General features: G+C 36.4%; 8 protein-coding genes and 4 pseudogenes across 11 annotated transcripts; 9 read left to right on the forward strand and 3 right to left on the reverse strand.

Annotated features, from left to right (window-relative positions):
- Window positions 1-1,766: 1,766 nt before the first annotated feature.
- LOC109104454 (ephrin type-A receptor 4-like) lies at window positions 1,767-37,497 on the forward strand. The gene is given in 20 exon segments (XM_042771842.1): window positions 1,767-1,947; window positions 2,786-2,853; window positions 6,547-7,102; window positions 7,105-7,157; window positions 11,070-11,083; window positions 11,116-11,129; window positions 20,110-20,265; window positions 22,237-22,572; window positions 27,309-27,433; window positions 27,632-27,791; window positions 28,184-28,298; window positions 28,919-28,971; window positions 29,057-29,170; window positions 29,253-29,438; window positions 32,531-32,592; window positions 33,448-33,657; window positions 34,388-34,537; window positions 34,747-34,940; window positions 35,853-36,014; window positions 36,106-37,497. Coding segments are annotated over 20 exon segments (2,940 nt in total). The 5' UTR covers window positions 1,767-1,850; the 3' UTR covers window positions 36,221-37,497.
- Window positions 37,379-51,841, reverse strand: LOC109103958 (NACHT, LRR and PYD domains-containing protein 3-like). Its single transcript, XM_042771788.1, is given in 14 exon segments — window positions 37,379-37,850; window positions 37,954-38,127; window positions 38,202-38,372; window positions 40,229-40,342; window positions 40,344-40,400; window positions 40,483-40,581; window positions 40,685-40,855; window positions 41,120-42,877; window positions 42,960-43,028; window positions 43,190-43,300; window positions 43,485-43,589; window positions 43,759-43,850; window positions 44,057-44,197; window positions 51,748-51,841. Coding segments are annotated over 12 exon segments (3,069 nt in total). The 5' UTR covers window positions 43,827-43,850; window positions 44,057-44,197; window positions 51,748-51,841; the 3' UTR covers window positions 37,379-37,678.
- Window positions 51,842-52,913: 1,072 nt separating this feature from the next.
- On the reverse strand, window positions 52,914-58,808 carry LOC109103957 (NLR family CARD domain-containing protein 3). The gene is made up of 13 exons (XM_042771787.1): window positions 58,690-58,808; window positions 58,338-58,451; window positions 58,140-58,250; window positions 57,814-57,924; window positions 57,578-57,688; window positions 57,289-57,399; window positions 56,930-57,016; window positions 54,780-56,525; window positions 54,534-54,704; window positions 54,339-54,467; window positions 53,971-54,126; window positions 53,603-53,776; window positions 52,914-53,449 (listed from the first exon to the last, which is right to left on the reverse strand). Exons 1-13 carry the CDS (start codon window positions 58,740-58,742, stop codon window positions 53,296-53,298), a joined length of 3,228 nt encoding a protein of 1,075 aa, XP_042627721.1. The 5' UTR covers window positions 58,743-58,808; the 3' UTR covers window positions 52,914-53,295.
- Window positions 58,809-76,979: 18,171 nt separating this feature from the next.
- Window positions 76,980-86,993, reverse strand: LOC109103959 (2-phosphoxylose phosphatase 1). Of its 2 annotated transcripts, XM_019117297.2 has the most exons (6): window positions 86,837-86,993; window positions 85,182-85,324; window positions 81,453-81,614; window positions 81,246-81,372; window positions 79,245-79,384; window positions 76,980-79,100 (listed from the first exon to the last, which is right to left on the reverse strand). In XM_019117297.2, exons 2-6 carry the CDS (start codon window positions 85,258-85,260, stop codon window positions 78,079-78,081), a joined length of 1,530 nt encoding a protein of 509 aa, XP_018972842.2. In that variant the 5' UTR covers window positions 85,261-85,324; window positions 86,837-86,993; the 3' UTR covers window positions 76,980-78,078. The 2 variants fall into 2 exon arrangements, with proteins under 2 accessions (XP_018972842.2, XP_042627746.1); XM_042771812.1 differs by lacking the exons at window positions 85,182-85,324; window positions 86,837-86,993 and adding an exon at window positions 82,527-82,641.
- A 2,594-nt stretch (window positions 86,994-89,587) lies between these two features.
- Window positions 89,588-101,337, forward strand: LOC109103961 (solute carrier family 25 member 36-A-like). 2 transcript variants are annotated; one of them, XM_019117298.2, is made up of 7 exons: window positions 89,589-89,979; window positions 92,655-92,819; window positions 94,958-95,035; window positions 97,138-97,238; window positions 98,595-98,661; window positions 98,771-99,060; window positions 100,093-101,337. In XM_019117298.2, exons 1-7 carry the CDS (start codon window positions 89,939-89,941, stop codon window positions 100,284-100,286), a joined length of 936 nt encoding a protein of 311 aa, XP_018972843.2. In that variant the 5' UTR covers window positions 89,589-89,938; the 3' UTR covers window positions 100,287-101,337. The 2 variants fall into 2 exon arrangements, with proteins under 2 accessions (XP_042627761.1, XP_018972843.2); XM_042771827.1 differs by lacking the exon at window positions 92,655-92,819 and having other exon boundaries at window positions 89,588-89,979.
- LOC109103967 lies at window positions 100,798-108,339 on the forward strand (annotated as a pseudogene).
- Window positions 108,340-109,420: 1,081 nt separating this feature from the next.
- LOC122134402 (tripartite motif-containing protein 16-like) lies at window positions 109,421-115,318 on the forward strand. The gene is made up of 7 exons (XM_042771845.1): window positions 109,421-109,497; window positions 110,345-110,940; window positions 111,087-111,182; window positions 112,118-112,351; window positions 113,814-113,967; window positions 114,061-114,120; window positions 114,266-115,318. The coding sequence occupies exons 2-7, from the start codon at window positions 110,383-110,385 to the stop codon at window positions 114,805-114,807; spliced, it is 1,644 nt and encodes a 547-aa protein (XP_042627779.1). The 5' UTR covers window positions 109,421-109,497; window positions 110,345-110,382; the 3' UTR covers window positions 114,808-115,318.
- On the forward strand, window positions 110,308-125,409 carry LOC109103964 (tripartite motif-containing protein 16-like). Its single transcript, XM_042771810.1, has 7 exons — window positions 110,308-110,382; window positions 122,698-123,255; window positions 123,482-123,577; window positions 123,979-124,212; window positions 124,367-124,520; window positions 124,631-124,690; window positions 124,791-125,409. The coding sequence occupies exons 2-7, from the start codon at window positions 122,698-122,700 to the stop codon at window positions 125,330-125,332; spliced, it is 1,644 nt and encodes a 547-aa protein (XP_042627744.1). The 5' UTR covers window positions 110,308-110,382; the 3' UTR covers window positions 125,333-125,409.
- An 835-nt stretch (window positions 125,410-126,244) lies between these two features.
- Window positions 126,245-129,179, forward strand: LOC109078471 (E3 ubiquitin/ISG15 ligase TRIM25-like). Of its 2 annotated transcripts, none has more exons than XM_042771809.1 (7): window positions 126,245-126,365; window positions 126,617-127,217; window positions 127,432-127,527; window positions 127,707-127,937; window positions 128,080-128,233; window positions 128,351-128,389; window positions 128,606-129,179. In XM_042771809.1, exons 2-7 carry the CDS (start codon window positions 126,657-126,659, stop codon window positions 129,151-129,153), a joined length of 1,629 nt encoding a protein of 542 aa, XP_042627743.1. In that variant the 5' UTR covers window positions 126,245-126,365; window positions 126,617-126,656; the 3' UTR covers window positions 129,154-129,179. The 2 variants fall into 2 exon arrangements, with proteins under 2 accessions (XP_042627743.1, XP_042627742.1); XM_042771808.1 differs by having other exon boundaries at window positions 126,247-126,365; window positions 128,330-128,389; window positions 128,606-129,178.
- A 2,147-nt stretch (window positions 129,180-131,326) lies between these two features.
- Window positions 131,327-135,136, forward strand: LOC109078470 (annotated as a pseudogene).
- A 61-nt stretch (window positions 135,137-135,197) lies between these two features.
- Window positions 135,198-139,685, forward strand: LOC109103966 (annotated as a pseudogene).
- Window positions 139,686-142,280: 2,595 nt separating this feature from the next.
- Window positions 142,281-143,582, forward strand: LOC122147822 (annotated as a pseudogene).
- Window positions 143,583-144,179: the final 597 nt, after the last annotated feature.

Here is a 144,179-nt window from a genome sequence, read left to right on the forward strand (position 1 = left end):
TGTCAGTCTGGTGCTGCATCCAGGAGGAGCCTGTCAATCAAACCTGAACACACAGAGTCTGTGGTGAAGGTACAGCTGGTCCTCATCCACACCCACAGGCTCCCCGGGGCCCGGTCACCTCTCTCTGCCCACAGACCCGCTGCAGGCTGACCCTCTCAATGGAGGTCAGGACTGCACTCATGGAAACTATTGGATTCAGTCAGCTGGAGATGAAACATCTCCCAGAGCATATTACCCCGAGGAACACCGCAGAGAGAGACTGCATGAGGGAATAAGCATCCGGATGCATGAGGGGAGCCAGGTGTCAGGTGGAATTCAATCAATAAGAACATTTCACTTCATAGTGAGAAGAGTATGAAACGGGAAAAAGTGAGGTGCATAATAAAACGCTGCGGGTCGCTGCTGTAAACCCCCTGCAGGAGACTGTACTGAGTCCCAACAGATGCCCTGAGAATGTGACCTTTCACCTCACAAACAGCTAAATATCGACACAGTGGCTCTCTTTTATTTGTGTCTTGATGTGGCACATCACTCACTCGAGTTTAGATGAAAGAAATGAAGCAACAGCGCGTCACGGTGGATTCGTCGCTGTTCAGAAAGACATTATGCTGTTAATTTTGATGAACGCTAGATGGCGAAACAAGATCAGTCCATAATTCATAAGGCTTAAAATGATCTGCCAATTCCTCCACCACCACTACTACTATAATAATAATAATAATAATAATAATAATAATAATTATTATAATAATAATAATAATAATAATAATAATAATTATTATTATTATTATTTTTATTCTCCGTAATATTATATATTATATTCCTCATTATTTTATTCTCCGTAATATTGTCTTTATTGTTTATTTTGTACATGTTATTTATTATTTCATTCTTCAGGACTATTATAAAATTTAAATGAATGTTCAAAAATATCATAACTTATTAAAATAATAATTAAAACATTAGATAGATATTTTGACTATTTTAACAATAATTAAAATGATTAAAATTATCTAATAATCCCAATTACATAACAAAATTTTATATATATATAGTTATCTAATTGGGATTAATATTAGTGTAATATTATTTACACACACACACACACACACACACACACACACACACACACACACACACACACACACAGATCACATATATTAAGCTATTCATTATAATACTACTACTACTACTATTCATCATCATCATCATCATTATAAAAATTCTCATAAATATTTTTTCTTCATAATATTATTAGATTAATATTTAAAAAACTATTTCAATAATATTTCATATATTTGTATAACAATTAAAACGTTTCAAATGAAGATTAAAATGTATACTAATTATAATTCAATTATATATATGTATGTATATGTATGTATGTATGTGTGTGTGTGTGTGTAATCATATACATAAATATGTATACATATATAAATGTAATTCTTCATCATAATCATATTATATAATTATAGTTCTATTTTTAGTTATAATCATATTGTATAATTGTATCATTATAATTATATTTATATATATATATATATATATATATATATATATATATATATATATATATATATATATATATATATATATATAATTAAATGTGTTTTAAATACTCCTTTTTCAATACCTTCTGACATAAAAAAAATACTACGTCTACTACTAATGATAATTTTAATCAATATTTAGATAACGTCTCTATTTCTTGATTGACAGGTACGTCATCAGAGAATGCCACGCCCCCTACAGCAGAGCTCGCGGAGCGCGCGTCTCGAGCGCCTCCAGATCAGTCGCGCGGAGCAGCACGAGGATTAAACAGGAATAACGGAGAGACAGTAACGGGACGAATGGCGCTCATGGCCGGGATTATTTACGCGCTCACCTCGCTTTTCCTGGGGATTTCTGCCGGTCTGTCCGCTCCGAGGAATCATCCGGCGAATGAAGGTGAGAGGGGTTTGAGTAAAGACGAAAAGTTTCGGGCGCGGAGTAAAACTCGCGCAAATACAAACAGTGGCGATCTGCGGCCAGTTCCAGAAAAACACCTCCTTATCATTTTACCTACTTTATCAAAGGCTTTTTTTATTTTTTATAATATAATAAGTTATTGTTAGAACTAATAACTGGAAATATAATGTAGGGCAATTCTCACTTTAGCAGCTTAAAAACTACTATTAATACATAGAGATATGCCACATATTTATTATTCACATTTTACATTTCAGATATATGATTATTAATCATTTTGTTTATACTTCCTTCCCCTAATTAGTATTTATAATGTCTTAAATCTTTAGTTTTAACTTTAAAATGATTTGGGCGTTTTTATCACAAGAATGGAATATTGATCATTTGTTATCTGGAAATATAAACAATGGCCTACATATAAAGTCAAACATCATAAAGGCTGTATAAGCCTTTATAATTTACTGTAAAGGCTTTGTAATTAACTTGAAGATGATTTGTTGGCCTTATTATTGTCGAAATAGGCTTTCTTGAGAAGCCTGGAGAGCTTTTTTAATGCATTACTGTATAAGACACAACAGTGTTTGCTTTTGGTTAATTTGCTAATTAATATTAGTAATAATTAGCCATAATTCCCTATTCAGTTCAGCGCTTGGATCAAACCCCTGTGCACTTGTCTGTCACTTTTTTTGCAGCTGTTGTCATTATTTATCAGAGTTTAACGTCATCCTCGCATCAGTTTTATCACTGTATCAAAGATTCAAAGACTCAAATGATCTAATAATCAAATACTCAATTCCTCTCTTCCTTCCTCCTTCAGTCACGCTGCTGGATTCCAGATCGGTGCAGGGAGATCTGGCATGGGTCGCCAGCCCGACGGAAGGAGGGGTGAGTGGAGACCATCTCTCCGTCCCTCTTTCTCCAGCTTGACCTCATTAGTATTCATACGTAGAGTTTGAGCACCATTTCATACGTTTAGATTGATACCGCATCTAAAACCTAGAGCCTTTAAGGACGTACAGATGATTACAAATGAACCGAGGTCCATATAATATTAAATTAATGGTTAATTGCATTGTATTTCTAATAAATAGCAGGATTTAAAGGTGTTTAACACCATCACATGTATTTAACACATTTATGAAGTTAATTAATTATAAATTATAGCAGTTTCGTTCTGTTCTGCTTTGATGATAATTAAATTCAGCCATACAAAGAGTACAAGTGACTTTATTTTTATTAAACCCATCTGGAGTTCATTTATAAATATTTTTGCCATTAATAATGTCTTTTTAGGCCGTTATTTACAGAGAAGCGCCATAGTGTTTGAATATTAAATTTTGGTGGTACACTTAATAAATCAAGGTTCTTTATTGGAATCAAAGGTTCCAAAAAGAAACATTCATGTAACGTTTTCATTGCGCTAAAGTTCTTCTGATTATTAAAATGTTCTTCACTCTAAAAAATGGTTCTTTGAAGAACTTTGAAGAATAATTGCGTCTTTTTATCTCACAATTCAGACTTTTTACTTCTCAGTTCTGAGTTTATAGTTTACAATTTAGACTTTTTTCTCACAATTATGAATTTTCAGAAGATAAAAAGTCAGAATTGTGAGATATAAACTCAGAATTGCGAAGAAAAAAAGACAGTTGTGAGAAGTCACATGCAGTTACCTTTTATGTTTTTTTTATTCTGTGGAGCAAACAAAAAAAGTGCGAGAGTCTTTTCTCAGAATTGTGAGAAAAAAAGTCAGAATTGTGAAATGTGAACTTGGATTTGTGAGGAAAAAGTCAGAATTGTCTCAGGATTCTGAGTCATTTCTCAGAATTGAGAGAAAAAAGTTTGAATTGTGAGATAAAAAAAAAACTTGATTTTTTTTTTTCATCCCATGGCAGGAACCCAAAATAGTTCTATAGCATTGCCATTAAAAAAGAAAAATCTCAGTGTACCCACAATTTTGGTTCAGGTCTTCAGAGAGCCTCAAGGTTGTTTACATCTCATATGCAAAAGCTTTTTTACATTTAAGATGCTGTCAGTATGTTGATATTGTCCGTTTCAACGTCTAAAAATGTTCGTGTCACCTACAAATACAAGTGAGATCAGCCTACCCTGTCCACTTCTCTGGGATGTAAATTTGGAAAGCTAGGTTACAGCGACGGGCGTCAAATTTCCTAAATAGTAGAGGGAGACAGAAATGCCCAAAAGATATAAGGGGAGAGACTTGGCAACACGGAAGAAGAAAAAAGATATACTTGAAAACACGTATGCATATAAAAGTTCTTTTTTGTAATTTAATTTTTTATCTTTTTCATTCATTCAGATTTTATACCGAGGGGGTCAGCGGGTTCTGTTCGGTAATGTATGCTTCTGCACTGTTCGGAGCCCCTCATCACCAATTAGCCGTTTAACATCTTCAGATCAGGTGCATCTAAATTAGCACATCGGCGATTCAATAAAACACACAGAATTCCCTTTCATTCCGGAGCAGCTCGGCTTCCTTTCGCATCGATCCAAGTCTCATTGAGCTCCTGAGTTCCTCTCCCTCTGTGATCTTCTCCGTGATGGACAGGCCTTTGGCACGGACGGTGGGCGGGTATTCAGACTTTAATACGGCCAATTAGGTCCTTTCTCCTCTCGTCCCGCTATCGGCAGCTCCAGGTTCTTATCTCTGCGCTGCTCCTCTGGGCCTCCGTAGTTACACAGATGAAGGGACGAGCCGAACGGAGACAATCACGCTCCCTGACGGACTCCAGATTGCTGTCAGTCTCATTATCTCACAAATGCTCAATTAGTTTTAGCGCACTTTGAATAATTCCTGGAGCTTTTCAGGGCCGTCAGGATGATTTTAGTGGGACTGTGGCTGCTGATATCACACAAAATAATTTTTCAACAGATTTGTTTTGAGTTCCAAAAATTGCTAATTTGGTAAATTCGTAGATCAGTCTGTGCCTGTTCACTGATATGTGTTCATAATCAATCAGTTTAAAAAAAATCACTAAATAAATAAATAAACATGTACTTTTAATTGTCAAAGGCAAACAAATAATTCAAATAACACACACTATTGGTCAAAAGTTTGGAATAATAATTACGATCTGTAATGTTTTTCAGTTTCATGCTCACAAAGGCTGCATTTATTTGATTAAAAATACAGATTGTGAGATATTATTACAGTTTAAAAGAACTGAATCATATTAGAATGATTTCTGAGGATCATGTGAAACTGAAGACTGGAGAAATGATGCTGAAAATTCAGCTTTGATCACAGGAATTAATTAAATATATTCAAATAGAAGTCTGTTATTTTAAATTGTAATAATATTTCACAATATTACTGTTTTTACTGTATTTTTTTTGCTCAAATAAATGCAGCTTTGGTGAGCATAAGGGACTTATTTCAAAAACATTTAAAAATCTGAATTATTCCAAACTTTTGACTTGTAGTGTAAGTTAATATGCGGTTTTTCCCATTCAGACTCTTGGGTATCAACAGTTAAATTTGCATGTGTTTATATGGTGTTCATTTGCTTTATTACAAATCATAAGTGCTGATTAGATGATGAAAACTCAGTGAGTCCAATCAGTCGCTGCAATGCTGGTTTAGCGCAGGCTGAGAAGTGTTGTAGGCTGTGAAACATTAATGACTGTCTAGAGTTGTTATTGTATCTGAGGCTATAGAAGACAAGTAATGGTGATTTTCTGAGGTTAGTTCAGGCAAACTTATACTCAAGCCTGTAAGAGGGAAACAGATGTTATGCATTTGCTCTACAGATTCCCATTCAGTCCTGTTTTCACTCTGGATGACCTCATGTTTGTTTAGTTAAATGATCAGTTGTTTTCTGTTTTCTTTCAATCACGACTGTTTCCCAAACACGGTCGCATCTCCGTCATATAAACCACATTGGTTCAACAATATAGGGCCGTTGTTAATGACGTCACACGCATGTGGTGGAGTTATAACTTCTGCTAAATAATTGATTCAAGTTCTGAGATACAGCTGTGTTGAACATTAAGCTGCCTTTCCACTGTCTTCGACATTAGGATACGATTGTCGCATTTCTCCCCCTAGAGGCAGTCGCACTGAACTTTCAAACTTCAGCTTATTCACCACGGTAAAATGAACGATTTTATTGAATATAATGACTGTATGAAATTATCCACACAAAACAATTGACCAATTATGGGATTCCCGCACTGCTTTCCAATGGAAATAAATGACTTCTGGTCTATCGCTTGTCATTTTTTGGAGATAGCAAAGGCGGCTTTATTTACTATTTTGTGTTCCCAGTCATTTTGCTTTATTTGATGTTTGATAGATCAGGGGTTTCCTCTTGCGTCGTACTCCGTGGTTCCCTCTTAGAATTATCCACATGCACACAGTGCTTACTGAGGACTTTTATATATATATAAATAGAATGGAAGAGATAGATTTGTGCCCAGGAAGAAACTATGCTTCTAATCACAGGTTCAGAGCTGTAGCTTTTTTTTTGCATTTTTTGCATTCTAAAAGATTTCAATTTGACATTGAGAAGGTCTTGATTTTCCTCATTTCTAACACTGTTCTTTTGCTGTCCTGTGCAGTGGGAAGAGGTGAGCATCATGGACGAGAAGAACATCCCCATCAGAACATACCAGGTGTGTAATGTAATGGAGCCCAATCAGAACAACTGGCTCAGGACTCACTGGATCCAGCGTGGGCCGGCGCAGCGTATCTACATCGAGATTAAATTCACCCTGCGTGACTGTAACAGCCTGCCCGGCATTATCGGCACCTGCAAAGAGACGTTCAACCTCTACTACCTTGAGTCCGACTCCGATAACGAGAGCTATGCTCACGAGAGCCGCTTTGAGAAGATCGACACGGTGGCGGCGGACGAGAGCTTCACGCAGGTGGATGTTGGTGACCGGATCATGAAGCTGAACACTGAAATCCGGGACGTCGGTGTTCTGAGCCACACAGGATTTTATCTGGCCTTCCAGGATGTAGGAGCCTGCATCGCTCTGGTTTCCGTTCATGTGTTTTACAAGAAGTGTCCGTTAGCCGTGAGGAACCTAGCACAGTTTCCTGACACGGTAACCGGAGCCGACACGTCGTCACTGGTGGAGGTGCGCGGCTCCTGCGTCAAAAAATCTAATGAGCAGCAGATGGAGAGTGGCTGGTGCCCATCAGAAATAGACTGTCCAATCCCCGAATACGAATAACCTAATCAACAATGTAAACGAAAAACGTAATAAAATCAAACTAAACTAAATATGTTACACTCAAACTACACTAAATGATCTTGGGCACATTTTAGAATTAACTCCATTTCATCGGTTGGAATTTTGAATTGAATTGGTCACACCCCAGTAGTGTTGTCACGGTACCAAAATTTCAGTATTCGGTACCGATACCAGTGAAAATCCACGGTTCTCGGTACCAATTTCGGTACCAAAGCAAAACACAAAAATATGCTAATTAAAAAAAAAAAAAAAAAAAAACTTTTTATCACTAAAAATAAAAACCAATGCCATTCTTTATACTTATTTACAATTGTGTGTAAAGTTTTTCTACAAGTAATATAATTATGAAAAACAGTAAACAAGTTTCACTCAAATTTAATTTGTCTTTTAATTAATGAAATTTAAACACATTTTATTTTTTGTTAAATAAAGGGGATTTGCTATTAAAATGAAAATGAAAATGAAATCGAAAATTTTCTAAATACAGTCGGTTTCCTTCTGAAATACAGTGATATAGAAACACCTGCATCGGGTTTTTGATTTTGAAACGTGCAGTGCTCATGTTTATTCAATGAAGTCAAAGCCTTTTGGAAAATCTATTTGTGGCGGTCAGTTTTGATATTGTTATAAATAAATGTGTGTGAAACCCTGGGTTGCCATGAATACCTTTAAATTGACACTGGTTTTACTCAAATGAAACGGTAAAATGCTTGTGAAGTGACTCAGAACAGTTGATGGTTTGTTTAAGTATTTATGTCCTCATTGAGACTGCAGATGCTGAAATTACTGCAAGCGTCACGCGCTTCAGTCTATGTAGTAAACAAACCCGCACGTCTCTGCCATTCATCCATTCACACAGAGACGTGCAGAACATGCAGGATTCATATTTCAACCAACTTTTCCGGGTTAACATTTACAGATACTGGTCCATATGGAGATTTGATTTGATTAAATTATGCTAAACTTTGACAAATTCCGTGACTGTCCATATTAAAATGTAAGTTTCATTTTCATGATTGGATTTTGAGATTCCGTCCGTGTTTTCTGCTTCGCTGAGATCATAGCGCTGTATGCGTCAAGAACCGGGTTGATCGGGTACTCGGTACCACCGGTACTTAAAGAAACCTGGTACCGTGACATTTTCATTTTTTAGCACCGACTTGGTACCGAAGTACCGGGTCTTTTGACAACACTACACCCCAGGAAGTTGTCAATCTGTGTTTTTACCTTCAAGTCAGAGACCAAAGCATAGATATTCACAATGTGTTATATGTACATTGTATTGTAGCAGAAAACTGTTCAGAAAACACATTTTTTGTACCATTCATTAAATATATAGAATATACAGAAAGTTTAAGTCCTGAAACATAAAGAAGTTAACTTAAAAAAAAAAAATAACATTAATTTATATTTATAATTACAATTTCATTTCCTATCACTATAAATATACTATATATAAATTAAAAAGTGCCAAATACGTACTTTGTAAGTAGATGAATTTGTTTCAGAACTGTTAAGAATTGTGCCAGCTACTGTAGCTAGCACCTGTTAATATGCCTATTTTTGATCCCACCAAAACTGTTGTAGTCATATATTTCAGTGTCATCTACTGTTATGTGTAGTTTTTGCCCATGTTTAGTGAAAGTTAGGTATTATTTAATTGCTTTAAATGCAAATGATGCAATTCTGCTATGCTGGGTCTCTAAGGGTTAAACGTTTTTCATTGAAAAACGTTACCTTTATAGTAAAAAATTACTTAAATATGGAAGCTTGTTTCCACCACGGAATAAAAAAAAATTTATCGTGACTTCTTATCTCACGGTTCTGACTTTTTTTCTCAAGCTCAGAATTGCAGCATATAAACTCACAATTCTGACTTTTTTTTCACAATTGCGAGAAACAAATTCCAATTGTTCCAAAATTCCAAAAGTTATATAAAGTCCATTTCTGAGGAAAAAAAAGTCCGCTCACAATTCTGACGTTTTCTTACAATTGCAACTTTATTTCTCATAATTCTGTCTTTATAAATCACAATTGCGAGAAAAAAAAAAAAGTCTGAATTGTGAGACAGAAAGTTTTTATTTTTTATTCGGTGGCAGAAACAAGCTTCCATACATTTCTTTGCATTTTTAAATGAATTTTAATTTACGTTTGAATGACCTCAAGATGAATTCAGGAACTGAACTGAAATTTAAAAGGATTCTCAATTCACTTCTGAACGGTGAACAACACTTCCTTCCATCCATGCATCCCTATGTCTTTTTTCTTTTCCTCTCAAGAATGAGTCAGGTGGTAATAAGAGTGCTTCTGGTTTGTTTATCAGCATTTGTGACTGTGTTATAAGGAGGACCGAGGTCACTTCTCACATGAGAACAAGAGATGCTGATTACAAACACAGAGTAGAAGAAAGAGGAGGAGAGGCAGTAAATCCATGAGTGACGTCCTCACCCGAGCGTTCTCACGGAAATAACTTCATTATAATCATACTAGTTGGGCTCTGAACTTTGTAATTAACAGATTTTTGGCAACTTTATGCCACATAATAGGATGTGACTCACTGTGGATGTGTGTGTGTGTGAGAGAGAGAGAGAGAGAGAGAGAGATCGCATGAGAAAGATGGAATGAGTCGAGGCATGTTATCAAGAATCTAAAAATGGCAGAGGGCCGTGAGTGTGATGAATGGATCTGTTGGAGGAGAAAAAATGTAATTATCTTTAAAACTGACATTTCATTCTGCCATAGATCAAGCCAAATAAGAGCCTGTGACAATAATAAATACACATCACACAGACGTGTTGAAAGAAAAGAAGAAAGTAGGACTTCTCTTGTGCTTAATGGCTTCTAGACATGTGCTGCTATTTGTAGAAGTGCCGCAAAGACGCACTGCAAACACTTTGCGTGGTTTCCATAGCGATGATGAGGGAAAGCCGGCACCACTCTTGACCTTTGCCCCGAGAGGTCCCGGATCAAAGGTTATGTTCTCGCTCAGGACTCAAGTGCAGTCATCTGGAGCTGTTTCAGGTTTCCTTAAGTGTGCGTCGACTCCATGATGAGTTAAATGTTATGTGAGTTTTTGAAGGGGAATTATGTTACAGACAGATTATTAGTTGAGGCTTCATGAATACTGATGGTATTTGAATCCGCATTAATTATTTAGAAAATTGAAAACTATGAATAGCAATACTTTGTGGCCTTTTTTTTTTTTTTACTCTTCGCATAGAAACATTTGTGTGTGTGTAGATAGATATACATATAACATTTATAAACATGTTTATATGCACACACACACACACACACACACACACACACACACACACACACATATATCTATATCTATATCTATATCTATATATATATATATATATATATATATATATATATATATATGTAATGTTATATAATTTAAGATATTTTTATATATTTAATTTATTAAATTCTATATTATTTTATTATATAAATGTTATATTTTCTTAAATATTATAAAATACAATTTATATATATATATATAAAAATAAATGTTATTATCATATATATATATATATATATATATGATAACATTTTTAAAATAAATAATATATATATTAAATACTTGAATATTATATTATTGTATGTTATATTATAAGTGTGTATTATACTGTATTATTATATGTACAATATAAATATTACAATAAATAATATCTAATATATGTACGAATGTCTAATGGTGAACAAATGGTGAAATATAAGACTTTTGCACACCATATATCCATGTCTAACAAGAGAGCTCATGTGCTTTGTGTAGCTCTGCATAACTACTTAATGGAAAAATTGTTTGCTAAATACATTAAATAAATAGAAAATCAATGCATGTTACTCATTTGAAAAGTTATTTTGGTATATACAGTGTGGAAAGAAAGTAATGCGTTACTTATTTCTTCTGAGGAGTAGCAGTGCATGTGAAAGTATCAACGCTATTGTTGAGCTGACGCTGTGCTGAAAGAAATCTGCCGTTGCAGTCGAGTCTCAGGGTTCTGTGAGAGTTTTTGGGTTCACCGGGGGGAGCTGAAGAAGAGGTCCGGGGCAGGTCAGAGGTCACTCACTCTTTCATCCATCTCTGACGCTCGGCTGACAGCTGGAGAGGAGAAATTTATTAAGACATCAGAACTCTTGACAGCTGGGCTTCCACAAGATGCCTTGGAGACACGGGAGCTGTGATCCTGGCTCCTGTTCTCTATAAGGGCCTGATGGGGGACGGCAAGAGAGAAGCTGCTGTTTGTTCTGGTGGCTGGTTTGTAGCCTGTTGCATGAGCACCCACAGGACAGAAAGATCTTTACAATCTCATTTGAATTTTCTAGAGAGAAATTATATTAAATGGAGATCGAATTGAGATTTTTGTTTATTTCTTCTGATTAATCTCACATGTGTCTCCTTTATAGTTTCAAAAGAGATAGTAGACCACAAATTAGATTCTTAAATGCCCCTATGTTGCAAGGATAAATAATAATCTCAAAATCTCAGTTGTTTGTCCATGTCAACAAGACTATAGAGAGCGAATTGGCATTTTGTGTTGAGACATCTCCTGCTTCCCAGATTTTTCTCCTGACCAAAAACACCAATAAAGTCAGAGAATTCAGTTTGATCTATTCACTTTTAATTTGATTTAATTTTTATTTCTCCAAAGGAATTAAAAATGAAACATTGAAGATGATGAAAAAAAGTTAAAATGCAAATATATGCATACAATAATAAATATATAACAATAAATACACACACATATTATTTGTATATTATATAAAAATAAACATTAACATATGTTTATTTACAAAAATAGTAGTAGTAAGACAAACATATAGCTATTGTTTTGTTTGTTTGTTGTTGTTGGTGGTGTTTTTTTCCAGGACAAAACTGTATATTTAATTAAATTTTTCCAAACGGAGAAGCATCTTAGATGATTGCAATTATAACTCCTTTAAAAATGTTGCTTAAAATGCATATAATAAATATATTGTCATCCTCTGGAACTCTAGCTGTCAAGAATGTGTATTTATTATTATTATTATTTTTATTTTCAGTTTTATAAAACTTTTTTTTTTTTTGTTTACTTACATGATTGTGATACTAACATTTTTTTAATTAATTAATTAATTAATTTTTATCTCATCTCCTGAGCTTTGAATGAGCAATCACTGAATCGTAAAAGGTCCTCTGGGTAATGAAGGAAAGGACAGGAGAGGAAGAAATCAATCTCTCTCACCTTTTCTTCATCACTTTCCTGCTTTTTTCCCCGTGCCATTTATTTGAGCTGAGGGAAAGTCGGTGTTGAATTGTGTTTCGTGTTCCAGCTTTTTGTGGCCTCGTTTTCTCCGACACGCCTGAATGGTTTAAACACACAGCAGGCTAAAAAGGACAGGTCAGAGTGTACCTCAGCCTGAAGAGCACTGGACGACCAGCCCGGTTCCTCAGCAGAGGAAACAGAGGTAGAAAGAGTCCTGTGTGTGCGCGAGTCGAACATCATTACCGAGGTGTTGAGAGCTGTTTCTGGTCTGGATGGTGTTCTGTTCCCTCAGTTCTTTATCTCTGACTGTCTCTCTCAACGCCGGCTCTCCCTCCTCTAAAAGGAGCATGACAGAAGTGCGAGGGACGGCACCGCCGTAACATTGATATAATGTTGCAGCTCGCTGACAGTCCCTTATATTAACCAGACTTAATGGACTCTCTGGAAGTCTTACAAGGGAACGACTGGAGATGTGTGGACTCGGCTGACCTGAATTTCCCTCTCTCATTTCAGTCAAATTCAGCTCTAATTTAGCTTTTTTAAAGGGACAGTTCACTCAAAAATTGCTTACTCACCCTGATGTTGCTTATGATAGGAAATATTTAGCAAGCTTCTCATTTCTAAACAATTTAAAGAACAAAAAAGCAGCATAAAATTATCCATGTGACGTTTTGTGTATTTCAAGTGTTCAAAAGACGTGCAGTGGATTTGTGCATTTTTCCTAAAACCCCTTTTTTAAACCTGGCAGTGAATTGCGACATACATTTTAGTTTGTTTTTCACCCAAAGTTAGAATATATAATCTATTGACAATCTCCTGAAAAAGGCATCAATACACCAATAAATGTAAAAGATTAAAGATTTCAATCAAACATTTCTCTTCAAATTTTTCCGAATTATCCTACATATTTTATTCACTTTAAGTTTTATTTAATGGAATTTAATTTAAAAAAATTAATACATCATTTATTTATTTACAAACATACCATAATAGTGTTATAAAAGTAGTTCTTTTGCATCTTGTGTTCTATCCGCTTTAAATTTTATATATTCTTTTATTTTTATTTAAATTAAACAAAATTGCTAATGGAGATCTCATGGTCATCATCTCAGATGTTTCTCTTAAAAACTGAAAATCTATGTGTGTGTGTTTGTGTATATAGTAATTATTAATATTAAAATAATATAATTAATCTATATGACAAGTTGTGTATTTCAAGCTTTCAAAGTCATGCAATAGATTTGTGCATTTTCCCTTTAATATTAAATCTCATGGTAAATAGCAACTGAATTTTTAGTTAATTTCTCACCCAAAGTGTTTGAATGACTTCAGAAAACTTGGAATATCATGTTTGAGTCAATGGTACTTTTCGCACCTATTTTGAAGCTCGAAACTTTTTAGTCCTAATTCATTGTCATTGGATGCAAAAGAGTGACTGGGATGTTTTGAACATGATTCACAGAGGAAAGAAAGTCCAATCTAAACCACTTCACTGCTTTAGTCATTTCCTATAATGTGGTTTGATGTTAGGACTAGTTGTAGTGCTTTAACCATCAGTGTGGGGTTTTGCTATCTTGCTGTATTGTTTTCTCTCGCACTCACTTTCCTTCTGCCTTTGAATTCGTCTTTTATTTTCCATCAAGAGGGGGTTAAAAAAGACAGAGAGAGAGATAGACGTGCAGTAAGAGTAAGGCGGAACAACAAAAGACAGAACGACAGCGAGAATAAAGGAGGTGATCGCAGAGAAAAACAGATTTGTCAGCACACAGGGAAGGTCAGCGCCCTCCTCTCAGACAGGAAAAGACGAGAGAATGAAAAGGAGCTGATGTCTAGAGAAAGAGAGAGGTTTTTAGGTGGTCTTTGATTTCTTTTCCTCATCATTCACTTCACGTTCCCTTTAAACGTCCCTTTGATGTGATGACAGATGCTGTCTCTTTCTCTCTGTCGTTCTCCTGTAACAATGGATTGTGATTGCAAGGTTTCGAGTTGTAATCTTGAGCTCGTCAAACTGTAGGAGGTGTGTAGGTGGTCTTTTCTCAGTTTTAGTCCTCTTTGTGATGGAATGATGGATGTAAAGAGATGTTAAAAATTAATGTGTTCTGAAACTCATTTTAATACAGTGAAAAACTGTTCCAAAACCTCCTCTTCTAAGGCTGCTTCAAAACTGGAACAAGAACAGTGAGATACTCGTAGTAAGCATAAAAGCACATAGTACTCACAATTATTATATGTAAAATTTACATTTGTTAATAGATTAGACTATTTTATTTACACTTTGCTGTATTGAATGTAATTAGAGCATGAATATTGCATATACAGTACTGAACTTGGTGCAATGCATTCTGGGATCATCTTCTATGCAAAGCATGCATTTACATTTTTGTCATTTAGAAGACAGCATTAGGGCTGGGCAATAAAGTTAATAGTATGCAGTATGTATGTAATATATATATATATATATAAACACACACACAATTATATATATATAATAAAAATGTCACTCATGTCCAGCCCTAATGCACAAACATTACTGAATTACTGAAACTTTTTAATATATTCATGAATTATTTTTACCTTTGAGGACAACCACAAAGTAAATATACACAAAGCATTGATTGAGAGAACCTATTACTTGTCTGGGAGTCATTTCTAAAGGTCAAGAGAAAGTAGCAAAAGTTAAAGGTCAAAATAAAAGTTTGTTGTGTTATATTCATCATGTTGCACCACCACAACATCGTGTTCTTGTGTATGTGTTTGTACCACAGGTGGGTGCATTTGCTTTTTCCAACAAACCAATAGAAACATACCCAATTCCCTGCTGTTCACCCACTTCCCATAAACACACAAACACATTCACAATGGAAGGTGTTGCAGCTCCAGACAGTCTGTCGTCCCGCATTTCCAGCGGTGTAGATAAACAAACTAAAAATACACAGCCTTATATTTTGACCCTGATCCTATAAGTCACACACATATATATGTATATATATATATATATATATATATATTTGTTGTAAACTTATGTTTGTGTGATTGTACTGTGTGTCAGAAATGGTTTTGCATGAAAAGTTGTTTTTATAGATTCACCTGAAATCTGTGTGTGTGTGTGTGTGTGCGTGTGTGTGTGTGTGTGAACAAATGTGTGTATGGAACTCATTTGCATGTCCTCCTGTGCCAAAACTTCCTGTATTAGAAAATAGTGCCGCAACTTTTCATGTTTAACAATGCATTCAGACCTTGCCAGACACACACTAATATTTATTTTACTTTCATGCTGGTTGGTATTAAAACCCTGTGGTTTTATTAATTGCATACGGATTTTAAAGACCCCTGCAGACCAACAGGGTGTATGCGATGCTACCGCCGATAAATGCGCCTTAAATTTTAGGAAATTCCTCTCTCTGAATGAAGGAAGTTGGTGTACGTGATCGTGGCAGCATGAAGTTCAGGACTTTTCAGTAAGTCTTTTCAAAAACCTGCCAAATCTGTTGTATTAAAACAACACACTTTGACACAATAATACCAACAACACTGTGGTTTCATAATGTATATTAATAAATAATTCAGCCGCAGCTTTGATGAAGTAAATGATGTGTTCACTTTGGGTATTGCTGGGGAGAGGTAAAGCTCAGGTGACTTTGGTAATAATTCACCCAAAATATGTACAATAGCCTGCATTAGGGACAGACCAAAATGTTGCTATTCAATGAAAATCATTTAATTTTTAGGTAAATGTGAAAACCATATATTTTATACTATATAAAAAGTGCTATTATAACATTCATTAATATTTTATTAGCTTATGTTTATATTAGCTTTTATTTTCATATTTTGAGTTTTCATTTTAATTTAAGCTTTAGTAATTTTGTGCTTTTGCGTATTTTTTTATGCAGTTTAAATTTTTGTTGAGGTGCCCCACACATGGCATGCAGAAAAATATAGTAGGCTAAATTGTGTGCATGATTTAGCATTTCGTTTTCTCGATTTATAAAATGTTGCATGCGATTTACTAATTTGTTCCCTCGATTTGCTAAATCGTGCACATGATTTATAAAGCGAGAGAACGAGTTTGTAAATTGTGTGCATGATTTAGCAAATCAAGGAAATGAATTAGTAAATTAAGGGAACTAAATAGTAATCATGTACACATTTTAATACATAAAGGAAAAGAATTAGTAAATTGTGCGCATGATTTATTTATTTTTTCATGCATGTCATGTGCGGGGCTCTGTATTTTGTAATTTTAGTACTTAAGTTAACTTAAGTCAAGTTTAAGTTTTTCATCTAATATTTATATTGAATTCATTTCAATGAACGAAAACAATTTTTAAAACTTTTAGTTTTAGTTAACATTGTTCAGTTTAGCTCGCTTATTTAGATTTTCATTAGAATTTGTTTGTTTTGAAAACATGATTTATTGAGATGTTTTTCTGTCTTGTTTTTAACCTGCTTTAAAAAAAAAATAAAAACTAGTTAAGAGCATTACTCGTGAAACTTAATAGAGTTCCAAATTATGTGTAGTTTAAGTACCAATTACAAATGTTGTCGTAGATGTTTCTCAGAGGAAAAACAAACAAACAAATGAGTCAAAAGTTGACATAGTAAGAGTTCAGAGCTATAAAATGAATATGAATAGCAGCTTGGATTATTTGTTGAATTTGAAGAGAATGAGTTAATATTGAGATCTTACAAAACCTGAGCAAAAACTGAATCTCTATTTAAACTCTTGATTAAATGAAATCACCGGGTCATTTTCTCAGGAAAAAGTGTCTACATTTTCTCCATTTGCTCTCTGTTTAATCTCAATGCCTCTAGAAGCAACAGTTGAAATAAAAAGAAGATCTCATTTGATATTTTTCTTTTATTTGGGTAGTTAAGACCCCATACAATGACCAGCCTCCAAAACACAACGTGACCATCAATATCTACTCAGGAGTTAAATGAGATTTGCTTTTGTTCAGGTTAATATTATTACTAGAGCTCGTCGGATGCGCTCCAGCAGGCATCGGGAGATGGACGACTTCCTCTGGGAATGAGAATAGGGTTTGTTAAGGTGAAACGGGGCTTCTATGAATTGGTTAGTGTTGTAGGCTTCAGGGTGGGGTCAAGGTCAACATGTGGGGTGAGTGAGTCATCAATCAATGTGATCCGCCGCCCTCCGCATGTTTGTCATCAATCACACTGATGGAGCCGTCCCTGCATTTGGGGGGGGGGTCAGAGGTAATTGTTAATTAGTGACTAAACCGTGTAGAACAACAGATGCCAGACCGTGAGACAAGAAGCCAGTTGATGTTTCTTTCACGTATGTGTGTGTGTTTTAGAGAGATCTTCCCTGCCCTCAGGAGAGGAAACTGATCTTCATGTTTTTGTCAAAAAACAAATCCTGGTTTTCTACAAACTGTTATTAACACACACACACACGTTTATCTAGCTATCTAAATTGACACTTCCCATTGACTTCTGTTATTCTTAAAGGGATAAACACCTAAAAATGATGTGCTCATCATCGTATCACAAAGTTTGAGGAATAAAAATATTTATTGCACTTTTCCATGCAGTGCAAGCATCAAATTTGTTATTTTAGATATCCGTATGTCTTTTGTCTAATTAGTTTTGTATAATGTCTTTTAGCAGTAAAAACTATTATTTAGCTTAGATTTGAAAGAAATTATCTTATTCAGCAAGAATCCATTAAATTGATCAAAAATAACATTAAAGACATTTATGTTATATAATACAGTTCATTTGCATTTAAAGCAGCATGCAAGAAAACAGCTTGCTCTGAAAATAGTTGTTTTTGACAGGGTTAAAACAGTGTTGTTTTACACTACCATTGAGAAATTTTAACCAAACTATGTTACATAATTTTCATTAAGACTCTAAAGAATCATATCAACTTGTGGAAAATGGGCATCTGATGACCCCTTTAAACATAATTCATCCTATTAACTTTTCTCCTATTCTGTGATTCTTTCCTAAAGATTGAGTTGCATCGAATCAACAATGACAGAGAAATTAGTGTTTTTAGAGCAGATTCAAGCAGATAATGAGAAAAGAGCAAACACCAAGAAGATCAGAATGAGACAAGATGCTCAGGATGTTGTTTAATAAAAGCACAAGATGCTCTTGAAGTGTCTTCTGCCTGTCTGTGTGTGTCAGTGAGTGTGTGTTGGAGGATTTTGAGGAGCGATCAGGCCACCCATTGATGCATTCGTCTCTCAGCGTCTCACTAATGGAAAGACGTTGATTTGAGGGGTCAGAAATGTGACTGATGTTTCTGTTCTTCATCCTGTATAGATATGAGGGAATGTTGGTATGCCTGTTGGAAACCAGAAGACACTTTTCTTTGTCTCCTTATCTGAGAGGGTCATGTCATATAGTCAGTGTTTGGATGTCTGGAGGAACAGAAAAGCTCTTTCAGTTTGGTGAAGATTAAGTCCAGTGGAAAGAGCGAATGAGAGAGGCTTTCCTCTTCCTCTGGTATCTCCCGCACCTCTGGATCAATCTTAAACAGAGATTAGAGTCTGGTTGGTGATAAGGCTGGCTATAATATTAGCAGAGGATCATCTAATACCCTAATATCAGAAAACGAACATCTAAGAGCCTAATTTCACAAACCACATCCCGTGGTTTGCCCTATCAATACTTCAATCTTACTGCGTCTTCTTTACTTCCAGCAGTTTTCCAACAACATTTAACCCTATAAAGTGTACTGTATCATATTTGATACAAAAAAAAAAAACTTGCTGAGCAGCCAGTTGTACACAATCTACTACATGCCCTCTGTTGTCTGATTGATAGTTTTATAGTTTTTAGCAATTACATGGCATTTTGGTATAATTAAAAACGTCCACATTCATTGTGCTTCACGTGTCTTTTTGCTGTGAAATCTTTACTGATTTTTATAAAGTAAACGTAAGAATAAATTTGTAATATTTCAAACAAACAAATACTGAACTGAAGCAGCTTAACCGTCCTTGATTATCCATACCTGAGATAACAGGGTCATGCTAACCACCTAAACTCAACCCCAAATTCCCATCGTTTCAGTTTGGTCTCTGGAGTCTGATAGAAGTTTATAGGAGTGCGCTGGAGTCCAAGGCATCTTTCATCCTCCTAGTTTTCATCCATACGCATACAGACCTCCAAACACACAGAGAGAGGTTTCCGTGCGCGCTTGTGTTTGCACATAAATGAGTGATAAGGATGATGAAAAACAGTGTTTTCAGGCGGGAGGAGTAGGAGGACGCGACGCTAGATTATTTAAACATCATGCATTCTTTATTTATGATGTCAAAACATGTTTTACTCAGATGTGCGAGGTGGATTCTTGAGACGTATGGATGGGAGATTTAAAGGTGACTGGTGCATGCTGGGAAGACTCCCAGAATTCCTCATTCATCATCGTCTGGTCTGTCTCGCAGTCTCTTGACTTCACCTCCCTTTCCTGGCTTCTCTCTCCATCATAAATGCATAATTGTTTTGTATTTGGAAAACTGGCAGGTTTTCATGTTCCAGTGTTCTAATCATTTCATAATTGAGTCGTTTAACAATGTTTTATAATAGCTTGAGTCATAGGCCAGGTATTTTGTTATCTGGGTAACATTTTCAATGCCTTGTTTTACACTGAATTGACGCCATCCTGCATCTTTCTCTTCTCTCGTAGTGTGTAAGGTGGGCTACTACAGGTCTCTTTCTTCGGACGGCAGCTGTCGTAAATGTCCACTGCACAGTTACTCCATGAAAGAAGGAGCTACTTCCTGTGATTGTGACAAAGGATATTACAGATCGGAGACGGATCCTGCTGCCATGCCTTGCACACGTGAGTTAAACACAAACATTTGCACTAGTTTGTCACAGTTTGGACACTATGGTGGTGATTTATATGGGTGTTTAAGTGTCTTTTTCAATATTTAACTTTTACTCAAATGTATAGGCACTTAGATTTGTCAAATAATGCGGTTTCCATTTTATAAGCATTTTAACCCTATAAAGCATAGTCTGAAAAATCAGATTTTTTGAAATGGAACAGTTTGTTGAACCATTGAACAAAATCTAAAAATGCAATGCAATACAATGATGACTGAGAGATGAACATTCCTCAAAAGCCTGATGGTCACATTTGAACGTGATTTAAAAAAAAAATGATGTATGGATAATTAAGTGAATCTAAGTTGCTTTAGTCCAATAAGTGTTCATCTTGAAATATCATTATCAATATAAAACCTGTCTTATGTTTGCTCTATAAAAATTAGTAAAGATTTAACATAAAAAGACATTTGAACCACAAGCTGAAAATGAACCTTTTTTTTTTATTTTTTTTACAATTATACTAAAAGGCCTTTTACTTTCTAAAAAACGTCAAAACTATCAATCAGACATCATTGAGACGTAGTAGATTGTGTACAACAGGTCATATTGATAATTAAGGGGAAATTTATGCATCAAATATGATACAGCAGGCTTTATAGAGTATAATCCAGATGTTTCCCCTTGATTATTGAACAATCTGTAGCTTCATAATGTAATGTTTTCCCTAGATTTAAAAAATAAATAAAAATGAATTTAACCAAATTAAGTACAAAATATATAACAAGTGAGCTGAAAAGTATATTGTCTGAAAAAATTAAATATACAGAAATAACTAATTGAAAGCAAAAATTCTAATAGAATGTTGTGCATGGGCATGTGATTATTTCTGTTTACATCCTTTTATGCGCAGCAGATGTTCCTCACATCAAATAAAGGAATTTAAATGAGACAGTATCGGTCTCACTCTACCAGCTGTCTCTCTCTCTCTCTCTTTCTCTCTCTCTTCCATACTAATGACCAGCTCTATCTCTTTGTAGAACAGACGCTGTTTGTCTTCTCCTTCTGTTCTTGTTTTTTCCCCCCATTTTTTCTGTCTATCTTCTTTCATCCTACTGTTCAGAGTGGATGGGAAGTTTTAGAGTACGCAAAATGGTACTTGCATAAGTACACACACACACACACACACACACACACACACACACACACACACACACACACACACACACACACACACACACACACACACACAAGGTAACAAAACAGAACCGTGGAAAAAACAAATAAAATTGTAGGAGTAGCTCATCTAATCATATCATTGCAACTGACATAATTCTGATGTAGAATAAATATTTACAATAAAATCTATAGTCAATATGTAAATTCTGAATATATAATCTATTTACATATATATGGGGTAATAAATATTAGTATTGTGAAATATTACATTTTAAGATAAGCTTTTCTATTTCAACTGTTTTCTATTTTTGAAATGTAATTTAAATAAATGTTTTGGCAAACCTTTATAAATCATTCTAATATGCTAATTTGGTGCTCAAGAAACATTTTTATATAATAATTATCATTAATATTATCAGTTGTGTGGCTTAATATTTTTGTGTAAATCATGTTGGTTTTTTCAGGATTCTTTGAGGAACAGAAATTTCAAAAGAACAGCATTTATTAGAAAATAGAAATCTTTTGTAACATTATAAATGTCTTAACCCTCACTTTTGATAAATTGAATGCATCCTTGCAGAGTAAATGTATTCATTTCTTTAAAACATTGTGTGTATAATTTTTCACAAACTTTTGTGAAAAGTTCCACATAAAATTAGGTAATAATATTATATTAAATGATATTAAATTTTCCCTCCATTGCAACATTGTTATTTAAATATAATTACGTTTTCCGTTGTATTTCCAGCAAAGCAGCCTGTTTTTATGTAAGGATTATTGCTCTCTCTCTCTGTGTTTATCGCAGGTCCTCCATCTGCTCCTCACAATCTGATTTCTAATGTCAACGAGACGTCGGTGCTGTTGGAATGGAGTCCTCCTGTCTCCTCCGGAGGCCGTCAGGATCTCACCTACAACGTGGTGTGTAAGCAGTGTGTGAGAGACACGCAGAGATGCACACCGTGCGGAGACGACGTGCGATACTCTCCGCAGCGGCTGAGTCTGCGCTCCACGCGGGTGTCCGTTCACCAGCTGCAGGCACACACCAACTACACCTTCCAGATCTGGGCCATCAACGGGGTGTCCAAACACAGCCCCAGTCTGGAGCAGGCCACGTCCATCACGCTCACCACCAACCAGGCCGGTGAGTGTGTGTGTGTGTGTGTGTGTGTGTGTGTGTGTGTGTCTGTCCAAACGTGCTCGGATTTAATCAAGCATCATGTTTGCATGTCCTGTAATTATGCAGGTGAAATTGAGCCACATGATATGTTTTTACTGGGGATTAGATGAGAAATATAGTACACTACCAGTCAAAAGTTTTTTAAATGTTTGTGAAAGAAGTCTCTTCTACTCACCAAAGCTGCATTTATTTGATTAAATACAATAAAATATTGTGAAATATTATTACAATTTAAAATAACAGTTTTCTATTGTAATGTAAAATGTCATTTATTTCTGTGATGCGCAGCTGTATTTTCAGCATCATAACTTCAGTGTCACATGATCCTTCAGAAATCATTCTAATATTCTGATTTGATGCTCCAGAAACATTTCTGATTATAATCACTGTTAAAAATAGTTGTGCTGCATACATTTTTTTTGTGGAAATCGTGATTTAAAAATTAAAAAAAACAAAACAATTATTCAGCAATGCAATAAATTGAGAAAAATTGACAGCAAAGACATTTATAATGTTACAAAAGATTTTTATTTCAAATAAATGCTGTTCCTTTATTCATCAGAGAATCCTGAAAAAAAAATCGCATTTTCCATAAAAATATTAAGCAGCAAAAACTGTTTTTAACATTGATAATAATAAGAACCATTATACTTCCGCCTACGTCACACGTGACCTTTTCAACGTGTTTATGTTTTACTTAAAGTCGTGGACTCGCAGAGCAGTTCAAGGTGAGCATTTTTGTTTATAAATCATATACATTGATTTTATTTTTTTAGAAAATGATCGTTCCACTAGACAAGACTCTTATTTCTCATCTGGTATCGTGTAGAGCGCTTTGAAGCTGCACTGAAACTGTAATTTTGACCTTCAACCGTTTGGTAGCCGTTGAAGTCCACTATAAGGAGAATAATCCTGGAATGTTTTCATCAAAAACCTTAATTTCTTTTTCGACTGAAGAAAGAAAGAAGTAAACATCTTGGATGACATGGGGGTGAGTAAATCATCAGGAAATTTTAATTTGAAAGTGAACTAATCCTTTAATTATTCGGATCTTTTGACCGGTAGCGTACTATATTTCTCACCTAATCCTCAATGAAAACATTTCACGAGGTTCAATTTCACTCACATAATCACGTACGGAGAACTTCTGTATGACCTTTCTGCTCCATTACAAACACACACATACATGTAGAGCGTCAAAACACTATTTTGATTCATGGCGGTGTGTGTGTAATTGCAGACGTGTGATGTGCGGTCTGTGCTCTTGATGGTGTTTTGGGTTTCCTTCAGAATGGAGCGTTAGCCGGAGATCCGGATCTTTCTGTGACAAGCCAAGCCTGTAAATCAGCCTGAGGGATCGGAGTGTGGAGTTTAGGGTGGAGGGTGGGGTTTTAACATGCAGTGATGTGCCTTTGGCTAAAGAACAGAGGACGTGAATACATGTCCTACTTAGTCGTGCGCTGGGCGGTCATGAGTGTATATTTAGAATAACTAAACATATATATCTTAATGTAGATGCTGTTGACACTATGTTTAGTTCACATAAGACAAAACACATGTATTCATGCTGTCAGAGTGAAAAATAGAACGTCAGATAACGATATTTTAAAAGTTTCAGAAGAAAAGAGAAGTGCTAGTGGAGGACGTAAAACCTCCTGAACTGTGGTAAAAATTACTGTAGCACGCTGTTGCTTTTTATTAATCTTTGCGAACAGCAGTATATACTTTTTATATTATAAATGAAATGACTGTTTTCCAACAAACGATGCAGCATTATGAGACTTTTTGAAAGGATATGCAAATAAAAACCTTAAAATTAATTAATTACATGTTTGCACTTATTTTGAATTAACATTTGCATTCAGAAACACCTGTTTTTAAGTCTAATCAATATATATATATATATATATATATCTATATATATATATATATAAAATTAAAAGTATAATTAAACATACATTATTAAAAAATTATAAGCTTTAATATAGTATAATATTATTTTTTAATATATATCTTTTTTCATATAATATATTTAAATGTTTTAATATAAAATAAACATAATAAGTCTCTTATGCTTAGCAATACTACATTAATATTATAAAAAGCAAATTAATAATAAGTCAAACATAAATTAATATAATATTTTTAAAATTTAAATTAAATGATTTCTCCTTTAATATATTTTAAAATGTTATTAATTCCTGTGTATGCAAAGCTGAATTTTCAGTAGCCATTACTCCAGTCTTCAGTATATTCTGTACCATTAAAAATGTGTATATATTTTATATTTATGTCTCAACCAATCAAATTTTAGTGTCATAACTATCAATTTTATGGATTTGGAATATTCTCAGAAGTGAGTATATAATATTTATTATAATTTTTTTCACATATATAGTCACAGTTCGCAGGGATGCCACAAAACTTCACGCCACATGCAAAGTACAGCATATCCCAGCATGCACTAAAGGTGTTAAATGAGCCATATAGCATGATGTTCCTAAATCAGTTTTACTGAATCTTAACGTGCTTGAGTATTCACGATGATCGAGCGCAGATTCTCATCTTTCCTTAACGTTATCTCAGCCAGACACACACACACCCACAACCCCATTACAGCCCATATCTGTCAGAGCAGACGGCATGATGGATGTGTGTTAGAGATGAGTGTGTTAGGTGGGTGAAGGGGGGCCGGTGACCCCTGTGTTTTTGGCTGGAGGGGGCCGACTCAGAGTCCCCCCAAGGGACAACCCTAAATCACGTTTAGTCTGTGGGGCCTGGCAGAGGAAGACGGATCTGTGAGATGAGAGAGGGCCGCCGTCGAGCTGCTGCTACAGCTGGTGGGGGATCGAATTGTTTAACAGACTCACACACACACTCACTAATGCACAGAGATGAAACTCTAGCTTCAGCATTTGAATTCTGGATGCTTGTAGATAGGCCAACGATGACGTTTTCTATGCTGATTGTGGGGTAAAATTGATTTATATATTGTTGCTGCACAATTAATCTAAGAAAAACCTAAAACTGCGATATGGCTTAAATTTAATTAATTTAATATATGTCCTGCATGTTTCAGAGAAGCACTGTGTTCATTTGCACACGAGCAGCTCATGATCCAGTGTTTTCAGAATTTTAGAGCAGCTCGATTCATAGTAAATATGCTGCTCCACATCAACTCATTTCTGTATCTTCTCTGAGTATGGGTTGGTCATAATGTGCATTTGCAAATGTGACATGCGGCAATCATCTTCCCAAAAGTGCTTTTAAAACGGCTGACAACAAAAGAGATGCTGTTTTATTTTTTCTCTGCCAAAATAAAAGCTCAATGATTTAATGTTTGAAAATGAAGAAATTAAAACAGCCATAAATATTAGCATTCAAATGAAATTAATATTATTTTTATAAAATGCCTGTTGTTAAAAAAAGAGATGCTCTATGGGCTCCTTGCATTTTTTTTTTTTTTTTTGCAAAAAAAAAGCTAAATGGTTTAATGTTTGAAAATGAAGAAAAAAAGCCATAAATATTAGTATTATAATTTTTAGTTATACATTTAAAAAATAAAAATATTTTTATATTATGATTTTTCTTTAAAAAAATTATATATATATATATATTATATATAATATATATATATATATTTATTTATTTATAGTATATATATATATATATTATTTATTTATTTATTTATTTATTTATTTATTTTTACAGTGAAATAATCAAATTTTTTGTTTTGGTTAAAATTTAAATAATAATTTTTCTTTTTCTTCTTTTTATTAATATTAAAATTTGATAGTCTTTTATTGTTTTAATATTTTATAGTCATATTGATATATAATCACAAAAAATATTTGGCCAAATTGTGCAACCCTACAGACAAACTTTTTTTTAACGCATTTAAAATCATATTTATCAGAAAAATTGTAATTTGATTTTGTTTCTCCAAATCGTGCAGCCCTACTATATATGGTAAAATATGTTAAAAATATGAGTTTGTCCATTTAAAACTCACCGCCATGATGTCAGGATGTTCCCATTTGGTTTTTAGGGTGTTGCTATGTGGTTTCTAGGGTGTTGGGTAGGTGATTGCTAGGAGATTGCCTGAGTTCACTGGTTTGTTTCTAGGTAGCTTTTACATCAAAAAACAGAAAACTATTATGGGAATGAACATTTTTTTGCTTGGCACTTTGATTTTCAGTTTAGCCAAAATACACACGAGACAATGTGTAGGACTCTGCCAAAGACAGCATTTGAATTCTGTGGAAATATGCTGAGCTTTCTGTGGTTTTGATATCTAGAGTTGTTCTGTTTGGTAGAGGAAACTAATACATAGAGATCTTTTCTTTGTCTTCTTCCTTTGCATCCCTCAGATCCCTTTTGCTGTTTTTCTCTTTCTGTTTATTGTGTTTTCGTGTCTTTATCTCTGTTGTGTCTGATTCTGGGTCTGTTTGACTTTCTCACCCTCAACAAAAACAGCTTCGGGGGAAAAAAAACCCAAACAGACAATAGCGGTCTTAACTCCAAATCCACAGTTTGGAAGAAGAAAAAGCCCTCCTTGCTTTCCGGGTTTATCCTCTCTCTCTCTGTTTGTCTGTGATGGTATAAAAGAAAGACAGATGTGTCAAGAAAACCTGACAAAAGTACAATTTAGTAAGCATAAACCTTTAATAAATATATGAACTCTTTCTGTCTCTCCTCAGCTCCCTCCACGGTGATGATGGTTCAGAGTAAGGACATCACGCGCCACACTCTCTCTCTGTTCTGGGACGAACCCGAGAAACCCAACGGAGTCATACTGGAGTATGAGGTCAAATACTACGAGAAGGTGAATGTTCTTTGTCATTGTTCACCCTAACATTTTGGGTGTACTGTTCCTTTAAGATGTTATTGTTCAAACACACTGCATTCGCTGTCTGGATAAACAGGAAGTGAGGTTTTTATTAGAGTTAAAATAGCCCCCTTTGACTTCTTTCCTTGCGCTCATCTTCCCTTTTCTCTCTCTCTCTTTATTTTTGAATCTCAGGATCAGAACGAGAGGAGTTATCGCATCGTAAAGACGACGTCTCGTAACGCTGATATTAAAGACCTGACTCCGCTGACTTCCTACATGTTTCACGTGCGCGCTCGCACCTCCGCGGGATATGGAGAGTTCAGCGCCCCCTTTGAGTTCAGCACCAACACTGGTGGGTGTCCAGTTCATGTGTTTAATTGAGTAAGAATGATCTAGAAACAGCTTCACATATACTCAACAAATATAATGAATACCTAATATAAAAAAAACATGTTGCATCCCAAGTGATGCACAATACACTATGTACTTATGCGCTATGTACACAATCGTGTATTGTTGCAATTATATTATTAGTCTGAAAGCTCCTCCCCCTTTGTTTTTCGATTAAGTGCATTTAAAGTGCACTTTTTCTTTTTAGAATTTTCAGTGTGAACGCACTACTCGCACTATTTATACTACAAAACGGCATAGAATAGTGCATAAATACGTGAATTAGGACACGCATTATTGTCTAAAAAATATGCTGCATGATTTGGAGAAGAAATCTAATTGTGTCTCTCTCAGTCACAGCTCCTGTTGTTGGAGGAGTCATTAGCTCTGCTGTGCTGCTGCTGTTGGTGGCCGGATGTGTTGTTGTTCTCCTCCTCATTCTCATCATTACCTTCATCATCACCAAAAGGTGACAGAACATCCAGTGTTTTTTCCATGATGACAGGCCAGTGTTATTAATGTTAACTAAAACTAAAAAGGAATAAAAAAGTTGAGGCACTAAAATTAATAAAACTGAAATAAAAATAAATGAAAATGTATTTATTTTATTATTTTATTTATTTAAAAAATATATACAAAAAAAATTACAAAAGCACAAAACAAGTGTAAAATATGAAATTAGAAGTTATTTTTATTTATTTATTTTTAAATATAAAATAATTTATAATATATTTCTTTGTATATGTATGTATTACACTGCCCTGCATCTTGAAAAAAAGTTTTTTTTATTTAAAGTATTAGATAATTTCATGATGCTGAGTTCAGAAATATAATAAAAAAAAATGTATCATGTAGTTTTTTTTTCCACGACATAAGAATAAAGAATTTAAATTAGTTATATGCATCAGCAATAATGCACTTATCAAAATAACGAATGCAGTCAAATGTCAAAAGTTTTGAAGTATACAAAAGCCAATTCACAATATTAATAAATACAATAATAGTGTATAAATAATAGTGAAATACCGCTGTGATAGATAGGTAAATAAAAGAATAAATGCTGAAAAATTGTGAATATTTTCATCTCAGGAGGAGCAAATACAGCAAAACTAAACAGGCAGAGGAGAAAAACCTGCAGCCAGGTAAGAAAACACCTTTCATCAGTCTTCAGCTGGACCACAAAATGAAACTTTTCTGTGCTCAAACCTTCTGTTAATGTGCCGGTAGGGGTGAGAATATATGTGGATCCTTACACCTACGAAGACCCCAACCAGGCCATCAGGGAGTTCGCTAAGGAGATCAACACCTCCTGTATCAAGATTGAGAAGGTGATCGGCATCGGTGCGTTAACGGCTCTTCTACATTGTTAGCAAGTCATTTATTGATGACAGATGCACGTAAAAGTCCCTTCCTGTCTCTGTAGGTGAGTTTGGCGAGGTGTGCAGCGGCCGTCTGAAACTTCCTGGAAAGCGAGAGATCTGTGTGGCCATCAAAACGCTGAAGGCGGGGTTTACCGAGCAGCAGAGGCTGGACTTCCTGAGCGAGGCCAGCGTGATTGGCCAGTTTGACCATCCTAATATCATTCACCTGGAAGGCGTGGTCACCAAATGTAAGTTAAAGCGGACATCATAGATTTTTATTTGTCCCCTGCAATCATATATATATATATATATATATATATATATCTATATATATATATATATGTGTGTGTGTGTGTGTGACCCTGGACCACAAAACCAATCTCAAGTTGCTGGGGTATATTTGTAGCAATAGCCAAAAAATCATTGTATGGGTCAAAATTATTGATTTTTCTTTTATGCCAAAAATCATTATGACATTAAGTAAAGATCATGTTCCATGAAGATATTTTGTACATTTCCTATTGTAAATATATCAAAACTCAATTTTTGTTATGCATTGCTAAGAACTTTAACAGGACAACTTTGACAGCGATTTTTTTAATATAAAAGAGTCTTTAATATTTATAGTAAAATTATAATATAGTACACAGCCCTGCATTTTGACTGAAATCCAAATTATCAGCATTAGGGTTTTTTTACACAAAAAAATAAATAAAAATATTCTATATACTGTATATATATATATATATATATATATATATATATATATATATATATATATATATATATATATATATATGTATATATATATATATCAGCTTTAATGCATTTATCAAAATAATAAAAGCAGTCAAATGTCAAAAGTTTAATTACAAAAAATAAATATTCATAATGTATAATTTAACTCACATTCTGCAAAGGAGTGGAAAAGTGGAAAGGATCCGGATCAAATCAGTATCGTAAAATCATGTCTTCAGAATCATTCATGCATTTGAAAATGGACTGAGAATTGAACAAACAGTTGTAATCTGACTCAGAGGTAGATAGGAATCAAGATTTCTTCATATTAGAAATGGTTGTCAAAAGAAAAATGCTACAAAATGCATCATATTTTGTGAGAATGTGTGATGTGCTCGAGCAGAACAGCTACTAGTTTTGGAATCAGCAGCCAAAATTAGTTAGAAACAAGTGTTGGATTTCATTCAGAAAATATGATGCATTATTAAAAGACATCAAGGGCTTTTCTTTGTCTTCTTCAGTCATTTTTAGTTTGGGATGTTTTCAAGAGGTTCGTCTTGCCTTAAATATTAGTTTTGAGTTCATGTCATATCAGAATTTCCTACTTGGAACCATCGTGGAATTCAGGGACAGAGCTGATAAAATTCTAAAAAAAAATTAATATTACGCAAATAAAATACTTATGTTTCATGCTAATAAAAACCTGTTAATGCTTCTGAGAATTAGTCGGCAGAATGCTGTGGTCAGAAGTCGGGATGTTAAGTGTGCATAAAGCCACTAAAGAAACAGACTGCTGATAGAACATGTTTTCCTTTTGATGTGCTAATGGTCGTGTGTGTTTATGTATGCATGTCCAGCTTATCTGTGTGTTTGCTTGCTGAGCGTGTCTTGACAAAAACTGCTATGAGATGCAGACACACACACACACACACACAGCCTTGTGGTCTCCAGATGGAGTGGGTCGCTCTGGACGGCTAATGTGAGCTAAAAAGCACAGCAGACTCATCAATCACGTCGTCAGACCTAAATGTGTTTGGGGTTAGAGTGTCACCCTATATCTGTAACCTACAGCCACTGCTCTGTGTGTGTGTGTGTGTGTGTGTGTGTGTGAGAGAGAGAGAGAGAGAGAGAGAGAGAGCGAGCGAAAGTCAGACTTTACATGCTACACATTTAGCATGTTTTCTTATTCGTCTTGGCTTTCCTTCTACTTTATTTTTGTTTACTTTACTTTTTCTGTCATTGGACTAGTTTATCAATAAAAGAGAGCGACGGTGAATTAAAAGATTCATTTTAAATGTGAGAAACTGAATAACATCAGTTTTGATTTTTAATTGATTAATTTTCATGTAATTTTTAATTATGTCTATTCTTGATATTTCAAATATGTTCTTTTTTTGCACATATACGCACATAACATTTTTGCTGTATATACTAAAAGAAACAAAGTTTTGAGCATCAGGTGACACCAAATGCATTGATTTATAATTTCTTAGTAAATTAAAATGGTGCGAGACATTTCTAACAGTTGAATATCAGCCAGCACTGTCAATGTTTCATTTAATTTTAGCTCTTAAATGTCCCCGTGAAACTATAAAGCCATCTCAAGTCTCCCGCTTTGTGTTACTGCAGAGCTAGTGGAGTTGAATGCTTCATTTGCATAATGTAAATGAGTATGAAGTGAATCTAAATATGTAAATAAGGTGGTGTGGAGCGGGGCCTCTCGATGTCTCTCATCAATGATTCAACAGCATTTCTTAGCGATTATTTGGCTTTATAAGACTTGTGGTAGTTGCATTCTTAATGCAAGAAATATAATTTCTAGTGTTTATTTTTTTTTTTTACTGTTTTTGTTTTTTGAAATTATAAATGGTATATTTCTGTTATGTTTTGATGGAGATTATAACCCTTGTCTTGCAGAGTTCATTGTCAAGCGTACACATGCATGTCGGCACAGCTATACACACGAAGTCAGTAAACGCATCATTAGCATTCTAATAGGATGGGCGGAGAGGGGCGGGGCTGGGAAACTCCAACAGTGAGGAGGCGGGGTCAGAGGTCACCTGCTCCTCAGGCCCTCTGGAGGAGCTGTCAGTCAAACTCACCTCGAGGTCATCAGAAAGGCCAGCCCAACAAAGATGGCTGACAATGTGTCTGGTCAAGCTTTATTTACTGCACTTCCTCTATAGGAAAGGAGCATTGGCTAAGTGTCAATCAGCCGGCCTGTGACTGTGTGTGTGTGTGTGTGTTGATTCTCTTTGAATAACTGATATACATGTTCTGCGCTCAGTGTTTACATCTGGTTGACACTAATATAAGAAGTTTCAGTAAACGGTGTTGCATATGCCCAGGGCATCTCTGGCATTCAAATACTGTCAGTGGGAAAGTTTGAGTGCTTTGTTAAATAGATTTACATTTAATTAGCTTTATTCAAAGCCACTTACAAAAGAAGAACAAACTTTTACATCCTAAGAAGACAGTAACATGCCATAATACAAAACGAGATGGTTTAGAGTAGATTTGTTGTTTTTCCTTACAGAAACTTGAATTTACTATAATCTGTGAAGTTGAATTGTTCTCTTTTTGTCTGTTTCTGTGATTGCAGGCAAACCAGTTATGATTATCACTGAATATATGGAGAACGGCTCACTGGACATGTTTCTCAGAGTAAGATCAATACACTGAAATTACATATATATGGGGTTGGTTAAAAAAAAATCCCCAAAAGAGCACCTGGGGAATAGGTAATATTTCTTTATTAGGGTGTTTTACCTCCTTTTGCCTTTAAAACAGCTTCCAAAAGGACCTGAAAATAATATTTTGCCACACCTGCCGATGTCAGTGACTTGAGAAAATTTACCAGCCATAATTTTTTTTTTACTAGCCATGAAAATCTGTGTGCATTATTTACAAAAAAATATTGTTTATTGTTGTTATTATTATTATTATTATTATTATTATTATTATGAATGTTATTAGTAGTAGTAGTAGTAGTAAGTAGTATTAAATCAAATAACAGAAAATAAATTATTAAAAAATATAATTGCAATACAATTGAACTGTAAAGTATTTCATAATACTTTTAATTTATTTAATAAAAGTTATAATAATTTTATATAACAGCAGTAAAATTACAATATAAATATTTATGATTGTTGTTTTTCTTTGCTTTCAATCATTAAACCATAGAGGTTTTAATTATGTCGGAAAACCAGAGGGAAATTCTATTTTGAAATGTTTCTCTTTTGTTAACTACACATTTATAAATGCTTCTTATTTCAAGTCTGGGAAGATGTTTGTCGCATGTTGCATTTTCATTATAAGCGACTCACAGAGCTGGAGTTCATGTGGAGCTGTATTTAACACTTACCTTTCAGCGTGAAAAAATTGAGGTGTTTCGGACAAAAGACACAAGTTGAAGAGAAACTGGAGATTTTCCCCATACTAAATGACTCAGAAGAACAATCACGACTAAAGCAGCTTTGATTCTTGTCAGGTCTGATGTGTTCTCTCCTCTTTCAGAAGAATGACGGCCGCTTCACCGTTATTCAGCTGGTGGGCATCCTGAGAGGAATCTCGTCTGGAATGAAGTATCTATCTGACATGAGTTACGTTCACAGGGATCTGGCAGCACGCAACATCCTAGTGAACAGCAACCTGGTGTGCAAAGTCTCAGATTTTGGGATGTCCAGAGTGCTTGAAGATGAGCCAGAAGGAGCGTATACTACCAGGGTAAGTGTGTGTGTATGTTTTTACGTTTATTCATATATAATTTTACATTCATATTATCATACAGTATATACAATTAAGTAACTAATGTTTCAGACATATTATGGCTGGTTAATTTGATTATTTTTGTTCCGCCAGTGAAACAGAACAGTTCATTGTAGGAACAAGACAAGTAGGATCCGTGTACTTTTGCGCCCATTCGTTTTTTTATGAAATACGGAAAATGTGGTTTCTTCTTTAATGGTTCAAACACTGATGAATAGAATAAGCAGACACAAACTAATTTCCATTATTCAAAATTTATATTTCATTAAAAATCGTAAAAAAAAATTATATAAAGCTTGTTTTTAATGTATATAAATGCTAAATTTAGTTTCAATTAAATGAATGACAGCTTTATAATTATTTCTGTCATTCATTTAATTAAACGTTTTTTTTAAACTATACATTTATTTCAGTTAACATTTATTTAATAATTATTAATATTTTTATAAATTAGATAGATAGATAGATAGATAGATAGATAGATAGATAGATAGATAGATAGATAGATAGATAGATAGACAGATCATTATATTATATTTAATATCATAATTTTATCACATTTTCACAGTTATAACAGTGGTTCCAATATGATTACATGGAATATCAGACTTCTGAGAATGGCACTTATTCAGTTAATTCTGTTGTATAATGCTGTTTATTGTCAATAACATGAACCTGTCAATCACAGGGAGGGAAGATCCCGATCCGCTGGACGGCTCCAGAAGCCATCACATACAGGAAGTTCACCTCAGCCAGTGACGTGTGGAGTTACGGAATCGTCATGTGGGAAGTGATGTCATACGGTGAACGACCATACTGGGACATGAGCAACCAGGATGTGAGTGGCACTGTACCACAGATCTAATTAATTACGTGTGGTTGTCATGCCTTTAGCGCTGGCGTTCCCATGGTACACTTTCCAGAAATGCATGCAAAGTTTTAATACTCAGATTTATCATGCTCTTATGTGGCATGCCAAGTTATACAAACCAACTGAATGCCTTAAATCAGCAAAATCAGCCATTCATTTTCTCTTCTGTTTCCTAGGTGATAAAGGCAATAGAGGAAGGCTACCGGTTGCCGCCGCCCATGGAGTGTCCCCTGGCTCTGCATCAGCTCATGCTGGAGTGCTGGATGAGGGAACGAGCGGACAGACCCAAATTCAGCCAGATTGTCAACATGCTGGACAAACTCATACGCAATCCTGCCACGCTCAAGAGGACGGCCGGAGACGCCAGCAGGTGAACATGCACACTTACACAGACTCACACAGAGATTTCCATTCACTTTTTTTATTGCTATTTTGGGTATATTTTGGTATTAGTCCTAAAATATGTGATTGGCATATGTAGATAGTAACTTAAAAAGTCCTTTGTTCCCTTATGAACATGTATTAGGTTTTTCTATTCTTCTGGAGACATTTACATAAATTTAATCTTGACAAGAAGCTATTTATAATTGCGTTTTATATAATAAATGTATATATATATATATTATTATATATTATTATTATAAATGCATTTATAATAAATATATTATAAATGCATTTTAGTCAATTTTTTTTTTTAAGAAATCTGTTCAGCAAGTGTGCATTAAATTGCTCAAATGTGACAGTAAAGACATTTATAATATTGGAAAAGATTTATATTTCAAATAAATGCTGTTCTTACATTAACTAAAATAAATAAAAAAAATAAAAAGAAAAAAAAATGTCCTGGTTTCCAAAAAAAAAAAAAAAAAAAAAAAAAATCAGCAGCACAAATGTTTTCAACATTAATAATAATAAGAAATGTTTTTTTGCAGCAGTACTTAAGAATGATTTCTGAAGGATCATGTGACACTGAAGACTGGAGTAATGATGCTGAAAATTCAGCTGCGCATCACAGGAATAAATGACACTTTAAAATATATTCAAATAGAAAACAGTTATTTTAAATTGTAATAATATTTCATATTTTTACAATTTTTTGTGTATTTTTAATTAAATAAATGCAGCCTTGGTGAGCATGAGAGACTGACCCCAAACTTTTGAAGAGTTTTGTATGTTTCTGGCTTAACCTAAAATATGCACACACACACACACACACACATACAATTATGACAAGTTCATTTTCTCTGGGTAAAAATGTATTCTCTGCTGTTGTCGCCCTCAGGCCCCACCCCTCCACACTTCACCACGCCCCCTCTGAAGGCTCCGCCCCCGCTTTAGGTTCTGTGGATGAATGGCTGAAAATCATTGGACTTGAGCAATACAGAGAAAACTTCAGCACAGCAGGATTCTGCAGCTTAGAGAGCATCTTACACATGAGTCACGAGTGAGCACCACTTTCACACATTACACAGCCAATAACACATCCTGATGAGCTTGAAGATGACTTTAGCTTACCGAAACTCCCTCTTTTACAGGGATCTGGGCAAAATGGGAATCTCATGCAGTGCACATCAGAGGAAGATCCTGAGCAGCGCGCAGGAATTATTTTCTGGAATGCATCACAGACAAGACACAAAGGTTCCTGTCTGATCTGTGACGAGGGGAAAAAAATAATGCATCATGTTGGTTGACATGGATTACAAGAGGGACGGAATATTTCACATTCGCACTTTAACGAATACGAACGGTATGAAGATCACAATGAATGAGCTAAACTGCACTTTTCTGGTCCTCTTTGTGCTTCTATGAGGAATTTTCTTCAAGTCAAAAGATTTTAAACTGGCATTTTGCTGAGAATTAATATGACTTAATGCATCTCTCCGGATGAGATGTTTCTGGCCCTGTTGTTCCAGGTGGCGAGGCAGTATTTTTTGACAGGAGAAAGTTTGGGAAGTGTCCTCCTTCTTTAAGTGGAAAGAACCGTTTCAACTAAGTGCAAACAGACTACAACGCTTTTCACCTCAGGATCTTTTCAGGATGGCCGCTCGTCGTCAGCAGGAAGGAATTGTTCCCTGCGGATGAGATTTGAACATTATATTCAGATCTTTTGCCTCGGGAGATTTTGAGCCTTTGCAAACGAAGCTAACAGACCTTTTGGATGGTGTGTGTTTATTTTATGAAGGCCAGATGGGAGTTTCAGAGGCATTGCTGAATGGAAAATTATATTGCTTTATTTGTTGAAAAAAAATAAATAAATAAATAAATGGAATGAGGAGATAGATCCAAGTTACTCATGTTCCATGTATCCAATCTTTGCATTTTTAAGTAGCAAAGTAAAAGACTCAATCTGATGATCTTTCTTGTTTTCTTTGTCAATCTTGTTTGTTTCTCTCCTTTTAATTTCATTTATTTCTACATCTAAATAAATGTCTGCACCTTTGAGAACCACTGAATCTGCACCCAGAGATCCTACGCAAACAGCTAAATCTGTGTAGAAATTGATAAAATGTTTGAAACTGCTGAGTTGAATCATTGCAAAAATTTCATAGTCACAGATATATTTTTTTGAATTTTCTTTTTTCACTGTATATAATCTAGGATTGTGTGTACATAGTTTTTAATAGTTTTTCTTCATGATGTACATAATACCAGCAGACGTTTCCATGTACAGCTCAGTCATTTTCTTCCTGTTTTTCTTTACACATGTTAACAGAATGTATTTAATTATACAGTGAGCATAATATTCATGTTGGCAGTAAATGTAACATTTTAAAACAGCAGTACATTTAAGAAAGGTTCGGTAACATATTGAGAAGTCTTTTAATTTCACAGTTTCTGTATTTCCACCTTTAGGTGCACCTAACTTATGAGCTTTATTTATGATCTTTTGTATCTAGTTCATAAAATAAAAATTCAAAGAAATTGTTTACAGTTGGCGTTCTATATTTATAATAATTAAATCCATTATACAACATATCCACATATATTTACATTAGTGTAAACCAAGCATGGCATCCTCAAGTTTACAATGTTGTTCTGTACATACAGCTATATAAATGCATTTTTCAAGTCTTTTAAAGGGTTCTCTTTTAAACATTTGTTTTAGTGTTATTTCTTCAGTTTGTATGATGATTTGTCAAGTATCATGGAGAGCACTTTCAAGTCTGATTCTTCCAGATCATTCTCAGAAAGATCAAGTTCTTTCAGGTGGGATGGATTTGATTTCAGAGCTTCAGTCAATGCTGTCACTCCTTCATGTGTTACATTACAGTTAGACAACCTGAAGAGAGCAGAGTGGATTTTCAGAAAGTGGAAAATGTAACAAGTAATGATACGAATGGTATAGTTTTTGTGGAAATCTGATTTGGTCTTACAGCTTTTACCTGAGCTTCTCTAGTGTACAGTGAGGATTCTGCAGTCCAGCACAGAGCTTCTTCACACCTGAGTCTTGTAGATCATTAATGCTCAGATCCAGATCTGTCAGACTGCAGGTCTTTGAGCTGAGAGCTGAAGCCAGAGCAGTGCAGCTTCTCTCAGTGATTCCACATTTGTCCAACCTGAGACAGATATTAATTCGTAACATATGCTTCATTTCCCAACTTTATCAAAAACTATATTTCTATATATTAACCTCAGTGTTTTCAGTCTGCAGTTTGGATGCTGAAGAACAGCAGACAGCAGCTCTGCTCCCTGATCTCCGGGTCTGTTGTTGCCCAAGTCCAGTTCTCTCAGATGAGAGTTTGACCTCAGAACTGAAGCCAGAGATCCAAAACCTTCTGTTCTGATTATGCAAGTTGAAAGTCTATGACAAGTCAAAAAGGTAAAGTTCTTAATTATACAAATTATAGTACACAATATCACTTTAAAGGAATAGTTAACCCAAAATAAATAAATACATCTGTAATTTGCTCATGAATGTTTTTTCATACAACTTTGATTTACAGTAAATGCCAACCTCAAAACAGTATCATAACAAGAATCCACATTGAAATTTATTTTTAGAACAGATGTTTAAGTCATTACTGAGCTGTTGTTTTTTTAAGGTATCCTCCTGGGACACAGGCATAGACTTTTGTCCTCTGTAGAGGACATTATATTTTAGAGAATTTCTCTGAGACCCTACATGTCACAGTTTTAAGTCTGGATGTCCTGTACAGAGCACATTCAGTTTTTTTTGAGATATCAAATGTGATTTGATCAAAATAAACACTCCTCTCCTTGTTCTTTATATATAACTGATATTTACAGAATTATCTAATTCACCACTCTTATGGAAATATAATATATATTATTTTGTAATTATTATTTAAATCTGCTACTTTTCAAATTTGTCATAAATAAATATCTCAGAAAAATGTTGTGGGGTTTCAAATCGGAATATGACTTTTTTTTTCTTCTGTAGAGGACACCAGGACAAACATCATGTTAATCAGGCATTTTGGGGAGACACAACAAGTCAATGGGGAAAGAAATCATAGATCAATATTCCAATGAAATATGAGATATTCTTATGAAAATGTTGCCAAGTTATTACTCTCATTATTACACTTCTTTTGTTTTCATTATGGTTTGCCCCAAGAACACATTAATATGCTTATTAGATGCAATGTATAGACACGTTGAATGAGAATACCAATTTATGGACATTTTACACACATATTCCCCAAAGTACAGTATATCAACTCATTGTTATATCTTTCATAATAATAATAATAATTATTATTATTATAAAAATTATTATTATTTTTTCCCTATACATGCCTATTCATGTATTTTTTTTATATAAAATACGAATAAAATATATTTTTTCAATTTTTTTTTTCCATTTATTTCTTATGCTGCAACCAATGTAATGACATAAAAAACAAGATTCACAAAACATTATTTTTTTTTTTTTTGGTTCTCAGGAGGAATTAATTCTCAAATTGCTATTTGTCACGTGACATGTTGGCGTCAATAGCGTCGAATTTAGCGCCATTTTTAACTGACGCGATCGCGTTTTATATTTTGAGACCGGTAAATTAATAATTTATTTTTTTCACTTTGTTCCTCACATAAAGTTATCGTATGGCTTCATGAGACTTTAAATATTGCCTGGTAGTCATATGGAGTGCAATTCTGAAAAAAAATTTGTGCGTGGCATTAAAAATACACACCAATTGTTATTTGGAAATTCTCCTCATGGGGGTGAGTAAATAATTTCCATTTATGATTCGAGTAAATTATTACTTTAAAGTCATCATGGATTCAAAAGTCACATATTTTTTTCCCCATAATCCTTCATCAACGTAACTTTTTGATTGACATCACCAGAACCACTCTTTTTTATTATTATTATCGCAACCCCCCCCCCCCCCCCCCCCCCCAAAAAAAAAAAAAAAAAAAAAACTCATATAGAGACTCCTATATATAACTCATATAGAGACTTTTATTTTCCTTTTAATGAATTCCCGATGGATAAAATCAACTTCAACCTTACTTTTTCTCACTGGATATCCTGAATTGTTTTATGTAAATTTTCATAGTGACAAATGGAATTGTTGCAACAGTAGCATTAGTTAACAGTTCTTCTATGTCTCGACTTTATATTGCACTTTTTAAATGAATCATCAATTCAGATATAGCTCATTATGACTAATTAAGTTTCTTATAACTCACTTTAGTGTTTCCAATGCACAGTGAACTTTCACCACAGCAGCACAGAGATGTTTCACTCCAGAGTCTCCAATGTTGTTCCAGCTCAGGTCCAGCACTCTCAGATGTGAAGGGTAAACTCAGAGCTTTGCTCAGGTAAACACAGCCTGCTTCTGTTACTCCACAGTTCTTCAGACTACAGAGAGAAGAGTACATATAGTCTAGTTTCACTTGTAAACCTGAATATACAATATCTGAAGCTTAAAGAAGAAGCCTACTTCAGTGATTCCAGTCTACACTTTGTGTCCTCTAGTCCCGCAGTAGGAAGAACGATAAAATGAAGATCAGGTTTACAGACATCAGAACCCAGGATCCTCCTGACAATGGATTTATATGTCTGATTAAAACTTTTACATGTAAACAGGGACATGTTATTATATAGACATGTTGTTTCTGTTTTGCTTTACTGAACACACATACAATAATTTTTTTAAGTCGTAGTGTGATCTTTTCAATCCAATACAGAGTATTTCTACTCCTGAGTCCTGCAGGTTGTTGTGGCTCAGGTCCAGCTCTCTGAGATTGGATATTGATGGAAGAACAGCAGAAAGCACCGCGCATCCTATTTCTGTGATATCACAGTCATGCACCCTGCCAACACAAGTATATTATTAGCAAAGGCTATTTAGATGCTATTTTCTGTTTAAATAGTGATAAATACAGTTACACCAAGTATAAATAGCAACAAATATCTTCTTATTTATGCTAAGTGCAAATAGTGATAGATGCTCTTTAGTGTAAAAAGAAGTAATTGTAGTAGTAGTTGACTAGTTGCACTAATTGTAAATAGAAACAGAATCTTTCTTTAACTTCATATCCTTCACCTCATGTAAGTAAGCAACTGAATGTTCTCACCAAATCTTTTTCGATAACTTGATCACAGGAAGCAGCCAGAACACAGCCACGTCCGATCTTCCATATTTATGGAGTTCAAACTCCTCAAACTTCTCATTTGAAGTCATTAAGATGTACACCAGAGCCAGATCTGGGGACAGAGCTTCGCTGTTCAGTTTTCCAGAGGTCAGGTAGCTTTGGATTTCAGTAATGAGGGAATGATCTTTGAGTTCATTCAGACAGTGGAACAAAACAAGAGCCAATTCTGAGCAAGGGATTGTTTTTATCTTTTGCTTGAGATACTCAGTAGTTTTCTCTCTTTCCAGGGAGCTGTCAGTCTTCTTCACCAAAAGCCCTTTTAATAGACTGTGATTTGACTCCAGAGAAAGTCCAATCAGGAATCGAAGGAAAAGATCAAGATATCCATTCATACTTTTTAAAATTTTTTCAACTGCACACTTGTGTAAACTCAACATTGTCACCGGCGATCCAGATTCATGTGCTTCAAGCACGTTTATTCTGCTGTTGTGGAAGGAGAGATGCACATATAGAGCTGCTAGATGCTCCTGAACACTCAGATGAACAAAGCAGAAAACTTTCCCCTGATACAAGCCCAACTCCTCTCTGAAGATCTGAGAGCACAATCCTGAGTACACTGATGCTTCTGTCACATCAATGCCACACTCTCTCAGGTCTTCCTCATAGAAGATCAGGTTGCCTCTATCCAGCTGCTCATACGCCAGTTTCCCTAGTTTGAAAATCATCTCTTTGTCTGTCTCCTTCTTCTCATTGTACTTTGTGTCTTTGATGTTAATCTGTGCCGTCAGGAAGTGTGTGTACATCTGAGTGAGAGTCTTGGGAATCTCTCCACTCTCTGCTCGACTCAACATCTTCTCCAGAACAGCGGCTGAGATCCAGCAGAACACTGGGATGTGGCACATGATGAAGAGGCTCCTTGATGACTTCAGGTGTGAGATGATCCTATCGGCCAGACTCTGATCACTGACTCTCTTCCGGAAGTATTCCTCCTTCTGTGGATCATTGAAGCCTCGTACCTCTGTCACTCGATGGACACACTCAGAGGGGACGAGATCAGCTGCTGCTGGTCTGGAGGTGATCCAGATGAGAGCAGAGGGAAGCAGATTCCCCACAATGAGGTTCGTCAGCAGCACGTCCACTGAGACTGATTCACTTACATCACACAACCTCACATCGCTCTGAAAATCCAGAGACAGACGACACTCGTCCAGACCATCAAAGATGAACAACACTTTATATTTGTCACTGAAAATGTCTATTTCTTTTGTTTCAGGGAAAAAGAGCTGAAGAAGATCTGAAAGACTGAGTGTTTTGTCCTTCATCAGATTGATCTCTCTGAAAGGAAGTGGAAATAAGAGCTGGACGTCCTGATTCTCTTTCCCTTCAGCCCAGTCCAGGATGAACTTCTGCACAGAGACTGTTTTTCCAATGCCAGCGACTCCCTTTGTCAGCACAGTTCTGATGGGTTTGTCTTGTCCAGGTAAAGCTCTAAAGATGTCACTACATTTGATTGGTATTGTTGCTCCTGCAGCAGCCTTCAAAGTTTTTTCTATTCTTTTTATTTCATGTTCGTTACTGATCTCTCCATTCCCTCCCTCCGTGATGTAGAGCTCCATGTAAATCTCATTCAGAAGTTTTGGGTTTCCCTGTTTTGCAAATCCTTCGAAAATGTACAGATGCTTCTTTTTTATTTCTGTTTTTAATCTTTGAATCTTGACGCCAGGCCTTTTTGAATCATATCTATTGAAAATATATTTTTCAGTTACTGAGAATATGCACAATACAGACGCTATAAATAAGACTCTTGATGCATTGAACCTACTGATGAATGAATTCTCCAGGAAAGCTGCCAGTCTTCACAGCATGCTGACATGATTTTGTTAGTGAATACCTTATAGACAAAATAATATTTTGTAATAAGCATTAAAATCTCAACGATCTATAACCTCTGAGAATTAAGATTTTTGTCTGAGAATTGTAAAAACTTTTGTGCACTGTTTACAGTTCACTTTGCTGAAGCAAAATAAATGGGTTCTTATAATAGAATTTTACCTTAGTCTCAGTGGAGGTGGTTCATTAAGATGAATTGGTATTTGCATTGATCGGTCACTCTTCATAGACAAAACACTTGGGGAAGATGAGTCTGATCTCTCCTGCTGAAAACTGAAAGCAAAACTAACCATTGGTAGATTTTAATAAAGAAGAATTCTAGTATTTTAGTAAAGATTGACAACAAAGCATTGATAAGAGTCAGAAAAAAATTAAATCTGAATCCTTATAACTGTGTTACTGCCCTGATGACCCACTGTTCTGTCTATCTTTATCTTAAACGAGCAATCGTCATTACCTTTTTTCCATTGATCCATTTTTCAGATGAATTGGCATTAGCATTGATCGGTCGCTCTTCATGGACAAAACACTAGGACCAGAAGAGTCTGATCTATTCACTAAACTGTGAGAGTAAACAAAATAGTATTTTATGCTATAAATTATAAATTAATATTAAGAATGTTCAAAATACAAGCATTTTCTTAAAATGTTTCACAGTAATAGTAATGCTATAATTATGTTAATTTGACAATTTATTTGATAATTAAGCTTAAAACGATGTACAAATATACCTTAGATGTGGAAGATGTGTTTTATTTCTTAAGTAGACTGGCATTTGTATTGATCGGTCACTTTTCATAGACAAAACACTGGGCGCAGGTGACTGTCAAGATAAAACATTAACATTATATCAAGATAATTTTTTATTTGAAACTACAGTTTAAACTGAGGTATGACAGATGTAATCTGTCGTAATGGACTTTAAATATCACAGAGTAATTGTTTCAATTAGCAATATACATTTAATAGGTTTACCAAAGACAATAAAGATTATTTTTTTGGTATAAATAAAATATATATTTGTCTCACTCATTCAGTCCATTTAAAGAGGTGTAGGAATCCATGTTGTGTTCAGTGTGCTTTGTAGATATTGTTTTTCATGTTATACATTTGTTTTCCCAACATAATAAGGGGGTAAAGAAAGCCTTTTGTTCCTCAGAACATGGCATGCTGCAAATGAGGAAGAGAAACATGATTAAGTATGTAATCTCTCTTTAAGATCGGGCTTTGCTGGTTTTTGTTAGTAGTGTTATGCAGTAAAGTATAATAAAGATCAACCTTACAATAATTTTCAACAATAATTGAAAAATATTACAAAGTAATAATTACATGACATCAAAATTAAATTATACAATACTGTATCTCTTTCATGTAACAAATACAAATATCTTTAATATATAACTCCTAGAGTTAATCGTAGCTCATTTCTCAATTGAAAAATAAAATAATAAATTAAAACATGGACTCGTGCTGTTGTCTCTGCGTCACACTATAATGTTACACCCTGATAAAGGGGGAAAATAGAAATTAATAAATGAAAACAGGGACTCGTGCTGTTGTCTCTGCGTCAGTCTGTATTGGCTGTGACGCACAGCACACATCGCGTCAGCCACCACCTGCAACTTTCGATCTCCCTCTAGTGGACACTCCAAAAGTACACTTAAATCATATTGATTTTAACCCTGTTTTTTTCTTCTCTTTTTTTTTCAATTGAATCACATTGATTCCATCATCATTTATATGATCATTATTACCTCTAACACCATCAACCTCAAAACACTCCCCCTCAAAATTTAGATGTCGTCCCGACATCTTGTAAATGCATTTTTTTTTAAATTTTCCTTCAACATGAGCTATTCTGCTCTTACTATATCAGTGTTTTCTTAGCCTGCATTATGCCACTGACTATATTTGATATCCATACATAAGATATGGGTAGGGATTATAAAATGGCACTGAACTTGGCCATGGTGGAAGTGCTTGCTGTCCAAGGTAAGACATATTCTGATACTGCTGAACTTCACCACTACAGCTTGTATTATAGCAGGTGGGGGTTCCGAGGTGATCATAAGTGAACAGGCGAGGGGCTCGTCTTTCTCTCTGTGGTCTTGGATATCTCCCATCTACTGTAGAATCATTGCATGGCTCAAGTGATACTGTGTGCTCAACGTCAATCTGTTCCTCTACATGGTGCCCTGTCACTAATGGGTCCTCCTACTTGAATCAGCTCTTCATCACCGTCTTCACCTGGGCATTCTTCATGTGAAAGCTCAACAGTGTCCACTCTTTCTCCTAAATCCTCACCATCCTTGGTCTGCCCGGCCAGTCCACTTGTCTCCCTTTCTAACTCATTAGGATCTCCCTCACTCCCTTCTCCACAGTATTGCTGCTGGTTTGGTGAGTAATAAAGACAAAACTCGTCCTCATCCTCTTCTTGATCTTCATTAGGTTTTACAATATAATTTCTCTTCTGCTTTGTCATCTTTTTTGTTAAATAATCAGCTGTGTCAGATTGCCCTTCCATTGGCAGGAGATCACATGACAGTAAGAGGTTACGATGCAGGATCCTAGACCTTCCCTTTCCTACCTCTGGCTTCACTTCGTAAATCGGGAGATCTTCTTTCATTCGCCTCACAACAGTATGGATGGTCTCCTCCCAGTGGTTGCGCAATTTGCCCGTGCCTCCTCTTGGTGTCAGGTTTCTAACAAGTACACGGGTCGCCCGGATACAAGGTTGTACTTCTCAATTTTCTATCGTAGTTTTTTTTTTACTTCGCACTGCAGCTTTTTCCCGCATTCTCTCTTGCTATTTCGTGTGCTTCTTGCATCTGTTCTCTCCATCTCTGCATTCATTCCTCCCGGCTCACTGTTCCAGTGCTTTCTTCCAACCCAAAGAGTAGATCCACTGGTAGTCTGGGATGCCGGCCATATAGAAGATAAAAAGGTGAGAATCCTGTTTACCTCACATTTTTGGTGCTATTATATGCAAAGATCAGTTTGTTCAGGAATTCCTTCCAGTTCGTCTTCTGCTTGTCTGTCAGTGTTTTGAGCATTTGAAGCAAGGTCCTGTTGAATCGTTCCGTCTGACCGTTCCCTTGCGGGTGGTATGGTGTTGTTCTGGAACTCAGGACACCACAATTCTTTGTCAGCTGGGCTAGAAGCTGGTTTTCAAATTCACCACCTTGATCGTGGTGTATTCGTCTAGGAAATCCAAATCGCAGGGCATAATCATTAAACAGGCGATCAGCTACTGTTTTAGCAGACTTTGATGTTGTGGGATACGCCTGCGCAAACCGTGTAAAATGGTCAAACTATGACTAATATGTATTCGTATCCCCCCTTGCATTTATCTAAATGCAGAAAGTCAACAGATACAAGCTCAAAAGGCTGCGTTGTAATGATATTAACGAGAGGAGCCCTTGTCTCCCTACAAGGCTTCTTTTGCTTTAAACAATGACAGCTTTTTGAAACATAATGTTCAAATCTCTTGTTGCATATGGGGCCAAAAGAAACGGTCTCTGATCAGTGATGTCGTGCGATCAACTCCTTGGTGACCCATCTCATTGTGCAACTTCTTCATTACCACTGCCTTGTATCTTTCAGGTAGGACCAGCTGGTGTCTATTAGCAGTCTTCCGCTTTAGGATGCCGTTCTCATCCAAATGAAGCTTCTCCCATTCACGAAGAAGACATCGGCTCTGAGGGGTAAGAGACTTCATTTGTTTGGAGCAAGGTCTCATACCAGTTAATTTATATTTTATTACAGGCCCCATGTGTGGATCCTCCCTTTGACTCTGTTGTATTTCAGCCACAAGAAGAGGTTCACTGTCACCCATGTCAGGTGAACATGGAGACGAATCAGATACTACCCAAGGTGAGGTATCTTCCTGGACTTCTACAGCTTGTGCGGTGGCTGCAATGCAGTCTGATGACAATTCCTCCGTACACTGTTCTATCATCCCTTCAATGTCTAGAGGCAATCTTGATAAACTGTCAGCATCTGCATTCTCTCGGCCAGGGCGGTACTTTATTGAAAAATGGAAGTCGGCTAACTCCGCTACCCACCTACAGCCGGTGGCATTGAGTTTCGCGCTGGATAGTACATACGTGAGAGGGTTATTATCGCTAAAGACTGTGAATGTAGGTGCATAGTATAAATAGTCTCTAAATTTCTCCGTTATTGACCACTTGAGGGCGAGAAACTCTAATTTGCCCGAATGGAGGTGGTAATTTCGTTCAGCGGCTGTAAGGGTCCGAGATCCATACGCTATTACACGGAGCTTACCCCCCCTGCTTTTGGTACAATACTGCCCCCAGGCCTTGGTTTGAGGCGTCTGTATGAAGAATAAAAGGCAGTGAAAAGTCTGGAAATCCAAGGATAGGTGGTTCGACCAGATGGTTTATCAATTTTTTCCAAGATCTCTTGGTGCTCATCCTTCCAAACTATTGGTTGGTTTGAAGGCACTCCTCTATTCTTCACTTTACTTTGTCTGGAATTTTGGCAAGTGTTTTCCACTCCTGGGGTGCTCTTGAGTAAATCATACAGTGGTCCAGCAATCTTTGAAAAATCCTTAATATATTGTCGGTAGTAACTTAAGAGGCCCATCACAGTTCGCAGCTGCCCGACAGTACTTGGTCTCTTTTCCTTCCAAGCTCCCACAGCCTCTGTGTCAGCTGGATCCACTTTGCTACCTTCAGCTGACACAATTCTTCCAAGGTAACGGATTTCCCTCTTGAACAGTCCACATTTGCTTGGCTTCAATTTTATTCCATACCGTCTAAGCTGCTGCAGTACCTCCTGCACATGGTGGACATGGTCTTCAAAGGACTTGCTGTAGACTAAGATATCATCAAGGTATGGCACACATATCCGGTCTCTCAAACTCTCCAAGCATTCCTCCATACACCTCTGAAAGGCAGCTGGAGCATTCATCAAGCCAAAAGGGATTCGTATCCACTCATACAACCCCCACGGGGTTACAAATGCGGTCAGGGGCCTACTCTCCTTTGCCATAAAGCCCTGATGATATGCTTTGCCCTGATCCAATAGTGAAAACCATGAATTCCCACCCAGGTTGTCAAGGATATCTTGGACTCTGGGAATTGGCTGACGATCAGGATTGGTCTTCTTATTCAGCTCCCTGTAATCCACACAAAGACGGAGGCTTCCATCCCTTTTCCTAACACAGACAACAGGTGATGCATAAGATGATGTTGATTTTGATATCCAACCCTGAGCAATCAGGTCATGAAGGTAATCTTTTACTTCCCTATAGAGTGGTTTCGGCACAGAGATGTATGAACGTGCAACAGGAACTGTGTCTTTAAGGGATATCTTCAGGGTTAGATTTTCTATGCATCCGATGTCATCATCTGACTTCGAGAATGACGCACATTCCTCTCGTAACATCTTGCATACTATTTCCTTTTCAGGCTGACTCAGATGACCCAAATTGACTGGAGGGTCCCAGGTATCACTGGCAAGCTCAGCGCTGCTTGTTTGGATATGATTCACTGAAGCAGGTATGGACTGAATTGACTGATCTAATGACACGGATGGATAAAACAGCTTGTACCCTATGTGCTGTTCCTATGAATGTTTTTCCATACAGGACAATGTCATGGTCCGTAGGATTCCAAGCATCAAGTACGATGTAGGGTGGAACCCCCTTCTTAACCTTTAAAAGTGTCTCCTGGAACTCTAGCCCTTCCGCCCATTTGGGATCAAGATCGGGTTCAAACATCAAAGTAGTGTCCTCCTTCAGTGGGTTCATCTTTATTCGGCACTCAACCTGCAAAGAGGTACGCTTGGGAACTAATATTTTTTCTCTGGGAGTTCTCACCACATACTCATGTGACTTCTCTGCCTTTAGAAGTGCTATAAAAGCTTGAATGTGATTTATCTCTAATCTTGGGAGTGCCACATTAACTAATCTCTTTAACTGTTCATCACATGCTGAATCTGCACTTTCACCTTTATTGTCTGTCACTATGAACTCAATAGCATTGTAACCAATGATGGGATGGGAGAGATGTTTCCCCCTTTGTTACCAGCATGGGAATGACAGGATCTACTCGGTCATTGTTTCCTCTTTGCAGCTGAAATGTGACTTCTATCCACCCAACATAAGGAATACCTTGTCCATTTGCTGCTACTATTTGAAGTGTGTCCGGTGCGTCAATTATTTCTGAAAGAAGCCTTAACCTTACATCAGGTAATATTTCATTTTTCCACCACTCATCGATGATACACACTTGAGATCCAGTATCCCACAATGCTGTTTTTTTTAACTCCCTGGATAAAACAGTCAATGAGACACTGTTTTTCCCACTAAAGCAGCCATGCTCAGTGATTTGTTTGAATTTTTTCTCATTGTGGCACTTAATTCTTTTGACATCTTTATGCCCTTTCTGCTGGCAGTCTTTCTTGTGTCTACTCCAGTGATGAGTCTGACATAACTTGGAGCAATAGAAAGCTTTGCGGCAGGATGTGCATACTCGTAAATTGTGGTCACCTCCCTTCATCCCACACCCCCCCAGCATTGTTGATGGGACTCTAACATCTGGCAGGTTACTCCCTGTCCCGTGGAAGTAACCCTCTCTCGTTTAAATAAGCATCCCTGGATGAGTTTACTGCCCTTGCTCTACAGCCTGCAAAGAAATGCTCACTGCTTCCACATCTATAGCAGTGGGTGCAATAACTTTCAGTGTCACTCTGCTGACAGTTGAAGCATCTTCTTCGTTGACTTCTTGTCTGGGTGGAAAGACGGTGTGGTGCAAATCCTTGCTGGAACTGAGCTGTTCTCCCTCTCTGTCCTGTATTGTAATTGGGCCAGTACCCTGGGAATGGGCATTCCGGGTGAGTAGCTGGGCCATAATTTCGGAAACCTGGTGAGGACAAACCCTGTTCCACAGCTGTCTGGGGTAATTGAATCGACTCTCTAATCTGTGACACTTCAGCGCTGAGGTTCTTTAATAGTGCCATGTCTGATTTTATTTCTCTGAGTTCATTTAGCAAATCAGGGTTATGCTTATTTTTATTTTCCTGAAGTGACATTTTCCCTTTCTTTTCTGCAGGTGCTGGGATATCGTTGCATTCCGCCGAATGCACCACGACTGGACGATGCTGGACTGCAGCTTTCTTTTTGTTTTGTCTCTCTGTTTCAGTCATACATGCAAGGTTTAATTTCTCTAACAACAGCTCATCACTCACATCTGTTTGTTGCAGGTATGGCTTTAGGTCCCCTCTGATATAGTCATTTTGCAGACCAGTAAGAACTGTATGCAGAAACATATTTTGCACCAGAATGGGATCATATTTGAGACTAGACTCCGCTTCCTGTGATGCAAATAAAATCTTCTGCCTAAGATCTAAAATACGAATTAAAAAAGTTCTGGGGTGTCTCCTTACTGTCTTGGACTTCTGACATCAGCTGCTTGTACAGCTCTGTGGCGCCCCTCTCCTGGTAATGTGAGCGAAGGATCCTTCTCAGGTTAGGCAGTGTTAAGTTTGCTTTGCCCTCCAGATAGCTGCGTAGCTGCATGCCAGGGACGATGGCTTTAATTACTGCATGGACTATTTCATGTTCAGGGACATTCTTATTTTTCCCGTTCTCGATTTGATGGGCCAAGCTGGAAAAACTAAGTTTTATCTTTCTGCCCTGGTTCCCCAATCTGACCAGATATTTTGAACTCCCTCTGCCACAGAAGTGATTGGGTAAGGTCTTTTGTTGAGGCACCGCCCTGAAATGTCTGATCTTTTGACTCACTGTCTGTACTTCCTGTTTTGATTCACCCTCTTTTGGCTGCAATGATAACTGTAAAGCTAATTGGAGTGCTTCAATCTGTTTTTGCAATTTTCTTGCTCTGACATCTGAGTTACATGCAATTCCTTTTGCTGTGACTCTACTGTGTTTGGATTTGACAACTGAATTTCAGTGATTTTGTCTTTAAGGTCAAGGAGAAAAGACATACCCTGGTCTTCAAGTTCATCTACCTCATCTCTTTCAATATACTTTACAATATGTGCAATTAGAAATGAGCGACTTTTACCCAAAACATTCTCTCTTTGCGTACCAGCAATATCTAAAAAGTCACATACTGCAATCAGATGATCACTGCTGAGTGAGTAAAGTGTCCCCACTACTTCAAGTCTCAAGTCCTCCAATGTGTTCATGTTGTTTGTGGATAAGTGGCCAGTGTCAGTGTAAAGCAGGATGTCTACTTGGTTGGGAATGACTTGCAGTTATCCTGGTTGGGTGAGGAACCTCAGAATACTCGCACTTCTGCCAATCCAGTTGTGAGACTACTGTACACCGCCGACCTCCTATCGTGGTAGTTGTGGTTGCAAGGGTGGGATGTCGTCATATGGCACTACATCGCTCGGCAGGACCAGGAACCATCCATCCTCGCTGGGGCCTCCAAAATGTTACACCCTGATAAAGGGGGAAAATAGAAATTAATAAATGAAAACAGGGACTCGTGCTGTTGTCTCTGCGTCAGTCTGTATTGGCTGTGACGCACAGCACACATCGCGTCAGCCACAACCTGCAACTTTCGATCTCCCTCTAGTGGACACTCCAAAAGTACACTTAAATCATATTGATTTTAACCTGTTTTTTCTTCTCTTTTTTTCAATTGAATCACATTGATTCCATCATTTATATGATCATTTTGATCTTTAATCTTTTTAACCTCTATCTGTGCAGTAGTAGTACTTACCATATGTCAACCAGTTTGATGATTTCTGTTTTTTCACAGGCTATCTGCCCCAGGCTGATATTTTGTCCTCGGTGTTGTGAGTAAATTGTGAAGTCAAGGAAGTTAGTGATGGCTTAGCCTCAGGCATTACGGACCGCCCACAGTATGTGCACTAACTGCATTATTAGGGCAACATTTGTGAGAAAGGTCACACAGGTATTTTTATCAGTTTGTTTACATCAGCTTGTTTAAAAAAAGCACCAGGATACACAAAGGACAAAGCACAAAGAAACCAGACACTTTGTTATGCTAGCGACATCAGATTTTTGAAGAATATTCAGTTTAGACTATTTAGTAATCTTGATATTCACATATGCAGTTGTACGTTTTGTCTTGTTTTCTGATTGTGCATTTGAGTTGTCAGCACCTATATTCTGTTCTGTACTTGGAGACTCATTCATAATGTGAGTGCGTAATGTGAGTGCAGTGTTTTTGTATATCTAAAGTCTTTGATAAAATAAAGGTTTGTTCCTCAAACAATACTGTAGATCAGGGATAGGCAACTTCGGTCCTGGAGGGCCACTGTCCTGCAGAGTTTAGCTCCATCCCTAATTAAACAGACCTGAACAAGGCAATCAGTATTTTCGGGATTACTAGATAGATACAGGCAGGTGAGTTTTTATGAGGGCTGAAGCTAAACTCTGCAGGATAGTGGCCCTCCAGGACCGGAGTTGCCTATCCCTGCTGTAGATCATAAGAGCTATTGCTTTAGGACCTTGAGACATTCTAAAATGATCTTTGATTTTCTGTGAAAAACACTGCTGATAGATTTTATTTTATTATGTTCAAAACAAAGGTAAATATAATTCAGGATTTTTTTCTTTCTTCACATAAAATCCTCAGATTTGAATTGTTGAAATGCCTAATATTAAGTGAATAGTTGTCTGTTTTCAAAGCATTTGAATGAGTGCCGAAGACATGCAGTAAACCCCACAAATAATGCAAGAAAAAAAGTGTATGTGAACGTGCAACATCATTTCTAGCTAAAAAATGCTCCTGCAAAGCATTATCACTTTTCAGTTATTTGAGGTTAAAATACAGTTTATAGGCCTATTGCATTATTTTTTTACATGTATTTTTTGCAGCACAGAATATAAAGAAAATAACAGAACAACAGGACTAACAACAAAAGTTTTACGATTTTTATTTTCAACAGGGAGTGCTTTTTGTTATTCAACAAAACAATGAAAGCGTCAAAGAACATGCATTTTTCATTGGTTTTATAAAAAACGTTTTGTTACAATTCAGAAAAGGCTGAAATAGATACATAAAATGTTTTTTCTTTTCCTTTTCACAGCAGTCTAAAACACTGCAGATTGATATCTCCTGTTTTCAAATGGATGGCGGCTTCTAAAAAATGGAGACCCTCTGGACTAAACCAACTGGAGCATGTATGGTGAGTGTACTGGTTTTCCTCTATGCTTTGCTCTAGCCTTTTTATTTGTAACCAGTTTAGGAATTATCTTCCTAATTAGTGTTCTTAAAGATTTCTGTTCATTTTGTTTCTTTTTATGATGTGTCCAGTATTATAGAGAGGACTTTCAAATCTGATTCTTCCAGGTCATTCTTAGCCAGATCAAGTTCTTTCAGGTGGGATGGATTTGATTTCAGAGCTTCAGTCAATGCTGTCACTCCTTCATGTGTTACATTACAGTTGGACAACCTGAAGAGAGCAGAGTGGATTCATAAGCACAGGTTTGCTATTACTTCTTAGTTTAACAGTTACTTAATGTATAGTTCAGCATCCAGTTATGCAAGTTTTCTTAAGTAATATAAGAGTATAATATAATAAGGTAACAGTTTTCCAGAATTTTACCTGAGCTTCTCTAGTGTACAGTGAGGATTCTGCAGTCCAGCACAGAGCTTCTTCACGCCTGAGTCTTGTAGATCATTAATGCTCAGATCCAGATCTGTCAGACTGCAGGTCTTTGAGCTGAGAGCTGAAGCCAGAGCAGTGCAGCTTCTCTCAGTCATTCCACATTTTTCCAATCTGAGCATAACACAATTTAAAAATTTTATATATTTTACTTTATTTTATTTTTTTTACAAAATTGAAGAATTAATTACCATAATCTGACAGGGGCACCAGACTAAAAAATTACTAGGGAGTCATTATCTTAAAATGTAATATTTAAAAACTAAATGACTTTTTAACATATTACAGAATTGATTGATTGAACTTACTTCAGAGATTTCAGACTGCACTCCGTGTCCTGTAGTCCAGCAGTTCTATGATGCAAATGAAAGTGAATTTCTTCGTTTCCATGTTTATGCTGATTATGGGATCCACATGTTGATGCTAAACCTTTGTTGTGCATCTTTCTTTCTATGTCCTTTATTCTGATATGAGAAACAATTTATTAAAATGTGTGTGCACAAAGGTCTGTCTACATGAGACTTAGTGATAATCAGTCTTACTTTTCAGATTCAAATTAGACCAGTTTATGTTTGTATGTACCTAATTAAGTGATGACCAGTCTAGAAGAAAAAATACATGGCTTGATTGAAAGACTAGTCTAAGAATTTAATGCAACCAAGTACAAAGAACTTACTTCAGAGATTTCAGGCTGCAATCTTTGTCCTGTAGTCCAGCAGTTCTGTGATGGAAATGTAATTGACTTTCTTCATTCCCATGTTTATGCTGGCTATGTGAGTGCATCTTTCTTTCCATTTCCCTTTTTCTAATAAGAAAAACAATTTATTAAAGTACAATACAATATGTAAAGTAATACATTTCTAGTATTTACCTTAAAAATTCTGCTCCGCTGGGCGATCTATTAACCCCGACACAGAGTATTTCTACTCCTGAGTCCTGCAGGTTGTTGTTGCTCAGGTCCAGCTCTCTCACATTGGATAGTGATGTAAGAACCGTAGTCAGCAATGCACAGCCTTTATATGTGAGATTACAGTCATTCAACCTGACAAAATAAGAAGCGTGTAATATAAATATTTTGAGCATGCTTTCATTTAATAAGATTTCAAAAAGTACTCACCGGGCCTTTGTGAATAACTTGATAACAGTATGCAGCCATTCTAAGATGTCATCTGATCTGCCATATTTCTGAAGTTCAAACTCTTCAGACCTCTGATCAGATGTCATTAATTTATACACCAAAGCTCGCCAGAGAGCTGGGGACATGTTTTGTTTTTCACAGCTTTGGGATTCATCAGTCAGAGAATGGTCATTAAGTTCATTTAAACAGTGAAACAGAAGGACGCAATCATTTGGGCACAACTGTTCTTTTAATTCTTGTTTGAGATACTCAATAGTTTTCTCTCTTTCCAGGGAGCTGTCTGTCTTTGTCACCAAAAGCCCTTCTAGAAGACTGTGATTTGATTCCAGTGAAAGTCCCATGAGAAAGCGAAGGAAAAGATCAAGATGTCCATTCCTACTCCCAAAGGCTTTTTTGACCGCACACTTGTGTAAACTCAACATTGTCACCGGCGATCCAGATTCATGTGCTTCAAGCACGTTTATTCTGCTGTTGTGGAAGGAGAGATGCACATATAGAGCTGCTAGATGTTCCTGAACGCTCAGATGAACAAAGCAGAAGACTTTTCCCTGATACAAGCCAAACTCCTCTCTGAAGATCTGAGAGCACAATCCTGAGTACACTGATGCTTCTGTCACATCAATGCCACACTCTCTCAGGTCTTCCTCATAGAAGATCAGGTTGCCTCTATCCAGCTGCTCATATGCCAGTTTCCCCAGTTTGAGAATCATCTCTTTATCTTTGCTCTTCTTCTCATTGTACTTTGTGTCTTTGATGTTAATCTGTGCCATCAGGAAGTGTGTGTACATCTGAGTGAGAGTCTTGGGAATCTCTCCACTCTCTGCTCGACTCAACATCTTCTCCAGAACAGCGGCTGAGATCCAGCAGAAAACACACACTGGGATGTGGCACATGATGAAGAGGCTCCTTGATGACTTCAGGTGTGAGATGATCCTATCGGCCAGACTCTGATCACTGATTTTCCTGAAGTATTCCTCCTTCTGTGGATCATTGAAGCCTCGTACCTCTGTCACTCGATGGACACACTCAGAGGGGACGAGATCAGCTGCTGCTGGTCTGGAGGTGATCCAGATCAGAGCAGAGGGAAGCAGATTCCCCACAATGAGGTTCGTCAGCAGCACGTCCACTGATGTCTCTTTGGTCACATCCTGTAGAGTCTCATTGCTTTGAAAGTTTAAGGGAAGACGGCACTCGTCCAGACCATCAAAGATGAAAACAACAGAGGAGTTTTGAATCAAATGTAAATTTGTCTCTCTCATCAAGAAGGTTTGAAGAAGACTGACTAGACTGAACTTTTTGTCCTTTATCAGATTGATCTCTCTGAAAGGAAGTGGAAATAAGAGCTGGACGTCCTGATTCTCTTTCCCTTCAGCCCAGTCCAGGATGAACTTCTGCACAGAGACTGTTTTTCCAATACCAGCGACTCCCTTTGTCAGCACAGTTCTGATGGGTTTGTCTTGTCCAGGTAAAGCTCTAAAGATGTCACTGCATTTGATTGGTATTGTTGCTCCTGCTGCAGTAAAGGTTTTTTCTATCCTAGTAAACTCATGTTTATTACTGATCCCTCCAGCTTCTTCTTCTATGATGTAGAGCTCAGTGTAGATCTGGTTCAAGAGTGTTGGGTTTCCCTGCTTTTCCAATCCTTCAAAAATGTACTGATGTTTCCTTTTAATGTAAGATTTTAATCTTTGTTGGATCTCTCGATCATGTATTTGCAGCTCATGCCTAGAAAAGAAAAGCAAATAATAAAACCAAAAGACTTTGTCATTGTTAGAAAACATTTATTTCTTTTCAAATAATGAAGGCTGTGTCTTCTTAATTCTGTCTCGGTGGGATTTGTTACAATATTTATTTAAAGGTACATTGACAATTAAAATGGTGAAGGATCTCATCCACAAGATATTTTTAGAAAAATAACCCAAATTTAAGTCTGTTGCTTTAAAGATTTTTTTCCAGATGCCCTGCTGTCTATTGCTGAAACCCTGTATCTGGTGAGAGTTAACTGCAAATCATCTGTACTCATCCTTTTTGACTGTATTTGCCATGGCGAGTCACCAGATCCCTCAGATTTTGGAAGCACAAACTGAAATCAAAGCTAACAGTTGAACTGTTGTGCTATAAAACCATACCTCTGGTGTGGTAGATTTTTTTCATCTCTCATATGAATTGTGATTTGTGTTGAACTGTAATCAGGTGAATGTGATTTCAACAGTGAACTGAAAAACAACAACATTAACTCTCAGATTTATTTATTGAAGTTTTCATCTCTTTTACTTAGATGCATGTCATAAAAAAAAATCAATTATAAACTCAGGTGAAGATTATTTGTAGTTTTGAAATACGTCTTTGACATGAAGTGAAGTAGTGCTTTGAGATTCATAGAATCTGTTTTAGTGTGTAAGGAACTGAGGAAAATGTGAATTTATCACTATATGGCTACAATTATCACAGCTATGCCACATGCAAACAAAAAGATACAGAGATTTACCTTTGATGAGATACAGATTGTCCATCTTTTAACTGAATTGGCATTTTCATCGACTTATCACTTTTTAGGGACAAAACACTGGAATCAGGTGAATGTGATCTTTCCTCAGAACTGAAAAAAACCTTAATCAGTCTCACATAGTTTAAAAATAATTATTTTCTAGGAATCTCAATGTCATAAAGATTTATAAAGAAAAATCATTTGCAAGCAAATTTCTTGTTTTGTTTATCTCCCAATAACACAAAAACCATAGGTAATGCATGCATTATCACATAAAACAGAGATTTACCTTTGATCAGATACAGAATCTCCATCTTTTAACTGAATTGGCATTTTCATCGACTTGTCACTTTTCAGGGACAAAACACTGGGATCAGGTGAATGTGATCTTTCCTCAAAACTAAAAAAAACAATGAAGATTTATTAAGAAAAATCATTTGCAAGCAAATTTCTTGTTTTGTTTATCTCCCAATAACACAAAAACCATAGGTAATGCATGCATTATCACATAAAATAGAGATTTACCTTTGATCAGATACAGAATCTCCATCTTTTAACTGAATTGGCATTTTCATCGACTTGTCGCTTTTCAGGGACCAAACACTGGGATCAGGTGAATGTGATCTCTCCAGAGCACTGCAAATAAATAAATAAAACCTTATCCATCTCATCATTGGATAACGATGATTATGTTCTTGCAAGTAAAAGCTGATGACACCAAGATTTGTTGAGGACAATCCTTTACAGGACAGAAATACTTTACAATACTAAATTTGAGTTTTTTAGCCTCACAAAATGGCACAAACGTCAAAGCTATGCAACAATAAAACTAACAAAATAGTTACATTTACCTTTGATCAAACAAACATTCTCCATCTTTTAACTGAATAGGCATTTTCATCGACTTGTCACTTTTCATGGACAAAACACTGGGTACAGGTGAATCTGATTTCTCCTCAGGGCTGAAAAAGCAACATAATCAAAGATTATGTTCTAGTTAATATAACAGTGGGTTTCATTCATCTTGCTACAACATTATCTGGATTCACCTTTGGTTAAACAGCGAATCTTCAGCTTTTAACTGAATAGGCATTTTCATTAATTTGTCACTCTTCATGGATAAAACACTGAGGACAGGTGAATGTGGTCTCTCCTGCTGAACTCTGCCAGATACAACACAATCCATCTTCATAGTTCAAAGCAATTCAGAATCTCTTTCACTCAGATTATATTAAGGGGGTCAGTAGCTTTTGTAACAAAGTATTTTTTTTTAATGTAATTAGATATACTAGGTTATAAGCGCGACAATTTAAACTCTAAACTTAAACTGAGTTGGTTTTAATTAAATTAGCTTCAATCTTTACAATTCTGATACATGTACAAATACAACATTTCGCTTACCTTTTCTCTCCATTGCAAGTGTTGTCATAATCAGCATCTTTTTCAGCATTCATGGTGCTTGTTTTTGCGTAACTTCTGAACAAATGTATTCTGAATTCTGTGTCTGTTGTAATGAAAAGCTAAAGAGCAGGGAAGGAGAAAGAAAAACAAAGCAAACAGTTAAAGCTGAAGCTGGTTTGACTGGTTCTTGGTAAAGTACCTTGTTTAGGTATATATAGTTCACATACTTTCACATATAAGGGTTTGACTGTTTAGCAGTGTCTGACTGAATGTAAATACACAAATTTAGTGATAATAAATTAAGACAATACATTGTAGTGGAAAGCATGGTGTGCATATTTTGTGTTTTTTGTAACACTTAAACTTCCAGTTACATTCTGCAAATAATATAACTGAAAAGCTTCAGATTTGAAAGTGTCATGTGTATTTTAGTCCTTACTGTTTAATTCAAAATTATTTATCTTCCCTAATGTAATCTATATTCTACTCTGTCTGTGGATTTGTTCTTATAAATGTTTTTTTTAACAGTATTTTTTTAAATACTGTAAAGTCTGATTGAGAACATTAAAGCATCATGTACAGTACATGTGGAGACTGCAACATTAAGTGAGTTTTTGTATTTGATTTATTTGTTAAATGTTTTAAGCAGCATTCTGTTATGTTGAAAAATGATGTATTGTTACTGTCTTAAACATAATGGCTCATAAAAATGATGACATAAACAAAGCAGTTTCTTCATTAAATATAGTGAAGCAGAAATGTTACATAAAATTTATAAAAAACACATGGCTAATTTGATTAAGAAAGCCACACATTTTTATGGTCTGTAATCAGATCTGACATTCAAGCTTCTAACACATTTTTTGTTTATGTATCACCTTTATGCACATGACTGTTGTATATCTCTCCAGTCTAGTTTTATAGATTACAGATGCTGTTTTTACTGTTTTTTGGTCAATAATTTTCCGCATATCTGACTATGATCCTGCTTTGAATTATAAACAGCAGTCGGGGCTCATACACCTACAGTGAGTTTATTGTGCTGTATTTATGAGATGTTCACATTCATCAGCCTGCATGATGACAGAAGCATGAGATCATCTCAGTGATGTAATTATTCTCTCAGATTTACACAGCATGCTAATGCAAATAAGCTTCTAGTAAAGGTGTGTCATGAATATGCAGATGAATATCCGGAAAGAGTGATTGATTATTTTATGGGTTTTTTTTTTTTTTGTATGCGGGTCTATAAGATCCAAATTGGACTACGTTCAGATTATATTTGCCCAATAAATATTTAAATACATATGCTATATGTATTTTTATTATTTAATTACAGCAATTTACAGTAATTTATTAGTATTTTAATTTAAAAAAATTACAGCTATAAATTGTATAAAATGTAGGCTATATTTTAAAGTGAACATCAGTGGGCTCAAATTATAACTTCAGGTCTTTGTCCTATCAGTGAAATGTATAAACCTCAATCAAACCCCATATTAAGAAGACACATTTGTGCGCTTTGATATGTCCTCCTGAAACACAAATTTCATCTCTCCACAGGTCACTCCAGCGCCCTGCGGTTCTGTTCTCCCTGCAGAAGCGTAATCCTGTTAGAAGCTCGAGCAGTCAGGCGTACTGGAATGTGCTGTGACAAGGAGAGGTTGAGTGAGTGATCTGCTCTGTTTTAAAACAGTTAATATGATGAACATTTGCATACTCTTTAAATGTGATGAACGGCAGGTGCATTCATTACAAATAGTGAGCGCCGCCAAAATGAGTGACAATATTTGTGTACACGCGAGCAGATGTGACTGTATTCTGTCCACATTCAATCCTGCAGGATGGAACTTTTATTACACCAAACAATCCATACACAAATAACACGTAAGTAAGCATCTTGGTAGCCAGAATAGGAAGTGAGCTTGAATTAAGCTTTGTAGTGGCGGATTTATAGGTTTGAAGCCCTTTCATGTATAACAGAGATATATATCATTCACCTAAAAAAAAACACATTTTTTAACTCGGTATTTTTGTCTTGTTTTCCAATAACATGCATTTACTTGAAATAAAAAATTATATGAGATATTAAGTCGTGTTTTTAGAGTAATTTAATAAGGTTTATGTACAAAACAAGAAAAAATACTATTGGCCTGTGGCATCAGACAAATAGACACATTTTCACTTTAAATTATAAAAAACAACCCCACTGGCAAATATATATATTTTTAATTATTATTTTTAGCATAAACCTCATTCATTTTTCTTTTCTGTAAACAATGTCATATCTCATGCTTTTTCCTTCTCAAGTTAATGTAGCTTGTTTTATGCATGGTTGCATATTAATGCTGGAAAACAAGAAAAAAACTGATTATTTCATTGCAGTATTCTTTCTGTAGGTCTTGTGACATTATCGTCAACATTAAACAGCATTTGCAATCCTTTTTACTTCAGTTGGCATATTTCTAACTTGATTTTATCCATCAGAAATTGATTGAATGGTGAAGTATCTATGTGATATGGGATTGAATAAAATGCATTTGAAATTAAGAAAAAAAAAATCAATTGAAAAAGAAAGGCGTAGCAAGCTACATTATATTTTGATGACACATTATGAGGACAAACATGACCAGAAACGTTTATTTCCGACTTTGCTGAAGGCATATACTGTAGGTATCTATAGATACAAAAATGAATTATTTGTTTTTAATGACACACATACACATACACATACACACACACACACACACACACACACACACACACACACACACACTGGTTTGCTCTGTTGCTGCCAGCACGACCTGCTGATTTTCAGTGGTCACATGCAAAATGTGTTGATTAGAGAAGAGCGGAGACTGCCAGATAGACCACTGTGACACACACTACTCTGTTGTCTTTTCCTTTCAGTTCAGTGCTGGACTAGATTTGTTCTCAGTGGAGAGAGCTGTGATCATCTCCCTATTTTGAGTTCTTGGCACATATGTTGTTCAACTTTCAACCTTTTTCCAGTTTAGAGTATAGTTACTTTATCCCTGGTTCTGGTTCTTCTAATCTCTCTCCTCCTGTATCTAAATCTGTTGACAGGAGTGGAAGTCCTGACCAGGGTACTAGACTGACCTTTAACTCTCAGAGGAAACTCAATTTAAATGTAAGAACTTCCTGAGAAGAGGAAAACATCCCTTCTCTGTGATGAATGCCCTTCTTAAAGTACCTTTTGCGTCGCATAATACTCTATCCAGGTGAGTGTTAGTATCCTCAGATGGTAAACTTATAGAATGTCTGATGAAACATAAAAATGACAAGAATTTCAAATCCCTGAGTTCCAGTATAATTGGAGTTTTACGTATTTTCCGGAAGTCAATGTGCACTTTTTATCGGTCCGCCGGGAAACAAAGACATGTTTAAAGGTACTAAAGTACATCAGTGAAATCTTCAAGGAAGAACTCATTGCTGTATAAACTTTAAGCTAAGGTTTGCACCAGTGCAATTTTTAGAGAGAGCTTTATTTGAAGTAAATAAATGAATCATTAGAAACCTCAAAATGTGTTCGCACACTTAAGCTACACTTAAAATGTCATTCTATTAGATAACAAAATATCAAATAAGGTGATATTTATCAATTTTACATGCAAAAGATTTTACACAACATACGTTTTTGAAAGATAAAACAAAAATCTTCTTATTTCAGATCAACCAACCAGATGGATGCTTTCTGTCTAAATTGTCAGTTATTGAAAGTATGGCTACATGAGACAAGGTAAACACAGTGAGGGTCTATTTATGAATATCAACTGTTTATGAATTGCTCAGCCTTCCTAAATGTTTTCAACAAGTCCAAGTAATAATTTTCTATGAAGACAAAGCACTGGTGTGCTTCCAGAGAGTGTGAGAGCGAGAGAAAGACATTTCAGAGTGCTGTTCCTCATCAATTTCCTCTCTAATCCCTCCATAATTCCCTCACAGTCATAAAATATCAGTTGAGACAGCTTTTCCTCCTCTTCTGGAGAAATTCCCGACGGACTTTCGTGAGAGAGGGATTTGGGAAGATTAAGGAGTAGTATGTAAATGACATGAGAGGGAAGGATTTAGGAAGAAGGACCATCACATTCCAGAAGCAGACTGAGATGAGGAGACGGGGAATAGATCCTGGGAATTTCCCTTGGTGTTCTTTTGCTATGGAGAGTGTGATCAGCACCATGAAGATTGACATTTCGTGTAAGAGCAGTCAGGTTACAGGACTCGGGAGCACTGGTGACCACAGCAGATCACTGAGCTAGATGACCGCTTGAGGACAGCGTAGCAGGACACAGGGAAGATATGTTTAGCACCAAATACAACACAATTATAGACAAGTATACAAACCAGCTGTTCAGAATCTCAACTACTTGCCTTTTTTGGTAAGACTGCTGAAAATGCTTTGATCGGTGTCAAAGTTTTTGTTTAGACCTTGAATACAAGCACCAGTGAAACACTGAAAAAAGTCTGGATTTGATGAATGAATCTGCCAAAAACTGTTTGCATGTCTGGAACATTTCTCCTCAAAATTGAGAGAAAGAATAATGTTAAAATAAAAAGAAATATATTTCTAGGACAATTATGAGTTTTTAAATAATTTAATTTAATTTAAATGACAGTTATGCACATAATTTCTTCAAATGCTCATTACTGTAATGCAAATATATATACTGTATATATATATATATATATATATATATATATTTTTTTTTTTTTTTTCTTTTTTTTTAATGCAAAAATGTAACTTCAATTTTAAAATAATACATTGTGGTAGTAATTATGGTACTTCCTGTAATATTTAAAAATTTATATTGTATATTTATACTTGTATATTAAATTAAAATAATAATAATAATTGTAATGACAGTTATGCACATTATTCCTCCCAGTGTTCATTATTGTAATGCAAAAATGTAATTCTTATTTTTTAATGAGAAGAAACCATGATACTTTCTTTATAATGTGCAGATTTAAATTCTTTAAAAAATATATTTTAATGACTGTTATGCACATTATTTCTGCTCATTATGTAATGCAAAAATGTCATTCACATTATTTTAATACAAAAAGTAACATTGAAACTTTAATCTTTTACACTGTGGAAGTATTTATGGTAATTCCTGTAATATGTGCAGATTTAAATAAAAAGAAATTATTTAATTTTAATGACAGTTATGCACATTATTCCTCCTGTAATGCAAAACAAAAAGAGATATTAATTAATGCAAAAGGGTAAGGGTAAGTATTTTTACATGGTGGTAGAATTTATTGTACTTCCTGTAATATATACTGATTTAAATTCTTAAAATAATTGTGTAATATAGTATTTTTACTCTATTATAGTTATAATGAATAATGGAAATAACTGAAATTACATAAACTAACAAGTAAAATTTTTTGAGAAATTGGGGGAAATTTAAATTAAAATAAAGTCAAAATACAAAAAAATTATGGTCCTAAAAATAGGCTTGATTTTGGTTTTAAATGTGAACCGAACATGTTTTCCATGATTTTCATTGTGAAATGAATGTTTAAATTTTGAATCTTATGTAAATATAAATATTAAGGCCAATGATCAACCAAATTCACTCACCCTGTGATGTGTAGCATATCACATGTTGGGACCCTCTCTGGCTCTTTCTTCTCCTCATCTCTCTCTTTCTTTCTTTCCTCTCCTAATTTCTCACTTTCTTCACGGTATAGACTTTTAATCAGTCCCAGCTGTATGATATTGCACGGCCAATTAAAGAAAACCATTTGGCTCAGTCTCAAATGAGAAGACCACATGTACATTTTCTCTCTTTCACACATACATATTACTCCGGATTTCAACTGTAACTTTCATTTTTTATTTTCTTTATTTGATCATGTGTCTAACAAGATTCAGATAATTAACATGCATAACCTACATGTTCTCCGTTGCAGACGCAGAGCAAGTGAATGCAGAAACAAAGCGAGATAAAAGCTCACAAAAAATCCAGAGGTCACCATCTCGCTCAACTCAAAGCAAAAGTTCAACATCCCCGAGAAATAGTGCAACTGTCCCAGACACGTGAATACTGCCATCTGATGAAAGACCTCATTTAGGAGGCAAGACCTTTGCAGTTTCCTGTTGATAGTGGATCACAGCTGGAGGTCAAAGGTCATCAGTATGTGTGTGTATCTGTGTCACCTAACACTCTGACAAAGTGTTCTTCATTTTTCATTCTGTCCAACATCCCTGATTATACTATAAACAGACCTTTTTACAGGAGAGCTGAAGAGAGAGAGAGATCTGCTGATAGTGAAACCATTTTTATTAACAATATTTTCATCCTTTTGATAATGGGATTATCTATGCTTTTCTTTGCATGTTTGTGACAAGTTACAGATCTTTGTGTCACAGCAACATAAATGAGAAACCGAACCTGTCTCAAAAATATGAATATACATCATATTACAGAGTTTCCGCGGGTCTTAAAAAGTCTTTAATTTAGTTGTATCAAATTTAAGGCCATAAAAAGTCTTAAATGGTACAAGAAAGTCTTAATTATGATTTCAAGAGGTCTTAAATTTGGGGATTGAAAGACAAGAGTTGTGATATAGCTTTATGATTAAACTTCAAAAGGCTACGATTTCATTGAATAAACAAGTCAGGTGAGGCACTGCATTGTTTACTGCTGTTACCGGAAAAACCATTACGAAAGCGCCACCTGCTGGCAGAGAATGAATTTGCATTGTCCAGAAGCCCTTCTGCTGTTTTTGTTCAGATCGATGTGAAAATCAACCCATATTTTAATGCAAACACACAGTTGTAAATGTGAACCAGTGGATCGACAAGAAGCTAATGCTAATGCATTATAGTCAGTTTGTCACATCCAGTTTAGACAGCCTGTAGCTGTTGCGGCGTGACACGACAACTGTCGCATCCGGTGTAGACACAGTTAATGTAGTTAGAAGATAGACAACAGATAACAAATAGATGGTTTTATTTAAATCACTAATGCTTCATCAGCAATTATTGTTCTTGCAATTAGACTGTATTAGGTTTTTGAAAGTTAGTGTCCAATTTATCTACTCGCCAAGTTTCACTTGCCGAATGTTAATTTTAGAGCATGTTTAAGATCCTCATGTAGGTCTGTCCAAATGATTTCCAAATTTGCTCCTTTTATACACTGAAATCATAAAGTCCAAAGCCAATAAAATGACTTCAGTTTCATAGAATGTTCTTATGAACTTCATCCAAAAAAATCAGCTGGTTTATGGTTTCACTTCAATGGTCCTTTCAAGTTTTCAAAATGATCCCATAACAGAGGTGAGTCTCGATCATAGTGCCTGATTGTATTGTCATATCACGACTTACAGAAAAATGCAGTTGCTTTGTAACATCTTTCAGACTGATGGAGAAGATCAGCGTGGATTTGAAGATGTGGGGGAGGTGAATGAGGAGTATGTTTGGGAGTTCTCACGTGACTTCGCTCTACTCGTATTAATCAAGTTCAGCTACACACAAGCACACTACGGCCTGGATCGCATTGGACACGCAGATAATGTAAAGAATGAAACCAGTAGGGGTGAAGCAGAAGAAAAGAACAAGATCAAAGAGAGAAAGAAAGTATGACAGATTCCTCCTCTTATGTTTGTCAGTAAAGAGACATGATGGACTGTAAAGAGAGAAAGAGAAGAAGGTGGTGGAGGACATTTTGTGTTTGACAACTTTGTGTAAGTTAATGTTCTCTCTCTCTTGAGCTTTCAAAAAGTATTAGAGCACTATAGAGAATATGCTTTCTTTTCTAAATTATAGGTTTTTTCAAAGTTAAAATACTCCAGTGTCTGCTTAACATGCAGATACAACTGTAATAAAGCCAATTATGACACAGGAAACCTGTGTGATAACAATCATTATTTTACTGGTACAGAAAGTACAAAGTTTCATGAGTTATCAGGATGTCAATGTAAAGGAAATTATGAATTAAAAATGTTTGCATGAATTTGAGAATTTACAGTTTGCTTCGTATTTATAAAGCCTCTGTTTTATTTTATTGACAGCAGCACTGGAGCTGACAAGAACCTGATGGACGTGTTCTCCAGCATGATTCGAGATGTCCTCATGTGCTCATTGAGCATCAGTGAAAGCAAGAATATCTGGCCATCTGTTACTCATTTACTTGTATTTAATCTGTGAATTATAAATAGTGCAGAATCTTCTTTTACATCATAACTTGTATTGTTTTAAATGTAAAAAATGTTAAAATGTTGTTTTCTATATGGTCTCAGGATATTGGACCCCACTGCCAAAGCAAAGACATTTCATTGTTTTATCACCTCATCATCCAACTCTGCACCTGATAGATCTCAGTCTCCCTCATGCATATCTTGTAGGATTTGCTCCAGGCTCTCTAATGACCATCACGTATAGCTGTGCTCTTGAAGGTCTGGTGTGGTTCGATGTGGTTTTCGATGTTTACTCAGTATACCGAGCTGTTTCTGTGTCACCACGGCCGTCCGTGCACTAGATCACAAATGCCAAAACCACATGATCTCACTCATCTTTACAACCCACTAACAACCCCACGACTTCAGCTGCAAACACACTGGAAACTATTAAGGCTTCACCACAACGTAACGCTTTATATGTGAAAACAGATTAATAACAGACAATGTTTCTCCAGCAAGCGGGATGGAAGATTGAGGAGTTTGGTTTCCTGATGCTAAAAGCAGCTCTCTTTAGGAGAGTGGACGGCTTAAGTGTGTAGAATTAGACGTTCTTAATGAACATCCATGCCATCACAGTAAACATCGCCAAGTGATTAAAACACTACTGGCCCATTTTACAGTGCTGATTTTAAATCATCTGTAGCAAATTTGGTCACAGAGGGGAATGTGACTCCTTGTTTTTCAGGAAACTATAAAGTATCGACTGCTGTTTCAAGGCTTATGTTTTCCCCCTTACCAAAAAGAAGTATACTTAGAGTTTATTTTATTAAGTATACTTAAGTAAAGTTCAAGTATATTTTAAAGTATACTTTATGTAGTAGGTATACAAATATCAAATATAGAATGTGGTATACAAATATTGAATGTGAGTAAGTTCCATAAATAAAATAAATAAATAAATAAATAAACAACATTTTGAACAAGAAGCTGAAAAAAGACTATGAATTGGATTCAGAATGAAGTTTCAAAACGTCGATGGAGTCGATCAACACCAAAAACAACATCTGTTGTTTCGGTTTCTTCTTCACTTGTGTTTTGGAAATTCTGTACAGAAGGTGTGTAATGGCACTCCCTACCATATAACAATGAAAACATTGATTCCCAGTAGCTATAGCGCAAATATATTTAGACTTTTTCTAAGTATAAGTCAAGTATACTTAAATGTAATTTTAAGTATATTTCTGAGAAGTACATAAAAAGTAGACTGAAAGTATACTTTCCTATTTTAAGTTTAAAAGAAGTATACTAATAGCATACTTCAATAAACTTCTTTTTCGTGAGGGCCTCAACATGGAATCATCTGGAAAGGTTCCAAATCTTATTTCTTTTCAAATAGAATATGAATGTTCTATTTATTTTTTTGTTCTATCGTTCTCTTTATCTTTCATAATATCGTTTAATCTATCATTCTGTTGTTCTGTGTATATTTTGTTCCGTCTTGCTAGCTCGAGCTGTTTGCTTGTTTGTCCATTCCATCAATCTTTTTTGTTTTCCTCCCACTTGCCTTCAGCTTCATGATATTAAAATATATAAAGCAGACTTAGATATAAACACTGCACATGCTCACATGATTGAAAGCACTCATTAGATAAAGACAATAGACAGTCAGAAAGGCTGGAACATTCAGATGTTCTTTTGGCAGTACCTGCATGTTTAATACAACAATCCCAAACTATAACGCATATAAACACACATCTGTCTCTCTCCTTCTGGCATTGTTCAGTGATTAAGACTGCCATTTCTGTCAGCAAGGATTTAAACGACGGATGCACATTTGCTGGTTGGTGTGTTTTGAAAATGTAAATGTTAAACCTTTAAATTTGTGTTGTGCTAAATTGTGGAAGAAATGTGTGCTGTACATTTAATGCTGTGAAGTAGGTTGTTCTAATATGTGCATGCCCATGATCTCAGAAATAATATTTCAAACAACATGCATTATTCTGCTCAATAAAACACACTGGAAGATAAATATCAGTGACAAATGCTCCTCTGAGGGGCTTTTAAGATTGTGGATGTGTTTTCTGTCACATTTCTCTGAATTATAGAGCACTACCAATGAGATACGGAGGCACTTTAAATGACCTACACACACACACTTCTGTTCAAGGGTTTCTAGAGAAACATTGGCAGTGAAAGGGCTGAATCTACAATGTCTGACTTGAGCATTTATTCCAGGGTGAGGTATTTGAAGTCAAAGATGACAGCATGACAGCTTTTCCTGCAGGTGACTGACATTTTGATTCCTATTCTTTTGTTTTTGTTGGCTCACAGAAATGTTCAAGTAGATTGGTGTCTAGGTCAGTTTTCCATAGAGAATCAACACACAGTCTTAACACTCAGGATACCGCCATTCCCATACTAAAATTCTCTTTATAATTATGCCAAGTGCATGGAAGTAACATGGTGAATTAATTCTGTCAAACTGTTCTGGTTAAGCACAATATCATGGGAACCCAAACATGCAATTAAACCTTCAACCTTTGGATTATATGCTCAGAAGGCGACCAAAATGAACTAGTCAATTCATATTTAATTTCTTCAAAGACAATTAAGACATAGTACTCATAACTGGAATTGAACTGTGACATATTCTAAAACTGATATTGTAAAATATTCTGTGTGTGACGTGTATTACTGTACAAAGACCATTTTGTTTAAAAAGAAATGTGAGTTATGTGTGTGTTTGTGCTGCGGTATTCTTGTACATGTGCAATGTGTGTGTTAATGTGATCTAAGTGTGTGAAGAATGTGTTTTTATAGTGTGTGATGCATGCTTTGAGTGTCTTTGTGTGTGCATTCTGAAAGCATTAGAAGTGTATTTATCAAGTCAAGTATTCTCATCATGTGGGATTTATTACTGTCTGCGAGGCGTTAAAGTATTTTCACAGTTTGTAAATATTATTTCCATGAGATAATGTGGTACATTTAGTCAAACACAACTTAAACCCTGCACTTCGTCTGCTGTACTAATTAGGGGCCAAGCACTGAAGGTGAAACTGTATGTTGGCAACGTTTTTACACAATAAAACAAAATCTTGGTTTTTATTTCCACCGTGCCTTTAGGGAAACTTAAGCAGTTTAGAAATAGTGCCACTTACTGGTTAAAAGATATTTTATAACTGACAAATGTTTAGATTAGATTTCCAAACTAATCCAAAATTGGTCCATGCATTCCTGTGAAACGCTAACAAATATAGAATCTCTTATCTTTGCCTTGAATTTAATTATTAAAACAAAATTTGTATATGACCATGGGACTGTGTCCTGTGTTATATCACAATAAATTACTGGGCAATAAAATAATTCAAGAACCAAACAGCATAATCAGTTCCTTGGGTGAAGTGTGAAATCACCAAATGGAAATCGGAAAAAAAATATATATATATACATTATTTAAAACAGTACTTTTTTTTTTATCTGTCTGATTTATTTAACCTAAAATATTAATTCATCCACCAAAAGTAATCCAGAAAAGAAAAGGGGGAAAACCCCTAAATGGAGGAAGAATTTCACTGCTTCCTCTGGATTTTTTCAGACAGATTTAGTGCAGTTCAGGAAGTCATAGATCCTGCACCTTTCACTGTAGAATTATACACACAGAATGAGGGATATTTGACCTTAAGAGATTTTCAGGTCATTGGTTTTGTGTCTTATGTGTCTGTGTTGATAAGTCCATCATAACTGAACTCAACCACCCCACAGTTTTAACCCACGCCTCTCATACACGCACAAGTTTATATCCACAGATTTCTTCCAAAACACTGAATAATGAGTGAGATACAAATGTACCGACTGACTGACTGACTGCTTGTTTGAGTGTTTGTGGGTCTCGGGCGGCTCGGTTAGTGATTGTGTTATTGTATTGCGATATGTGTGTGGATTTGTTCTGCCCTGGGGGGTTCTGTGTCGTTTTGGCTCGGATCTGTTCCACCCATCTGGTTTTGGAGCACAAAACTGAGAGGATCAGACCAAGCCAGAAATATTTCCCTCGCTCACACACACAAAGAAGAAACAAAGCAAAGCAGAAACAATTAGAACTTTAATTAATTAGCCATATCTTTTACATAAGAGTTGTTTCTTTCTTTCTTGTCTTAATTTCTACTATTTCCGACACCAAACAAGTGAAACGTACACTTTCTAAGCTATTCTGAGTGTTTTAGTGCATTATTATTGTCTTAAGTCTCTATCTGAAGAATCGTAAGTTCTACCTGGCAAAAATTGTACTGTTAAAAACCAACCTTTAATAATAACTGCACACCTCTCTTTAACAGGACATGATTTTTGGTATTTTTTTGTGTGGTGTGAATTATACGAGTTGGATTTTACACCAAAGTTGAACACTTTAGGTAAGAGTTTTAGAATGAACATCTAAACATTTTAAAATCTAAACATATAATGCAGATGTCATTAAAACACAAAAAGAAGTAGATGCATAAGGAGATCAGAGGAAAAATACAAAGCAACTCTTCTTTGTGTATGTGTGTGTGTTTCCCTGCGGGAGGTGAGCTGGTACGACCTGCAGCTCAGTGTGCTGTTGAGGAACAGGTGGAGATGGAAGACACCACAGAGACTGTCACGGGGGTGTTTGGGCTCAACCATGTCATACCTGTGAGCACAGCATGAATTGAGTCTCTTTTACTCTCTGCCATCCAACGCAGTCATGCAGTCGAACAGAAAGCTTTGGCATGCTCGTATTCATGGAGAGGAGAACAAAAAGAGAACTAGACCTATATTTAATGAAGAAAATCTGTACAGTGTTTGCTTATGCAAAACTCACTTCTATAATGTTGCAGTGATTGCTAGGTAGTTGCTAGGGTGTTCAGATGGTAGATGTTGTTAGGGCATTGTCCGGAGGTTGCTTTTACGTTGCTAGTCAGTTGCTATTTTGTTCTTTAGGGATGTAATGAGTCACTCTCACAAAGTGATACAGTTCACAATACTGATTTCAAAATCTAAAAATTTTTTTTTTTAACAAAATGAGAATTACAAAAAATTATAAAGGCGTCTTTTATTATTTCTCAGACATTGAAATTGAAATATGTCTAATAAAATGAAATTGGAATTTAAAAATCAAATAAATAAATAATACAAATAAAAGAAATGTCTTCATATAAACAAATCATTTCTGAACGAAACAAAAACAGCAGACAGACTGAATGAAAATGCAAATTCAGTCTCTGACAGCAGGTGGCTCTTATGAAACAGCAGCAATACAGCGTTTCCTTGGTTTATCGCTGTAAACAAAGCAGCGCTGCGCTAATAAATACTACTATTTTAATATTCACTATACAGAGGCAAGATGAAAAGAAAATACCATCTCAACTTTTCTAAAGACAATAAGTTCCCCTCAGAGATACAGTACATTCATATAAACCCCCACCCATAACTCTGTCGCGATTATTTTAACATCTCAACCGACTTGAATCGTGACACATTTTTATCAATTTTCAACCAACTCAAGATTCATTGTTACATCCCTGTATGTTCTTAACTATTGCTAGACAGTGTAGGGTGTTGCTTGGGCATTGTTGGGTCGTTGCATGTTGCTTGGATGCTCAGGCAGTTGCTAGAAAGTTTTTATTGCTAGGCAGTTGCTAGGGTGTTCTCTTATGGTTGTTAGGGTATTTATAGATGGTTGCTAGAGTGTTACTAGTCATTAGTGTTCTTGATGATTGCTAAAGTGTTCAGATGGTTGTTTTGGTGTTGCTGGGACATTGTTAGGTTGCTAGCATGTTGCTAGGGTGTTCAGGCAGTTGCTAGGATGTTTTTATTACTAGGCAATTGATAAGGTGTTCTGGGTCGTTGCTAGGGCATTTCTAGATGGTTGCTAGGGTGTTCCTAGACAGTAACTAGAGTGTTCTTGGAGATTGCTAGGACATTGCTAGGGAGTTGCTATGGTGTTATGTTGATTGCTTTGGTGTTGCTGGGGCATTATTAGGCGATTGCATGTTTTTATTACTAGGCAGTTGTTAGGGTGTTCTCTTCTGGTTGCTGGGACATAGGGAGTTGAATGGGTGTTCAGGTGGTTGCTATGGTGTTGCTTGGGCATCGTTAGGCGGTTACTAGCAGGTTGCTAGTAGTGTGTTCAGGCAGTTGCTAGAATGTTTTAATTGCTAGGCAGTTGCTAGGGTGTTCTGGGTGGTTGCTATGGCATTTCTAGATGGTTGCTGGGTGTTTCGAGTCAGTAACTACAGTGTTCTCGGTGATTGCTAGGATGTTGCAGGAGTGTTTAGTTACTAGAATGTCCTAACTATTGCTAGGTAGTTGTTAGGGTGTTGCTAGGCAGTTGAGGTAGTTGCTATGCAGTTAATAGAATGTTCGAAACTATTGCTAGGTAGTTGTTAGGGTGTTGCTAGGCAGTTGAGGTAGTTGCTATGCAGTTAATAGAATGTTCGAAACTATTGCTAGGTAGTTGTTGGGGTGTTGCTAGGCAGTTGAGGTAGCTGCTAGGCAGTTAATAGAATGTTCTAAACTATTGCTAGGTAGTTGTTAGGATGTTGCTAGGCAGTTGAGGTAGTTGCTATGCAGTTAATAGAATGTTCTAAACTATTGCTAGGTAGTTGTTGGGTGTTGCTAGGCAGTTGAGGTAGTTGCTATGCAGTTAATAGAATGTTCTAAACTACTGCTAGGTAGTTGTTAGGATGTTGCTAGGCAGTTGAGGTAGTTGCTATGCAGTTAATAGAATGTTCGAAACTATTGCTAGGTAGTTGTTGGGGTGTGTTGCTAGGCAGTTGAGGTAGTTGCTATGCAGTTAATAGAATGTTCGAAACTATTGCTAGGTAGTTGTTAGGATGTTGCTAGGCAGTTGAGGTAGTTGCTATGCAGTTAATAGAATGTTCTAAACTACTGCTAGGTAGTTGTTAGGGTGTTGCTAGGCAGTTGAGGTAGTTGCTATGCAGTTAATAGAATGTTCTAAACTATTGCTAGGTAGTTGTTGGGGTGTTGCTAGGCAGTTGAGGTAGTTGCTATGCAGTTAATAGAATGTTCTAAACTATTGCTAGGTAGTTGTTAGGATGTTGCTAGGCAGTTGAGGTAGTTGCTAGGCAGTTAATAGAATGTTAAAAATTATTGCTAGGGTGTTTTGGGTGGTTGCTAGTGTGTTGTGGTTTCTATCATTCATATCTATAGTAGAAATCTTAACTGGTAGAACTGAAAGTCTTTTTCTGTTTTGTAATAAGAACAAAATGTTTATAGAAACCCACGCACACACATTTGTTTACTCATCGCATCTGGTCTAAAATGTTCAGTCACTCTGTCAGCGTGTTGAGGGGCGATCGGAGAGAAAAGCACACCCGATTGGCCGGGGCTGATGAACTGCGTCTGGCATGCGGAGGTCAGGATTTCTGAAACACTTCATGATCACTCAGCACCAGCATTCACTCGTCATTCTTTTCCTCGCTCAATCACTCACTCTGACACATGCACACACACAGAAATACTCACAGTGCGTCAATGTCCCGTGGCTTTCTGCACCTTTTAAGTGTGTGTGTGGAGACGTATTCAAGTTGTAAGATCTGTTTTTGATGGAGGAAACATCAGGTTGAAGAAAATGTTATGACAGAGCAGTGAGTGAAGCATCGCAGATGTGACCACACACACATTCACAGCACTGAGAAAACCTTTTATGAAGACACGCTCATGTTTATGTGTGTCTCAGGCCAATCGTTTATTAATCTTACAGCAGACATGACGAAGACCTTGATGGTGTTGCTTTAAAGAGTTGAATTTTTAATTGATTCCCTTCTATTCTGTTTCTCCGTTTTACATGATCTCACTTGCTGATTGATTATCAGTTTTAACAATTAAGGGTCATAACCTCCATAGACATTGACAATGGATACATTATCCCTGTATTTTGATTGGTGGTTGATTAAAAAGGGGTTTTCATGCATTTCATTCGTAATTTTGGCCCACCCTAAACTTAAATATTTGGTTTGTCCTGGTTTTAACCACAAGTTTCCAGTAACATTTAGGCCAAAATTATCCACACTGAAGTGAAGGCAACACAATGGCCATTCAGAGCACATTTAATACTTACTGTAGTATACAGCAGGGATTGTTTTTTTATAACAATAAGGCATCATATTTATTTAACATACTGCTTTTTGCATCAGTGCTGGGTAGATTACTTACAAATTGTAGTCTGTTACTGATTCCAAATTACATGACCAAAAAAAAATTCAAATTATCCATTACATAACACATTTAAGGTAATATAATTGGACAGCTTTATGATTACCTTCAGAATCTTTTTGACCTAACTTGTTCATCACATCGATTTAAATAGGATAAGCATATCCCTATAAAAATACAAAGAGAAAGCAAATATATTACATTTTTTGTTATTAACAACATGAAGTGCAGTAAACTTTACATTGCGTTACATTAGATTTCCTAAACTGGGCTTCGTGAAGGAATTGCAGGGGGGTTATAAATTTAATGAAATAATAACTAAACCTAAAAAATGCAAAACAAAAATAAATAATAATTAAAGAAAATACTTACTAAAAAGATTAAATATTTTATTTGTTTACCTGCATGTCATGTGACCATTAACCAACTTCAGAAAACAGTGAACATGCAGATGTTCATAAATCCAGTGCTGTGTGGCGTCTCAATTTTCTGTGTAATTATAGCACCTGACTGATCTTTGTGTGAATGTCCACAAAACTAGAAGACTTTCTGAATAAGTGGCAGGCTATTAAAGGAAAATTTAAAATATCAAAGTGATCAGTTAGGCAGAATAAAAAAATTCTGAAACATTTATTGCTATTGTGTGAATAATATGTAATCATATAATCAATAAAAAAGCAACTGTATGATTATGAGTGTTATAAAATGTAATATAATCTAATTACAAGTACTTAATTTTTTGACTCTGATTGCGTAATCCAGATTACATGTAATCAGTTACTGCCCAGCACTGTTTAGTAGGGAAATTTGGCTTGTGTATTTGGTAGATACTTGGTGTGATTACCGTTTATCACTCTCTGGAGATCTCCAAATGGGTCACTTCTTCTCTTTTTAAATAACCAAGCCATGTTTTGCATAATTGCAAAAGTAGAATTACGCAAAAGAAAGTCTTGAGTGTGCAGCTAATAATTTCTGTATCATGCTTAATTTGCTAAGTTAATTTTATTTCTCTCTAAACACACGCCAGCACACAAACACCATCTGAAACACACACTCTAACTCTCTTTAATTAAGATTGATTTCTCTGTCCAAGTCAGTAATGAATGATCTTTTCTTTGGCGAGGAAGGCTGCGGCTAATTAAAATCATCTCGTAGAGATCAGAAGGCCTCAGATTCCTTTACTTACATCCCAATACGCACTTCTGGGGAAATTCTGGAGATTACTTCTGGACAGATTTTTGGCTGTTGTGATTGAGTTATTCGACAGGCGAGGCTAAAAACTAGTCAGCATGATTTGCAATCTCATATTTAACAATAATGACTCAAAGCCAAAGAGGCTTTCTGCATTTAGTGTCTGTATAATGCTGACCACTGAACTGATGTTTGTTCTATGTCTATAATGCTGACTCAACCTGAGGTCACTTGATTGGATTCTTACTCTCAGAGCCACCGATGAAATTCTCCTGCCACCTAGTGGCGATCACATGAAACACAAAACGTAGACTAGTTATTTAGCAAGTTCAACACTTATCTAGTTGTTTAGCAGAGCATAAGCATGACTGAATTTGCAAGTTCCAATCAGATTTACTGGCTTTACACAACTTATCACACCAGTCTGTCTTTAAACAAAGTTTTGTTGTTAAACTAGATTCTCTCATGCAGAATTGGACAGACAAATTCTGTTTTCTGTACAGCTGATCACATACCAGCACTGTTGAGCAATGGATGTGAATGAATTTTTCCATGCTGGACTGTTATTGTTTTATGTAAACAATTTTTAGATAAATGGCATGCAAATCAAAACAAACTGTGGTTGGATGCTTTACTGTACATGCCAGTCAGAAGATCTCTTCTTGTCTAAGTGGGGGGATCTTGGACAGAATGGGCTACAAAGTGGTTGAAAGTCAAAACGATGTGTATTTTTAAGACAAACCACAGTGAAGTTCTTAGACAAAATGATTCTTTTATTGAAAAATGTGTTTTGAGGTTTGGAATGTGGCAGTACAGACTGATCACAAGAACACCATTCATGACACAATTAGTTGATTGAATCAGTTTTACAGTACTCAAAAAAAAAAAAAATATGACCACTCTTTTGTTTTAAACTTGACATTATATGTAAACAAAGGGAAATTTAAAGCACACAAAATGAGTGAGGAATGTGTCAGGACAACATGATTGTGCTAGAAATTCTGCTAATACTATTCAAGTGAGAACTTATCCGGGAAATCTAAGGGAAGAGATGTGAAATTGTAATAACATCAGATTCCCGATCACAGCAGGAACTCTGCAATAAAGTGGCAAAGTGCCCTCAATCTTATACAAGTGTTTAAGAAATGTGGTCTGAAAATGACAGTTCAAACACTTTTTATATGTTTAGCAAAACCACTGGGATTGTCTTAATGACTGTGCAGCATTCCTCAGAATGAAGGCAAGAGGTGTTTCAACAATTGACTGTTTGTGTGTTTGTCTGGATTCAGGAGCTCTTGAAGGGTTCTTGACATTACATCACAACGTCAATCAGATGTGCATATTCAGTCACAGCCCACAGCTTAAAATGATTACTTTAAGCAACTTTAAATTCTGTCAGTGTGATAAGTGTACCAAAAACAATGCTGTGCAGGGACAACAAACTTAACACTACATCAATGACATTAGTAGTACTCGGTCTTAAAGGGACAGTTCACCCAAAAATGAAAATGATGTCATCATTTTTTCACCTTCATGTCATTCCAATCCGGATTTTCTTTCTTCAGCGGGACACAGAAGAAGAGATTTGCTGCTCTTGATCAGCACAATGAAAGCATTCAGTGACAAGCAGAAGTCGTATGGACTTTTAAGAAGCTTTTTGAGCTTAAAAGTCTTGCATTCATTGAATATTCATCACAATTTAGTCAGTTGCATTCCACGAAAACTCATATGGGTTTGGAATGACATGAAAGGACTAAATAATGTCTGAGCTGTACAGAATATTTGGGTAAACTGTACCTGTTCCTCATTCTTCCTTGACGTTTGCTCTCTGTCAGTCATTCACGTTCACATTTACAGTACAGTTTGGTGGCAGGCCTGCTGGTAACTCGTCGCATTGACAATATTAAACATATCCTTTCTCACAAATGACAGGAAATTACCCAGAGGGCACAGCGGCTGAGCAGAGTGTCGGTTGTGGTCACGGCAGAAGGCTGTGTCAAAGGTCAAGTCCTCTCCGTTATAGAGAACACGAATGAACACATTTTCCAACCAGTTTCCTCGTTTTCTATCACTCTTTTTGTCATTGTCTTTCACTTCCGGGCTGTTCCACAGCTCAAACACCAGCCGCGCTGCAAACTTTGGAAATCCCGCCCCTTCCAGACCAAGCGCGCTTAGCAACGGCGCCATTGTTACGTCATGAGCAGATGCTAAAGCGAAGACCGCCTCTTCCTTGCCTTTGCGCGTTTGGCTTCCTCTGGCAATCCTCTCCATCCGCGTTGCAGTACGGTTGAGGTACGGATGCGCCGCGAGCACAGCATATCGGCGGTAAATCCCCGCCTCCCGCCGCTCCAGTTCATCATTTTTCTGCTGCCGTCGAATCACAGCAAAGTGCTGTAGTGTAAGACACGCCCCCTCATCCGGAGCATTTGATGAAGTCTGTGTGCTAGAGCATGGGAAAGGAAGACCATGACAAAAGTGACACAACAATGCATCCACCGGGTTGGCTGCCCTCAGAGTCTTTGTGGCCACGCCCAACGTCTTTGCCATGGCGACGTAAGTGCGTTCCAGTTCCGTGTCTGCAGTCCTCTGCCGATACTGCCTGCGCTGCTCCTGGTCCAGGTACCGGTTGCGTGCGGGACAGTCGCAGGAGGAACCGCAGAACAGCGTACTCCACTGCTGTCTTACCGTCAGTCGTGACCAATCAAAATGTGGCAGGAAACCGAAGAGGAAGGCCAATCCACTCTGAAGGGTGCGGCTTTTACCTGTAGTCTCCACCCACAACTGGCGCGGTGACCAATCAGAGGTAAGCAGATTGTGACGCTTGATGTAAGCCTGGCGAAGATGATCGCCGCTTTTCAACTGCTGTACGACTCCTATTAAGAGAAAAAAGAAAAATACATTTTAGTAAGAATGTGAAAAAAAATTATTTTATATCTTGTTTCAGTAAAGTTGTTGTGTGTTTTGGTAAAAGATATTTTTATTTAATTTTAAGTAGTTACTGCACTGTGATTGGTTACCTGTCTGTGTGAGCTCTCCCATTTCACAGGTGCCGTGATGGGGTAATCTGGGCAGAGATAGCAGTGATGTGTCCCAGTGACCACGCCCACCGAGAGCCATGTGACCAATGAAGGAGGCCAAGAGGGGGTGAGAGGGCTTTCTGCAAAATTACAACCAAAAAAAAAAAAAAAAGTTTTAGAACTTATATTAAATCAGAATTAATTTTGATGTGATACATTTGTGGGACTTTACCAATCATAACAACACAGTAGGCCAACACATAACTCATGGGAGCCATGTGGGCATGTCATTACCAGACATATCCAGAAGGGGGAAGCACGGTAATATGAATTTAACAAGCTATTCCACATTAAGGACTTCTTCAAAGGGAAAAGTGGTTCATAAGTCGGTTAGCCATTTGAATAATTATAAAACCGCAAATCCTTTATTTTAGAAGTACATTGTGGGTTAGTCTGTAGTAAAATAATATTATTTTTTTTAAAAACCAATAAAAGTCAAAGGCAGAGGTCTGTTACCTGCTTTGTTCCTGAATACTAATGCTCGTCATTAGATGACAACAGCATTTGCCAAAAACAGTACAAGAGCACTGATACAGTATTTACTACGCTGAACTGAAACATCACAGAACTACAATTAAATGAAACCTGCATCATTTAAATAATTACTGCATTGAATTAATGCAGGTCTAATGCAACTAAGGATCAAAACTCGAAAGTAACAACGATATCTAACCAACTGGGTATTATTTCCCTTTGCAGGCAGTTTTAAACACACAAGAGATTTCTGAAAACAAGGGATGTCAGATCACTGTATTTTATTATAATGCATCCTCATTTTTGAGTCAGAGCCCATCAGATCATAACAGTCCGGTTGGGTCAGGTCACAGAGTTAATCTGAATCTTCTGACCTCTGAGGATACGTCTGCATTTAGATAGTAAAGTCATCATATTTGAGGGTATGTGAAGAACTAGAGCATGTTAAAGGGAAAGAGAAAGAAGGATTTGTCTTTGAGGGTTACTTTGTAATACATAAATCTCAGCCATCATGGGAATATTATGATATGCTGTGCGTGATTAATAATTCTTGGAATAATCTGGACAAAAGCATTTGTCATGCCATTGGTAAGAAGTCTACAAAGAAACAATGGAAACACAACAGAGTTATTTTCAGTAGTGTTACAGTGACTGTTCAGTGCTGCTGTAACCACGGAGACACGGCTCAGGAACGGCTAAAAGAAGACGACTGGAATGAAATATTAATCTGATAATGATTCATAAACTGCATGCCCTCTGACAAACATCAAACACTGATAAACACACGCACATACTAGACACGCAAACATAATCCCACATTTACACAACAATCACTGGTGGTTATCAGCTGAAAGCTCAAAGAAAAAAAAAATGCAATCCTCTGCAGCGAGGGATGAGACAAAACAGTTCTGATTCCTTGAAAAAACAAGCTGCATTTTAAAATGATGCATTATGTGCTTTTTCAGTCATTGTATTATATATAGATAAATACTATAAAAGACAGACTAGATAGATAGATAGATAGATAGATTGATAGATAGATACTATAGAAAGACAGGGATGGATGGATGGATGGATGGATGGATAGATAGATAGATAGATATAGATAGATAGATAGATGGATACATGGATAGATGGATAGATGGATAGATAGATAGATAGATAGATAGATAGATAGATAGATAGATAGATGGATAGACGGATAGACAGATGGATAGATGGATGGATAGACAGATAGATGGATAGATAGATAGACGGATGGATAGATGGACGGATGGATAGATAGCTAGATAGATAGATAGATAGATGGATGATAGATAGATAGATAGATAGATAGATAGATAGATAGATAGATAGATAGATAGATAGGATCATCTCTTGATTTGTAACTGTAGTGATCATGAGCATCAGAAGTTGTATGTTCGTTTACAGACATGGGGTTCATCATCAGATGATTTATATATGTACCTCTTTTCTGATAGTAAACAGTCAATGGCGGGTTTCTTGGTTTTGGGGATGGAGTACAGAGGGAAACGGTCCCCATGCCGAATCATCACGTGTACCGACAGCAGCCTGTAGTCAGCCGGACTGTGACCTACGACACACGCAAACACATCAGCACACGTCTGAGAGAGTCTTCAGGTGAGTGAGAGGGGAAATGAGTGGGCTTCTTACCCTCCCAGCCGTGCTCGGTGAGGTTGGGGTAATTGCAGTACTTGTGAGAGTCTCGGATGGGGTCTGGGGTGGGAGGATCCGTATGGAGGACCGGATTCACACGCTTTCTGCTTTTACCAAGTGACCTTTGCTCTGCCACCGGATTGGTTGGAATGAGGTGCACTAGGGAAAGAAAGAAAGGACTATAAGAGTCATTAAGCACAAGCCCACACTTTTTCCAGCCTCCTCAGTTCTGACCTCATAAAACAAACATTGAGACTGCACACTGCTGCGGATTGTTAAATTTTGGGAATCACCATGGTGATGTGGGCAGACGGAGGAGTCTGACCGGATATTAACCAGTGAGTGACAGCTACCAGAGAGAAGGTGCTACAATCCTTCAATATGACAGATGAAAACACAAGACCAACATCTGGATTTAACTGAACATTTGAGCTGCATACTTACATTTTAAGTACACATAAACAAAGGCAGCAACTCATAAAAGGGCTCATAATTATGACAAATCAAATTTTCTTAGGAGTAAAAGACCAAATTGCACTATAAAAACAGACTCTAACATCAAGAACTCAAATTTTCCTAAACCAGCATGTATAGAAACTAAGACACTTCAACAAAAATTATTAAACTAAATTATTATTGTTTTGGCACAAAAAAAACCCCCACTAACATTATATGTGGGTTTCAAAGAAAATAAATCAAATGTGAAAACTTATGATATAACCCTTAAATAACATGAAATGTCTTAATAAAATAAACGAGCAGCATCGCCCTTTAACTCCTAATTAAAAGTATGTTTTATAATAACATGGCATCAAGATAAGCCAGGCATTGCTAACACTTTTCATTGTTCCTGTTTTATAACAAAACAATTTTGCATCAATTTAAGCATAGCCACTCTCAGTTTCTTTTAATCCATTCACATTGGAAATATGTATGTAACATTATGAAAAAAAAATTAAAAAACTAAGAAAAGCATATAAATACTGTTGCTGAACTTAATAAATGGGAATGGGCTAAACGATAAACACTAGCATTTCCAACTAACCCTAACCAACCAGGAGTTAAACTCACCAGACAGAAGTATAACGGTTAGCTGGTTTATACGCACAGTGACAGCCATTCTGGAGATGTTAAAGCGAGCATGTGCAGGTGTGTGTGTGTTTGCACCTCATACTGGTTTTAATTCAGCATCAAACCCCATTTGACTCCTGTAAAAGCTGCCTGACCAATCACGCGTAAGCTCAGAGTTCTCAGCCAATCACAGCTCAGCCTCTGTGCAGAGGCCGGCCACACAAAGAGCTCTTTGTAGCTGAAAGTCTGAGTAGAGTGTACAAAAAGAATCACACACACCTAAACACAAATACAACAGACACGAATCAAGCAGGACAGACTGTGCTGTTCAAGGCTGTCGGGCTGATATTGTGTGGGTTGTTGGCAGTGTGTACTTCAGCAATGTTGACAGAAAACCACATTTCATGGAATGAGAATGGGTAATTTTTCATCTTTCACTTCCCTCTTTCTCTCAGTCTCAACAGACTTTCTCTAAAACTACATCAGTCATGCTTGAGTGAACTGAAGTAAACAGAGAGAGGAAGAGAAGTCGGCTAATTTAAGACGCTGTTCTGTCCTACATTCACAAGCTTTCAGCTCTTGTTCAGCAAGGAATGAATAAGTAATGACCTCACACAGGGTAAAAGAAACAGGCAACGTGAGGAAGACAGTAAGGATGACAATCAGATTCAGCAAAAATACACAGATATTTAAGACACTTAAAATGTCATTGCATTAGATTACAAAATAAACCAAGTGTTTAAGCAGATGCTATTTTCTGAACTAACACTTTTCTGAGCTGAGTGAAATGTTTTAAGTACAGAGAGAAACTTAAACCAGATCAAAGGTCATCTCTTTACTATCACCAAGCACATGTGCATGCCTGAACACAACCAAAATTTGGTTCTTTTATGTTGGCCTGTTCCTCAGACTGAACTGTGATTGGCTGTGGGATGCAGAGGGCGGGTATTAAAATGATCACTGACCAATCCATGCTCGCCTTGTCAAAAAAATGTCAAGTTTGGTTTCATTCAAGTTGACTTTGCAAATTCTTACCATCTGTGCTTTTAAACGACTAAATTAGCAGGATTTTCCTGTAGCTGTCACATTAAATGTTTAATCTGCTTATATATGCAGGGCTGGTTTCTCAGATACTAATAACCTCAGTCATCTGCGAAAGAGGATTTTTTCAGTCAAGGACACGGGACATTGGGGTCTAATCTGGGAATAATCTGTCTCAGAAGCTAATTCGATTGAACACTGCATTAAACTGCATTAAAAAAAAATAAAAAAAAACATAAACATTTCTCAGCTGCAAGCCATATTCTCTCTAATGACTTTGGGTCTTCCAGGTGCTTGGACTGCTCAGTTTCACCTCTTAAAAATTTAATGTAAACTTAAATTTCCAGTAACTGATTTCAGAGATTGCATTTAGACTGTCAAAGCACCCGGCAGTGAAGTATCATCCATGTGTCGGCTGGCAGCCCCCAACTTCTACTAGTTCACAAGCTCATGTAAACATTCGCAGAGGTCAAAGAGTCTGTACTTTTCTTCTTAAAGTCAGCTTGAAATGAAAACTCACCATGTTTATTTTTCAAATGCATATTATAGATCTGACTGCACATTTTTAAATTGTGTTTGACCTCATAATTCTTAATCAGAATGTCATAACTGGATCTTCCAGTGAAAACGACAGATAGATAGAGATTTTTTAATTAATCTAATTCATGTTATAGATCTTATTATGGACAATTCATCCATGCATGTATTTAATTTATTTGTTTTGACCTCATAATGTTTGATAAAAATGTCATAAATGGACCTCATAAAAAAAAAAACAACTGACTTTTCTCACAATACAGAAGAAAAATCACTACTTGATAATAACATTATATTGTTTGACATATTTCTGAGCTGAGTATCAAGCAGAAAGCATTTTATTTGTGAGATCTCATGCTTTCTTTTATACAGCAGATGCCATTGCTACAAACCAGCTCTTTAGAACTTGCTATCTTAGATGCAAGAGAATAAAGTGACCTGTCTTTACACTTACAAAAACACCCCAAAAAGTACCATGGTTTGTTGGACATGCACCATTCCATACCATGATATTCTTGGAAAGACCCTGGAGTGAAGTTTAGTATCGTGATATATTTCAAAGTACTGCCACGGCACCTCTTTGTAGACATTTAAGAATTAATAATTTCTATCCTAATCCTATATTGACTGACCAAAATTCAGTATATTGAGGGTGTTTATTGTGGCCAGACGTGGTACTAATATGGTGTTTTTGACATGGTAACAATAAAGTATAAAGACACCATTTATTTGTTTGCTTTTTTTTTGCAGCCAATTAAAAAATCATCCCTTAAAACTGTGTTTTACTGAAACAGGGAACAATCCATGATATATATATATAGCATGTCTTGAAGGGAAATGCCTTTGTTTAGTGTGTTGAATGCAGTCTAATTGAGAACATATTCCCACTGGACACAAAACCCACACTCAGGCACATACTAAGAATGTAAATACAATTCAGCTGAGGTTATATTCCCGCCTGACACACTAAACACACATACAAAGCAGTCCCCGGAGAAAACTTAGAGGATGCATGAATAGCTGTAAGTTCATACAAAGGAAATGTGACTGAAATTATGCATTGTGTTTCACACTTACAATACTGCAGGGTGAAACTCAGCACCGCCAGCAGCGCACCCACCACCAGCACCAGCATGAAACGGCTTCGTGCCAGCATTGTCCTGTGATTGGTTCAGACGCCTGTCCATCAGCCATACATGCACAGCCCACTTAACGGTCACCTAGGAAATGAAGGAAACGGAAACTTAATCTTGCACACATACGAAAAACACAACATGCATGCAATGCTTAACAAATGTAGAAATGTTGACCCCACAGTGCTGGTTTCACTTTTATAGGCATATTGCAGCAAATAACATGACACAGGACAGCCAAAGTCTGGTGAAACAGAAACTGACAAACCTACACACAGCACAAAGAAGCAACGTGTAATTTACCTCAGCCGCACACAAGCAAAACTGCTATTAACTCTAAATACAGATAATAGCTGTGCCTTTAAATTCCTACAATGAGCTTTTTGACCAAATCTGAAGTGCACATACAAACATGCACGGCTGATGAACTGAGCACAAGTTTAAAGCCGCCAGAGATTATTAAACCACTTCCTAAACTACACCCTCACTCCTCTGCAACTAAACGCCAAATACTGAGATGAAAACAAACATGCACTGACATTTAAAAAATGTTATATCACACCAATTTTGCAGCTGCGGTTTGTCACCTTTTTTGCTGTTGGTAACATTTAATTATATCCCCTGTGGTTCTAATGCCAGCGGTCTCTTGCAGTGTGACAGTGTGACATGCCTTATTACATCTAAAACTAGTACTTTTTGTGTTATTATTATTCATGCTGTTTTATGGCCTCATTTTAAAGGAGAGACGTGACATATTGATACCAGGATAACTGAAACGAATTAGTGAAGGCTAAAAAAGTAATAAAAAAATGCAATTTAAATTATTATTTGAATGCACACTCTTTTATAATAAACATGTTTTAGAATTCTGAACTGAAAAGAGACATACATTAAGTAATATTTAAAACAAAAAAAAAAACACCAATAAACACACTAAATACACTCACTCACATTCATTAACTAAATATAAAAAAAAAAGGCATGTTTCGCTCAAATAAAAAGTGATATTATATTTTGATTTGATTTTTTTTTTTTACACCTTGATAATTTACCCCTCTTTGAGATTATACCACTGAAGAATGATCAAACTCGGCTCTGCTGTGAGCATCTAACAATATAAACTGAGAAAGAGAGAGCGAGAGTTTGTATATACTGTATATGTATGAAACCAACAATAATGCAAAGATGACATTTCTAATAACTATATATTTTTACTGGATTTTTACTAAAATTTGTTTCTATATTTTCCTATTTTCTTTACAGGAGTTTATTTCTTTACAGGCCATATGGAGAAGTTGCTGTTGACAGCTCGCATTTAATAACGCAGTTTACACAATAAATGTCACTGTCTGAGAGTGTTGAGTCTTAAAACTGTGTTTTTCCACATATAATGTCAATTAGTCGTGTTTTACGAGTGAAGACGATCAGTTTGAGATCTCAGTAGCGCAACATTCGGGAAACCGTGCAAAAGAAACACGAGAAGAATTCGTATAGAAAACGGGAACGCTGCATATTCAATTCTGAATCGTTCAGTGAGATCAGCGGATCAAACACACGTACAGACACGTCACGGCACGAGAAGAGGGAACCCCGCTTTACCTGACCGATCAGAGCCGAGATATTCCGTTCAGAGGAGTCGATCCGAGCAGTGATCCATCTGCCGGTGAAGAAGAATGATCAATCAGCCCTGCTGCGAGCCTCTAACAATACAAACTGAGTGTGTGTGTGTGTGTGTGTGTGTGTGTTAGACATATTGTCGAGTTCAGTGCTCCATCTGCTGGTCATAAATGGTCAGAGACTAAAGTTGGGTGATACTATGGTATCATTTTTTTTTTTTTAAGACATAACATACAGCCAAGTATGGTGACCCATATTCAGAATTCGTGCTCTGCATTTAACCCATCCAAAGTGCACACACACAGCAGCGAACACACACACACACACCGTGAACACACACCTGGAGCAGTGGGCAGCCATTAATGCTGCGGCACCCGGGGAGCAGTTGGGGGTTCGGTGCCTTGCTCAAGGGCACCTCAGTCGTGGTATTGCCGGCCCGAGACTCGAACCCACAACCTTGGGGTTAGGAGTCAAACTCCGGCTATGAAAACAGTACAAGTGTATGAGATCTCCTCCTCACTCAAATAAAGTTCTGTGTGTAGGCCTATGTGTTTGTTGTGCCTTCATGCACTTTGACTTGAAAACTATTAATGATCCACCAGAGGGTTGTGGTTTTGCTTCTGGACACAGATTTTAGATCGGACATCAAGTGCCAGAGTATGTATATTAAATGTCTCTTGAATTTGGCTGGGAGTGTGACCACATGACTACAAACAGTGTTTCTTATCATTGTTGCATTTACTCCTTTTGATGTATACTAGTAATAATAGTATGCCTATTTATTTTGCAAGTGTGCACACAGTTAGTTGCACTGTGTTATATGCATGTAACATTGTTTTTCTTTACTGTCTGCAACCCATTTTATGCCGGTGTGTGTACACTCTGTGCTTGTTTGTATGCACTGATTCTACATTATTTGAACTGATTTCCAGTTCAAGTGTCATCGACTGACCCATTACAGATCGCTCTTTGGCAATGCATTTGTATGTTTTTGGTATTTTGCTGCACGTTTGCTCTTGTTGAACTCATTTCAGGGGTTAAACTGGATTTGTAAAGCAGCTCTGACAAGACAATATAGTGCAGTTATTCAGTTCAAGTCAGTTCAGTTCAAACTGTAAAATGTTCATCAATTATGAAACAAGTGCAAGTTTTAGAGAATAGTGGAGCAGAAAGGAATGAGGAACTGTGCAACAGAGAGATTGGTTATTTGGGTAAACCATTTTAGAGAACTACACTTATAATTAACCATCCTTCCATAAACAAAAATAAAATAAATAAAAAATGAGTGGTTTCCACCCTCTCACACTTGCATACACACACATTTTACTGTCTTTGACAGGTTTGCAAGTTCATGCATGTTTGCCGCACTGACTCGTGTGACTTATACAATTAAAGTTGCACATAAAGCCACAACCTGAATGAACAGAAGATTGAATCACTTTAAATATAGATCTACCTGTTTACACAGAACACACACAGTTAGTTCAAAGAGCCTCTGTCTTTATTCGCCCTGTTACTGATAGATGTGATAGAGACATGCTGTGTCTTCATCTCTCTTGAACACACAGAAGCAGAAACAGTAGCTGCAAATGTCTCTGTTAATTACAGCTGATTATTTTGGTTGAATGTTTGAAGTTTGTTAATTGCATTTTGCAAATCTGATAATTGTTAGATTATATACGTTTGTAATAATTTGATTAGGAACAGCAGGTTTTACAAGTTTTGTCTGATTGCTCAGGTTGAAGACACGTGCAAATACTTTACTGATCATGTCAATAAACCAATGATCTACAACGTCCAGGTAAGTCCCAATCGTCCCAATAATTCTGCTTTATATGCCTTTCTACTATTTTTATAATACAATTAAAGAAATTCCTCAGTCAGATAAAAGAAACTTGTATGTTATGATTTATGGTATTTTTCTTTAGTCCAGGTAAAGAGTTTGTTTTGGAAAACATATAGTGTCAATAAAAGAGTGTGTTTTGTGCACAACGGTTTTGTTTGCTGTCAAAGTACAAGCTTAAGGTTTTCTGTTTTGAACATCATTTTTTTTTCTCCTCCCGTTCACAGATGCCAAAAGAAACAAAGTAAAGGTCTAAAAATCACGATGACAAAAAACAACTCAAAATAACCCCTGCCAAATAAGTCCTTCTTTTTTTTTTTTAGAAAATAAAAAATCTAAATAATAAAATAAATATCTCTAACTGTATCTATAAAAAGAAACCTAACAAATGCTACATCCTCCAGTAAAAAAAAAGAAAAAAGAAAAATAATCATTATATATAAAAAAAAAAAAAATTAATTAAAGAGAAAAGAAAAATAAACACTGTCTGGGACCAAAGATTGCAGAGGTTAGTTATAAGAAGTTGGGAATAAAAAGATTATTGGAGTAAAGTTTACAAGAAAATGGACTTCAAATTTTTATGTTTAATTCAATGCGTTTCTTTGTAAATTTGAGAAATTATTAGCAATTTCTAAGGGAAAATAATTTCAAAGTACTTGTATCGGTGTATTAGGCACATAATAAATATAGTTTAGTTATTTCTGGCAAAGGTCGTCATTTTTTTATTTTAGTTTTATCACATATGTAACCCACGACTAATTTGCATGTATGTGAAAGAGCAGAGATCACGTGAAAGGCGCTTGATGGAGGCGGGCTTTGGTGACGTCAACTGAAAGCCGACCAATAGACGCTTTTGTTTTGCGCTCTCTGATTGGTCCAGAGTCAACCGTGAGCGCGTTCGCGTCGCGGAATGTGAGTGAGCACGAAGAAGGTGAACTGCGTGCGGGGCAGACGTGCACGCTCTGTGCCTCCTGGTCTGACCTGCCAAATGGATTTTGACCCAGATCGGTGATATGAAGTCACCTCTTCACCGCAGACTCACTTTCAGACCGACTATTGAAGAAGTGACGCCCGTGGATCGATCAGCGGGGGTTTGTTGGAGGCGAAGCCGCGCCGAAACGAGTTGAGGTTGCATAAAGTGGCTGATAGTGACCACGACGCGACGCACACCCGCATGAGCGCCAGACGCACACGGACACATTGCTGCTCAGTCCGGTGAACCCAGGAGAGAATGAGCCGAGATGAGCCAGAGAGACACACTGGTGCATCTGTTTGCTGGAGGGTGAGACAGCTTCACTCTTCAAGAAGAGTCCTGAACTACTACTAATAATAGTTAATTGTATTTATTATACAAATTTTTTACACTTTACTTTTTTTATTTTTTTATAAATGTTATACACACACACACACAGCTTTGGGATCAGTAAGATTTGTAATGGTTTTTAAAGAAGCCTCTTCTGCTTAAAAAAAAAACAGTAATAATGTGAGATATTATTGCAATTTATAATAATGGTTTTCTATTTTAATATACTTTACAATATAATTTATTGCTGTGATCAAAGCTGAATTTTCAGTATCATTACTCCATTCTTCTTCAGTGTCACATGATCTTTCAGTAATCATTCTTAAATGCTGATTTATTATCGGTGTTGGAAACAAGAAATGAATGCTTTTATTCAGCAAGGATGTGTTAAATTAATAAAAAGTGATAATAAACACTTAAATTGTTAAAAAAAAGATTTATTTTTTGAATAAATGCTGTTCTTTTTAACGTTTATTAAGCAGCACAACTGTTTCCAACACTGATAATAAATCAGCATATTAAAATAGATTTCTGAAGGATTTTGTGACACTGAAGAAGACTGCAGTGGTGTTGAAAATTCAGCTTTGATCACAGCAATAAATTATATTTTAAAGTATATTAAAATAGAAAACCATTATATGTGTGTGTATATATATATATATATATATATATATATATATATATATATATATAAATAACCTTTTTAGATTTTTCATATTAGTTTTAAAGATATAAATAAATTTTTATCATGTGTGTGTTTTTATTTTGTTTTGTAACAACATTTTCTCATGTTTGAAAGTTTTGACAGGTTTCTGTTTTGCCAAAGCTTCTTAACTTTCCTTTTGAGTTTTATGTGTTAAAAATAAGGGAAATTAGCAATTTTGTTATGACCATATTTTAGTTCATTTGGCATGTATATGCGTTTTATTTATTTATTTAAAACAACAAAAACAAACAAAAAACCCTGTACCCCATGCTGTTGCTGTTACCAACCATTTTAGAGAACAATTGAGTTTTTGTTTGGTTATGATGGACATGAGAAGCGTCAGGGTGACAGACTGAGTTTGAAGATCAATTCAGCTTTTAGTTTTTCTTAGAGTAACTTTAGTAATTGTGATTACAAAAATTCTGAATTTTAATTCAGAGACAACATATTCCTATTTATTTAAATAAGATCGATGTTAATTAGGTGCTAATTAACTTGTTGGGTTTACCAGGTCAAAAATATTTCCCCAAACACTGAAAAGATCAGTACCATAACACACAATATACCAAAGTCTACTCCATGATCGTTTAAAGCTGTGATGATGAGATCTCTTTTCAGTGCACAGGAGTATTTCAACATATGTTTGATGCAGTATACATTAATATGTTTACATTCCCACTGTTTATACTGTACATACATAAAGGAGGTCTGATTGCTGCACACGTCCAATAAGTTTGCGTTTCCCAGGAAGAATAAATCTGATGTAACACGGGACCTGACGGATGTTATAGAGTCATTTAGGGCTAATAATGTCTTCACTCAATGAATCACTGATATATAGACATTCAGCTTGATTCTGAAACAGACAGAAAATCAACAAGCACAAACAAACCTGAATATAAACAACACATTGTGGTTTGCAGTATGACGTTGCATAATTTTCGCACAGCCGTGCCAAGAGTCCTTGAATTCAGCCACACTGATGTTTATATTACAGTCTATATAGAGAGAGAAACCTCAGGATATTTGTGTTCTTATTCTTGAAAAAATATTTCTAGGCGTAAAAATTAAATAGAAGGTTTGAATCTTTATTCTTTAGTAATACTTTAACAGCAAGAATGTCTTTTTATAAGTGACAGTCATAGTTTTCTGGAACTGATCTGTTAGGGTAGTGTGCTTTCCTGAAGCAGCACGAGGGACTCATCTTGCCTGGAACTGATATTCAGTGATTGTAGCCTGTGCTCTAAATATCTGTCCTCTGATAAACCAGCGCATTTTAAAATAGAACTATTGACTGGCACTCTGTGTCTACATGATACCGTCAAAAAACTGGCTTTTTATCACGTCTTTATGTCCCATATACTCCTGTTATTAGGAACTGCACAGTATTGCATAACATTTTTATCTTACAGTGTTTTCATATATGTAAATAACAATCAAAATTACCATGGTATTGCTATATGATACTTTTTTCACATGCAGTAAATCTTTTTCTAATAAGCTGCTCCTCAACAACATTTCTGCAGCTTTAGATTTGTATCACAAGCATCACACCTCACATTTCAGATGCCGTTTTTCCATTGGAAAACACTGATATCAGGTTGTTTTCGGGAGGTGAGGGGTGGTTCGGGTTACTGTGTTTACTGACCCACATCTTGTGGCACGAGTGCAAGTGTTGGAGCCGATTAACGGCAACTCAAATTTCACATTAGAGTTGAAATTCTATCACCCTCATTTCCTCTATATCTGAGTTGTGATGTTCGACTGAAGTCTCGTGGCTTTCAGATAAGAAGTCATGGGATGAATGCCCTACATTGTGAGGTCAAACTTTTGACCGCTATTGACAGAATTCGACCATATTTTCAACATAATTTCTTTTAATCAATTCTTATGTGCAGAAAAAAACCCCACCAAGTCTCTGAAATAGCTTTCTCTCTGTGTCTCTCAGATGTGGAGGCACGGTGGGTGCGATCCTGACCTGTCCGTTAGAGGTGGTGAAGACGAGGCTTCAGTCTTCCTCAATAACGCTCTGCATCTCTGAGATGCATCTGAGCACAGTTAATGGAGCCAGCGTGGCACGTGTGGCACCTCCGGGGCCCCTTCACTGCCTCAGGTACTTTTAAACAAGTTTCAACCTATTTACATTTTGTGCAGTGCATGCATACACATTGCCTTCTTTTATTCTGTAAGTACACTAACAAAAAAGTACCATGCTATTTCCATGTTTTTTGGATATTAACGGAGGTAAAATCATGATACCATACTGTGATACAATACTGAGGTACATAAATATATTATTCAATTAATATATTTATATAATAATTATATTTTATACATCAATTCTATATTATACATATTTATTCATACATATATGTATACTAAATACGAAGACAATAATATTTACTCATCCGATTTAACATGTTGGTTTTAGTTCTGGATACAGGCAACACCCTGTACTGGAACAGTGCGAATGTTACATCTGCGTTGTGAGGATGTTGAGTCTGCGTTGCATGAGCTCAGGATTTCGTAAACACATGCTCTATGGTTTGTGGGCCTAAAACCAAGCGTCCATCTTCCCTGCCAGAGGAAACGCCCCCTTTCTGTCGACTCTTTCCAAAAATGTGGTCATATTTCTTCATTACACCAACAAATGTGACTAAATAAAGTCAGAAGACGAGACAAAATAAGGAACGTTGGTTTGCAGTCTAAGAGTTTTGATTCTAGTTGGTTCCACATATGTAATATATAAATATATACATGACCAAAGCAGAAGTTCAGTGTTTATACAGCGCATACTGCATGAAGTATATAATGCCCTCTCTTTGCCTCTTTCTTTCTGCTTTCTTTATAAAGAGACTGTTCACAGTGGTTTCCACTCCCCCTTACTCAACCAATCACTGCCCTCACACTAAAACACTGCGTCCTGGTGCTTGGCTCTCGGCTGATGAGTGTGTGTGTGTGTGTGTGTGTGTGTGTGTGTGAGAATCACTGGCTCTCAGAACGGGCCCCTTGTCCTCAAAGTTTAACTCGGGTTATACATCACAGAAAGGTACCAAAATACTAAACACAAAGACATTTCGATCGACTTTGGTCTTTATTAATTTAATACGGTAAGTAAATGACTCTGACATCATATACACTCCTCCACGGTTTATGGCTTGTTACACAACCTGTCTGTCTGTTTTGGAAATTGAAATTGCATCTTAGTATTGTAGACATTGATTGGACGCATTTACTTTGACGTCAATAAAAAAAAGGAATGGGAAGTGTTTTTGCCTCCTTTTTAAAAGTTGATAAGTTCAATACCAATTATGACAAATTACACCCAATTACATGGGTAGTTGCTTTTTATTATTTCCATCTAGCATTGTTTTCTTGCCTGATGTATATGACCTTATGTGGCCCGTTTTTCTGTCACAACCTGCCAGTTGCAAACCACTGGGGTTAAAGAATAAACAGAGTATTAAGATTGTATAAAACGAAGTCAAGATGGAATATAAATAACTTTTGAACAACCTGAACTTCTTTATTTAGCGTCTCTTTATGACTTTCTTTTATACTGTATGTGTGTGTTGACAAGTTCCCACACCTCACACAAGAGAAATGTTTTACGTGCGTCTTTGAGGAATTTCTTTGTTTGGACGTGTTCTTCCTAGGCGTGTCTGTCTTATTGGCTGATCGAAGGATTAAAAAAATATTTTGGTGACTCTCACAAAGAAATGTTTGTGTTCTATTTCATTCCAAAACAAATCAGCTCATTTATATAACAAAATATTGTGCCAACACCTTCACATATTAAAAAAAAAAAAAAGTTTTCATAATTAAAATTGAGGCCTGCTTATAGGGCTGTTAAGTTTTATTTTCATGACAATTAAGCCCCATTTTTATCTATAAATATAGTTCAACAAGCAATATTATCGTTATTATTTTTGCATAAGAATTTGGATAATTTCTAATTTGCTTGAATTGTTTAATTGTTATGAATATAAAGTCACAATGAAAAAAAAAATCTTAAATGTTATTAAATTAGAATTCATTTTCATGCTCAATTAAATAAAAATAAAAAAATTAACCATTGATTTTGGAGTGAAATATAAGACATATTTTACCTCAGCCCCCAAATATTTCCCGGGAACAACATTACATGTTTTACCAACTCCAGACTCCACAAAGCCATTCAGAACAAAAGTGTTATTTTGGTACGTTTGCCTTGCACTTCTGTTGATATGTTTCTCTCTCTGTCTTTCTCAGATTAATTCTTGAGAAGGAAGGCCCTCGTTCTTTATTTCGGGGCCTGGGGCCCAATCTGATTGGAGTGGCTCCTTCGCGGTGAGTGTTTGTGCATTCATACAGTTACACAGGCAGATCAAAACACCTTTATCTCAGCAAGCTGAGCTGTGTGTGCTGCAGTGTGACTGATGCAATCCCTGCTCAGCCGGTAAAGCTGCAAATTTACAGAGCTTGAAAAAAAAAAACACACAGACACAAGTCTGAATTCAGCTTTCAGTTTAGGGTTATTTCACAGGTCACAATCAGCCATGCAGGGTGCAAACTTGGGGTAATCTGAGCCCCCAATTAAAAAGATAGTTCTCCCAAAAATTAAATTCTCTCATTATTTAATGACATGCATCTTGTTCAAATCCTGTATGACTTACTCTCAACTTTAGAACTGAATAGATATTTTGAGAAATGACTCTGTGTTTTTTTTGACTGTCCAAACAATGACTTCTTTTGTGTGCCACAGTTTTGGGTGAACTGTCCCTTTAAGACTTATTATATTTTCAATATAATTTATGATCAACATCAAAAATATGTTTTTTCCAGGCCACTGAAAGTGTCTTGAGCTCATTTAACAACTGTTGATTAAAGGTGTTAAACCCTGCTCTTTCCTGCATTTTTGAGGTTTTCTGGAACAATGAAGCTCATATTCTGAAATCCAACAGGGCCGTTTCTGCCTTCAGCAGAGGTGTAACAAACCTCAGGCGGCTCCAAGAGAACAGCACAGCTTAAAGAGCAATTGCATAAATTAGTGGCCATGATAAATGGTGGTTTTAACATTTAGTGTCTGTATAAACAGATGTTTTATGTGCATGCATTCATGATAAAGCGTTTGTCAAATGAGGCATGCATGATGAATCAGTGCCGGACCTGTTACTTTAAGAGCAGCTTATGTAAACGTGTGTGTTCTACAGGCAGGAAGGCGAGATCAAACTTGAGATTAGTTGCGGAGAGTGTAGAGAGTGTTTTCCTGTTGGAGTGCTCACCGTCCATCAGTTAAGGGCTTCAGGATAGTGCATGTGCAAACATTTGCGGTTACATGCGAGGGTTTGTGAGGAACATGCTGTCCTCGTGAGCTGCCTACGTAGGCATCATAGTCACACAATGGGCGTTCCAGAAGGTGGGGAGTGAAATCATGTTGTATTTGCCAGCTTTGCATTTATCCTTTGGTTTGTGTTTGGAACACGGTAGATGGTTTCTAGCTGGTCTGAGCTGTAAATTAGCTGGTCTTTGACTAGTTGACGAGCCAGCTTGTTCAAAAACCCACCTTAAACTAGTATGAGTTTGGTTTGTTGCAGATAATGTCTATCTTGGAGTTTATATTCAGCTTACCTGCTGAAAAGAGCACCTTAAACCAGCCTAAATGGTTTAGTCAGTCTCCCAGCCTTGCCAAGATTTACTAGTTGTGTTTAGAACATGGTAGATGGTTTCTTAGCTGGAAACTAGCTGGTCACCTACCAGCTTGTTTAAAAACCCACCTTGAGCTAGTATGTTAGTTTGTAGAAAATAACCAACAACAACCACCAAATAACCACCATTCCTCCTGCAAAAAACAAATTAAAAAAGCCAAAATAAATTGCTCACTCAATTAAGTAAGTCTTCCAGTCTCGCCGATATGATGTTAATCAGAGAATTTCTATTTTACTGAAAAAATTAAAAATCAAGGCTATGAAAACCAAATATAAATGTATGAATGTGAACAATTCTGTGAATGTAAAAATGATTCTGCATTTGGCAGAATTGCATTTAATCTCTTGAAAAATCATAATCTTTGTTAGTTGTGTTTGGAAATTGGTGGATAGTTTTTAGCTGGTCTAAACTAGAAATTAGCTGGTCACCAACCAGCTTGTTTCAAAACCCACCTTAAACTAGTATGAGGTTAGTTTGTTGGAGATAATAAATGACTTGGACCAGCTAATGACCAGTTTTCCTCCTGAAAAGAACATTTTAAACCAGCTTAATTGGCGATCTGCTTGTCTTGGCTGGTTTAGAAAGTCTCCAAAGCTGGCCAAGATGATGTAATCAGATTAATCGGATAATTGGTAAATTACCAAAGACCAAAGTGGCCAAAACCAGCCTGACCGGTGTGTTGTAGTTCAGTAGGGTGTAATAGCGTTGTGTGTTGTCACTCATGTGTCCTGCTGTGTTTTCAGGGCCATCTACTTCGCCGCCTATTCCAGCTCAAAGGAGAGACTGAACTGCGTGTTGGAGCCAAACTCCACGCAGGTGCACATGATGTCTGCTGGGATTGCAGGTAACTTAGAGCATGCAATCCAACTACATCCTGTTTCCTCGATTTTGATGGGCTCATAAAATATAAACCGTTTACTGCTTAATTGCATGTGTCGATTCGTCCAGCGGATTGGAATTGCAACTTTTTCCTTTTGTTCCATGCTGTATCTCTGAGTAACAGGCTAATAAATGTCACAGCGCTCAAGCACTCAATAAAGACCTGCCACACGGCCAGAAGAGAGAGTGTGTGTGTGTGTGTGTGTGTGTGTGTTGGTCTCCTGTCACCTGGACTGTAGCCAAGAAGGATTTAGATTAACTCTCGTACTATGCTAGAGTTTTCTTACACCTTTAAGCTGCTTTTTCATTGTTTATGAAGATGATAGACAGAAAGTCATTCAGAAGAAAATCATGTGAGGAGTGTAGTATTGGTTGAAAACTAGGCCTGTAACTCTGAGCTGCAATGTTTTCCTCCAAACAATTTGCAAATTCGGTGCTATAATATATAAATTATGCTCACATTGTGCAAAGATATAAACAAAAACAAATGTTAAGTCCAGTTTTAAAGCAGCAGGACACTGTGTATCAAGAAAAACAAGCACACAAATTATAAATAAATATGGTTAATTTTAAACCTAAATGTAATGTCCGACAACAACTGTTTTATCAAAATGAATTTGGATGATTTTACTAAAAAAACTTTCTTGCACTGCCTGCTGTTGTTTAATAGTGTCATGCTTGCTATCAGGACGGCCCTTTATGTAAAACCGAAATATTCAAAAGTGTTTAAAAGTTTGAGGTTGATGAGATTTATTAGTGTTTTTGAAAGAAGTCTCTTATGTTTTCTAAGACTGCATTTATTTGATCAAAAATACAGTAAAAACAGTGATATTTTTAAATTATTACAATTTAAAATGTTTTTATTTGAATATATTTTACAATCACATGATCTTTCAAATCATTCTAATATGCTGCTCAAGGAATATTTCTTATTAATATCAGTGTCGAACACAGTTATGCTGCTTTATATTTTTGTGGAAACCATGGTACATTTTTTTTAGGATTCTTTGATGAATTAAAAGTTCAAAAGAACAGCATTTATTTGAAATGGAAATCTTTTTTAATAATGCATCGCAAAGGTCTTTAATGTCAATTTAATGCATCCTTGTTGAACAAAAGTATTAATTTAAAAAAAATGTAAAAAAAAAAAAAAAAAAAAAAATCTTACCGACCTCAAACTTTTGAATAGTAGTGTGTTATAAAACATTAGTGTTTAAAAAGTAGCTAATTTTGCAAAATATCTGTAAGTGTGTGAAAGCTTGTGCTCATTTCTGTGTTTAGTAAATTTGCATCTTAAACTTTCCTCTTCTGCTTCAATCAGGGTTTACGGCTATAACTGCAACCAACCCAATTTGGTTAATTAAGACACGTCTACAGTTGGACGCCAGGTAAATGCAAGCAGATATGTGACATTATGCAAGTAGATTATAATTTTAACATGACCTGGTGCTTATTGTTCATGATTCCAAACTAAGTTTTGTATTTGTCTCTGCACAGGAAACGCGGGGAGCGTCGCATGAACGCGTTTGAGTGTGTGCGGCGCGTGTATCAGACGGACGGTCTACGCGGGTTTTACCGCGGCATGTCTGCGTCTTACGCGGGCATCTCAGAGACTGTGATTCACTTTGTGATCTACGAAAGCATAAAACGGCGTCTTTTAGATGCCAAAGCAGCATCGCACATGGATGGGGCCGAGGACACAGCCAAGGACGCGTCGGACTTCATGGGCATGATGCTGGCAGCCGCCACTTCCAAGACCTGCGCCACCTGCATAGCCTATCCACACGGTGAGCATGTGCATCTTACCATCAGAGCACCATCTCATCTTGAAGTCAACATGAAACATCATTAACAACCTATTTTACTTCCAGAATGTTACATACACGGCTGTTCAAAAGATTTGAATTCTTTTCAGCAAGGATGCATTAATGATTAAACGGAGCAAAAGTGACAGTAAAGACATTTAACAGTGTTTCTGAGGGTCTTAAATAGTCTTAATTCACCCCTCCACAATTTAAAGCCTTAAAAGGGATTTAAATCAGAGCAGAAAGTGCAATGTGATCAGTAGGAACACAAAAAATTATTCACACATTTTAAAAACAAAATTATAAATCATCTTCCTCAGTATTTTTTTTCCCATACAAATATCTAAACATCATTAAATCAAGATACATTTACTTAAGATGCAAATTAGAGAAATTAAGTGTTGTTTTCTGCAAAAAATGGACAAAGGTAAGCAAATTTATACTTAGAATACGAACAAATATCTGTCAGTGGGGTATGAAAACTTGTTTTTCCTTGAAAAAGTTTACTCACCCTCATGTTGTTCCAAACCTTTATGAAACAACATGTGGGTGAGTAAATGATCACATAATTTAGATTTTTGGGTTGATTTTTCTGAGCGTTTCGACTGATATTTGTCCTTGTTTTAATCATAAACTCAAATTCAGTTTGATCAGTTTCACAGAAAACACGTTTTGCTTCTCAAGTAACTATATCTTGATAATTCTTAAGATGTGTGACCTAGAAAATAAGACAAAAATAGTGAGGAAGAACACTTTTATTTTTTTTGCAGTGTGATCAGAAGGTAGTAAAAGTTATGGCAATATTCTAGTAATTGGGAACAGTTCTTTTAAATTGCAATAACATTTTATTCTCAATAACACTTGTAATGAAACAAATGCTTACTGACCTTAAATGTTTGAATGGTATATAAAAAGTAAAAGGGGATACAGACAGTATCATTTTGGGTTTCATGTTTACTATTAATCGTTTGTAATCAATTCTGAGCATATTTGTTTTTCTGTTTGGCTCTGCAGAGGTAATCCGCACACGGCTAAGAGAAGAAGGCACCAAGTACCGCTCGTTCTTCCAGAGTCTCAGCCTGGTGATTAGAGAGGAGAGCTATCGAGCTCTTTACCGAGGACTCACCACACATGTGGTCAGACAGATCCCCAATACTGCTGTCATGATGTGCACCTACGAGTTCGTGGTCTACTTGCTTGATGGCTAAACTTTGACCTCATGGACAAAAAGCTGTGTGGTTTCATTCACCATTTGGGAGTGTCTTTGGAGAGGACGGTGTTAGGAGGAAAAGGGAAATGACTAAAAAGGTTGTGTCTAGAAATCAATGTTCTCGTTTCTTGGTTTTCCTTAACTTTCAGTCTTTTAATGTTCCTTAAAATGATGCTGCTTCTAAAAAGCCTTGACAGTCAGTTCACCTTTAGCCTCCTCAGAGTTTGTTTTTCCATCTCAAACAGCACTTCACGTCAGATAGATCTTGTGTGTGGATTCAGCAGGTTATTTCTGTCAGAGAAGCTGTTCTTATGTTGGCTGGTGTTTGAGGGGGTTGTCGGCATCACTGCGGTGCTATGATGGCGATCAAAGCTTCACTGGATTTTCTTGAGATTTGAGCTGGAAAGGATTTGGAGAGGATCCGTTCTGAGGCTCACTTCCTGTCTGGGAACAGCCAATCAGGTTGCACTTACAACCATGCAATGTAAAAGCAAAACGATATTGCATTGATGCATATACCTGACACTGTGTGCACAGACACATGTATGCAAAAACAGACATCTAAGAGTGTGTTTAGTTGTTTTAACACTGTACAGGTGATTGTGTGCTAGTCTCAGAGTGTCATATTTGTCCGTTTATTCCTGCTATCGTGTGTTTGTAGCCCCTATTTGACCTTAACACATGAATGTAACAATCTTTGCAGCCAAAATAGGTTGTTGGCACAAAAAAAAAACTTAAATAAATGTATGTACTCAGCAGCAGAATTACTAATGAAATAAGGAATATTCATTTAAAATTGTAAAAAAGAAAAATAAAGAAAGGCAGGTATTATGCAAGAAATTCATTGCACAGTAACACAAAATAAGTTTATTTTTTTGTCGGGTATGTTGTCGATCCCATCCCAAAAACACATTGAACACACACAAAAAAAAAAAAAAAAAAAAAAAAAAAAAAATTCAAAGAGCGTTTGTGGCCGCTGTGCTAAATGCCATAGAAAAGAGTTTCATGCTGCAAAAGAAAATGGCATTTTTGTCATTTTGCAGTAAAAACAAAAAAACAAGACATTCATTGATTAAGATCAGTTTGTTTGAGAAGCAAAATTGCATTAGATATGAAGACATTTTTAGACAATATATCTTGAATTAAGCTATTTTTAACATTAAGTAATTTAATGATTACAATGTATTAATACTTCATTATAATTTAAAGTATAAATCTGTTTTGTTTGATTTATTTAGTTTTATTTTGTTCTTAAGAAAAATTTGCAGTGTATATTTATTGAGAATGTCTTTATATCTATCTGTATTTATATCCTAGTCATATTTATATTTGTTTCTCAGTTTCAAGTAAATTGATCTTGTTATAAGAATGTTGTTTTTTTTTTTTTTCAGGAAAATAAGACAATTTTTTTTTTTTTTTTTTTTTTTTTTTTTTTTTTGCAGACAGAAAAACAGTCAGTCATTAAAATTTTGTCAAAATTCATGTTTTTCTTTATGATGCAGTTTTGTATCTCATCCTCTCACTCTTTTATGCCTTCATGGTATGTCACAACTCCAGTGTTTTGTTTTTTTTGTTTCAGTGTTTGGTTGTTTTGTTTACACTCAGTTTGGTGTGACCTGCTCTGTTGTCACTGTTCATTATGACATTAATATTCAGCAGATGATCATATGGAAAATAAATGCATCTAAGAAAACAAAGAAGGACGTGCATATTTTGGCTTGGATGGAGATTCTGGGTTTTGTCTTAGAGATATCACTCTCACTGAACAAAAGTTAGAAATTTCTGAATTGTGTTTTTGCTGTGTTGTTAGACACAGCCTCCTTTACGCTGCCGTTCTTTGCTTTATTTTTACTTTCTCACGTGCACTGAGGAATTTTGTTTGACATGGAAAATCAGGAAATGTCTGTGTGAATTCCAGTAAACACAAAACTTACTTTAAACTTGTTGCACGAGTGATTCAGCATTCACAGGTCCAAACTGCTGTAGTTTGGGTCAGATCTGCATGCGAGGTAATGACTTGTTTAATTGTCTAAGCAGGTAAGAAATTAATTTAATATGGAGCTAATTGTTTTAGATTTGCCTGTGTTGAAAAAAGTCCTCATCAGTTAAAGAATGCTTACATGTAAACTGTAGTAAACAGACGTGCTTATCTGTTCCTTAAGACAAAGCTTTCAGAGTTATACTTTTATTTAAATAACTACTATAAAAATGTTGTACACTGACAAAAAGTTGGTGTACAAAAAAAAAAAAAAAAAAAAATCACTTATTAAATGCTAGTAAAAATCCGCAGGTAATTATTACAAAGGATCAGCAAGTAACAATGAGTTTGAGTTTGTTTTTCTCAAGTTTCGTTCAGATATAGGCTGACATCAAAATAGACATTTAGTCAGTTTAGGTGCCATATTGAATATAATACTCATGAAAACGAGGATGTGAGGGATAGACTTACAGTGGCATGCACCATTTAAATTTTCAAGACTCGCACCTGTCTAGACTTTTATGGAGTTTTTGTCTACAGAACGTGTTTCAGAAATACGTTTTAGAAGCTGAAATAGAGAATCGCTGAACAACAGTACAATCCACTGAATGCACTGTACTTCTATGGAAGCCTGTTTCTGCCACTGAATAAAAAATAAAAAAAGGTAATAATTTTTTATCTCACAATTCTGACTTTTGTTTCATAATTGCGTGATACAAACTCGCAATTGCGAGTTATAAAGTCAGAATTGTTAGATATAATCTCGCAATTCTGAGAACATATCAGTCCAACAGCCAACGGCAAACTAACACGTGCGTTCTGCGCATGCGTGAGAGGAATTAACTGTCAGTAGCCTATATATTCGTCATTCAAAAGGAGAAACAGAAACCGAAACAAAGATATAGCCTACGAGATAAACGAAGATATACAAAAGCAGTGCTTGTTTACCACAAACAAAAACACAAAAGTTAAAAAGAATGCACTCCCACTTAATAAAAAAAACTAACAAAAAAATAATAAAACAATATTAAAACGTTATATATATATGTATATCAAATCAAAATCAAACAAAAACACAGTAAGTCGCTTTGGATAAAAGCCAAACGTCGGCTTGGTGTGTCCTGGTCTTGACACAAAATTATTATTTAAATCCAAAATCCGAATTGTTATATCTATCAAACATTACTTTATTCATATATCTCAAAACTCAACTTAAGCAAATAACAATCAAAACTTACTTTATAACTCACAATTGCAAGTTTCTATTTCACAATTCTGTGAAAAAAGTCAGAATTGTGTGATAAAAAGTCGCAACAACCTTTTTTTTTTTTTTTTTTTTTTTTTTTTTTTTTTTTTATTCAGTGGCGGAAATGGGCTTCCATAATAAAGCTGATGATACACAGTGCAACTTTTTGAGCAATGTTGCTGAGCAACTTTGGGCAATGTTGCTGTTACTGAGCAGCCAGTTGAGACAGGGCCCATGACCGATCTAAAGTATATGTTTGTTACCCATTCTCAAGTGCCCAAGCAACATTGCTCAAAAAAGTTGCCCCGTGTATCAACAGCCTAAGGGCTATGAGTAACAAAAGGATGAAAAAAATGAAATTTTGAGGCACAAAGTCAAAAATACTATTTTCTTGTAAAACGCATTCCAAAAGTTAATTTTTATTTACAACTTCGCAAGACAGTTCTACTGAAGAAGAACACTCTGATAGCGGAGATGATGGAGACGCTGCAGAAGACGTCTCTACAAACAGCTGCTGTGGAGTGTGATGTCTGCACTACAGAGAAGAGCAGAGCTGTAAAGTCCTGTCTGCAGTGCTTGGCCTCCTTTTGTCAAACTCACCTGCAGCCTCACTATCAATCTCCTGCGTTTATGAAGCACAAACTAGTCCAAGCCTCCAACTGTCAGGATGACCATCAATACAACAGTCATAAAAAAACCTCATAAAAATAACTGTCAGGATGACCATCAATACATTTGTTGTTTGTGTATGATTGACAGTCATGTAAACCACAATATGATATCTGTGGATTCAAAATGGACTAGTAAAAAGGTAATGAATGCTATTTTCAGGTAGTTGTCATTTTTTCCCTGAGTTGATAAAGTTATTTATTTCAATGAATTATATTACTGGGAGAATAGTACGCATATCTTACTTGATATTTAACAATTACAAGATGAGATTGGCAAGGTGTGTATTTCTACTTTTGTTATTTAATGATTTTGTATGTTAACATCCTCAGGAAGAGTTAAAGGAAATAAATGTGGCGTGTCAAAAACTGATTGAGGAGCGAGAGAGAGGTCAGCAAGATCTCAGTGAAGCTGTGAAATCTTTTAAAGTGAGTAAATGGGGAGAAAAGAGAATAAAACAATAAATGCAATGCATCATATTAATACAGAATCCTACAGACTACCTTTAGTAAAATTTGCATGCATGAAAAAAAAAATTGATTGAAATTGTTCTTGTGTGCACACAAACACAAAAACACCTTTTGTTTTATTTATTTTCAGAAACATCACTTTAACACTAATCCACTATAAAAAGGCAATATATATATATATATATATATATATATATATATATATATATATATATATATATATATACAGGTCCTTCTCAAAAAATTTGCATTTTGTGAAAAAGTTCATTATTTTCCATAGTGTAATGATAAAAATTAAACTTTCATATATTTTAGATTCATTGCACACCAACTGAAATATTTCAGGTCTTTTATTGTTTTAATACTGATGATTTTGGCATACAGCTCATGAAAACCCAAAATTCCTATCTCAAAAAATTAGCATATTTCATCCGACCAATAAAAGAAAAGTGTTTTTAATACAAAAAAAGTCAACCTTCAAATAATTATGTTCAGTTATGCACTCAAATCTTGGTCGGGAATCGTTTTGCAGAAATGACTGCTTCAATGCGGCGTGGCATGGAGGCAATCAGCCTGTGGCACTGCTGAGGTGTTATGGAGGCCCAGGATGCTTCGATAGCGGCCTTAAGCTCATCCAGAGTGTTGGGTCTTGCGTCTCTCAACTTTCTCTTCACAATATCCCACAGATTCTCTATGGGGTTCAGGTCAGGAGAGTTGGTGGCAGGCCAATTGAGCACAGTAATACCATGGTCAGTAAACCATTTACCAGTGGTTTTTGGCACTGTGAGCAGGTGCCAGGTCGTGCTGAAAATCCAAAATCTTCATCTCCATAAAGCTTTTCAGCAGATGGAAGCATGAAGTGCTCCAAAATGTCCTGATAGCTAGCTGCATTGACCCTGCCCCTTGATAAAAAACACAGTGGACCAACACCAGCAGCTGACATGGCACCCCAGACCATCACTGACTGTGGGTACTTGACACTGGACTTCAGGCATTTTGGCATTTCCTTCTCCCCAGTCTTCCTCCAGACTCTGGCACCTTGATTTCCGAATGACATGCAAAATTTGCTTTCATCCGAAAAAAGTACTTTGGACCACTGAGCAACAGTCCAGTGCTGCTTCTCTGTAGGCCAGGTCAGGCGCTTCTGCCGCTGTTTCTGGTTCAAAAGCACACGCCTGTGCGCGGTGGCTCTGAATGTTTCTACTCCAGACTCAGTCCACTGCTTCCGCAGGTCCCCCAAGGTCTGGAATCGGTCCTTCTCCACAAATCTTCCTCAGGGTCCGGTCACCTCTTCTCGTTGTGCAGCGTTTTTTTGCCACACTTTTTCCTTCCCACAGACTTCCCCACTGAGGTGCCTTGATACAGCACTCTGGGAACAGCCTATTCGTTCAGAAATTTCTTTCTGTGTCTTACCCTCTCGCTTGAGGGTGTCAATGATGGCCTTCTGGACAGCAGTCAGGTCGGCAGTCTTACCCATGATTGCGGTTTTGAGTAATGAACCAGGCTGGGAGTTTTTAAAAGCCTCAGGAATCTTTTGCAGGTGTTTAGAGTTAATTAGTTGATTCAGATGATTAGGTTAATAGCTCGTTTAGAGAACCTTTTTCATGATATGCTAATTTTTTGAGATAGGAATTTTGGGGTTTTCATGAGCTGTATGCCAAAATCATCAGTATTAAAACAATAAAAGACCTGAAATATTTCAGTTGGTGTGCAATGAATCTAAAATATATGAAAGTTTAATTTTTATCATTACATTATGGAAAATAATGAACTTTTTCACAATATGCTAATTTTTTGAGAAGGACCTGTATATATATATATATATATATATATATATATATATATATATATATATATATATTGCAAGATTCATTTATGATTACAGAATAATACATTTAATTGATGTTGGTCACATGAATACAGTATTTAGGCTGTTGTTCCTGTCCAACAGAGTTCAGCACAAGAGGCCGTGGAGAACATTGAGAAGGTCTTCACTGAGCTCACCTGCTCTCTGGAGAAGAAACACTCTGAGATTAAAGAGCAGATCAGAGATCGGGAGAAGACTGAGATAGATCGAGCAGAGAAACTTCACAAACATCTGGATCAAGAGCTGACAGAACTCAGAAAAACACAAGCAGAGATTGAGAAACTTCTGACTAGTTATGATCAGATCCACTGTCTGAAGGTGATGCAAAAATGTTAAGAATCTATTAAATGAAACTCCATTGTGTCACGCTTGTTTTGTGTTCAATAAAAAATCTATTTTGTTTCACTAATGAAGTATTTTTTTCATTTCAGAGCTGTCAGTCTGTGTGTGTTTTACCAACATTTGAAGACGTTCCCAGCTTCACTCAACACACTCATCTGTCTTTTAAAGACATTTCAATCTCAGCATTCAGAGAGGTTTTGGAGGACGTCTGTCAACAGCAAACAGCCAGAATATCTCGAGAAGGTCTGAATCTCTTAACATGTTGTATTGCCATTAATACTCTGTAGGAGTTAACCAACACATTAACCATGTACTTGTTTTGTGTCGTCTCTCCAGTGTCAAATGTCCATGTTGCAAAGACTCCAGAACTAAAGACCAAAAATGATTTTTTGCAGTGTAAGTTGAACTTCAAGGCAAACACTCATTAACTGATAAACATCAATGGATATGATCTGTTACCATCATGTGACCATTTTGAAACCAAATTTGTTCAAATTTATTTTTTATTCATTCCTCCTCCTCAGATTTCTGTCAACTTAACCTAGATCCAAACATTGCAAACAAAACCCTCAAACTGTCAGAAGAGAACAGAAAAGCATCAAGTTCAGATAAAGTCCAGCAATATCCTGATCACCCGGAAAGATTTGATGATGGGTTTCCCTACATCTTGTGTAGAGAGGGTTTGTACGGACGCTGTTACTGGGAGGTTGATGGCTGTGGGAAAAACTGGGCTGTAGCAGTTTGTTACAAAGGAATTGGTCGTAAAGGAAAAAGTGGTGACTGTAAACTTGGCTTGAATAAAGTATCTTGGAGATTGGGCTATTATCTACAGAATTTCTGTTTCTTACATGATAAAGCACAGGTCCGTATCCCTGCTGCCTCTAGAATAGGAGTGTATCTGGATCACAGAGCAGGAACTCTGTGCTTCTACAGCGTCTCTGACACAATGACTCTCCTTCACAGAGTCCAGACCACATTCACTGAACCCCTCTACCCTGCATTTTTTGCTGCGTGGGGTTCATCTGTGAGGATCATAGAGCAGAGGGAAGTTAAAAAAGGCCAAATATGAAAACAGAATGTATGACAAAATTTTACCATAAATTATCTCAACACATTTATTGAATGGTTTTGCTCTCATTAACCTTGATCGGAATTGATCTGATTAATGATCTGAAAATCTACATTGTATGATTTATTCCATCAGTTTAGAGGTTAAAAGGTCCTCCATTATGATAATGACCTGTAGATGTATTTCATTTTGGATACTAAATTTTAATATGGGATTTGTAGTGAGAAGAGCGGTTTATTTAACATGAGTTGACTGGCCAGCAATGACAGCAATGGCAACAAAACGTGTTTTTTTTTTGTTTTTTTCTGGAAAGACGTTTCGTCAGCTGAACAATCAGTATGTTGTTAAACAAAAATTGGACTCATTGTATTTCTATCCCTACCAGACTCGTTTTAATTACTGTCAAAAATTACATAAATTACCAAGACATATTAAAAACAACTTTTTTTCATTAACACTGCCATTTAAATTTTTTCTCTGAATTCTGAGGTTATATCTTGCAATTCTGTTTTTTTCCCTGCCATGGAATCTACAGTAAAAAAGGTAAACACAACTTTTTTTCCTCACAATTGTGAGTTTAAATCACACAGTTCCAACTTTTTTGTTCAGAATTGCAAGAAAAAAGTCAGAATTGTGAGATTAAAAGTCATAATCACTTTTCATTTGTTTGTAGTATTTGCTCAGCATCTATAGTGTGGGAGCTGAATACTGTTTGCATTGTATCTTGGTTTTTTTGTTATTTGCGTGGTATTGCTGTTTGTGTTACAGTGTGCTCTGTGGCTTTAGGATGTATTATGTGCTTGGTGGCTGTGTGTTTGAGAAGGTTTGCACTGTAATGGTATTTAAAGGTTTTCTAGAGCATTTTGCTCATTGTTTGTAGTACTTGCTGTTGCTTTTCTGTTGTCTTCTCCTTCTCTGTCCTCTACAGGGGGCAAAACGAGGCATGAAAGCTTTCCCCTCCTTTTATGGATTCTATTGACATCCAGATGTTTTAATTGATATTTTAATATGAGAAGATCTGTGTTAGGGTAATAAACTCTTTGTATTGCTATTGTTACAAATCTTGAGTTTTTGATTCTTTCAGCTTTTATGTGCCAAAAATCCTTTACCTACTTTGGTGTTCCCTGACAAAAATGACCAGCACTTTAAAAATTGCTTGTAAATATCTCATTATTATGCTATATTATCACCACATCTTTTTAGCATTTTCTCCATAGTAACTAATAAATTTGAAAGGTGACATGGACTATATTGTTTTTATTATTAGTGCGTTTGCTTTGAAATATGAATTGTTGCATAAATGCATTTCTGAACAGATAACATTTAGGCTTTTTTCCCCTTAACACTCTTGTAGTTATTATTTCTCTCTCTCTCTCTCTCTCCTTTGGGGCACAGCCCACACGCCCATGTCGTTTACGCACAGAAAACCAGGAAGTATATGAATTCAATAGAAACAAAACCTAATTTACTGCAACACACGTGCTTCAACCTCAATAGATCTGCACGGCTGTTCTTTGGGCCAAAGCTGTAAAACAGATAATATCCGTGTTGTGTGTCTGTTGAAGTAGGTAAGGACTTGATAAGATCCAATGGTAACTTTTGTCATGTTGTCTGCTTTTAAAAAGAAATCACGTTTCTATTCCTGTACCTTGTAACATGCGTGGTGAAACAAAATTTTGTTTTTATTTGTTCAAAAACATAAGTATTGTTGAAATGGAATATTTTTATACAAACTATACTACACAACTATACTTTTTATTATCTACAGTTTTATTAAAACTACATATTTCTGTGGTGATCACGACTATAATGGACTAAATACAAATTAAGTTTTATTGACAGCAAATATCTATTGTTGATTAGAATAGAACAGAATTTATTCTTAAAGTAAAAAAAAAAAAATGTGATTAAGGTTGTTATCATTATTTGTGGAAACTTTACACACAAATAAATGTTTGGTTAGGCACCTCTCAACTTTTACACTCCTCTCCATTGCATGGAAATAAATCAGCTAAAAGTAGTAAAATTAAATAAAACTACATAGCAAGTGTAAAAGATAAAGAATCTTTTTAGGTAGAGTACATATAGAATGACCATCCATTTTACTATTGCTGTTTACTGGAATTCTGACACAAGATATATGACAAATAACATGTTTTCTTGACAAAACCCGGGGTTAAGCGCAGTGTGAAAAGCCCTTTGGTCTTCGCTTTCCCTCTTGCGACATGCACACATCTGAAAACCAGGAAGTGTGTGGATTCAGGAGAAGCGAAACCTATCTCTCTGCTAAACAAGCCTCTGCTTAAGGATCCACGCTGTTCTATAGAAGATAGTTTTACCTGTCTCTTTTGCTTGCATTGAAAAAAAAAATTGAATTTATGTTCTCTTTCTTTAATTATTTACTTCTTCTTATAGCATTTTCTATTAGAGCTCTATAAACTATCTGCAAAGAAATGGCCGAGTCTGCAGCGAGTCAGTATGAGGATCAGTTCATCTGTTCAGTCTGTTTGGATCGGCTGAAGGAGCCGGTGACGATTCCCTGTGGACACAGTTACTGTATGAGCTGCATTACTGACTGCTGGGGCCAGAAGGAGCAGGAGCCGCCGTACTGCTGTCCCCAATGCAGAGAGAGCTTCAGTCAGAGACCTCTACTGAAGAAGAACACTCTGATAGCGGAGATGATGGAGACGCTGCAGAAGACGTCTCTACAAACGGCTGCTGTGGAGTGTGATGTCTGCACTACAGAGAAGAAGAGAGCTGTAAAGTCCTGTCTGCAGTGCTTGGCCTCCTTCTGTCAAACTCACCTGCAGCTTCACTATCAATCTCCTGCGTTTATGAAGCACAAACTAGTCAAAGCCTCCAGAAACATTCAGGAGAACATCTGCCTCAGTCATGGGAAACCTCTGGAGATTTACTGTCAGGATGACCGTCAGTGCATTTGTTGCATGTGTACTGATAATCATAAAGGACACAATGTTGTGTATGTGGATTCAGAATGGACTAGTAAAAAGGTAATATCAACAATAATAAAAAAAACTATTATTATTTTTATATTGCATACATTTTTATGATTTTTGATTAACCCTTTATCAGAATGGAAAGGTGTTGTTTCTATTTTTACCTGTTGTTTTATTAATTTTTATGATAACATCATCAGAAAGAATTAGAGGAGATAAAGGAGGAGTGTCAGAAGCTGATCCAGGAACGAGACAGTAGTCAGCAGGAACTCAGTGAATCTGTTAAGCTTCTTAAAGTATGTTTCTTTCTGTTTTCTTTATTTTTAAAGTTGTTTTGTTTTAAAGTTTGTTTGACACACAAAAGTAGATTTTTTCTTTTTAATTCAATAAAGGTAGATGGTGGCCAATGAGCTTTAAGCTCCAAATAATGTTTAAAAAAGTGCTATAAAAAAGTGACTTACAACTCATGGAGTTTTGGAGTTTGAGAGCCACTAGTTTACTGTCTGTTTACATTATTTAGAACAAAAACAGCTTATTATTTAAGGAATTTCCCAAAAAAGTGAGCATCCCTATGCTTTACTGCCTTTGAAGGGTAGAGCCCTGAAGTGTGTTCTCTGAAGGGTGTAGGGCATTACTGTCTGGTATAAGTGTTTGGAGCTCCCTTGGCGAAGGGAATGACTGAGCAAATGTTACCTTGACAAATTTGCGCGTGCGTGCAGCATTCAGCACTCCATCAGTTGTTGCAAATATTTCTTCTTCTTCTTATTTTATTCAAATATTGTCTTATTTACTATTAAACTTTTTCAAACTAAACTTGCTTACACTACCATCTTAAATCATATTTCTATAACTGACTAAAAATATTTCATATTACATTCAAATAAAGACAAATTTAATTAGTCTATTTTTGTATGTGAGGTCGAAATCAACCCCAAATTTGCTTTAAAATGCATCACAAGATCTTCTAACCAAAGATCACATGATCACAAACAGAAATCACTTCCTTGAAGTGACCATCGCATGTTCCCTTCGCTAATGGTCTTCTGGAAGGGCCCTTCGTGTAGCGATTTAGTTGTTCACTTTCAAACGTCTCTACAAATGGCATCCCCTTCCCGAAGTGCCCTTCAAGGGTGCAAAAAAAGCCATTTGGAATTTGACTCATACATTGGCTACTGTGCTAAATTAAGTCACAATAATGATCTGCATGATCACAGTTTTGTGTCTCCAACAGAGTTCAGCACAAGAGGCCGTGGAGAACATTGAGAAGGTCTTCACTGAGCTCATCTGCTCTCTGGAGAAGAAACGCTCTGAGATTAAAGAGCAGATCAGAGATCAGGAGAAGACTGAGATAGATCGAGCAGAGAAACTTCACAAACATCTGGATCAAGAGCTGACACAACTCAGAAAAACACAAACAGAGATCGAGAAACTTCTGATTACTGATGATCAGATCCACTGTCTGAAGGTAATACAAGTCCTTTCATTACAATATGCCACGTGTTTGTATACTAACTCACTGTTTCACATTTTAAAAGAGTTTCTTTTACAACCCCAAATCAGAAAGAGTTGGGATGTTTTGTAAAATGCAATAAAATAAAGAATCAAGAAGCGTATTTTGTAAACATAGACACAAATGTTGATTTTGATGGTATCATGATTGCGTTTATAGGGAGCATCCTGTCTGATTTGAATCATGATTGCGTTTATAGAGAGCATCCTGTCTGATTTGATGAATTGGTAATAGGTGAGGGTATCATGTTCGGGTATAAAATGTGCATCTCAGTCTTTGCAAGCAAAACTGGATCACGGGTCATCACTTTCTGCCAAATTATATTAGAGAAGTCAAAACACATTTCTCAATGCAAAATCGCAAAGACCAACTACCATACATAATATTGTGAAAAGATTCAGGGAATCCAGAGAAATCTCAGTCTGTGTAAGGCAAGGCAGGAAACCTCAGGTGAATACATGGTCTTTGAGCCCCCAGATGGCATTGCATAAAAAAAACCGTAATGCTGCTGTGTTAAATATAGCCACATGGGCTGAGGAGTCCTTCAGAAAACCACAGTCACTCGACACAGTCTGCCGCTGCATCTGGAAATGCAACTTGAATCTCGAGAAAGCTATACATCAGTTCTGTGCAGTGAAGCTCCCGGGTTCTCTGGGCCAGAGCTCCTCTTAGATTGTCCAAAAGACAGAGGAAATGTGTGCTGTGGTCAGATGAGCCCACATTTTAACTTTTTTTTTTTTTTAAATGGACTTTGAGTTCTTGGTTGCAAAGACCAAAAGGACCATGCAGACTTTCATCAGTGACGGATCCAAAAGCAAACATCTGTCATGGTATATGGGTGCATCAGTGCAAACGGCATGGCTGACTGGCATATGTACGAAGGCACCATTGACAAGGAGGCATATATTGGGATTGTAAAGAGACATATACTTCCATCAAGATGATGTCTTTCATGGGAAGTATGGTTATTAGATCATGACAATGGCAGGTCTCGTTCTGCATGTGCTAGACTGGCCTGCCGGCAGTCCAGATCTTTCTCCTATTGAAAACATATGGCCCATCATGAAAAGGAGAATCAGATGACCACGGACTGCTGAGCAGCAGTTGGTTGCAAAACTTTAACAATTAGTGTCTTCAATTCCCAAAAAATTTAACGTTGTGATCATTTTTCTTTTTTTTTTTTTTTTTGAGTGTGTGGCAGTCATCAAAATCATAATCTTTTTATATTTAAAGAATACATTTTATTTGGTCAGGAACAACATTGAAAATCTTTTATTTGTATTTTGTCAATTAAATAAAGGTTAAAGAGAATTAACAAATCACAGATTCTTGATTTTATTAGATTTTACAAAACGTCTGAACTTTTTCTGATTTGGGGTTGTACATAACAAGCAGTGCTGTATTTGTCTCATTTCAGAGCTGTCAGTCTGTGTGTGTTTTACCCTCATATGAAGACGTTCCCAGCTTCACTCAACACACTCATCTGTCTTTTAAAGACATTTCAATCTCAGCATTCAGAGAGATTTTGGAGGACGTCTGTCAACAGCAAACAGCCAGAATATCTCAAGAAGGTCTGAATTTCTTAATATGTTGTTTTGTCATTAATACTCTGTAGGAGTTAACCAACACATTAACCATGTACTTGTTTTGTGTCGTCTCTCCAGTGTCAAATGTCCATGTTGCAAAGCCTCCAGAACCAAAGACCCAAAATGATTTTTTGCAGTGTAAGTTGAACTTCGGTTTATTCAAGGCAAACACACGTTAATTGATAAATATCAGTGGAAATTATTTGTTATAATGAAATGACCATTTTGGAACCACTGTACATTGTTCAATACTTTTTCCTTTTTTTGCCCATTCCTTCTCCAGATTCCTGCCAACTCCAAATGGATCCAAACACTGCACACACAAAACTCAAACTGTCAGAAAAGAACAGAAGAGCATCATGTTCATATAAAGTTCAGAAATATCCTGATCACCCAGAGCGATTTGATGGGTTTCATTACATCTTGTGTAGAGAGGGTTTGTGCGGTCGCTGTTACTGGGAGGTTGAGTGCAGTGGGGACGACTGTGTTATAGCAGTTTGTTACAAAGGAATTAGTCGTAAAGGAAAAAGTGGTGACTGTAGACTTGGCTTCAACAAAAAATCATGGAGATTGTCCTGCTCTCAGAAGAATTTCTGTTTTTTGCATGATAATAACCAAGTCTGTATACCTGTTGTCCCCTCTTCTAGAATAGGAGTGTATCTGGATCACAGAGCAGGAACTCTGTGCTTCTACAGGATCTCTAAAACAATGACTCTACTACACAGAGTCCAGACCACATTCACTGAACCCCTCTACCCTGCATTTGGGATTGGAGATTGTTCAATTATCAAGATAATACAACATGAGAAAGTTCACATAGACTAGTAATAGACTGATCAAAAATAAATGATATAAAAACAAGCTGTTTAAAGGGTAATTTTTCTCAAATTAAAATCAGTGCTGCATATTTGGTTTCTGTTATATTTAGAGACCCTTTGATTGAGAAGCCATTAGTCAGTGGAGACAGATGTATAGCTTAAGTGTTTGCTTAATACCTTGTTTCTTTTTCTATTGTTTATATATATTAATGTTTGCTGCTGTCAGGGTTATGGACCTGTTTTTTGTTTCTTTGTTCCATGTAGTCCATGTCCTAGTTTTCCCATGTAGATCCTGTTTGTCCTTATTTGGTTCTTCCTGTTCCTGTCCCCATTTAATTCTATTAGTTCCAGGTGTTTCTCATTATTAGTCACCCTCCCTTAGCTGTCTGCCCCTCGTTATCTGCCCTATTTAGTCCTAACCCGTTCTGTTCTCCCTTGTCTGGAATTGTTCATGTCTGCCTTTGCTACGTTTTCCTGTTTTCTTTGGCTATTATTAAAGTCTGTATGTTTGAATTGGACTCTGCGTCTCATCGTTCCTTGCTCCGTTCTCCTCACAGTAGCAGACCGTGACAGCTACTAGGAAGCTTTAATTTGTTTACTGTTTATTTATTTTTTCTTCTTTCATTATAATTTGTGTTCTGACTGACCATATTTGTACATTTGCTTGAAAGTCTCAAATTAAACCCTTAAAATTACCTCAAAATCTTCAAAAAACAAAAATAGAAATGCACGTGGTACAGTGGCATGCTCTGTTTGTTATTTGTGTTGCTCATTACTATGCTTAAGTGGCAAACTGTTCTGCAGTAGTATTGATTTCAGCCATTTGCATGCTATAGGCTTTTGGTATGCTTGTAAAGGCCTCCACAGCTGTATTTACTCAAATGTTGAAAAGCTTTGTTATCTGTGCAGTGGTAGTGTTCAGCCCTCATATTAAGACTGCCTCGGGTAAAGACCTGCCTGTGGAGCAGCACTGACAAGTTTAAGTGTGCATGTACGTTTCTGTGTGTGTATGAGTCTGTGTACTGTATGCGTGTGCCTTTGTTTGAGAGATAGCAAGAGAATGAAAGTGCTTTTCCTAGATAATGAAATGTAATTTTGTGGGGAAAAGATGGAAAGAGTTTGTCATTTTTATCCTATTATTTGTTATATTTATTTGTTCCTGGTTAAAAATGAGCAGCCTACAAAAAATTGCTTATACATTTCCTGTTATGCTATATTATCACCATATTGGATTTAATCTTTTATCAGCTTGCTTTCTTTCAATTAGCACAGGTTTTATATTTCATTTTGGAACTGACTGATCATATTCCTCATTGATTTGAACTTATACACCTCTATTTTTTGGCTGAATACTGCCAAAATTATCTACAAATAATACTTTTTTTTTTCACTTAAAAACCTGAGGTGCTTAAAGACCTACGATCAATCAGTTCTAAAAAAAAAAAAAAAATACAAAACCTGTCTTAACTGAAAGAAAACAATTAAAAAAAAGAAAGAATATATGTTTTGGTGATAAAATATTTTTAGAAAGATGATTATTGGTGTTTCACCGAATTAGGTAAAGGATTTTCAGCACAGCACAAGGGATGATATTAGACTCAAAATTTATAAATTTTGTATAAACATGTATAAAATGTATGCAGTACATGTATAATTGTGCGTGCATCTATTAATCATTTTGAGTCTAATTTCATCCCATACACAAGGGTTTAAAAAACACACAAATGCAATACTTGCATCATAAGAAGTGTATTATGATTGTCAAAACATTTGGTAACTGAACAGAATTTCATTAGGTTTTCTGGCAAGATGAAAAGTTTTGAGTTAAGAGACCTTTTCTTTCTTGTCCCTGACACTTTAGGAAACATCATATAGAAGATAGTTCAAAACAGACTTAACTGATTTGGAATTGTGCAGTACCAGTAAAAAATCTGAAAATGCTTTATGAGTTTTGATTCTAAACGTTCTAATTAAACATAATATAAACAACATAATTTGAGCTGGGCTGTCTTGAAATCCCCAATGTTGTTGCCATTACACTAACTTTAGTACTATTTACATACATACCAAAAATGATGTCGTCCATACATTTTTGCCTTATTTTTTCTAACCATATTACATTTATGGTCCATTTTATGTCAAATTCATAAATTTAATAGACCTACGTTTAATTAGAGTAATAAAACACTATAGCGCTGTTAACAATCAAATGGAATCACTATCAACAAAATACTTGCACTGAGGTGGCATTAGATGTATTTACACAGACTGTTTGATGCAGATTAGGGGTGGCATGAATGCTCTTAAAGCAACTATAATCGCATAAATAATATAGCATATGACTGCATTAGATTGATGTTTTAAATATACGATTTTTACAGAAATATGATTATGTTTTAAATATGAATCTAAAACCGCCAGTAGGCGGCGGCAAGTCACTGTCTTAATGAATAAGTCATAGACTCATTGGATTCGTTCAAAAGGAATGATTCACTCAGAAACAAATCAAGTGCCTGATGATTTTATGAATGGGTGACTGAATGATTGTTCAGCCGATTCATTCAAAATGCGGTTCAGGAACCAAACAGAAACGTTAAACAGGTATGCTAAATATTTAATATTTGACAGCTGTTTTACGATGGAAATGTAAAACGACCACAATAATATCCTGTGTTGCAAGCTACCTGACTTTTTGTTAAAATTTCGCCATTTTGAATTGAAAACATAGGATGACTTATTTACGTGATTCATATAGCTAATTCATAACTCAATGTGAAGATGCGTTTTTACATATTATGGACACATTCACTCTTAATTCTTATCTTTAAGTTAGTGCTGTCAAATTGATTAATGCGATTATTCGCATCCAGAAAAAAAAGTTTACATAATAAATATATACAGTACACACGTTATGTATATATAAATACACACACATGCATGTGTATATTTAAAAAAAAATGTGTACATAAGAAAAATATGTTATGTTTATATTAAATATGTTTATATAATATAAATTATGAATATAAATATATACATGTAAATACATGTGTTACGGTCTCTATAATAAAGGCGATGAAGATGAAGATAATCCACAAAATGACTTTAAATATAATCCACATGAATACAAGGAAGAAACTCTGGGTAGCAGAAACACATGTAACACAAAACAATAACCGACCAACTACTAAACAGAAGGAAGACTTTAAGTAGGGGAGCTGACTAGGGGAAATGGAGGGCAATGGAAAAGGAGCATAGTCTATGGTGCCAGGGTGTAGTAGATCGAGGGAGGAGCCAGGGAGGAGCCCGGAGCAGGAGGAGCCAGATGGGAATCCAGAGGCCAGCCAGGATAGTGGCCCACAGTGGAGCTGGAGCGACTGAGGATGGAGGTGGAGCTGGAGGGAAAGAGGAGCCTGACAGAGCCAGAGGGATGGAGTGACAAGGCGAAGCCAGAGGAGTGGAGTCCCGAGGCGGCGGATGGTCGACAACTGACTAAGGCGGAGCCGGGGGGCCGAAGGAGTCCAGTGGAGCTGGTGGGATGACGGGCCACAGTGGAGACGAGGGAGCTATGAGCCAAGGGGGAGCCGATGGGTCTAAGGACCGAGGTGTAGTCCAGGGCTCTGAGGCTGGAGGCAGAGACAGGGGATCCTCATGCCAAGGCGGAGCTGTAGACTCGAAGTTTTGTGGCTGCGGATCAGAGTGCCCAACTGGCGCTGACTGAGGGTGTGCCGAGGGGCTGACAGGCACCAGCGGAGATGGGGCTGAGGAACTGGCTGGTTTAAGAGGAGGCGGGAGAGGGAGGCTGGTAGGGAAGACTGGGGATGGGATGACTGGAGGACAGGAGCTGGACGGAACCAGCGGAGACGCAGGAGATCTGCCAAACTACTAAACAAACCATACAACTAAACAACCTCTAAAACAGTCCATACATTCCTCATAAAGTAGTCCAGTGACCAGTTGCAGCTCACCCTCATTGGTGGGAGTGTGAGCGGGGCTTTCCTCCAAGCCATCGATCGCCACCAAAACTCCCTCGGGAACAGACGATGTTGCCGGCTCACGCATTTGGTCAGATGCTGATCGAAGCTCAGGCTCTCAGTCGCAACGGGCGCACGCTTTACGTCTGCAGTAAAGGGCTCACTCCGTGCAGCGGGATGATGGCTGGCTGGTCTCTGGTTCCAGGATCTTTTTAACTCAGTGAGCATTTCACTGTCCACTGGTTATGATGTATATTTGTAATTTCTCTATTTCATTAGTTTTGATTATTTCTCATGGACATTTAATAATTTTCCAGTGTGTTAAATCTCTTTTTTTTGGATCATATTACCCATAAAAGAAAACCTCCTTAATAATTATGCACACCTGAGTATATGGCATTTTTGACTTCCAGCCCTTGTTAACAATTATATATCACATGTAAATGATTAAATGCAAAATTAATGGTAGTTATTAAGATTAATGTGGTTTGGAATTGGTCAAATGTGCTTGGAAAAAAAAATATGACCAGAATATCAACTTGCATAATAAATATGGACACACTGTAATAAATGCATTCTGTTGCACAACATTTTACTTTCTGTTATGAAGTCTTATAAACATTCTAGAAAACAAACCTACATTTTAAAAGGAATGTTTAACATTTAGCTGTTTTGCATTTTCAACATATTATACACAAATTCCCCTCCCCCTTGCTTGTGTGTGATTTCTAGAGAAACTTCCCTGTTAGACCAGTAATTGAAACTCTGCTTATTGCCCCACATCTTCTGACTTGTTGGCTCTGTCAAAGCAGGTAAGAACTTTATAACATCCACAGATAATGGCTCTGCTGATGTTCCTGTATTGAAAGAAGCAGCATTTGATTATTTCTCTGCTTGCTATTACAACAACTGTTTATCAGTTTCTTGTAGTAATGAATAAGTATATTTATATAATTTTGAGACATAATTCTATCTAGCTGAAAATTTGCTCTGACTTCCAGAAAACGTTTTTTTTTTTTTTTTTGACATAAAAAACTTTTCTCATGTGCCTCTTCACCAAATATCTAGACCAGTGTCTTTTTGTTATTATTGTAGGGAATAACGTTACAAAAAAGTAAGTAGTTTACCTTGGGTGAGTTTAGATCAGCTTGATTGTAATGTGCTCAATGTGTATGCACTGACAGAGCATATAAAAGGATTTAAATGAAAAAGCAGGATTTTGTTAATTGGTAAAATAATTTTGGCTGATGCAGTATGAAGATGGTGATTGTGGCCATGTCTCAAAGCAAAACTTCCTCGTCATCGAGGTAGTAAACACTTTGACATGAAGATATTAATTTCTACATAATAAGGCCGTTCACTGATGTAAACAAATTTTATTGTGGAAGGACCTGTTTTATTTGTTACTGCACGCAACATGTATTAAAATGCAAAGAAATGTGTTTTTTTATTTTTTTTATTTTTGTTTTTTTATGTGTTCACCCTACATAAATGATTCCAATGCAGAAACCTAAATGTACATTTTTCAAACAGGCAGTTCCAGCTCTAAAATAGAGTTGGATTAATCACTAATTGATAAAAATTTTTTAAAAAAGTAATAAATACATTCTGTTGCACAACATTTTGCTTTCAGGTACAGCTTTTTTTTTTAGAACATTCTAGAAACTACATCTCCGCCTTAAAAAAAGAATGTAACCAAACCAGAAAGATTTTTAGGAAAGTTGTGAAAATGCCTTCCTGTTAGGTTTTCCTTAAAGTCCCCTTGCAGTCACTAGATTTATCCTTTAAACATTTTTTTCACCATGAAAATGATTTCTTAATGACTTGAATTAATATAACACCCTTACCTCAGTGACTATATGTGGGTTCATTAATATGCAAATTGCAATCACACCAGCTCAGATATGTGCCACTTTCACTCAGTTAACTGAAGGAGTAAACACTACACAATGGCAAGTGGTAATAGTGGATTAATTTATCCATATATGTTTGAACTAGAAACTGATTTTGAAGAAGAGGAAGAGTGAATTATACAGGGTCGTCTACAAGTCAGTGTGTCAGAATGCTAATGACTTTTATGTATTGCTCTACACAACATCTGACATCTAACATACTAATTAATGTCATTAGCCTTTGGTTTGACTACGTTATTAAATTGCTGATAATGTGTTACTAACTTGCTAATGTTGCACAAAAGCCCTGCCCTGCAAGTTGACGGCATTGGTTACATGTTTGTGATGGTAGGAACCGGATTGTTTCAAACCATGTTTTTAAAACGTTTTTGTCTTTGAAACCATAGATAAAGTTTCTAAAGCACATTTAAAAACAGCTAAAAGCCGACCAAAGTGCTGTACACTATCAATAGCACAAATACAAAAAGTAAAAATATTAATAGCATAATGTCAAATACACATAACATAACTATAACAAAATCAATTATTAAACGCCAAGTTAAAAAAATGAGTTTTTAGACAAGATTTAAACACAGGTAGAGTGGAGGCCATTCAAATATGACATGGTAAGTTGTTCCATAGAGTAGGACCAGCCACTTCAAATGCTCTATTTCCTCTCATCTTTAGACGAGTGCGAGGTATCTTGAGAAGTTTTTCCTTGGATCGTAATCGTTTTGTGGGGATGTAGGGATGAAGTAGGTTTGTAAGATAAAGCGGAGCTAAATTGTTCAATGATTTGTAAACAAACAGAAGAATTTTAAACTCAATTCTGTGCTGAACAGGCAGCCAATGCAGGGATTTCAGAATGGGTGTAACATGATAATTTTTTTTACACCCCTTCAGAAATCTAGCTGCTGCATTTTGTACTACCTGTAAACGAGAAATTTGAATTTTTGAAATGCCATAGTACAGCGAGTTACAGTAATCCAGCCGTGACGTGATGAAGGCATGGATGGCAATCCCTAGGGAAACTACAGAAAGAAATAGTTTAATTTTAAAAAGGGACCGAAGGTAGAAGAAGCTGGAGCCTACGACCGAACTGATCTGTTTATCGAATTTTAAAGAATTATTAAACTCTACACCCAAATTTCGCACTGAAGGAGAGATAAATGAATTTAGGTGCTTAAAATGAAATTGATTTTGATGCCTGGCGTCTGAGGAGTTAAAAACTGTGACCTCTGTTTTATCTGTGTTTAAGAAAAGATTTTTTTTTTTGAAAGCCAGGATTTAACATCAAGACAAGCAGATAAAGTATTTACAGCACTTTCTTTTTTCCTAGTAACTGGTGAATATATTTGCATGTCATCGGCATAACAGTGAAAAGAAACACCATGCTTTCTAAACACAGAACCCAGAGGAAGTAAATATAGAGAAAAAAAGAGTAGGAGCTAAAATCGAGCCCTGAGGAACACCACATTTTGAAAGACCCAGAGATGAAGTACAATTACCAATTTTAACCCTAAATTTTCTATTAGTTAAAAAGGATTTAAACCAACTTAGAACAGCACCTCCCAGGCCTGCAAAAGATTCTAATCGAGAGATAACAATCTTGTGATACAATACAGTTTTAAGATGAAAATGCTCAGCAATGGGTTTGACTGATGAATTAACACATGGTCTGTCTTTGAGTATATTAAAAACACCAGATAGACATAAAAATGTTAATATTTCACCATGGGGGGTTAACTAGCCTCACAAAATCTGTTTAAATGGTTTATTTTTTTTAACTAAACGTAATTTTTGGTGTGTTTTATCATATTTTTGTAGTTACTGACTTATGAAAGCAATAATCCATTCAAGTCCATCAGTTACAGTGAATTTCCTACAGTTAGATGGGTTTTATCAATACATAAATTCCAAAATATATTTATTTAGTAAAGGAATTTTTCCCCAATTTTCCCAAAGTCTGTCTCGTTTTTTTCTATGGTCTTACATTATAGATGCTCTCTTATAATTTCAGTTGCTAAAAGAGAAATGGCCGAGTCTGCAGCGAGTCAGTATGAGGATCAGTTCATCTGTTCAGTCTGTTTGGATCGGCTGAAGGAGCCGGTGACGATTCCCTGTGGACACAGTTACTGTATGAGCTGCATTATTGACTGCTGGGAGCAGAAGGAGCAGGAGCCGCCGTACTGCTGTCCCCAATGCAGAGAGAGCTTCAGTCAGAGACCTCTGCTGAAGAAGAACACAATGAAAGCGGAGATGATGGAGACGCTGCAGAAGACGTCTCTACAAACGGCTGCTGTTGAGTGTGATGTCTGCACTACAGAGAAGAGCAGAGCTGTAAAGTCCTGTCTGCAGTGCTTGGCCTCCTTCTGTCAAACTCACCTGCAGCCTCACTATCAATCTCCTGCGTTTATGAAGCACAAACTAGTCCAAGCCTCCAGAAACATTCAGGAGAACATCTGCCTCAGTCATGGGAAACCTCTGGAGATTTACTGTCAGGATGACCGTCAGTGCATTTGTTACATGTGTACTGATAATCATAAAAGTCACAGTGTGGTGTCTGTGGATTCAGAATGGACTAGTAAAAAGGTAACGATTGCTTAGAATTTCAAGTAGTTACCGTTTTTCCTGAGTTGATTAGTCAAAGTTATTTATTTATTTATTACTAACTTGAATTACTGGGATAATAGTATCTACTTCCTCATTACCTCACTAACCTCAGTTAACCTTGATCCTTAACATTTACAAGATTATGTTTGCAAGCTCTATATTGCTACTTATATTAATTAATGATTTTGTATAATAACATCCTCAGAAAGAGTTAAAGGTGATAACTGTGAAGTGTCAAAAGCTGATCCAGGAGCGAGAGAGAGGTCAGCGGGAAATCAGTGAAGCTGTGAAGTCTTTTAAAGTGAGTATCAGAAGATTCTAGTGCTGTTTACATGCTTTAGAGCTGTTTTCCTTGTATAGGTGTGTAGTATGAGAAGGAGAATTTAAGAAAATAAATCAATAAATGAGACTTTAGCATTACTATAGAATCCAGACTTGTGTGCACAAAAATAAAGTAAGTGAGTAAATGTGTCAGTTTCCAGTATATATCACCTATTTTATGTGCACACACAAAAGAATTTCCACCAGAAACGTCACTTTTATGGCATTTGACTGACTAATTTTACTGATGATATGCAGGATCATTGTTTGGATTTGGACAATATTAATTTATGATCATGAAATAATATATTTAATTCAAATTGGTCACATATTTAGGCTGTTGTGACTCTCTGCATGATCACAGTTTTGTGTCTCCAACAGAGTTCAGCACAAGAGGCCGTGGAGAACATTGAGAAGGTCTTCACTGAGCTCATCTGCTCTCTGGAGAAGAAACGCTCTGAGATTAAAGAGCAGATCAGAGATCAGGAGAAGACTGAGATAGATCGAGCAGAGAAAATTCACAAACATCTGGATCAAGAGCTGACAGAACTCAGAAAAACACAAGCAGAGATTGAGAAACTTCTGATTACTGATGATCAGATCCACTGTCTGAAGGTAATGAAATGTATTTTTTATGATCATATATGTGTTTGAGAACCCTCCATATGACATCATATCACCATGGATATATGATTGTTCTCTCTCTTATGTAAAGCAAAAGGTGTCTGCTGCCTTACAAGCTATGTCTGAATCCTTATTCTCATTTCAGAGCTGTCAGTCTGTGTGTGTTTTACCCTCATATAAAGATGTTCCCAGCTTCACTCAACACACTCATCTGTCTTTTCAAGACAGTTCAATCTCAGCATTCAGAGAAGTTTTGGAGGATGTTTGTCAACAGCAAACAGACAGAATATCTCGAGAAGGTCTGAATGCTTCTTATTCTTAGAATATAAAATGTCTCATTTATACTACTGGTATTTAGAATTACACCTATATATTGGCTTTACAATTGTGTTTCTTTTTGTCTTTTCAGTGTCAAATGTTCATGTTGCACAGACTCCAGAGCCAAACACTCCAGGTACATTTTGGCAATGTAAGTCAAGTTATTTATTTATTTTTTCACAAATGCAAGTACTAATTGATAAATATTATCAAAAGTGCAAAATGAGAATTTGTGCATCCATCCTCCTCAGATTTCTGTCAGCTAGAACTGGATCCAAACACTGCAAATAAAGAACTCAAACTATCAGAAGAAAACAGGAAAGCATCATATTCATATAAAATCCAGCAATATCCTGATCACCCAGAGCGATTTGATGGGTCTCATTACATCATGTGTAGAGAGGGTTTGTGCGGTCGCTGTTACTGGGAGGTTGAGTGCAGTGGGAACAACTGGGCTGTAGCAGTTTGTTACAAAAGAATTGGACGTAAAGGAAAAAGTGATGTCTGCATACTTGGCTATAACAATATATCTTGGAGATTGGGCTATTATCTACAGAATTTCTGTTTCTTACATGATAAAGCACAGGTCCGTATCCCTGCTGCCTCTAGAATAGGAGTGTATCTGGATCACAGAGCAGGAACTCTGTGCTTCTACAGCGTCTCTGACACAATGACTCTCCTACACAGAGTCCAGACCAAATTCACTGAACCCCTCTACCCTGCATTTCTAGCTGGAATGGATTCTTCTGTGAGGATCATAGAGGAGAGGGGAGCTCATAAAGATCAGAAATAAATATAAATGCTCAATGTAATTTATAGTTTGGTTAAACAAAAGGCATACAATTTCTTAAACACCAACAATGAATATACTTGAGACACTATCAAGATAAGTATTGCATAAAAAAAAAAAAAATCTATAGTTCATTATCAGATGTTACATGTACTTTTTTTGTATACCATGATCTTGGCATATTCATCTTCAGTTATTCATCTTCAGCAAGGTTTCTTTACTTAACAATTAATGACTGAATAGTTTGGAAGATAATTGCCATCAGATCCTGTAAACTGTTTTTTACAGCAAAATAATATGTTTTACGTCATAAATATATTACATGAATTATGCTAATTACATGTATTAAATTCAGATTTAGTTTGCTTGTTTTCTATCTGCTAACAGGAACTATACTTTCTGTACATTTAATTCTTTACAATTTGGAAAACTAAGTTGATTTAAGGATTTTAATTGATTTTTAACGTTTCATAACTATCTGATGGTGTTTGCAGAAAGCTAAGAAACAGCTCTAAAACTTTTAAATCATCTTCATTTACTGTCAGTACATAGCATTGTTTCTTTAAAAGATTCATCTTTACATTTGTTGTTCTTTGATTAAATGTACAATTAATAATGTAATGTGTAATTTGTGTTTGTGTAAATAAAATTCTAGCGATCATGTAAATACATTCTAAATTTGTTAGTAGCAGATAAAACAAAGAAAGATTTTCTGTCTGTTAATAGACACTATTTGACTGCTCTGATTATTAGTGTGGAGAAATACAGTATGATTCTGATCACAGTACAGAGAGAAGAGCAACAAAACTGCAAAGTCACGGCCTAACAAATAAGATATTCTCCTTCACACTCTTGGTCTTTGCTTTATCTCTCATGCTCACACATCTGCACCCTGAAAACCAGGAAGTGTGTGGACTCAAGAGAAACGAAACCTATTTCCCTGCTACACGAGCCTCTGCTTGAGGAACCACACTCTTCTAGTTGAGCTAAAGCTGTAAGGAGGGAATATATTTGAACTGATATTCTATAAAAACAGGTAAGAACATCTTAGAAACCTTAAATAATAGTTTGACCCATGTCTTTTTGCTTGCACTGTAAAGAGCAGTAATTACTGTATGCTTTTAATAATTCTGTGTTAATCTTTCAGTCATATGTTTATTACGGGTAAAGTGTTTAGGATTATTATTTTATAATACACAAAATTATAAGCATTTTGTAGATTTGTAGACATGCTCTTTCATTAATGATTTACATGTGGATTTATATTCTTTGATTTACTTCTGGCAGAGCAGTTTCTATTAGAGCTCTATAAACTATCTGTAAAGAAATGGCTGAGTCTGCAGCGAGTCAGTATGAGGATCAGTTCATCTGTTCAGTCTGTTTGGATCGGCTGAAGGAGCCGGTGATGATTCCCTGTGGACACAGTTACTGTATGAGCTGCATTACTGACTGCTGGGGCCAGAAGGAGCAGGAGCCGCCGTACTGCTGTCCCCAATGCAGAGAGAGCTTCAGTCAGAGACCTCTACTGAAGAAGAACACTCTGATAGCGGAGATGATGGAGACGCTGCAGAAGACGTCTCTACAAACGGCTGCTGTGGAGTGTGATGTCTGCACTACAGAGAAGAGCAGAGCTGTAAAGTCCTGTCTGCAGTGCTTGGCCTCCTTCTGTCAAACTAATTTCCACCCTCACTATCAATCTCCTGCGTTTATGAAGCACAAACTAGTCCAAGCCTCCAGAAACATTCAGGAGAACATCTGCCTCAGTCATGGGAAACCTCTGGATATTTACTGTCAGGACGATGATCGATGCATTTGTTGTTTGTGTGTGACTGACAATCATAAAAACCACAATGTTGTATCTATGGATTCAGAATGGACTAATAAAAAGGTAATGAATGCTTTTTATATGATCAGTTCGTTTTTTTTTTTTTTTTAATTGCTAGCTCAAATTACAGAAATATGCTGCCTATTCTACTTCTTCCTTATTACCTTATTATGACGTATATTTTATTTGATATTTAACAATCACAAAATGAGATTGGCAAGGTATAACTACAGTATTTCCACTTTTGAACATTGATTTTGTACATTAACATCCTCAGGACAAGTTAAAGGAGATAAAGGTGGCGTGTCAAAAGCTGATTGAGGAGCGAGAGAGAGGTCAGCAAGATCTCAGTGAAGCTGTGAAGTCTTTTAAAGTGAGTATCACAAGATGCAAGTAAAAATAATAAAAGAGGCATAATAAACTGGTGACATTTTGATTTTGCTAGTTGAACCGACTTTTTGATTTGGCCAAGAATTATGATAAAGGAGTAATACAGTTCATTAATATTGGTCACATAAATACAGTATTTAGGCTGTTGTTCCTGTCCAACAGAGTTCAGCACAAGAGGCCGTGGAGAACATTGAGAAGGTCTTCACTGAGCTCATCTGCTCTCTGGAGAAGAAACGCTCTGAGATTAAAGAGCAGATCAGAGATCAGGAGAAGACTGAGATAGATCGAGCAGAGAAACTTCACAAACATCTGGATCAAGAGCTGACAGAACTCAGAAAAACACAAGCAGAGATTGAGAAACTTCTGATTACTGATCAGATCCAATGTCTGAAGGTGATGAAAGTCCTTCAGTAATTATGCAGGATAACAGGGTGGTCACCATTCATTGTTCAATGCTTTTTCTGTTTCTTTTATTTAGTGGAAACAGTCCACTTGTGTGTCACAAACTAAGTCTGAAGTATTTTTCTCATTTCAGAGCTGTCAGTCTGTGTGTGTTTTACCCTCATATGAAGACGTTCCCAGCTTCACTCAACACACTCATCTGTCTTTTAAAGACATTTCAATCTCAGCATTCAGAGAGGTTTTGGAGGATGTCTGTCAACAGCAAACAGCCAGAATATCTCGAGACGGTATTTTCTTTATTATTAAATGCTTTTTAGTCTAAAAAGGTGTTATATAACTTGTTTGTAAATTAAGCATTTGATTGTTTCTTGCCTCATCTTTAGTGTCAAACGTCCATGTTTCAGAGTCTCCAGAACCTAAAACTCCAAATGAATATTTGCAGTGTAAGTTGAGTTTTATTTTTGTACGTTGGTTCCACACAACTGTTGAATGATAGTTAATAATGTCTAAAAAAAATTTATATAAATATTTAATTTATTATAAAATAAATCTATCAACATATCTATTTTAATCATTAGTTATTAAAATGTGACACTTTGAGCAAGGGGTGGTGGGCAGTAATTTATTTGAATATGTATTTGTCACCCCATTTTCTTTAGGTTTCCGTCAACTGAAACTGGATCCAAACACTGTACACGAAGATATCATCTTGTCAAAAGACAACAGAAAAGCATCATTTTCGGATGAAGTCCAGCAATATCCTGATCACCCAGAGAGATTTGATGAATATTGTAATGTCTTGTGTAGAGAGGGTTTGTGCGGGCGCTGTTACTGGGAGGTTGAATGCCGAGGGAAATATTGGGCTGTAGCAGTTTGTTACAAAGGAATTGGTCGTAAAGGAAACAGGGAAGACTGTAAACTTGGCTTCAACAAAAAATCATGGAGATTGTCCCTCTATCAGCAGAATGTCAGTTTCATACATAATAATGAGCATGTCTCAATCCCTGCTGTCCGCTCCTCTAGAATAGGAGTGTATCTGGATCACAGAGCAGGAACTCTGTGCTTCTACAGCGTCTCTGACACAATGACTCTACTACACAGAGTCCAGACCACATTCACTGAACCCCTCTACCCTGCATTTGGGGTTTTACATGGTTCATCTGTCAGGATTATAAACCAGAGAAGAGTTCAGACAGACCAGAAATAAATATACATTTTAGCCCCAAATTATTCATACCCACAAAAAATTAATTAATTATAATTAATATTAAACACAAATAATCATCTTCCTGCAAAAAATGACATAAAAAGGTGACAAAAGTAAGAAAGATATTGTGTTAGAGATATTAAAGGGATACTCCACCCAAAAATGAAAATTTTGTCATTAATCACTTACCTCTATTCCGTTCCAAACCCGTAAAAGCTCTGTTCGTCTTCGGAACACAATTAAAGATATTTTGGATGAAAACCTGGATGCTTGAGACTGTCCCATTGACTGCCAAGTAAATAACAGTGTCAAGGTCCATAAAAGGTCGTCATCAGAATACTCCATCTGCCATCAGACATGCAATCTGGGTTATATGAAGTGACGAGAACACTTTTTGTAAGCGAAGAAAACAAAAATAACATCTTTATTCAATAATTCCTTTGTCAACGCTCTCTTATTGTGTCTCTCCATATCACTGTATGCTGTGTATGCTCTTCTGTATCATCCGCGCCACAAGGATGCACTGTTTCTATGTGTCTTTAGCTTTGATTTGAAAGAAAACAGCGCATCCTTGTAGAGCGGATGATACAGAAGAGCATACACAGCATACGGTGATCTTGACAGACACAGAGGAGAGCGTTGACAAAGGAATTATTGAATAAAGTTGTTATTTTTGTTTTCTTCGCTTACAAAAAGTGTTCCTGTTGCTGCAGATGGAGTATTCTGACGACGACTTTCATACCTTTTATGGACCTTGACACTGTTATTTACTTGGCAGTCTATGGGATAGTCACAAGCCTCCCGGTTTTCATCCAAAATATCTTAAATTGTGTTCCGAAGACGAACAAAGCTTTTTACGGGTAAGTGATTAATGACAAAATTTTCATTTTGGGGTGGAATAACCCTTTAATGAAGAATGTTAGTTTTTTTATAACCTTTTGACAAAACATTCAATGTCCACAATAATTCATACCCTTTTTCAATAATCAATGGCAAAGATTTTTTTTCATCACGGCTGTCAAATGGTTTTTATAATTGGTGACAAGTTTTTTTGCACATTTCCACTGGGATTTTGGACTACTCTTTTGCAGTGATCTCCAGGAAATTGAGGTTAGATGGTTTTCTTGCCATCACTCTGGTTTTCAGTTCTCTCCAAAAAATATAAACTGGATTCAGGTCTGGACTGTGACTTGGCCACTCAAAAACATTGATATCTATCTTCAAGCTTCTTCAAGCTTTCAGACTAGGCTTTCTTAAGCCAACCTCAAAGTTTTGTTCACAAATTAAGTTAGTAATGTAATCTTGATCAAATAAAACTGAATGAAATATTGCATTTGTGTTTAAAAAACATTGTAATGATCATCAGATTTTAAAGTGAAAATGTGGCTGTTTTGGGAAATATTTTTTCTAAAGAATCCATAATCTGTGAGATTGTCTGTGATTATTGTTTTTCTCCACAGCAGCTGAATGAATATCTGCTCTTATGACCAAGAAGCTTCACTTTTTCAACTTTATAAGTTTGATGCCAATGGTGGTGTTTATCCAACATGAAATCATCATTTTTTTTTTTTCATTGTGCAAACAGATGGCTTGAAATGTGTTTGTAGTTAAAGCAAAAAAAAAAAAAAAAAAAAGATATATCTGTTATTAGACGCATTACTTAACTTGTCTGATTATTGGTATGGAGAGATATGATTTTGAGTCAGAATCATAACATATCTCTCCATCCCTTCTGCTCATAGTAGAGGGAGGAGCAACAAAACTGCAAAGTCACGGCCTCACAAACAATATGTTTATAATCTCCTCTTCACATTCTTGGTCTTTTCTTTCTCTGTCTCTCGTGAAATATGAACATCTACACACTGAAAACCAGGAAGCGTGTGGATTCACAAGAAACAAAACCTATTTCCCTGCTACACGAACCTCTGCTGTTCTAGTCAGGCAAAAGCTGTAAAGGAGCTAATATTTGACTTTTCTGTCAAAACAGGTAAAAACATCATAGAGACATAAATAATAGTTTTACCTATGTCTTTTTGCTTGTGGTAAAAAAGAACATTCAATAATTATTGTGTGTGCTTCATAATTATATGTTAATTTGGATGGTGTATGTTTATTCTTTTGGTTATTTGTGAAATGCTTTTCAGATTACTGTTTAATACACAAAACTGTAAGCATGTTGTAGATTTGTAGACATGCTCTTTCATTATTGATTTACATGTGGATTTATGTACTTTCTTTAATAATTTACTTCTGGCAGAGCAGTTTCTATTAGAGCTCTATAAACTATCTGCAGTCTGCAGCGAGTCAGTATGAGGATCAGTTCATCTGTTCAGTCTGTTTGGATCGGCTGAAGGAGCAGCCCCGGTGAACGATTCCCTGTGGACACAGTTACTGTATGAGCTGCATTACTGACTGCTGGGGTAAGAAGGAGCAGGAGCCGCCGTACTGCTGTCCCCAATGCAGAGAGAGCTTCAGTCAGAGACCTCTACTGAAGAAGAACACTCTGAGAGCGGAGATGATGGAGACGCTGCAGAAGACGTCTCTACAAACGGCTGCTGTGGAGTGTGATGTCTGCACTACAGAGAAGAGCAGAGCTGTAAAGTCCTGTCTGCAGTGCTTGGCCTCCTTCTGTCAAACTCACCTGCAGCTTCACTATCAATCTCCTGCGTTTATGAAGCACAAACTAGTCCAAGCCTCCAGAAACATTCAGGAGAACATCTGCCTCAGTCATGGAAAACCTCTGGAGATTTACTGTCAGGATGATGATCAATGCATTTGTTGTTTGTGTACTGATAATCATAAAGGTCACAGTGTGGTGTCTGTGGATTCAGAATGGACTAGTAAAAAGGTAATGAATGCTTAGAATTTCAGGTAGTTACCATTTTTCCTGAGTTGATTAGTCAAAGTTATTTATTTATTACTAACTTGAATTACTGGGATAATAGTATCTACTTCCTCATTACCTCACTAACCTCACTTAACCTTGATCCTTAACATTTAAAAGATTATGTTTGCAAGCTCTATATATTGCTACTTATATTAATTAATGATTTGTAATAATAACATCAGAAGAAAGAGTTAAAGGTTGATAACTGTGAAGTGTCAAAAAGCTGATCCAGGAGCGAGAGAGAGGTCAGAGGGAAATCAGTGAAGCTGTGAAGTCTTTTAAAGTGAGTATCAGAAGATTCTAGTGCTGCTGTTTACATGATTTAGAGCTGTTTCCTTGTATAGGTGTGTAGTATGAGAAGGAGAATTTAAGAAAATAAATCAATAAATGAGACTTTAGCATTTACTATAGAATCCAGACTTGTGTGCACAAAAAATAAAGTAAGTGAGTAAATGTGTCAGTTTCCAGTAGTGTCACCTATTTTATGTGCAACACACAAAAAAATATTTCCACCAGAAACGTCACTTTTATGGCATTTGACTGACTAATTTTACTGATGATATGCAGGATCATTGTTTGGATTTGGACAATATTAATTTATGATCATGGAATAATATATTTAATTCAAATTGGTCACATAAAACAGTATTTAGGCTGTTGTGACTCTCTGCATGATCACATCTTTCTGTCTCCAACAGAGTTCAGCACAAGATGCCGTGGAGAACATTGAGAAGGTCTTCACTGAGCTCATCTGCTCTCTGGAGAAGAAACGCTCTGAGATTAAAGAGCAGATCAGAGATCAGGAGAAGACTGAGATAGATCGAGCAGAGAAAATTCACAAACATCTGGATCAAGAGCTGACAGAACTCAGAAAAACACAAGCAGAGATCGAGAAACTTCTGATTACTGATGATCAGATCCACTGTCTGAAGGTAATAAGTGAATAAATTTTATGATCATATGTGTGTGAGAACCCCCCCATATGACATCATATCACCATGGATACATGTTTGTTCTGTATCTCTTTATGTAAAGCAAAAGGTATCCTTTACAAGCTATGTATTTGTCTCATTTCAGAGCTGTCAGTCTGTGTGTGTTTTACACTCATATGAAGATGTTCCCAGCTTCACTCAACACACTCATCTGTCTTTTAAAGACATTTCACTCTCAGCATTCAGAGAGGTTTTGGAGGATGTCTGTCAACAGCAAACAACCAGAATATCTCGAGAAGGTCTGAATTCTTCTTTTCCTTGGGATATAAAATGTGGCGTTCATACTATGTAGGATTAAACCTAAACATTGACTGTACAATTGTGTTTCTTCTTGTCTTCTCAGTGTCAAATGTCCATGTTGCACAGACTCCAGAGCCAAAGACTCCAGATACATTTTGGCAATGTAAATCAAGTTATTATTTTTTTTTACAAACACACATATTAATTTGTAAATATCATCAAAAAGCAAAACGAGAATTTTAGAAAATAATAATAGAGTTCATAATTCTGTGTTTCATGTCCATTCCTATTCCTCAGATTTCTGTCAACTTCAAATGGATCCAAACACTGCACACAAAGAACTTAAACTGTCTGAAGAGAACAGGAAAATATTTGGTTTATATGAAGTCCAGCAATATCCTGATCACCCAGAGCGATTTGATGGGTTTCATTACATCTTGTGTAGAGAGGGTTTGTGTGGTCGCTGTTACTGGGAGGTTGATTGCTGTGGGGACAGTTGGGCTGTAGCAGTTTGTTACAAAGGAATTGGTCGTAAAGGAAGAAGTGATGCTTGTAGACTTGGCTCCAACAAAAAATCATGGAGATTGTCCCGCTATAAGCAGAATGTCAGTTTCATACATAATAATGAGCATGTCTCAATCCCTGCTGTCCGCTCCTCTAGAATAGGAGTGTATCTGGATCACAGAGCAGGAACTCTGTGCTTCTACAGCGTCTCTGACACAATGACTCTCCTACACAGAGTCCAGACCACATTCACTGAACCCCTCTACCCTGCATTTGTAACTGAGAAAGGTTCATCTGTCAGGATCATAGAGCAGAGAAGGGCTCAGATAGACCATTAAAAAAAAACATAATTTTTCAAGGTTCAAATTCAGCTGCTGAAATCCTGAAATGTGTAGTTTGGCTGAACAAAAGACATAAAATTTCTTGAACACCAACAAAAAATACACAACACACACTTGAGAGTGTCAAACTGGATATCAGCTTTTTGTGTCTTCTGTAATCTGAAAGTGCTCATCTTCAGCAATATTTCTGTAGCTCATTAATGTCTGAATCCATGATGCAGTTCATCATTAAGCCAGCAAAGTGTCAGGGTTAATTTGTGAAGAAAAAAAAAGAAAAAATTGGTCGTGGAAGCTAGTAGACTGCGCTTACAGGTTATGGTGTTGACAAAATAATTATATTTTACTTCACACATGTATTATTATTAAATGCAGCTGCATTTTGTGAGTGTGTGTGTGTGTGTGTGTGTGTGTGTGTGTGTGTGTGTGTGTGTGTGTGTGTGTGTGTGTGTGTGTGTGTTTCTACCTGCTATTTTAGCAATTTCTTTCTTTAAAAATGATTTCTTTACAGTTTGGACAACTGAGCTGATTTGTTTTGCTATTTCATAACTTAATCTTAATCTTTAAAGTTTAATCTTTATACTTCTTTTTCTTTGCTTTCATGTAGAATTTATACTGTAATGTTCAATAAAAACAAAAAAAATCAAATTAAATCGTACATTTGTATTTATAAATAGCGGTTTTAGGAAATATCTGAAATCTGATTTGTGTGAGACTCTGTCGGTTCTCTCCACAGCAGCTGAATTATCTGATTTTCTCTCTTTTAAAACAAGAAATGTTTTCTGTATAGGTTTGCCAGTGTCATTGCGTCCAGCCAACATGAAATCACCAATGACTGAATCATTTTACACAAATGGTTGGACGATTAGCAGCGGTTAAAACAAATAAAATAAATAATATGTTATTGGACACCATTCTATTGTGCAGGAGCGACTTTAACTGCTACTTCGTGTACTGTCTACTACAGGAGAATATCTTAAATTACCGTTATTGTTACGTGACAGTTAAAGTAAGTAAATGTTAGGTTTTAATATATATTATTTAAATAAAGTAAGTCATCAAATAACAAAATCCAAAATCGACCCTGTTCTTGCTTTTTTAAATGACATTTTTTATAACGTTGTTAAGTGGTTGCATGCTCCGTTCCGCCGTTTCTTAGTGATTTTTGCGTTCTTTGGCTACTGCGGTTGGTGTCAAGAGATATCTGAGCAAACCAGGAAGTGTGTGGATTCAAGAGAAACGAAACCGATTTCGCTGCGACAGCAGCCTCTGCTTAAGGATCCACGCTCTTCTTGTTCGCTTAAAACTGCAAGGAGGGAATATATTTGATTTTTTATTTTGTAAAAACAGGTAAGAACATCAAAAAAGACGAACATAAACGTTAATAATGGGTTTACCAATGTTTTTTCCTTGCTTTAAAAACGTGCATGAAATTAGACTTCTACCATAGGCCTGTTTATTTAATAAAAAATACTATGTCTCGATTTCATGTTTATTCTTTTGATCATGAGTGAAGCGCTAAGGATTATTCTTTTATAATGATACACAAAACTTTTAAGAAATCTGTAGATTTTTAGACGTGCATATTTATTAATGATTTACATGTGGATTTGTGTTCTCTTTCTTTAATGATTTACTTCTGGCAGAGCAGTTTGTATTAGAGCTCTATAAACTATCTGCAAAGAAATGGCAGAGTCTGCAGCGAGTCAGTATGAGGATCAGTTCATCTGTTCAGTCTGTTTGGATCGGCTGAAGGAGCCGGTGACAATTCCCTGTGGACACAGTTACTGTATGAGCTGCATTACTGACTGGCTGGGGCCAGAAGGAGCAGGAGCCGCCGTACAGCTGTCCCCAATGCAGAGAGAGCTTCAGTCAGAGACCTCTACTGAAGAAGAACACTCTGATAGCGGAGATGATGGAGACGCTGCAGAAGACGTCTATACAAACGGCTGCTGTGGAGTGTGATGTTTGCACTACAGAGAAGAGCAGAGCTGTAAAGTCCTGTCTGCAGTGCTTGGCCTCCTTTTGTCAAACTCACCTGCAGCCTCACTATCAATCTCCTGCGTTTATGAAGCACAAACTAGTCCAAGCCTCCAGATACGTTCAGGAGAACGTCTGCCACAGTCATAAAAAACCTCTGGAGATTTACTGTCAGGATGACCATCAATACATTTGTTGTTTGTGTACTGATAATCATAAAGGACACACATTTTTGTGTATGTGGATTCAGAATGGACTAGTAAAAAGGTAATATCAACAATAATAAAAAAAACATAAAATATTTAATAATAATAACTATTATTATTATATTGCATAAATTTTTATGATTTTTGATTTACCCTTTATCAGAATGGAAAGGTGTTGTTTCTATTTTTACCTGTTGTTTTATTAATTGTTATGCTAACATCATCAGAAAGAATTAGAGGAGATAAAGGAGGTGTGTCAGAAGCTGATCCAGGAACGAGACAGAAGTCAGCAGGAACTCAGTGAAGCTGTTAAGCTTCTTAAAGTAAGTTTCTTTGTGTTTTCTTTATTTTTAAAGTTGTTTTGTTTTAAAGTTTGTTTGACACACAAAAGTAGATTTTTTTTAGTTCAATAAAGGTAGATGGTGGCCAATGACTTTAAAGGGATACTCCACTCCAAAATTAAAATTTTGTCATTAAACACTTACCCCCATGTCGTTCCAAACCCATAAATGCTTCGTTCGTCTTCAGAAAACAATTGAAGATATTTTGGATAAAAACCGGGAGGCCTGTGACTGTCCCATAGACTACCAAGTAAATAACCATAAAAGGTATGAAAGTCGTTGTCAGAATACTCCATCTGCCATCAGACATGCAATTTGGGTTATATGAAGCGACGGGAAACACTTTTTGTATGCAAAGAACACAAGGATGCGCTGTTTTTTTTCAAATCAAAGCTAAAGACACATAGAAACAGCGCATCCTTGTGGCGCGGATGAAACAGAAGAGTATACACAGAATACGGTGATGCAGAGGAGACTGTTGAAAAATGAATACAAAAAAAAAGTTGTAATAAATTTTTTATTTTCTTACAAAAAGCTTACAAAAAGTGTTCCCGTCGCTTCATATAACCCAGATTGCACGTGCATTGGGGACAACTTTGTGAAGTTTCTTAGTATTCCTTTAAGCTCCAAATAATGTTTAAAAAAGTGCTATAAAAAAGTGACTTTTATTCATGGTGTTTTGGAGTTTGAGAGCCACTAGTTTACTGTCTGCTTACATTATTTGAGAATTTTTTTTGTTTGAATTTTAGAGATTATTTAGAGAAATTTCCCCAAAAATGCTCACATAAAACTACGTTGGGCGGATTCCAAACAGAAGTGAGCGTCCCTATTCACTACACGGCCTTTGAAGGGTAGAGCCCTTTATGTTCTTTGAAGGGTGTAAGGCATTACTGTCTCGTATAAGTGTTTGGAGCTCCCCTCTCGAAGAAAAAAACTAATCAAAAAATACCCACACCAAAAAAGCGCAGCATTCAGCACTCCATCAGTTGTTGCAAATATTTCTTAAACATTCTTCTACAAAATTCTTTATTTGATTCAAATGTTGTCTTATTTACTGTTAAGCTTTTTCAAACTAAACTTGCTTACACTACCATCTTAAATAATATTTCTATAACTGACTAAAAATATTTTGTATTACATTTAAATAAACACAAATTTGTCTATTTTTGGTTGTATGGAGGAGGTCGAAATCAACCCCAAATTTGCTTTAAAATGCATCAAAAGATAAGATCTTCTTACTAAAGATCACATGATCACAAACGGAATTCACTTCCTTGAAGTGACCATTGCATGTTCCCTTCGCTAATGGTCTTCTGGAAGGGGCCTTTGTGAACCGATTCAGAGAAAACGTCTCTAAAAATGGCATCCCCTTCCCGAAGTGCCCTTCAAGGGTGCAAAAAAAGCCATTTGGAATTTGACTCATACATTGCTTGCTTTGACTCTCTACATGATCACAGTTTTGTGTCTCCAACAGAGTTCAGCACAAGAGGCCGTGGAGAACATTGAGAAGGTCTTCACTGAGCTCATCTGCTCTCTGGAGAAGAAACGCTCTGAGATAAAGAGCAGATCAGAGATCAGGAGAAGACTGAGATAGATCGAGCAGAGAGAAAATTCACAAAACATCTGGATCGAGAGCTGACAGAACTCAGAAAACACAAGCAGAGCATTGAGAAACTTCTGACTAGGTGAATGATCAGGTCAATTTTCTGGTAATAGAGTAATGAATTCTTTTCAACATAATGTATACCCACCATATTCTTTCTGTACTTATTACTGTTTAGTCATTTTAATTAGAATAAACATTCTATTTTATCTATTTTTCATTTCAGAGCTGTCAGTCTGTGTGTGTTTTACCCTCATATGAAGACGTTCCCAGCTTCACTCAACACACTCATCTGTCTTTTAAAGACATTTCAATCTCAGCATTCAGAGAGGTTTTGGAGGATGTCTGTCAACAGCAAACAGCCAGAATATCTCGAGAAGGTCAAAAACATTTTTTTTTCTTTTGTTTCTGTTTCTTTTTTTTTTTCTTTTTTTTTTTTTTTTTTTCAGACAGTACGAGCATGGCACTAGCCCCCAGAACTGCAAGAACCGATAAAATATATTGTAAATTGTATAATATATAGAAAATGTTTATAATGCAGTCAGTTTGGATAAAAAGCCGAATTGGGCTGAATTAAATGTTATTGTTGAATGTGTATGGTGTTATTCATTGTATTTAGAATTGCATTTACAAGTACCACTGAAATGTTCTTTGTTTTTGTCTCCTCAGTATCAAATGTCCATGTTGCAAAAACTCCAGAACCAAAGACTCCAAGTGATTTTTTGCAGTGTAAGTTGAGATTAATATTTTTTTTTTTTCAAATATTTCTACAACACAAACAAATATCACAAAATTATATTACCTTAAATGTGAAAATTTGTACAATGAATAAAATTTATAAAAAATTACCATACTTTATTTTAATATTTTGTCCAATCATTTTCATCAGACTTCTGTCAGCTGCAACTGGATCCAAACACTGCAAAGAACTACCTCGCCCTGTCAGAAGGAAAATAAGGAATAAGAAGATTTTAAGTATCGAATGTAATCCAGCAATATCCAGACCATTTTGAGCGATTTGACAGGTTTCCTAATGTCCTGTGTAGAGAGGGTTTGTGCGGTCGTTGTTACTGGGAGGTTGAGTGCAGTGGGGACGACTGCGCTATAGCAGTTTCCTACAGAGGAATTAGTCGTAAAGGAAGTGATGAAAGTAGACTTGGCTTCAACACAGTATCCTGGAGATTGTCTCGCTATCACCAGAATTTCTATTTCATACACGATAAAGCCCAAATCTCAATTCCTGCTGTCCGCTCCTCTAGAATAGGAGTGTATCTGGATCACAGAGCAGGAACTCTGTGCTTCTACAGCGTCTCTGACACAATGACTCTCCTACACAGAGTCCAGACCACATTCACTGAACCCCTCTACCCTGCATTTGGGATTGGTACAGGTTCATTTATCAGGATAATAGAGAAGCAGAACATTCACACAGACTAGTAATCATGTATCAAACATTTAGAACTACTATCTGTATAGTTTGCATATTGGCAGATGGGTAAATGTAGCTGTGATTAGTTATCTGGTCTTAACAAGTAACAGTGAATTAACCTGATTTTTTTTGGCATTTTCTATTATTTTTCAAAAATACTTAATGTGAGAATTTTAATCTTGCCCCTTTTATTCAGTTTGTTTACTTCACCATAATAAAACACAACCGCATAAATACAGTTTGTGTTTTCTTCATCTGTTGTTGATGAGTGGTTGTGCTAAATCTGACTTATTTTGAAAGAGATGACATAAACCTGAAGCTGTTTTTTTTTTTTTTTTTTTTGTGAAGGTGTGACACATTTTCTTTAATGTAATAATTATGTTTCTATGTGCTTATTTGGGTGTCCGGTTCTTCCCTTTTCTTTCAATTTCTCTCACTTTGTGTTTCCACACTGAATGCAAGAAGTGTATGTATATGTGTGGATTCTAGAGAAATAAAACCTCCCTGTTCCACCCATTGATAAAAAACTCTGCCTACTGGTCCACATTGTTTAGAGTAAAACTGTAGAGGATGAGAATATCTGACTTGGTGACTGTCAAAACAGGTAAGAAACACTTTATAATATCCACGGATAATGGCTTTATTTATGTACCTGTTTTGAAAGAAATTGCATTGAGTTAGCCTATTTCTCTGCTATTGTATTAACACTCCGTTTACCAACTCCTTAGAGTAGGTAGCCTATAATTTTGAGACATTCTGCCTAGCTGAAAAATATTAAGATCGTCTCAGTTATTTTAGGGAATAAGATTACAAAAACAGATAAACATAAGCAGTTTACCTAGTACATAAATTATTCCAATGTGCAAAAACAACAACAAAAAACTTATTTTAAAATTCTGAAACAGGCAGCTCCAAATGCCTCTAAAATAAGATTTGATGAACAAATGTTTGTAAAAATATTATTATGTAATAAATATGTATTCCATCGCACAAGAGTTTGGTTGCAGTCACAATTAACCATTTTTTTAAATGGCTAGTTTCTGTTCTTACTGTTGTAGACTTTTTATTTAAGTAGCTTCACCAAACAGATCTGTGTATCACTGGAAACCCCTTAGTAATAAACAATCAATATACTTAAGTTCCATGTATTAGCAAAAGTAAATTTAGTTAGCCGATTTATTGACGAAAGTGAAAGTGACGAAAGTGACGTGACATACAGCCACGTATGGTGACCCATACTCAGAATTCGTGCTCTGCTTTTACCCATCCAAAGTGCACACACACAGCAGTGAACACACACAGCCCTGTTACTGTGAAAATACCCACCCGGAGCAGTGGGCAGCCTTTGATGCTGTGGGGACCCGGGGAGCAGTTGGGGGTTCGGTGCCTTGCTCAAGGGCACCTCAGTCGTGGTATTGAAGGTGGAGAGAGTGCTGTACATTCACTCCCCCCTACAATTCCTGCCGGCTCGAGACTCCAACTCACAACCCTTGGATTGCAAGTCCGACTCTCTAACCATTAGGCCACGACTTCCCCAAAATGAATATTGTAATGAATGTGAATAAGTGACCATAGGAGTTACACCCCTGCTGTGGTTATGTCTGCGTTATTCACCTTTATTTAAAAAAAAAAAAAAAAAAAAAAAACGAAAAAAAAAAAAAAATAAAAAAAAAACACCCTTTGCGCTATCAAAGAGTGTTTTTTCATATCTTTTCAAGGATCCGATGATGTGTGCGCTTGTGTGGGTGGAAGCCCATAGTTTCCGAAGTGCAGAAGAAATATAAGCGCCTATTTTAAAAGTTTTTTGTTTCAGGTAGCCTATGGTACTGTATGTTCATTGAGTTATAGCCAACTGTTTAATGATGCTTCTTGAATGCATGTTAACTGTTTTATAAAAGCATTAATAATTCACAATACACCACACCTTGTCTACCCATGCTGCTTATCTATAGAAACTGCATCTACATTTCAAAAAGAATGTTACCAAACCAGAAATGTTTTAGAAAAGTTGTAAAGTAGCACAATCAGTTTAAATGTCTTTAAACTGAACATAATTGCTGTTTTTTTATAAGATAGCTGTAGGCACTATTTATAAAAGCAATAAGCCATTCAGCTGAATTAAATACAATGAATTACTACAGTTAGATGGGTTTTATCAATGCATAAAATCCAACATATAAATCACCATAATTATTAATCAAAGGATTATTTCCAAGCATCTCAATCTCTTTATTTTTTCTTTTCTTTTCTTTTCTTTTCTTTTCTTTTCTTTTCTTTCTTTCTTTTTTTTTTTTTTTTTTTTTTTTTTGAATGCTTTAAAATACTGTATGTGGTCTTTTATCAAAATTTTAGTTGTTAAAAAAAAAAAAGATATGGCAGAATCTGAGGATCAGTTCATCTTGTTTCAGTCTGTTTAGATACGAGATCGGCTGAAGGAGCCGGTGATGATTCCCTGTGGACACAGTTACTGAGTATGAGCTGCAACCAATGACCTTACTGACTGCTGGGGCCAGAAGGAGCAGGAGCCGGCCGTAGCTGCTGTCCCCAATGCCTGAGAGAGCTTCAGTCAGAGACCTCTACTGAAGAAGAACACTCTGATATGCGGAGATGATGGAGAGAGCTGGCAGAAAAGACGTCTCTACAAAGCGGCTGCTTTGTGGAGTGTGATGTTTGCACTACAGAGAAGAGCAGAGCTGTAAAGTCCTGGTCTGCAGTGCTTGGCCTCCTTCTGTCCAAACTCACACCTGCAGAATTTCCCAAAATGTTTTGTGAGCATCCCTATGCACTACTGCCTTCGAAGAGTAGAGCCCTGAAGTGTGTTCTTTGAAGGGTGTCTCATCTGTCATTTAAAGACATTTCAATCTCAGCATTCAGAGAGGTTTTGGAGGACGTCTGTCATCAGCAAACAGCCAGAATATCTTGAGAAGGTCTGAATATTCTGATATATTTGTATTGTCATATTTACTGAAAAGGATTGAAACATGAAATTAATTGTTTGCTTTGTTTTGTCTCTTAAGTGTCAAATGTCCATGTTGCAAAGCCTCCAGAACCGAAGATTCAAAATTATTTTTTTAAGTGTAAGTTGAACTTCAGTTTCTTCTAGGCAAACACTCATTAATTGATAAATATCAGTGATCTGTTACAATGTGACCATTTTGGAACCAAAGTGTATTTTGTTCAATATGTTATTATGTCCATTTCTCCTCCTCAGATTTCTGTCAGCTTCACCTGGATCCAAACACTGCACACAAAAATATCATCTTATCAGAAGGCAACAGGAAAATAACATGTTCAAATGTAGTCCAGCAATATCCTGATCACCCAGAGCGATTTGACTTCTTTGAATATGTCCTGTGTAGAGATGGTTTGTGCGGTCGCTGTTACTGGGAGGTTGAGTGCAGTGGGGACAACTGGGCTGTAGCAGTTTGTTACAAAGGAACTGGACGTAAAAGAAAAACTGAGGACTGCGTACTTGGCTATAACAAAATATCTTGGAGATTGGGCTATTTTATGAGAAATTTCTGTTTCTTGCATGGTAAAGCACAGGTCCGTATCCCTGCTTCCTCTAGAATAGGAGTGTATCTGGATCACAGAGCAGGAACTCTGTGCTTCTACAGCGTCTCTGACACAATGACTCTCCTACACAGAGTCCAGACCACATTCACTGAACCACTCTACCCTGCATTTCTGGATTCTTCTGTGAGGATCATAGAGCAGAGGAGAGATCAGACAGGCCTGAAATAGACATGATTGATTGAGATTCAGATTTTGAATTCCTAAAACATAATTCTATTGTTTTACAGAGTGTAAACTGAAACGGTATTCTAAGGTTTGGTCTGCTTGTAAATTATAAGCACTTTTAAAAATCCTTACAGCCTGAGTAGAGTCCTCTGTGGTCTGTTCTTGCAATCAGAAGAATAAAAGTAAAAGTTTTTGGTTAAAATTCTAGCATCTAAATATTTTATAAATACAAAACAAAAGTCAAAGCACAGAAGTCAAATATCTTTTCACTGAAAGGCAATATCAACACTGTTTCTGGAGTCAGAAACACTGTAGAGGCAGCATCTGATGTAACTATTGTAGTTCCAGATATTTAAATTTAAATTAGTATTCTCCCCAGTGAGGTCATCTTTCCATTCCTGTGTTCTGTTCTGCCTTCATCTTTCCTGCAGCAGGTAATGATAGATGCAGTTCATCTTCAAGTCACAAGGTGTCGGAATTAGCTTGGAAAATAATTGACTGCAGAACCTAGCAAAGTATACTTCTCATAGTGTATTAGAACAGTGGTTCTCAACCACATTCCTGGAGGACCACCAACACTGCACATTTTGCATGTCTCCTTAATCAAACACACCTGATTCAGGTCACCTTCTCATTAGTAGAAACTCACAGACTTGTTATGGGTGTGTCAGACAAAGGAGACATGCAAAATGTGCAGTGTTGGTGGTCCTCCAGAAATGTGGTTGAGAACCACTGTATTAGAATATTTCTCGCATCACACATCTA

The sequence above is a fragment of the Cyprinus carpio genome, chromosome A15 (assembly GCF_018340385.1).
Source record: "Cyprinus carpio isolate SPL01 chromosome A15, ASM1834038v1, whole genome shotgun sequence".
NCBI lineage: Eukaryota > Metazoa > Chordata > Actinopteri > Cypriniformes > Cyprinidae > Cyprinus > Cyprinus carpio.

Bases quoted from the DNA above. Each gene is read 5' to 3' on its own strand.
- LOC109103957 (XM_042771787.1), bottom strand. From the start codon at position 58,742: ATGAATGCTGAAAAAGATGCTGATTATGACAACACTTGCAATGGAGAG. The intron at 54,468-54,533 runs GTAAATACTAGA...TTTTCTTATTAG, and splicing joins AGCGGAGCAGAATTTTTAAG to AAAAAGGGAAATGGAAAGAA. The intron at 53,450-53,602 runs GTAAAATTCTGG...TGCTCTCTTCAG, and splicing joins TGTACACTAGAGAAGCTCAG to GTTGTCCAACTGTAATGTAA.
- LOC109103959 (XM_019117297.2), bottom strand. From the start codon at position 85,260: ATGCTGGCACGAAGCCGTTTCATGCTGGTGCTGGTGGTGGGTGCGCTG. The intron at 81,615-85,181 runs GTAAGTGTGAAA...TTCTTTCCCTAG, and splicing joins GAGTTTCACCCTGCAGTATT to TGCACCTCATTCCAACCAAT. The intron at 79,385-81,245 runs GTACATATATAA...GTAATTTTGCAG, and splicing joins TGTTTACTATCAGAAAAGAG to AAAGCCCTCTCACCCCCTCT.
- LOC109103961 (XM_019117298.2), top strand. From the start codon at position 89,939: ATGAGCCAGAGAGACACACTGGTGCATCTGTTTGCTGGAGG. The intron at 89,980-92,654 runs GTGAGACAGCTT...TGTGTCTCTCAG, and splicing joins GTGCATCTGTTTGCTGGAGG to ATGTGGAGGCACGGTGGGTG. The intron at 97,239-98,594 runs GTAACTTAGAGC...TGCTTCAATCAG, and splicing joins GATGTCTGCTGGGATTGCAG to GGTTTACGGCTATAACTGCA.
- LOC122134402 (XM_042771845.1), top strand. From the start codon at position 110,383: ATGGCCGAGTCTGCAGCGAGTCAGTATGAGGATCAGTTCATCTGTTCA. The intron at 110,941-111,086 runs GTAATATCAACA...TAACATCATCAG, and splicing joins CAGAATGGACTAGTAAAAAG to AAAGAATTAGAGGAGATAAA. The intron at 114,121-114,265 runs GTAAGTTGAACT...TTCCTTCTCCAG, and splicing joins CCAAAATGATTTTTTGCAGT to ATTCCTGCCAACTCCAAATG.
- LOC109103964 (XM_042771810.1), top strand. From the start codon at position 122,698: ATGGCCGAGTCTGCAGCGAGTCAGTATGAGGATCAGTTCATCTGTTCA. The intron at 123,578-123,978 runs GTGAGTATCAGA...TGTCTCCAACAG, and splicing joins AAGCTGTGAAGTCTTTTAAA to AGTTCAGCACAAGAGGCCGT. The intron at 124,691-124,790 runs GTAAGTCAAGTT...CATCCTCCTCAG, and splicing joins TCCAGGTACATTTTGGCAAT to ATTTCTGTCAGCTAGAACTG.
- LOC109078471 (XM_042771808.1), top strand. From the start codon at position 126,657: ATGGCTGAGTCTGCAGCGAGTCAGTATGAGGATCAGTTCATCTGTTCA. The intron at 127,938-128,079 runs GTGATGAAAGTC...TTCTCATTTCAG, and splicing joins ATCAGATCCAATGTCTGAAG to AGCTGTCAGTCTGTGTGTGT. The intron at 128,390-128,605 runs GTAAGTTGAGTT...CATTTTCTTTAG, and splicing joins TCCAAATGAATATTTGCAGT to GTTTCCGTCAACTGAAACTG.